The sequence below is a fragment of the Aythya marila genome, assembly GCF_965140915.1.
Source record: "Aythya marila genome assembly, contig: HAP1_HAP1_SCAFFOLD_179, whole genome shotgun sequence".
Taxonomy (NCBI): domain Eukaryota; kingdom Metazoa; phylum Chordata; class Aves; order Anseriformes; family Anatidae; genus Aythya; species Aythya marila.
The window spans coordinates 465,001-587,477 of record NW_028137479.1 but is presented as its reverse complement, the minus strand read 5'-3'; the positions used below and the strand labels follow the sequence as shown (position 1 = coordinate 587,477).

At 47.7% G+C, this 122,477-nt stretch overlaps 3 protein-coding genes across 3 annotated transcripts; 1 reads left to right on the top strand and 2 right to left on the bottom strand.

Moving 5' to 3' along the window:
• Nucleotides 1-12,583: 12,583 nt before the first annotated feature.
• LOC309890792 (ATPase family AAA domain-containing protein 2-like) lies at nucleotides 12,584-83,466 on the bottom strand (the record flags this gene model as incomplete). The annotated part of the gene is made up of 9 exons (XM_082785197.1): nucleotides 12,584-12,822; nucleotides 13,250-13,340; nucleotides 14,207-14,366; nucleotides 26,292-26,380; nucleotides 26,754-26,928; nucleotides 27,896-28,011; nucleotides 28,232-28,334; nucleotides 28,558-28,686; nucleotides 83,267-83,466. Coding segments are annotated over 9 exons (1,302 nt in total), but the record flags the coding sequence as incomplete, so codon positions are not given.
• A 16,629-nt stretch (nucleotides 83,467-100,095) lies between these two features.
• LOC309890791 (olfactory receptor 14C36-like) lies at nucleotides 100,096-101,031 on the top strand (the record flags this gene model as incomplete). Its single annotated transcript, XM_082785196.1, has 1 exon — nucleotides 100,096-101,031. The coding sequence occupies one exon, from the start codon at nucleotides 100,096-100,098 to the stop codon at nucleotides 101,029-101,031; it is 936 nt and encodes a 311-aa protein (XP_082641322.1).
• Nucleotides 101,032-109,904: 8,873 nt separating this feature from the next.
• On the bottom strand, nucleotides 109,905-110,840 carry LOC309890790 (olfactory receptor 14J1-like; the record flags this gene model as incomplete). The annotated part of the gene is made up of 1 exon (XM_082785195.1): nucleotides 109,905-110,840. The coding sequence occupies one exon, from the start codon at nucleotides 110,838-110,840 to the stop codon at nucleotides 109,905-109,907; it is 936 nt and encodes a 311-aa protein (XP_082641321.1).
• Nucleotides 110,841-122,477: the final 11,637 nt, after the last annotated feature.

The following is a 122,477-nucleotide window of genomic DNA, read 5'->3' as shown; positions in this document are numbered from 1 at the left end:
AGAATCCAAACAAAAGAAGCATAGGTGGAGGAGATGGCGGAGGAGAAGGTTGTGGAGGAGGAGTCCAAAATAATAATAAAAAAAATATATATATATATATATATAGTAGTATGTGGTGGAGGAGGGGGAGGAAGTGGTGGAGGAGGAGTTGAAAAGGAGGAAGAGGCCAAAATGTAAAAGACAAAAAAGAGGAGGAGGAGGACGTGGAGGAGGAGGAGGTTGTGGAGAAGGAGGCCAAAAAAATCACAAATACAAAAAAAGTGGGTGAGGAGAAGGAGGTGGGAGAGGAGGAGGCCAAAAAATAAAAAACAGAAAAATCCTAGAAAATGAGGAGGAGGAGGATGTGTTGGAGGAAGTGATGGTGGAGGAGGAGGCCCCAAATAAAATATATGAAAATATTTTAATTTGAAAAATGGATGGATTTGGACCCCAAAGCGAGCTCCTTTCTCTCGGAAGCAGGGGGGAGGGGGGGGGAGCTGAGATAAAGACAGCTTAATAAGACAGGAAAATAATAATAATAATAATAATACAATGATGATAATAGTACTACTACTACTAATATGTACAAACAAGTGATGCACAATGCAATTGCTCACCACCCGCTGACCGATGCCCAGCCTAACCCCGAGCAGTCCGGCCCCCTCCCCCCGGCTAGCCACCCCTATATATTGTTTAGCATGACGTCAGATGGTATGGAATACCCCTTTGGCTAGTTTGGGTCACCTGTCCTGGGTCTGTCCCCTCCCAGCTCTTACTGCACCCCCAGCCTGCCTGTTGGCAGGACAGAGCAAAAGGCTGAGATGTCCTTGGCTTGGTAGAAGCACTGCTCTGCAACAATTAAAACATCGGGGTGTTATCAGCACTCTTCTCATCCTAAGCCAAAACACAGCATTCCACCAGCTACTAGGAAGAAAATCAATTCTGTTCTAACTGAAACCAGGACAGTCCCCAGAGGGAAGAGGTGTATTTTTTGGTAGATACTGGAGCGGAGAAATCACCTATGAGAAAATTACCAAAAGGGGTTAAGGAAGGAAAGGGGAATACCGTGGTAGTAGGAGCAAAAGGTGAGCTGAGGCTGAGCACAATCTATTAGGAAGGGACTTAATAAGATTAGGGTTGGAAATCAAGAGCCAGGGGGGAGAATTTAAAATTCAGCTATATACCCTAACCCAAGAAGATGAGGGAGAAATAGACCCACAGGTATGGTACCAAGAGGGAGATTCAGAAAAATTAGATATGGAACCCTGGGTTGTAGAAATAGTGGATCCACAACAGCCAATAAGGATTAGGTAATATCCTATCCCATTGGAGGGGAAAAGAGGACTCAAACCAGTGTGAGGAATGTTTGAACAATTCTTGTCAATAGAGAGCTTGAAGGAAAATGTATTCGTAAGTTTTTTCCTTGAAGTCTCTGATAGCCGGGGGTTTCAGAACAACTGCTAACTATTATGACTTTTGCATGGGACACTATGCAAGCCCCTGATATCTGGCCAGGAGATGAAGGAGAAGGGAAAAGCTGAAGGACGGCTACAAGACAAAGCTTGCAGGGAACACTGTGCAAGCTTTTGACATGCACCCAAGAAGTACAAAGAAGAAGGACAAGAAAAAAAGCCTGAGAGGAAGACTATGAGCCTTCAGCATGGGAGACCCCAGAGACCCCCAGAAGGACCACCAGAGACTGATACGCATGCTCCAGTAGGGGGGTTCAGATTCTGGAACTAATTATAATAACCCTGCTTTTTTTTAGAAGTAGTAATGAATACGTATTAGTCTAGGAGCAAAAAAAAAACCATCAGTAGGATGCTGAAGGATGAGGCCATCCTGATCGACTCAAAGAGATCTCGTCCCAAAGAATTTCCCTCTCTTGGATGACTTTTCCAAGTATTTCCTTCCTCAGCGAATGTTACCCACCCCTTTCAAGACTTCCCATCCCAATGTTTTCCCATCCCAGGAACGATTGCTCATCCCAATGCTTTTGCTTCCCAGTGCTTTCAAAGCCCGGGAACATTTCCCACCTCTCTCATTTCCTAGCCCAATGCCTTTCCACGCCAAGGAAACCTTCCCATCCCAGCAAGGATTTCTCGGCCCACTCAGCCTTCCCCATCCCAAGCATTTCCCAGCTTCACCATCCAACACACAGCTTGGCCAGCCCACAGCTCTAGAGAGGGATTTGGACGATGCTGATAGACACAAGGTCACGGGGATTTGCTGTGCTGATGATTGCTCTTTATTACAGATCAACACAGATCCCCAGTCCCAAGGGTGCTAGGATGAATCTGGCAAATATGTAGATACGAGGCTCTTCCATTTCTTACCGGGAAAGAAAGAGATCTGTGCGTTTCTCTCTCTCCACCTTAGGAAAAACATAGGAAGGGGAGAGTACTAATGAACAGGAGCATGCTCAGCTCAGCCACCACGAAGGAGGCTGCCCGCTCCTCAGCACCTCTAAGCAGCAGCACCTTCAAGTCTCCTCCTGCAGCAGCAGCACATCAGTGTCTCTTGTCCCACCAGCAGGACAGTGGCGTCTCCCATTGCACCATGCCGACCTCCACGCCTCGAGTGCCAGCACCAGTCCTCAATGCGAGCTGGACGCTCAGGGCACTTGCGGCCACCCACCTTTGTGAGCTCCAAGGCTGACAGTGACTCTCTGCTGAGCTGCCACGGCTCTCGGGTGTCCCGGTGACAGAGCTTTCGGCGCTAAGCTGACTGCCAGGAGAAAAGGCTGCCGTGAAATGGCTGCTCCACAATGCCAGGAGCAAGGTCTGCTGGGCTGGGGGTTCGCAGGGGAGCTCGGCCTCGGGCCTGGCAACTGCGCCTGGAAGCCAGGGACGGCCTTGGTGTGCAGCTGGACACCTGGGCCTGAGAAAGCAAGGTCTCTTTCCAGACACTTGGCACCATCGTCACCCAGTGGCTGTCTGAGGGGGACGAGAGAAATGCACAACATCTCTTCCTTCCCTGAAAAAGGGACGGATTTGGACCCAAAACCCAGCTCCTTTCTCTCGGAAGCATCACGTCCTCCTGTCTTTCTTGTATTTGGCTATGACTTTAGGAATCCCTGCAATCCCTGCAGCTGTGTCCCCTGCCAGCTTCTTGTGTGCCCCAAGCATCCTCGCTTGCAGGGCAGTAGAAGATGCAGAAAAGGCCTTGCCTTAGTGGAAGCACTGCCCTGCAGGAGCTCCAACATCCCTCTCAGCAGCACGCTGTAGTCCCCAGATGCCCCCGAAAGGGCACATTTCAGCTACTGGGAAGGAAATGAGCTCGCTCAAGGTGAGCTACCCACTCAAGGCCCAGGTGTCTGTGAGGCGGTGTTGGCAAGGAGTCCTGTTGTGTGAGTCCGTTCTTTGTGGGTGCTCCGTCCCCACAAGGCTTGCTTTTCAAGGCCCAGGAGAGTCTTGTGGGCACTGGCCTGGGGTCCCAGGCTGAGCCAGCTGCTGGCTGGCAATCAGGGAGGCTCGCTCGGTGTCTTGGCTTGGGTTTGCGTGGCCAGGCTGTGGGAGCGGGGGGCTGCAGGGGTGTCCTCTGTGAGGAGAATGCAGCAGCTGCCCCATGGGAGCTCAGGGCCGCTGCCAGGAGGCTCCTTCCAGGAGGGACCCACCCGCTGCTGCCCAGAACGCAGAGCAAAAGGATGATGTTTGCGCCTGGGGGAGAGCTCTTCCTCTTGTTTGCCACTTCATCATCAAACCAAATGAAAACTAATTGTCTTTAACCTCTTTATTTCAGGCCTTCTTTCCTAGTGGTCATTCAAAACTGGGAAAAAAATAGTCTACCAAGTCGGGGTTTTTTTGATTTGATAACAAATCTGCAGACTGTTAAGTCATCAAGCACTTCAAGACTGTTTGAAATAATCTCTACGTTAATATAAAAGGAGTACCGCACACTTCTGCTCAGGAAGAAAATCACGGAAAATGTCAACTTTGATTTTAGATGTTGAATTTGTTGCAGTGAGATCTTCCTCATCGCACGATTCTATTTGGATTTAAACCATATTATCTATGGAGAGACCAAGATTAGGACAAGAACAGCACAGAGTTCAGCATGAAGCCAATCAGGAGCTCAAGTTTGTATTCTTTGTATTCCACTTTATCCTTCTCTTGCTGGAAGGACCTGCTTTTTGAGTCTCCTTCTCTTCACTAGGAGCATGTTCCCTCTTGCTTTGGTAATGCTCTTTCTCAGTGGTTTTAGTCTTGTCCTTTGTATCTTGGCATCTCTCTGTAACAGCTGAGGAGGAAAGGTTTTTAGAGCTACATTCAGTGTCAGACTTGAGAGAGGAAGTTTGCCGCAATTTCTCACCAGGCTCACAAGACTCTTTGCCGGACAAAACGGTTTCTTTTGAAATGAGGTCACGTTCTTTTGATCTTCTTGGTTTCTCCTTGTCTCCATGGTCATCACGTTGGTACTGGGCGAGGTATTCATCGTTCCCAGGAGATTTCGGAGGGTCCACGACACTGCACAAAATAAAATCACATTTCTCACTTCTGCTGAAGGACGTGAATATTAAGAGTAAAACCTTCCAACGTCAAACAAACAAACAAAAACCTCCGGACTACAGGAACCCTCACAAAGATATGCCATTTAGAAACCTCTCCTGTGATTAGGACACATTCTCCAGCTCCCAGAGAAAGTGCTTTTTCCCCTCTTGCTTCTGAAGCCATTGCACTAAAAAAGCAAACGCATCTGTCTCCTTCCACCTGCTGCTCTGAATAAGAGCCAGAATATTCAAAGCCACTCTATTTGTTCTCCCCACATAGCCGAAAAAACACCAGTTGAAAGAGTTTTCTACCTCTCTCCACGAATTTACATTCACATATCCTATGACTGCAAAAATAGAAGGCGGGGCTCAGGAGGAACAGCCAGTGCTGGAAATGAAAAAAAGCAGCCTGTTTCTTCAGAGTCTTAAGCCTATGCTACTAGGAACAAAACAAAACAAAACAAAACAAGAGGAGAGGAGAACAACAGCGGGAAATTTACCTATTCTCCAGGTGTTCAATTGCAAAGCCTCCTCTGGAGGATCAACAGTTGTGAATTCAGTGTGCTTAGGAGAAATCAGATCTACATCTGAACCACAACTATTTCAGTAGTATCACGAACTTCTGTTACTCTGAAGAAGCAGTCAGCACCGTTTCTATGTTAAGAAAGAGCTGAACAGAGTCTGTTATTCACATCAAGTAGTCAGGCAGGTTTCTTTAGGAAGGCTGGGTTTCACTAGAACATTACTAGCCTGTAAGCCTCATGGCATCACCTTCCATCTTGACTGCTAAACCTCCTTGCTCCCTACTATCTTCTTTGCCAAGATACAGCTGTCCACATTTACTTTTCCTACTTGGCTGGACTGAATTTAAGAAGGTATCTTGCAACTCTTCCTCTTGTTTGCCACTTAATCATCAAACCAAATGGAAACTATTTGCCTTTAACCTCTTTATTTCAGGCCTTCTGATGTAGCGGCACCTCTACAGCGGCTGGGGACTGCAGGCAGCTGTCTGGAGAGGTCGAGGAGATCTGCTGGCAACTTTGAAGCAATTTCCGTCCCTGGAAGATTGCAAAAGTGGGCAAGACCCAGACCAACCCGATCTCATTTCAAAGTTAACCTTGCTTTGAGTAGGAGGCAGGGCCAGATTACCTCCGCAAGTCCCTTCTATTCCTTTTACCCTTAGAATCTGGGGATGTTTCAGCTAAAAAGGAGGGCAGAAACACTCTCAATAGGTGTCCACCATGTAGTAAAACAGTGCCGTGTACCTGGTTAACCTCTGCAGCCCGCAAAGCATTTCTATTTGCAGCAGTGCCCTGACCCCAGCCTCTTGCTGAGCTCTGTCCTGTGCTGCTCGGATGCTCCCGCTGCTCAGACATGGGGGCTTAGAGAGCCACCGGGCCAGCACAAGCCCCTCAGCTCACTGTCAAACTTCACATTTGGCATCTTTCACTTCACCAGCGCCGCCGGACGAGGAGCCCAGCGATGCCTGATGCCGCTCCGGGCTCACCTAAACGCGGGGCTGGAAATTCAGATGCAAAGCTGCGAAGGTTTTTCTTAGTGAAAGCATGGAATGAGTGGCCATCAGTGACTAACCTTACAGGAAGGCATTCACTTTGTGAATGCTGCAGTGAATGAAGACTGAAGGCGTTTTCTGAATGACCTAAGGAGAGTCCTCCCCGAAAAGGAGGACGGTTTATTGTCTATGTAACATCTCCTTTGAAGGTTCGAGCACGAGATCCACCAGGTTTAAAATCTCAAGACACGGATCTGCCACCACAGAAGCAATACATTTCATCTACTAAGCCTAAATACCGTATTTTGCCTCCTCTGTAGGTTTAAAAAAACACGGCCATGCTTGAAGGAATGCATTCTCAGATATTCTACCTATTTACAGTGCTTTAATTAATACCACAGACATGTTGTGCTGTTCAGGGGAATTTGCAATTACATTTTCATTTCCAACCAAACGCAGCCTGACACAAATTGGGAGTAACAGAAACGAATCATCTGGAAGCCGGGATATGCATCATTCGCCATTTTCTAAGAAAATGACAAAAATATAAAACCCCAGCAGTCTGAGAACGTGAGCAATGAGGTAAAGGCATGATCAAACAAACGCGAAAAGCTACTACAGGAAAACTACTGACAGACTAAGGTTAGCTGCTCTGAAAGGGCTGTGTGGGTGGACCCATTGTCTTCAAGTTCAAGCTTTTTCCTGCAGAAACTGCCAAAAATTACGCCAAATATAACAATGGTTTTGCAAGACGGATAAACGTCCTCCAGTCTGAAAGGGAGAAGAAAAGCCAGTGAATGCCCACATCAAGAGGACTTTGCTGATCCCCAGGTATATTCAAGTTACATCTGTCTTTGAAATATACGCCCCTAGTTTAGGCTTATCTCATAAATTAAGGAGAAAAAGGCATCTAAGCAGCCAATTGGAGGAAAAAGAAAACACACTGCACTTATGGTTGATTCCTATTGAGGAGTTCCAGATGAAACAGAGAACAGGATCTCAAAACTTATTTTTACAAACTGCTGCTCTTATTCCTGTTCCCACAGGAACTGACAGTTCAATAAAGGGCTTCAGACTTCACTCAAGTAGTCCTGTAAATACTGTTTGTCATTATAAGGAAAGATCTCTGTGCTTTTCAGTGCTGTGACACGCCTACATATCAAAGCCTTTTCACGAGCAAACTGTGTTGGCATTTGGACTGGCTTTTTAGAATGAAACCAGGGCTTTCAGCGAATAATCCCATAAGACACATTTGAGAGTCAGCAGAAGTAAAAGCACTGCCTCTGCTTCTTGCAAAATCCTTACAGTGCAGCCCTAAAAACAAAGTTGAACCTTCCCCAAAACGCTGAGAAATACGAACACTGAGAAGTTACAGACACACACGGATCAGCACTACTTTACCTTCTGTGGGTCAACGGGCTTTGCAAATTCCCTGAAACGTCTGTCAGTGGCAAGTCTGTGAGTAACGTCCCTCAAGAAAATTCTAAGGTCACGCAAGGTATCCTTCTCTTCCTCCTCCAGCATCTTTACTTCTTCCTCTTGTGGCTTCTGAGGCTCAGCTGGTGGTGCTACAGGCACAACTTCCAATGTCCAATCAACTTCAATTCATCAGGAAAAATTAGCCAATTTACAGTACTCAAATACAAGCATATGACAAATTACTGACAGAAAATGACCACCAAAGCAAAGCCCAAAGAGCTAGTAACTTCGATAGGAAAGTTTTAGATGTACTTCTCATATCCTCCTCACCTCTTTTCTTTACAGGAGGCTTAGCCACTTCATTTAGAATTAGGTCCTCAAAAAAAGGCTGCTCTCTCTGCCCTACCAGGCAACTCAATATTGCACACTTCTCCAAATTCCGTATTAAATCATTTTTGCATCTAAAGCAGAAGGAGGAGAGACATTTCAGATTTAAGGCCACAAAAAACTCATCTTCGATTCCAAAAAGACGAGTACCTTTTCAAATTAAGAATAACCTGAAGAACACAAACTGAAAAAAGTTATCATCCTGGCCTTAAAACGCTACATTTTCACAGGCTGGCACGGCAAATTCAAATATCACCTTTAAGAATCACCTGTAGAATTAAAGCTCGCTGAAGGGATTGTACGCTACACTGGTAAAGTAATGGCTTTCACCACATCCAACAGCGCCTCCTTTGTATTTACTTGCCTTGCTGCAGCCTTTACTTAGAACCTTTATGGCTATCGAGGGAAGAGACAGGCTTCAGCAGACAAGTGAGGGCTTTTTGCTGAGTTTTTATTTCTCTACCAAAAGGTGTCTGAAGTAGCTAGTACCTCTACGTCTTCCTCCATTTTCAAGTTCTAGTAATAAAAGGTAGGTGAGGAATTTCACTACTTATTTTAGAAGGAATTTACAGCCTGTACAAAAACTTCTGTGGGAACTCAAGCACTTTCAAAGCAGTTGATAATAAACACGTCTAGGTAAGACCCGTTCTCTTCCCCCAATGACTGAGACCAAATCATCACAATGACAACAGCGTGGTCCTGTTTTGGGCACCTTCCCTTAATGTAAACTCTCAGAAGTCAATGAAGTTCTGCACCTACTTTTACTACAGTTTATTTGGGAATACAACTAGAATTTGATTCCAAAGTTACTTTAGCAGAAATTGGAACTCAGCTTTCCAGCTTGGAAAGCTTTGGCCTCTATGAAGAAAGAAACTGATTTACTTATTTTTTTTTAATCAAAGTGTTTCAATTCTCTACTAAATTGCATTATTAGCAGTTTACCCAACATAGCATGGAATGGCAGACTGTCAGAAGAAATCTCTTCAGTAAAAACATCCTCTTGTCATTTCAAGCACTGCATATTCTTGACTGAACCACTTTGTAGCCACCAGAATTATTGTATTAATTTATTATTTGCATGTGTGAGAAGGGGGTGAAAGTCACTTGCTTGACTCAGAAAAAACCTTAAGCAGATGCTTTCACAGCATTTTTTTCTCTAAGCAAATTTTAAGTGATTTGTTAGGGTGCCTGAGTAATAACAGCATGCATTTAAGAAAGCACAGCATTTTGATGCTGAAAGCATTCATAAATTACAAGACACTGAAGAAATAGTAAGGAAAGTATTGACAAATACCTCTTCTGGGAGATCTGAGTGACGTACATCAGACGGAGCAAGCAGCAAAACTGGCAAAAATGCTGGAATGTTACGTAGTAGAGTTAGAAAAGTAAGTTTCAAGGCAGGTCCAGCGTTGTCCCACCATAAATGGATATCTGGGACATAAATTGTGCTTGGTGCTGTCTTCTGAGCATTTCGGATCAGCTAGTGAAAAGGAAAGCTTGCGTAAGAAAACTAAAACACGTACAAGAACCTCTTAATACACAGCTACATAGCCATCTGACTGCCCCATGAAATGAAACTACGTGAACAGAGTGGCAAGCATCCTTTCACATAAGGAATTTCTCTGTGCACCCTTTCAGATTATCAGTATTCGGAGAACTCTAGTCAGAAGATGGGAAGGATATATTCAGGCAGTGGCTAGACACCGTAGCTATATGGCCACAGCCACAATCATCGCATAACAAAGAAAGGAAATGTCCCTCTTAAGGGACACATCAGTATTCAGTCGTGTAACATGTCTGTCCTTACTTGTATGGCTCTCAGACGTTTCCACTAAAGGTAAAAATATTTTAAGGTAGTGATGCCAAACAAGAAAATGGATTTCCTGCCTAAAAGTAAAAACACCAAATCTGGTCATTTTTTCTAGTTAAAACCACATCACCGTGCAAATGAAGTGTTTTCTGAATGTTAATGCTTTTAGTGCACATACTGCAACAGCACAAGTTGTGTATGTCCGTGCGAAAACAAAATAAACAGAAGCCCCAAACCTTGGTTACCTTACTAATATAATTTAGAAGAAGGCTACAAAAAGTAGCCGACATGCAGTCTGATACAGAGCCATCTACTGGGAGCACACAGTCCTAGGAGGCAATGAGAACTACTTTCTGGATCCCAGTGACATGAACAGCATTTCTTTCCACAAAGAGATGTTCGTTAGCAACACCGCCCAGCTTCCTGAGCTGCTAGCAACAGCCTCACTGTAAAATTGGGTATGGAAAATGTGGACATGTACAACATCCAGATTGTTTGTGGTGCTGTCTAAAAGAAAAGGGGATTTTCAGACAGAAGCAAACATCCCAGCACATTAAAACAAGGCCACCTCCATTACCAATGAATTTTGCTCACCTTACTTGCAACTCGATTGATCCTTTACATACAGTCAGTGAATCCGATGAGAAGAAAAAGAAAAAAAGGTACCTGTCTGCAGATTTCTTCTGGCGATGCAACGTTTGTAAGCAGAACAGAAAGGTCCAGGGTGTGAACGGGAAACTTCTCCAAAGCGTGCAACACCACGGGTGCCACGTAAGAAACCCGGCCGTACCCTTCTTTTCCTACTATTAGCAGACGGGGCTGGCATGATGTTGGTTCGCAGAAAGCACTCCTAGAACAAGAGTTAAGAAAACAAGTTTATAAATGAGGTGCTGAATAGACACACAGATGTTCCAAGTAATTTTCCTATAGACTTTCTTTTCCCTCCCCAAATAATCCAAATGGCAGCGGTACATTAAATACATGTAAGATTTCCAGTTAAGTTATTCACTCATTCCAATTGTTTCACCTTCTTCCCTTTGTTTCATCTTCTTCCCTTTTGTTTCCTATTCTTTACTAAACCAAGACTGCAAATTAATATCCCTGCAATCTTGCTTTACTACTAGGAAATAAATTGGTGAGGAGCATTTGTTTCCCCACTACAATCAGGCTGTACCTTTGCTGGCTTAAATCAAAGATGCTAGAGACTTAGCCTTGCTCTAAAGCACAGAAAATCTTCTGGACAGCACAGCAATAGAAACGGAGAAAAATAACTGATCCAGCTGTGACAACATGATCTAACTTTCCAACTGTGGGCTTGCATGACTTCCATACTAAAATATCACAAGATTAACACAACTTGGTGGCTTAACAAATAAAGACACCATTCACATTTTTCTCAAGGTGTTTTAACAAGCCATTTCTCAGTTTTCTTTCTGCTACATAATTCACTACTGGTTTAACAATCCTGGAAAACAGAAGGGCAAAAGGTGGCAACACAAACCCAAAAAGTTGGGGTATTTTTAGCTAAAAGGACAGACAGCACATTTATGTGGTCTTGAGTCTTTTAAAGAATGCCATGGATTAAGTCAACGTGTTCTGGTAGTCTACAGATCACTTTGGCTTACGAAGAGAAGCCTGGGCTTTTCAATTTGGTCATTCAGAGCAACTTCATTACGACTTTAGTCCCTCCATCCTTTCTTCTTGTGAATACCAAGCACCCCTTCAACACACAAATTTGATGTTGCCCCTTCCTCTACCACCCCTCGCACTTTTAACAGCTGGAACTGTTTACAAAAACTCAGCACACCTGAGAATTTAAACGTAACAGGGATCTATCTTTCTTTACCTGCTGAAACAGAGGCATTTTTTCTCTGGTCCGTTAGGCATTCCATCTTTTAATTCATCTCCAGAAACCAAGGATGCATCGTCATCACTGTCAAACATATCATCTTGTAAAATAGGATTGAAATGCTCTGAAAGGCAAAAGAGGTTTGTTAACTTTCCTGAATAGCCTTTGTCTCTTTCTCTTCCATTAATACAGCTTCTAAATCAGTGCCAAAACCCTTTCTTCATTTGAGAGCACACACTGAAATCTACTTCCTAGAGTTCAGCCCACCACAGATCTAAGGAGATGGCACAAGGCCCTACAAAGCTCTACTAAGTCCCACTGATGTGTACGTATAAGGTACGCTACTCTTGGTGATTTTTTTCTCCCCCTTAGAATAAAGGAGATTACGAACAATTTCTGCAGTTGCTAAATAGATAAAAAAAAAAAAAACAAAAAAAACAAACAAGACCATTTCTTTCTGGAGGAGGTTCCCACAATGAAAGCATGGGGATAAAGGATGTGATGGCCACAGAATTCCACTCATCTAGTAAATATCAATGCTAATTCATCTCATGTGTATAGTACGATCCACAAACATTTAAATTAGGAGACTGGTTAAAAATGATGATAGCTAAAACAATATTTAGCTTAGACCAGTTATACTTGTATCCTGGTCCTGACATTCTTCAGAAAGGAATTAGATCTTTGGAGGGGAAGCATTTCTACGTCAATGTTTCTGAGTTTTGATTTTTTAAAGAAAAATAGGTGCCTTATACTTCAAACCTCAAGTCAACCTCTACAAATGCTAATTATCTTAGCTGCCCTCAGAAGCAGGATGCTTCAGTAGAGAACGCATCGTCCTTTACTGTGTATTGAGTCATTCAGAGCTTCCATTTGGCATTTCAGTTTCGAATCCACAATAAAACCTATGCGTTGTATTCCAGACTTGCCCAAAAAAAAAGACATGCACATGCAAATAATAAAATTCTACCACCATTATGTCTGAAAGCTATAAGTTGATTGCACAAACCACAAGTTTTTGCTTTAGCAGAATTATAAAGAAGTGGATGCTGTGGTTATACCTTGCTGTCGGTCCTCCATTAGTGCAAGCTGTGCATGCGGGAAGATCTTCTGCACAACTTGTAAAATATTCTCTACTGATCTTTGAAAAAGTGGCTTGAAAATGGGTGATAGTGCTTGTACGGGTGAAGCCTTGATCCGGTTTGAAGCTGGAACAACCTTCTTCATAGCCATGAAAAAGTCCTTTGCTTTTATTTTAATAGAATTAACGTCTAGTAGCAACTTCTCCCTACTTGCATAAATCTGAGGATAGCATCGGCGTAGAGAGCACAGCGCAGCTTCAGTACAGAGGGATTTGATATCTGCACCACAGTCTCCTAACAAACAAAAATCAAACGTTACATCAGTCAAGGCCCAGGTTTACAACATGCAACATTTAAAGAATTTGTAATGCCAAAACCAAACAGCATAACAGGGAATTCAAAGTGCTACCGCTCTGCAAGGATGTTTCATGTTGCTCACTGCTTGATATCCTGCACTTACGCAGCTGAAGCAGACTCCTCATCAAAAACCATACTCTTGAGGAAGATGCCCCAGAACCATTTAATGTTCTCAGACAACAAGAGGAACGACAACAAAGAGTAAATAGATGAAAGCATCTCACACAGATTGCTATGAAGGCGTGCCAGCTGCCTCGTTGACTACTTGTGCAACAAGGCACAAGAGCATGGGTACTGCCTGGTACAAGCTAAGGTTCTTTACAACTTGGTCACAAGCAAGAATCCGTTTCTGTTTCAGTCTTACCAATGCATTTCTCAGCTAGTTCATCAAGCAACATATCCGGTGGCTGAGGGGTCCAGTCACGAGTGTGAATCTTGACAATTTCTTTTCTAGCCTGGAAGCAAAATCATTGCATTTTAGCTTGTCCCAAGTTTTCCTTAAAAATACCAACAAGAAACAAACAAACCAAAAGGCAAACAAACAAACAACACAAAACAAAACAGTCCTCCCTCAAAACCCCTCATCTACTAATACACTTTTCTTACTTGCTCAACTTTCAAGTATTTTACAGTTATTTAATATACACTCTGCATTGTCAACCAGGAAATTGAATAGTTCTTATTTGTTATACTGAACTTTTTCTAGGAACCTACAGTGAAAGAAAAGGCATTTATAGCTTCAATAACAAGTTTCCAAACTACGAGACCTAAGGACCCAGACGAAAATACTGTAATGAAAAATTTATCCAGAAACATTTCTTTGCTGTCCAAAAAACTTCTCTAAAACTTAGCAAGCTTTCATTGGGACAGTCTCATTACTTCATCACATTTGCTTTCCAGTCAGTAAATTCACAGAAAGCACTTCTGGCACAATGCTTCCAATTGCTACAATTACTATAAAGAAGAAAAGAATTATGACTCAAACTACTACCACCGAGCAGGGGCACAATCAAATGCAAACACGTCCCCTATTCATTCATAAGTGAAGGATTGAGACCAAAAACACAACTTCATGATGAAAACACCCAAGTGGACTAAATAATTAAGCAAACAGGTACAACTTTGGGAATGAAAGGTTTGATTATAGAACTAACTACTTGGTGGTATCATCCTGACCATATATATCCAGTACCAGATTTGTCCTCCATGGAACAACGCAGTGTCTCCACGTATCACTCTTTTGTTCAAGTTGTCATTTTTTTTTTTTCCTATAAAGTTGGACTTTGCCATGGTAGCACTAACGTTGAATTTAAGTTCTCACCTCTTTATCTGGCAAGCTGAAGAGGAAGTGTCTGCCAAAGCGTCCTGGTCTTCGTAAAGCAGGATCTATAGAATCCAGTCTGTTAGTAGCTCCGATTACCACGATCTCCCCTCTGTTATCTATGCCGTCCATAAGCGTCTGAAGAGTTGAAACGATGGAACAAATAGAAAAATATAAGTTTTACTTACTGGTTCAGTACATTTTGTTACATTCCACATGACTTTCTTGATGCCGGAATAACCTTCTTCCTAGTGGTCATTCAAAACTGGGAAAAAAATAGTCTACCAAGTCGGGGTTTTTTTGATTTGATAATAAATCTGCAGACTGTTAAGTCATCAAGCACTTCAAGACTGTTTGAAATAATCTCTACGTTAATATAAAAGGAGTACCGCACACTTCTGCTCAGGAAGAAAATCACGGAAAATGTCAACTTTGATTTTAGATGTTGAATTTGTTGCAGTGAGATCTTCCTCATCGCACGATTCTATTTGGATTTAAACCATATTATCTATGGAGAGACCAAGATTAGGACAAGAACAGCACAGAGTTCAGCATGAAGCCAATCAGGAGCTCAAGTTTGTATTCTTTGTATTCCACTTTATCCTTCTCTTGCTGGAAGGACCTGCTTTTTGAGTCTCCTTCTCTTCACTAGGAGCATGTTCCCTCTTGCTTTGGTAATGCTCTTTCTCAGTGGTTTTAGTCTTGTCCTTTGTATCTTGGCATCTCTCTGTAACAGCTGAGGAGGAAAGGTTTTTAGAGCTACATTCAGTGTCAGACTCGAGAGAGGAAGTATGCCGCAATTTCTCACCAGGCTCACAAGACTCTTTGCCGGACAATACGGTTTCTTTTGAAATGAGGTCACGTTCTTTTGATCTTCTTGGTTTCTCCTTGTCTCCATGGTCATCACATTGGTACTATGCGAGGTATTCATCGTTCCCAGGAGATTTCGGAGGGTCCACGACACTGCACAAAATAAAATCACATTTCTCACTTCTGCTGAAGGACGTGAATATTAAGAGTAAAACCTTCCAACGTCAAACAAACAAACAAAAACCTCCGGACTACAGGAACCCTCACAAAGATATGCCACTTAGAAACCTCTCCTGTGATTAGGACACCTTCTTCAGCTCCCAGAGAAAGTGCTTTTTCCCCTCTTGCTTCTGAAGCCATTGCACTAAAAAAGCAAACGCATCTGTCTCCCTCCACATGCTGCTCTGATTAAGAGGCAGAATATTCAAAGCCACTCTATTTGTTCTCCCCACATAGCCGAAAAAACACCAGTTGAAAGAGTTTTCTACCTCTCTCCACGAATTTACATTCACATATCCTATGACTGCAAAAATAGAAGGCGGGGCTCAGGAGGAACAGCCAGTGCTGGAAATGAAAAAAAGCAGCCTGTTTCTTCAGAGTCTTAAGCCTATGCTACTAGGAACAAAACAAAACAAAACAAAACAAGAGGAGAGGAGAACAACAGCGGGAAATTTACCTATTCTCCAGGTGTTCAATTGCAAAGCCTCCTCTGGAGGATCAACAGTTGTGAATTCAGTGTGCTTAGGAGAAATCAGATCTACATCTGAACCACAACTATTTCAGTAGTATCACGAACTTCTGTTACTCTGAAGAAGCAGTCAGCACCGTTTCTATGTTAAGAAAGAGCTGAACAGAGTCTGTTATTCACATCAAGTAGTCAGGCAGGTTTCTTTAGGAAGGCTGGGTTTCACTAGAACATTACTAGCCTGTAAGCCTCATGGCATCACCTTCCATCTTGACTGCTAAACCTCCTTGCTCCCTACTATCTTCTTTGCCAAGATACAGCTGTCCACATTTACTTTTCCTACTTGGCTGGACTGAATTTAAGAAGGTATCTTGCAACTCTTCCTCTTGTTTGCCACTTAGTCATCAAACCAAATGGAAACTATTTGCCTTTAACCTCTTTATTTCAGGCCTTCTGATGTAGCGGCACCTCTACAGCGGCTGGGGACTGCAGGCAGCTGTCTGGAGAGGTCGAGGAGATCTGCTGGCAACTTTGAAGCAATTTCCGTCCCTGGAAGATTGCAAAAGTGGGCAAGACCCAGACCAACCCGATCTCATTTCAAAGTTAACCTTGCTTTGAGTAGGAGGCAGGGCCAGATTACCTCCGCAAGTCCCTTCTATTCCTTTTACCCTTAGAATCTGGGGATGTTTCAGCTAAAAAGGAGGGCAGAAACACTCTCAATAGGTGTCCACCATGTAGTAAAACAGTGCCGTGTACCTGGTTAACCTCTGCAGCCCGCAAAGCATTTCTATTTGCAGCAGTGCCCTGACCCCAGCCTCTTGCTGAGCTCTGTCCTGTGCTGCTCGGATGCTCCCGCTGCTCAGACATGGGGGCTTAGAGAGCCACTGGGCCAGCACAAGCCCCTCAGCTCACTGTCAAACTTCACATTTGGCATCTTTCACTTCACCAGCGCCGCCGGACGAGGAGCCCAGCGATGCCTGATGCCGCTCCGGGCTCACCTAAACGCGGGGCTGGAAATTCAGATGCAAAGCTGCGAAGGTTTTTCTTAGTGAAAGCATGGAATGAGTGGCCATCAGTGACTAACCTTACAGGAAGGCATTCACTTTGTGAATGCTGCAGTGAATGAAGACTGAAGGCGTTTTCTGAATGACCTAAGGAGAGTCCTCCCCGAAAAGGAGGACGGTTTATTGTCTATGTAACATCTCCTTTGAAGGTTCGAGCACGAGATCCACCAGGTTTAAAATCTCAAGACACGGATCTGCCACCACAGAAGCAATACATTTCATCTACTAAGCCTAAATACCGTATTTTGCCTCCTCTGTAGGTTTAAAAAAACACGGCCATGCTTGAAGGAATGCATTCTCAGATATTCTACCTATTTACAGTGCTTTAATTAATACCACAGACATGTTGTGCTGTTCAGGGGAATTTGCAATTACATTTTCATTTCCAACCAAACGCAGCCTGACACAAATTGGGAGTAACAGAAACGAATCATCTGGAAGCCGGGATATGCATCATTCGCCATTTTCTAAGAAAATGACAAAAATATAAAACCCCAGCAGTCTGAGAACGTGAGCAATGAGGTAAAGGCATGATCAAACAAACGCGAAAAGCTACTACAGGAAAACTACTGACAGACTAAGGTTAGCTGCTCTGAAAGGGCTGTGTGGGTGGACCCATTGTCTTCAAGTTCAAGCTTTTTCCTGCAGAAACTGCCAAAAATTACGCCAAATATAACAATGGTTTTGCAAGATGGATAAACGTCCTCCAGTCTGAAAGGGAGAAGAAAAGCCAGTGAATGCCCACATCAAGAGGACTTTGCTGATCCCCAGGTATATTCAAGTTACATCTGTCTTTGAAATATACGCCCCTAGTTTAGGCTTATCTCATAAATTAAGGAGAAAAAGGCATCTAAGCAGCCAATTGGAGGAAAAAGAAAACACACTGCACTTATGGTTGATTCCTATTGAGGAGTTCCAGATGAAACAGAGAACAGGATCTCAAAACTTATTTTTACAAACTGCTGCTCTTATTCCTGTTCCCACAGGAACTGACAGTTCAATAAAGGGCTTCAGACTTCACTCAAGTAGTCCTGTAAATACTGTTTGTCATTATAAGGAAAGATCTCTGTGCTTTTCAGTGCTGTGACACGCCTACATATCAAAGCCTTTTCACGAGCAAACTGTGTTGGCATTTGGACTGGCTTTTTAGAATGAAACCAGGGCTTTCAGCGAATAATCCCATAAGACACATTTGAGAGTCAGCAGAAGTAAAAGCACTGCCTCTGCTTCTTGCAAAATCCTTACAGTGCAGCCCTAAAAACAAAGTTGAACCTTCCCCAAAACGCTGAGAAATACGAACACTGAGAAGTTACAGACACACACGGATCAGTACTACTTTACCTTCTGTGGGTCAACGGGCTTTGCAAATTCCCTGAAACGTCTGTCAGTGGCAAGTCTGTGAGTAACGTCCCTCAAGAAAATTCTAAGGTCACGCAAGGTATCCTTCTCTTCCTCCTCCAGCATCTTTACTTCTTCCTCTTGTGGCTTCTGAGGCTCAGCTGGTGGTGCTACAGGCACAACTTCCAATGTCCAATCAACTTCAATTCATCAGGAAAAATTAGCCAATTTACAGTACTCAAATACAAGCATATGACAAATTACTGACAGAAAATGACCACCAAAGCAAAGCCCAAAGAGCTAGTAACTTCGATAGGAAAGTTTTAGATGTACTTCTCATATCCTCCTCACCTCTTTTCTTTACAGGAGGCTTAGCCACTTCATTTAGAATTAGGTCCTCAAAAAAAGGCTGCTCTCTCTGCCCTACCAGGCAACTCAATATTGCACACTTCTCCAAATTCCGTATTAAATCATTTTTGCATCTAAAGCAGAAGGAGGAGAGACATTTCAGATTTAAGGCCACAAAAAACTCATCTTCGATTCCAAAAAGACGAGTACCTTTTCAAATTAAGAATAACCTGAAGAACACAAACTGAAAAAAGTTATCATCCTGGCCTTAAAACGCTACATTTTCACAGGCTGGCATGGCAAATTCAAATATCACCTTTAAGAATCACCTGTAGAATTAAAGCTCGCTGAAGGGATTGTACGCTACACTGGTAAAGTAATGGCTTTCACCACATCCAACAGCGCCTCCTTTGTATTTACTTGCCTTGCTGCAGCCTTTACTTATAACCTTTATGGCTATCGAGGGAAGAGACAGGCTTCAGCAGACAAGTGAGGGCTTTTTGCTGAGTTTTTATTTCTCTACCAAAAGGTGTCTGAAGTAGCTAGTACCTCTACGTCTTCCTCCATTTTCAAGTTCTAGTAATAAAAGGTAGGTGAGGAATTTCACTACTTATTTTAGAAGGAATTTACAGCCTGTACAAAAACTTCTGTGGGAACTCAAGCACTTTCAAAGCAGTTGATAATAAACACGTCTAGGTAAGACCCGTTCTCTTCCCCCAATGACTGAGACCAAATCATCACAATGACAACAGCGTGGTCCTGTTTTGGGCACCTTCCCTTAATGTAAACTCTCAGAAGTCAATGAAGTTCTGCACCTACTTTTACTACAGTTTATTTGGGAATACAACTAGAATTTGATTCCAAAGTTACTTTAGCAGAAATTGGAACTCAGCTTTCCAGCTTGGAAAGCTTTGGCCTCTATGAAGAAAGAAACTGATTTACTTATTTTTTTTTAATCAAAGTGTTTCAATTCTCTACTAAATTGCATTATTAGCAGTTTACCCAACATAGCATGGAATGGCAGACTGTCAGAAGAAATCTCTTCAGTAAAAACATCCTCTTGTCATTTCAAGCACTGCATATTCTTGACTGAACCACTTTGTAGCCACCAGAATTATTGTATTAATTTATTATTTGCATGTGTGAGAAGGGGGTGAAAGTCACTTGCTTGACTCAGAAAAAACCTTAAGCAGATGCTTCCACGGTATTTTTTTCTCTAAGCAAATTTTAAGTGATTTGTTAGGGTGCCTGAGTAATAACAGCATGCATTTAAGAAAGCACAGCATTTTGATGCTGAAAGCATTCATAAATTACAAGACACTGAAGAAATAGTAAGGAAAGTATTGACAAATACCTCTTCTGGGAGATCTGAGTGACGTACATCAGACGGAGCAAGCAGCAAAACTGGCAAAAATGCTGGAATGTTACGTAGTAGAGTTAGAAAAGTAAGTTTCAAGGCAGGTCCAGCGTTGTCCCACCATAAATGGATATCTGGGACATAAATTGTGCTTGGTGCTGTCTTCTGAGCATTTCGGATCAGCTAGTGAAAAGGAAAGCTTGCATAAGAAAACTAAAACACGTACAAGAACCTCTTAATACACAGCTACATAGCCATCTGACTGCCCCATGAAATGAAACTACGTGAACAGAGTGGCAAGCATCCTTTCACATAAGGAATTTCTCTGTGCACCCTTTCAGATTATCAGTATTCGGAGAACTCTAGTCAGAAGATGGGAAGGATATATTCAGGCAGTGGCTAGACACCGTAGCTATATGGCCACAGCCACAATCATCGCATAACAAAGAAAGGAAATGTCCCTCTTAAGGGACACATCAGTATTCAGTCGTGTAACATGTCTGTCCTTACTTGTATGGCTCTCAGACGTTTCCACTAAAGGTAAAAATATTTTAAGGTAGTGATGCCAAACAAGAAAATGGATTTCCTGCCTAAAAGTAAAAACACCAAATCTGGTCATTTTTTCTAGTTAAAACCACATCACCGTGCAAATGAAGTGTTTTCTGAATGTTAATGCTTTTAGTGCACATACTGCAACAGCACAAGTTGTGTATGTCCGTGCGAAAACAAAATAAACAGAAGCCCCAAACCTTGGTTACCTTACTAATATAATTTAGAAGAAGGCTACAAAAAGTAGCCGACATGCAGTCTGATACAGAGCCATCTACTGGGAGCACACAGTCCTAGGAGGCAATGAGAACTACTTTCTGGATCCCAGTGACATGAACAGCATTTCTTTCCACAAAGAGATGTTCGTTAGCAACACCGCCCAGCTTCCTGAGCTGCTAGCAACAGCCTCACTGTAAAATTGGGTATGGAAAATGTGGACATGTACAACATCCGGATTGTTTGTGGTGCTGTCTAAAAGAAAAGGGGATTTTCAGACAGAAGCAAACATCCCAGCACATTAAAACAAGGCCACCTCCATTACCAATGAATTTTGCTCACCTTACTTGCAACTCGATTGATCCTTTACATACAGTCAGTGAATCCGATGAGAAGAAAAAGAAAAAAAGGTACCTGTCTGCAGATTTCTTCTGGCGATGCAACGTTTGTAAGCAGAACAGAAAGGTCCAGGGTGTGAACGGGAAACTTCTCCAAAGCGTGCAACACCACGGGTGCCACGTAAGAAACCCGGCCGTACCCTTCTTTTCCTACTATTAGCAGACGGGGCTGGCATGATGTTGGTTCGCAGAAAGCACTCCTAGAACAAGAGTTAAGAAAACAAGTTTATAAATGAGGTGCTGAATAGACACACAGATGTTCCAAGTAATTTTCCTATAGACTTTCTTTTCCCTCCCCAAATAATCCAAATGGCAGCGGTACATTAAATACATGTAAGATTTCCAGTTAAGTTATTCACTCATTCCAATTGTTTCACCTTCTTCCCTTTGTTTCATCTTCTTCCCTTTTGTTTCCTATTCTTTACTAAACCAAGACTGCAAATTAATATCCCTGCAATCTTGCTTTACTACTAGGAAATAAATTGGTGAGGAGCATTTGTTTCCCCACTACAATCAGGCTGTACCTCTGCTGGCTTAAATCAAAGATGCTAGAGACTTAGCCTTGCTCTAGAGGACAGAAAGTCTTCTGGACAGCACAGCAATAGAAACTGAGAAAAATAACTGATCCAGCTGTGACAACATGATCTAACTTTCCAACTGTGGGCTTGCATGACTTCCATACTAAAATATCACAAGATTAACACAACTTGGTGGCTTAACAAATAAAGACACCATTCAATTTTTTCTCAAGGTGTTTTAACAAGCCCTTTCTCAGTTTTCTTTCTGCTACATAATTCACTACTGGTTTAACAATCCTGGAAAACAGAAGGGCAAAAGGTGGCAACACAAACCCATAAAGTTGGGCTATTTTTAGCTAAAAGGACAGACTGCACATTTATGTGGTCTTGAGTCTTTCAAAGAATGCCATGGATTAAGTCAACGTGTTCTGGTAGTCTACGGATCACTTTGGCTTACGAAGAGAAGCCTGGGCTTTTCAATTTGGTCATTCAGAGCAACTTCATTACAACTTTAGTCCCTCCATCCTTTCTTCTTGTGAATACCAAGCACCCCTTCAACACACAAACTTGATGTTGCCCCTTCCTCTACCACCCCTCGCACTTTTAACAGCTGGAACTGTTTACAAAGACTCAGCAGACCTGAGAATTTAAACATAACAGGGATTTATCTTTCTTTACCTGCTGAAACAGAGGCATTTTTTCTCTGGTCCGTTAGGCATTCCATCTTTTAATTCATCTCCAGAAACCAAGGATGCATCGTCATCACTGTCAAACATATCATCTTGTAAAATAGGATTGAAATGCTCTGAAAGGCAAAAGAGGTTTGTTAACTTTCCTGAATAGCCTTTGTCTCTTTCTCTTCCATTAATACAGCTTCTAAATCAGTGCCAAAACCCTTTCTTCATTTGAGAGCACACACTGAAAGCTATTTCCTAGAGTTCAGCCCACCACAGATCTAAGGAGATGGCACAAGGCCCTACAAAGCTCTACTAAGTCCCACTGATGTGTACGTATAAGGTACGCTACCCTTGGTGATTTTTTTCTCCCCCTTAGAATAAAGGAGATTACCAACAATTTCTGCAGTTGCTAAATAGCTTAAAAAAAAAAAAAAAAAACAACAAACAAGACCATTTCTTTCTGGAGGAGGTTCCCACAATGAAAGCACGTGGATAAAGGATGTGATGGCCACAGAATTCCATTCATCTAGTAAATATCAATGCTAATTGATCTCACGTGTATAGTACGATCCACAAACATTTAAATTAGGAGACTGGTTAAAAATGACGATAGCTAAAACAATATTTAGCTTAGACCAGTTATACTTGTATCCTGGTCCTGACATTCTTCAGAAAGGAATTAGAAACATTGACCTAGAAATGCTTCCCCTCCAAAGATCTGAGTTTTGATTTTTTAAAGAAAAATAGGTGCCTTATACTTCAAACCTCAAGTCAACCTCTACAAATGCTAATTATCTTAGCTGCCGTCAGAAGCAGCATGCTTCAGTAGAGAACGCATCGTCCTTTACTGTGTATTGAGTCATTCAGAGCTTCCATTTGGCATTTCAGTTTCGAATCCACAATAAAACCTATGCGTTATATTCCAGACTTGCCCAAAAGAAAGACATGCACATGCAAATAATAAAATTCTACCACCATTATGTCTGAAAGGTAGAAGTTGATTGCACAAACCACAAGTTTTTGCTTTAGCAGAATTATAAAGAAGTGGATGCTGTGGTTATACCTTGCTGTCGGTCCTCCTTTAGTGCAAGCTGTGCATGCGGGAAGATCTTCTGCACAACTTGTAAAATATTCTCTACTGATCTTTGAAAAAGTGGCTTGAAAATGGGTGAGAGTGCTTGTACGGGTGAAGCCTTGATCCGGTTTGAAGCTGGAACAACCTTCTTCATAGCCATGAAAAAGTCCTTTGCTTTTATTTTAATACAATTAACGTCTAGTAGCAACTTCTCCCTACTTGCATAAATCTGAGGATAGCATCGGCGTAGAGAGCACAGCGCAGCTTCAGTACAGAGGGATTTGATATCTGCACCACAGTATCCTAACAAACAAAAATCAAATGTTACATCAGTCAAGGCCCAGGTTTACAACATGCAACATTTAAAGAATTTGTAATGCCAAAACCAAACAGCTTAACAGGGAATTCAAAGTGCTACCGCTCTGCAAGGATGTTTTAACATTTCGTGTCCATAAAGAACAATTCTGTTTGAATGCTGTCTGCCTCTGGGCCCTGCACTGGCAATTTAATTCTTGAACCACAGATGCAGTGTGTCCCAGTCTCCCCCTCATTCTAGTCAATTTATCAAGTCTTCAGAAAATACTCCTTAAATTTATGAACCTGTTTGCTTTTGTTATTCCGGACTTCTATTTCTAACAGTTACAGCCTTTTTTTTCCTGTCTTCTTCGAGATTAACTTAACACTGCTATAGATGTGACTGTCCCTGTGAATGGCTGGGGAAGAATGTTTTAATTACTGGTGAAGTGTCAATAAGAAAGCTATTTGTGTTTGATGTCTGGGAGTTTCATAACAACTGATAACAACTAGTGACTGTTATGGGATACTATGCAGACCTTTGGTATCTGGCCAGGGGGCCAAGAGATTAAGAGGAAGAAAAAAGAAGCTGAAGGACGGCTGGCAGACAAGACCTGCAGAAAATGTTCTATAAACTTGGTACAGTGCCAAAGGAGTACAAACAGGAAGGACTTGGAGAAGAAGACTACGAGCCTTCAGCATGAAAGACCCCTAGAAACCCCCAGAGGAGACTGATGCGCATGCTCCAGTAGGAGGGACTGGACCCCGGAGGCTAATTATAATAATCTAATTTTTTTGGAAGTAGTAATGAATATGTATTAGTCTAGGAGCATAAAAATCAGCTGCTTGATGTAACTGGTGTGTGCCCTGGTGGAGCGGAGACTCTCAGTGCACCCAGCACTGTTTGCTTACCTCTATTCTTTTATATTCTTCTAATAAATCCTATTTTTTTATTTAATCCTAATTTGAATCCTGAGCCATTTATACCACTCTCTGCAGGGAAGTTTCATGTTGCTCACTGCCTGATATCCTGCGCTTATGCAGCTGAAGCAGACTCCTCATCAAAAACTATACTCTTGAGGAAGATGCCCCAGAACCATTTAATGTTCTCAGACAACAAGAGGAACGACAATAAAGAGTAAATAGATGAAAGCATCTCACTCTGATTGCTATGAAGGTGTGCCAGCTGCCTCGTTGACTAGTTGTGCAACAAGGCACAAGAGCATGGGTACTGCCTGGTACAAGCTAGGTTCTTTACAACTTGGTCACAAGCAAGAATCCATTTTGATTTCAGTCTTACCAATGCATTTCTCAGCTAGTTCATCAAGCAACATGTCCAGTGGCTTAGGGGTCCAGTCACGAGTATGAATCTTGAAAATTTCTTTTCTAGCCTGGAAGCAAAATCATTGCATTTTAGCTTGTCCCAAGTTTTCCTTAAAAATACCAACAAGAAACAAACAAACCAAAAGGCAAACAAACAAACAACAAAAAACAAAACAGTCCTCCCTCAAAACCCCTCATCTATTAATACGCTTTTCTTACTTGCTCAACTTTCAAGTATTTTACAGTTATTTAATATACACTCTGCATTTTCAACCAGGAAATTGAATATTTCTTATTTGTTACACTGCACTTTTTTCTAGGAACCTACAGTGAGAAAAGGCATTTATAGCTTCAATAACAAGTTTCCAAACTACGAGACCTAAGGACCCAGAGGAAAATACTGTAATGAAAACTTTATCCAGAAGCATTTCTTTGCTGTCCAAAAAACTTCTCTAAAACTTAGCAAGCTTTCATTGGGACAGTCTCATTACTTCATCACATTTGCTTTCCAGTCAGTAAATTCACAGAAAGCACTTCTGGCACAATGCTTCCAATTGCTACAATTACTATAAAGAAGAAAAGAATTATGACTCAAACTACTACCACCGAGCAGGGGCACAATCAAATGCAAACACGTCCCCTATTCATTCATAAGCGAAGGATTGAGACCAAAAACACAACTTCATGATGAAAACACCCAAGTGGACTAAATAATTAAGCAAACAGGTACAACTTTGGGAATGAAAGGTTTGATTATAGAACTAACTACTTGGTGGTATCATCCTGACCATATATATTCAGTACCAGATTTGCCCTCCATGGAACAGCGCAGTGTCTCCACATATCACTCTTTCGTTCAAGTTGTCAATTTTTTTTCCTATAAAGTTGGACTTTGCCATGGTAGCACTAACGTTGAATTTAAGTTCTCACCTCTTTATCTGGCAAGTTGAAGAGGAACTCTCTGCCAAAGCGTCCTGGTCTTCGTAAAGTAGGACCTATACAATCCAGTCTGTTGGCAGCTCCAATTACCACGATCTCTCTTCTGTTATCTACGCCGTCCAGAAGGGTCAGAAGAGTTGAAACAATGGAACAAATAGAAAAATATAAGTTTTACTTACTGGTTCAGTAAATTTTGTTACATTCCACATGACTTTCTTCCGTGAGTAGTCATAAAGGACAAGCTTTTTAAGGACAAGACTCATTTTAAGACATAAAAAATAGGTAAGTTAACACAGACCACATGCTGATATCAGGCTTAGTAAATTGGTTTCTACTATCGTTTAGAATCACCTGTTTTGGCATTGAGTTACAAGTTTTCAGGATAAATTAACATGTTCACAGTAAATTAAACAGGTCATCGTCCTTTTTTTTTTTCTTTTTTTTTTTTTTCCCAAAGATCAAGCAGATTTTATGTAGGTGCAAAACTGTAATACCTATGAATGTGGTCTTGTTTACTGGAGCACACAGGAGCGAGACCATCTATCTCATCAAAGAAAATAATTGAAGGTCGCATCTGACAGGCCTAGCAGGAAAACACTGAGTAAAACAGCATTATTTAAAGGAAAAATGCACAAAAACATCATGGTTGGAATGTCATCTAAACTAGATTTTTCACTTTAGCCTCTGGGACCTCTACTGATAGAGCTACTGGAGTATCTGGCATGACTAACAGAAGACAGCAGTCTGTGTCAACCCACTGTATCCGGGTGACAGGAAGCAAATTGTTCCAGTAGTTCTTACAGCTGACATTCACAGCAGAAACACTGGCATTTCCATTTCAGGGGGAAAAAAAAAATAACAAAATACAAAAAAAGAGCAAGTGCTACTTAAAAACGTTGACCACAGAAAATAATGGTTTCAACTCTGACAGAATACACTGTGCATTTCAACCTTACCTGTTCAAATAACACACGAAGTTGGCGTTCTGATTCCCCCACGTATTTTCTCATGCAGTCCGAAGCATTTCTCAGAAAAAATGATATTTTCCTGTCACTTCGACTATATTCACTGGCAAGTGCACGAGCAACTAGTGTTTCCCCTGTTCCTGGGGGGCCATAAAATAGACAACCTCTGCAATAAAAAAGATCCAGATAGGAAAAAAAAACATCATGATGAGTACCTCCTACAACCATCGTCTCTAGAACAAACTCGTCTTTCCTAACCAAAACACGTCATGTACAAGACAGCAGTAATAGCTGAAGTGTGGGTAGAGGCAGAACAGATAGAAGTTCCGCGTTTTTACAACGTTTCACAAGAAAATTCATTTTTTTCACCCAAAGAAATGAATAAGGAGGTAACTCAAACGTATAAAAACTTCAAAAGAGAGCATACTGTCCCAGAAGGACACTTCCAAAACTGCTGACAAACAGGGTGATTACCGCAAACCGGAGCCAAACGGGCAAACTTCAGCACAGAATCTGAGAATGGGCTGAATGGTGAATCACCAGTTCATTCTGCAGCAATAAACTGCATATTCTTGCTTTCACAATATGCAGAATCTGATAGTAAAGCATTTAATGCTCCTTTCAAAAGCATTAAGTTACTGGGTTTGGTCTCTCAGACCATCTATTGCTGATGGCAAGTGAGGAAGCCTAAAGCCGAAAGGAAAAGCGATGCCTTAGCACTCAGAGGAAAAAAAAAAAAAAAAAAAAAAAAAAAGAAAGCAAAAGTAGGCAGGAAAAACAACTGGGCTTCCAGGCAACATATTACAATTGACTTCCACACTAGATAATCCCTTCTTGCTTACAGACTAATCAAGCTGACTTGTACATAAAACTGAGAACAAAACCACTCCAACCCAACTAACCCAACTTTTTAAAAACACCAGATGGTAAAACTTACAAGTTTCAGACATTGCTTATATTTTTAACCTACAAATATTCTGGATTCTATCCATTTTTAAGAAACCACTTTTTGCTACTACTAAAACAAATGTTCACCGCTGCCAAAAATGTTGAAGCATGGAAGCATATTGATACCTTAATTGAACTTTCTCCTGAAAACAGCTGACTTACGATTTATCACTGTCATGAGTTACCTTGGGGGCTGAATATTGAACTGCTGAAAAACTTCTGGATACAGGACGGGAAAAATCACCATCTCTTTCAAAGCTGCGATGTGTTCCGAAAGACCACCCACGTTCTCAAATCCAATCTAAAGAGAAATTCAACACCACAGAGTTTGTATGTTAAAGAAAGCAGCAACCTAGATCAAGGTTTCATCAGAAATTATCTCAGCACAACGCAAACATTCTGGGCAATTTTTGAAGTTGCTTTAGAGAAAACCATCAACAAAGGTAGTTGTAGATGGCGCACTGAGATCTTTCATAATCACTGGAAACACTCGCTGACACGATGATTAGTTTACCACTTACCGCATTATCTATTTGCATTGCATCTCCCTGACTTCCTCCAGCTTTCTTTTGATCCCTCTGAACTCTCTTTAGGTCCCGTTTCTGACGTTTCACTCGAAAAGTCCTGATTTGAATTAAGGAGAAGTTATAGGGCTTCTTTTTCTTTAAGATGCAGCTCGAAGATTTTTGTTTTTCATAATAATGCCAAGCAAATGTAGAAGACATTAATTAATATATTAGAAGACCTAATTAATTGACATAAACTTACACAGTTACATTTAGATAAACTTAAACATGGCTAAATATTCATTTGAAGGAGATTCAACCCTCCCCTATTCTCTACCGACAGCAACCTTCTTGGAGATGTGCTCTCGCCGTCCTCACTGCTCTCACCACCCTCCTCCGTATCACACGTGCTAAGCAAGGGAGATGAGCAAGAGGGTGTAGAATCACTGATGTCATCTGCACGTCTCCGTCTGCAAGCAAGCATATAAACCAGAAAGTTAAAAAGAAAATAGAGCAGATACTAAGTAACACCAAAAATTAAGGGAATTCTATCTCAAAATTGCCTCTGAGATCTATTTTCCAGTCCACTGTACTCCTTAGGAATCTGATTTCAAAGGCCATGACACGATTTTCCTCGTGACAACTGTCTGCTTTCAAGAATGCTCAACAAAATATCTGGCAATCAACAGCATTCTCTACGCACTAACTGCTTACAGAATCCAAAAAGCCTTTATCATTACTAAGGCAATTTATGATTTCATTTAGATCTTTTATTGTTTAAGGTTAACTGCATATAGAAACATTAGTTGATTCCAAACAGAAACTAGAGTCAGTATTTGAGTGATAACTTTTTTTTTTTTTAAATCTAACAAAACTTCCATAAAGCCTCTCCCTCTAAATCGAATAAAATTATTTTCGGTTTTAAGAAAATCCTTTGTATCCTTCAAGATTAAATAGTCTGACTAAGAATTTTAAGGGGGGATTCCGGCTTCAGTTCCAGAACCAAAGAATTTCAGTTACAGAAACTCAGACACTACCTCCATAATCATCTTATCAGCGACCCACAAATATTGGATTTAAAAAAGAAACCAACTTAAAAGTATCCACCTCCTCCCCTCCAAATAGTTCTTTCCTCTCTATCCTCAGACTACCAAAGTACTGATCATAAACTTACTCTGTAATTACCACTAAACTGAAAACCCTTTGAAGCATTATGCAGTAAGGAGACTGACAGCTCTACGGATAAGTAAGAGCTATCACTAGCCATACACCAACCTGGCACGTCTTCTATATTTTTGTGACCCAGCATTTTCAAGTGACTCTTTCTGTCTGACAGAACGCGGCTGGCCCGAGTTAGTCCTCTCTCGATCTCTTTGTCTTACTGAAAGGAAAGAATTTAGAATAATGATACAGATACATTTAAGAGAGGAGGATATCAAAAGAAAAAGAAAATGCCACGTGTTTCACTCATCCCTAATTCCAGAAGAATTTTTAACTGTTTTTGCTTTTCATCAGTGCATGGTACAAGTGGAAAACTACGCCCTGTTTAAAGGTGAACTGAAAATCACAAGAGCAAGACCATTAAGTGTGATTAATTACTGTTATAGCAAGGATACATAGCACTAAGTACGCCAAACAGCAAAGAAAGACAATGTGCACAGGACACACGTGTCTGATAAAAACAGGGAAGTTCATGTGCAGAATGAAGGTACAGAACTGAAATAGAACTGTGTGCGCAAACACGTCTTTGCATTCAAAAATTCTATCTCACTTATGTGCAAGAAATAAGGTTTTAAGAGAAACTGTGCGTTCAACCTACTTTCCATAGGAGCTTGGTAGCGGTCAACAGGTTTACTCTGTCGAAGGTTGTAACGCCTTGGAACATCTTCACCACCATTTTCTTTGTTCTCACTTCCTCTTGATGTTTGTACTGTACCACAAAATGACACCGAATCGTTAAGTACTTTTGCAAATTATATGAAATCCAAAATGCATTACACAGATGCCCGTCAGTTTTAGTATTAGCATTATTTTAATGACACAGTGGATCCTGCAAAACCTTAAGATGAATTTATGCAAGTCACGTTTCAGAAATCACAAATCCTAGCAGATGAGCATGCATCTGGACATTGTTCTGTGCTCTCTGAAACTGCTGATGGACTTGTCGTCAGCCTCAGTGTTTAACAACAGGCAAAATTCTGTCATATTGCTTAGCTAAGATGCAGATCTTCTGAAAACAGCTATTTCAGAAAGTCACTTCTTAGTTTGAGAAAGTATTTAATGGAAAGGGTTTTAATAATCTGCAGTGCTAAGACTAAGCATAGTAATCTAAGTCCAAGTCTAGCTCTGCCACAAATTCTGTGAGCAATAATGGGCCAGACACAGGCTTGAAGCTCACCAATGAGAAAACAATGCCAAATGCACATAAGCTTAGGCCATTAGCTTCTGTCAAGTAACCTGAAGTTGTTTCCTGAAAGATGGTAAAAAACGCAAGAACCAGAGTGCAATCATCTACTGGGTTCTGGTGAATATCCTCTCACGTTAACAGCAGGACACCGAGGAAGGAACGTACATACTCCGTTCACCTACCTGTTTGCCACAAGGACTTATCTTTTTTTCTTGGAAAGCACTGCCCTCTCTGGTTTTTATTTTTTAACCCCAAAGGTTGCATTGCTTTCTGGATGCGAGGTAGGTGCCATGGGGTATACAGACAGCACACGGAAAACTGAGCGATCGGGAAATGAGTTTGTGATCACTACCATCTCCAGTCCTTGGTGTTCCAACACTTCTATCACAAAAGCATGAATTTCTCTGCTTTATTGCTCCTCTAACCCTTTCCTTTGTTCCAGTAACTTCCTTTATAACAACACTGACACTTTCCTCACTCTTTTCTGGCGTATTTTTCATTATAAAAGTATAGTCTACCTCTTTCCTGATTTAAAATTGTAGTTTGCATTTTGATCATCAATTAATTGCCCCGGGCTCATTTCCCATTCAACGTGCTATTTAAAATTCCTCTCTACAAGTCTCTACTGCGCAGCTCCCTGAAACCCACACACTTTAACCAAGCTTCTCCCTCTAGACTGGCGCCCACCTTGTATTCAAGCTACTCTTAAGACTTTGAGCTAATGTTTTCCTAACTAAACCTCCAAAGGAGTCAACTCTGCTTCTCCCTTACTAGTCCATGGCCCAGCCATTCTTCCTCTGAAGAACTTCCCTCGGGTTCCCACCTGCCACTGTGCATCTCTCTGCTCCTCTGGGCCTCTGAAGGGAGGAGCAAAGTATTTTCTGGGGCTCAGCCTCCTCTCACTGTCTCTTTGAGCTCCTTTGCAGGTGTGCAGCTGAGCTCTATCACATAATCTAACTCATCAGCTATCTACTGCAACACCCTTTTCGGTCCTTAAGTACACTCTTGCCCTCTTCTGATCTGTTTAGAAAGCTCCTACGAGGATGATCTAATTTACTGCCTTAATCACAACTAACATTCTTCTTAAAAACTGTAAGTTTTCCCATCACTTCCAAGTTCATACGGTCTTTCGTGGCTTAACCTCATTCCACAAGACCTTGTCCGGGGAGAGGAGAAAAAAAATAATAGAAAAAAACCCTAGGGGTCAGCCTTGTCGAGGGAAATTGACAATTCCCGTCTGTTACTATTGCAACAAGAAGAGACACGTTCAGAGGAAATATCATTAGCGGGAACAAGATGAGAAAATATTCAAAGAAGAATAGGGGTGTCAGGGGCTATATCTTCTGGGGACTTCAACATCAACAGAGCTGTTGATAAAACTATTAATTGGTCCCCATAAAGAGGAAGTCTTATTTTCAGTAGACACAGGGGCTGAAAAATCCACTATTCAAAAACTTCCAAAAGGAATAGAAGAAGGGAAGAGTTGCATGTCTGTAATAGGGGCAAAAGGAGAGCCCTTTAAGGTACCTGTTTTGAAAGATGTAGAAACAGAAATAGATAAAAAAATCTGTCTTAATGATTTACTTTTGCTCGCTGAAGCGGAGTACAATTTACTAGGAAGGGATTTGATTTTAAAATTAAACTTAAGCATTCAAAGCCAAGGGGATAAATTGCAGATTAAATTATACACTTTGACACAAAAAGACGAAGAATTCATTAACCCTTCAGTGTGCTATAAGGAAGGGGAAATTGGAAAAATAGAAATGGACCCCATAAATGTTCAAATAATGGATCCACATCGTCCAATTAGAATTAAACAATGCCCTATACCAATGGAGGGTCGAAAAGGATTAAAACCCATAGACTTCTGGAAAAAGGAACTCTAGAACCGTGTATGTCACCTCATAATACACCCATCCTCCCTGTAAAGAAATCGGATGGGTCATACAGGACCTGAGAGCTGTAAATCAGCGAACAGTCACTAAATTCCTTGTGGTGGCAAAACCTTATACTTTACTAAGTCATATCTCTCCCAAACATACTTGGTATAGCGTAATAGATCTGAAAGATGCCTTTTGGGCCTGCCCTCTGGATGAAAAATCCAGATTATTTTGCTTTTGAGTGGGAGGACCCTGAAACGGGATGGAAACAACAATTAAGGTGGACCGTGCTACCACAGGGGTTTACAGAGTCACCAAATCTATTTGGACCAACTTTAGAAAAAGTTTTACAAGATTTTGCATTACCCAGGGAGGTAAAATTATTGCAGTATGTGGATGATCTATTAGTAGCAGGAGAAACTGAAGAGGGAACCCGAGAAGCTCCTATTAAATTGTTCAGTTTCCTGGGAGAAAAGGGATTCAAGGTGTCTCGATCAAAATTACAATTTGTGGAACAGGAAGTAAAATACTTAGGACATTGGTTAAGTAAGGGAAAAAAGAAGTTAGATCCTGACAGGGTATCTGGGATCCTATCCTTAAGACCCCCACAAACTAAAAAGGAAATCCAGCAAATACTGGGATTATTAGGATACTGTAGACCATGGCTTGAAAGCTACAGTGAAAAAGTTAAATTCTTATATGAGAAATTAAGAACCAACTTAAGTGGTCTGCAGAAGATAATCAACAATTTGAAGAAATAAAAGAGGCATTAATACAAGCACCTGTGTTGAGCCTTCTGGATCTGGAAAAACCTTTTTATCCCTTTGTGAACACATCAAACCAGGCGGCATATGGAGTTCGTACTCAAGACTGGGCAGGAATTAAGAAACCCATGGGGTATTGTTCTAAGTTACTTGGTCCAGTAAGTAGAGGGTGGCCTGCTTGTCTCCAAGCTTTGGTCGCTACGGCATTATTAATAGAGGAAGTTAGAAAGATCACTTGTAATGCTCCCTTAAAAGTGTATACTCCACACAACGTCAGAAGTGTCTTACAACAGAAAGCAGAGAAATGGTTAACAGACAGCCAGATCCTAAAGTATGAAGCTATACTAATTGACTCCCCTGACTTAGAACTAAGGGTAAGCTCTGCTCAGAGTCCAGCACAATTTTTGTTCGGAAAACCATCAGAGGAATTACAACATAACTGTTTAGAGGTAATTGAGACCCAGACTAAAGGAAGACCCGATTTAAGAGATACTGAATTAGAGAAGGGAGAAGCACTGTTCATAGATGGCTCCTCCTGAGTAGTGGAGGGAAAAAGAAAATCAGGATATGCAATAATTAATAAGCACCTGGAACCTGTGGAATCAGGACCCTTGAGTCTATCATGGTCAGCTCAGGCTCGTGAGCTGTATGTCCTATATAGGGCCGTGGAACTATTAAAGGGGAAAAGTGGAACTATATATACAGATTCTAAATATGCATGTGGGGTGGTTCATACCTTCGGAAAAATTTGTGAAGAAAGAGGTTTCGTTACTACTCAAGGGAGGAATCTTATACATCAAGAATTAATAATAAAAAATTTAAGGGCATTAAGAGAACCAAAAGAAATAGCAGTGGTACATGTAAAAGGACACCAAAGAGGATTAGATTACCACACCAGAGGGAACAATCTAGCAGATAAAGAAGCTCAGGAAGCAGCCTTGAGAACTCAGGCTGCTAAAATTAATACAGTACAGGAGGAAGAAAGACGAGAGGGAGAAGAAAAAAAGTTTACTCCTGAAGAACAGACAAAACTGGAGAAGACAGGTACTAGATTAGAACAAGGAAAATGGACATTGCCAGACGGGCAAGAGATATTACCACAAGCTTATGCAAGGCAAAGATTGGAACGTTTGCATACACAAACACATTGGGGTACAAAAGCATTAAGTAATCACTTACTTCAACAATTTGGTTGCATAGGGGTTTTTGAAATAGCAAAGCAAATCACACAAGGTTGTTTAACTTGTCAGAAGATAAATAAGAAAGTGTTTTGACAAGCAGCCGCGGGAGGAAGAAAAACAGCTTATAGGCCTTTTGAGAAAGTACAAGTTGATTTCACTGAATTGCCCAAGGTAGGGAGGATAACGTATTTATTGGTAATAGTAGATCATTTAATACAATGGGTAGAAGCTTATCCCGTAGCACCAGCTACGGCACAAATGGTGGCAAAAAATTTATTAGAACACCTGATACCTAGATATGGGATAATCCAGTACATTGATTCTGATCAGGGCACACACTTTACTTCTAAAATAATAAGATTATTGTGTCAATCATTAGGTAATCCATGGGAATATCATACTCCATGGCACCCACAAAGCTCAGGAAAAGTAGAGAGAATGAATCAAACAATGAAACAACAATTGGCTAAATTAATGATTGAGACACAAATGCCCTGGACAAAATGCTTACCATTGGCACTTCTAAACATAAGAACTAAACCACACAGTGAGACTGGATTATCACCATATGAAATGTTATATGGTATGCCTTATTCACAGGGAATGCCTCTGGGAAACAATGTAGTTCAGGATTGTAGTATCCAGAAATATGCAATTACTATTGGGAAAAGATTGCAAGAGCTAAGAGAAATTGGAAGAATGGCTCAGACACCACCTTTAGGGTTTGCTATTCATCAAATACAACCAGGGGACAAGGTCTTAATAAAAACTTGGAGGGAAGAATCATTACACGCCCGGTGGAAGGGACCATACCTTGTTTTACTTACCACTGAAACAGCTGTGAGAACAGCAGAAAGGGGTTGGACCCATGCATCTAGAGTAAAAGGACCAATAAATACCCGAACTTGGAGGGTTGAGTCTGCTCCTGGGGAACTGAAATTAAAGCTAAAAAAGAACTAATGTTCTGGCAATAAGGCTCTGCATAAATTAAGAATGCCAGAAGAAGGGGACAAGCCTGAAGGGAAGAAAGGGAGAAGGGAAGACCGGGGCAGGACCCTCCACTGTGGTGTGTATAGTCTACCAAGGGAGGCAACCCCTACGGGTATTGACTGCCGAGTGGGAGGGCCTCAACCGGACTTTGCCCACACTAAAGCCAGGTTGTCCCAGGAAAAAGAAACAAACAAGCAAACAAAAATATATTTATATAATAAATATGATTATTATTATTATTTTTTAACCTATTGTAATTAGTTTTCCAGGAGCTGGATCACCCTCAAAGGCTGAACAGTAACCCAAGCTCAAATAGATCCTTGAAGTGGGCCCAACCCCTTGATTGGAGGCATTTCTCACACCCCCACGATAACCCCTGGATGACGCAGAAGGATGTTATACTTCCTGGTACTATTTTTACAGGGGCAATTAAGCCACGGGAATAACTTGTTCATTCTGGGGGAAGAAGTGGCCAAGGCTTTTAACCTTAGCAATTGCTGGGTTTGTGGGGGACCACAGGGAACTGAAAGTTGGCCCTGGGTAGCTGGCCCGGTTGAACCTAAGTGGTGGGTTAGTAATTTGAGTGAAGTTCATAATGGTACACAATTCTGGAAAGAGGAAGAAGGCCCATGGCAATTGCACTTGTCAGAGCAGGGTATATACTGTTTAACCAGAACAGGAACAGTAAAGGTGGGAAAAAGCTTTTGTAAATGGACTCTATCTCCCGGATATGATTGTACTGATCCTGAATGTGGACCTATAAACTGTACATCAAGTAAAGGAAAATGGAATGCTACACATGTCCAGCTGAAAAATGGGACTTGGCTGAAATGCTCATATAAGAAATTTTTTGGACCTGGATGTGAAGCCATGGTAAGAGCACAATCAAAGGGACAATTTGACGTTCAAATCCCTAGTTGTCAGCGTGATAACACCACTAGGGAGCAGCATGTGGTAAGAGTCTACTGCTGGAGGCGGCAAGATGAGAATGGGACACAAGTGTTCTTTAAACATTTCTGGTCAGCTCGTGGTATGACAAGTCGTGAAGGAGAACTTAGTTGTAATTGTGAGTGGGAATCTAGTGCGGGAGCTTGGAGGTGTATATATACAAGTACTAATGGGGCAAACATTGTAACAGGACCACTTGGTAACGAAAACCCTTTGTATTTTCACACCCCAAGGAATAAAAGAGAATGGGACCGTCCTTTTCCAAATGGGACGTGGGCTCTAAAGGGACATTATTGGGTGTGTGGCAAACAGGCCTACAAAAGGCTACCAAAGGACTGGTCAGGAATATGCTACGTGGGCTACATAAGACCCTTGTTCTTTTTATTGTCACAAATACAAGGAAATCATTTAGGAATAAAATTATATGATGATCTGAATAGAGAAAAACGATCTATTGATGCTTCCTTAGCCGGAGGTAGTGCTCAACAAGGGAGAGAAAATGAATGGCCCCCTGAAAGAATCATACAGTATTATGGACCAGCTACCTGGAACCCAAATGAGATAATATCTGGAGCCCGAGAACCTATTTATAATTTGAATAGAATAATTAGGTTACAAGCTGTCCTCGAAATAATAACCAATCAAACAGCGACGGCTTTGGATCTTTTAGCTGATCAGTCCACCCAGATGAGGAATGCTATCTTTCCACATAGAATGGTTTTAGACTATTTACTAGCAGAAGAGGGGGGGGTGTGGGGGAAACTAAATGATTCTAATTGTTGCTTACAAGTTGACGATAATGGGAAAGTGGTTAAACAGATAACAAAAGAAATTAGAAATGAGCCCACGTCCCAGCACAAACTTGGAAGGGTATGGATAGGGATTTATTTTCATGGCTGCCTGGTGGACCATGGGTTAAAAGGATGTTATTTTTATTTTTATGTGGTGTAATGATGTTATTATTCATACCTTGTATGATACCTTGCTTTACATTATTGATACACCGGATAATAAATAGTATGTTTGTAATGACTTCATTAAAAAAGGAAGGGGATATGTCAGTTACGATGCTTAAGAACTGGACCCTCCGAGAACGGACTGATGAAATCCAGTTATTAATGGAAAAGGCTGAAAAAGAGACACAAATTGAGGATATTAAAAAGAAGATAAGGGATTGTGAGGAATGTTTTAACAATTCTTGTCAATAGAGAGCTTGAAGGAAAATGTATTCGTAAGTTTTTTCCTTGAAGTCTCTGATATCCGGGGGTTTCAGAACAACTGCTAACTATTATGACTTTTGCATGGGACACTATGCAAGCCCCTGATATCTGGCCAGGAGATGAAGGAGAAGGGAAAAGCTGAAGGACGGCTAAAAGACAAAGCTTGCAGGGAACGCTGTGCAAGCTTTTGACATGCACCCAAGAAGTACAAAGAAGAAGGACAAGAAAAAAAGCCTGAGAGGAAGACTATGAGCCTTCAGCATGGGAGACCCCCAGAAGGACCACCAGACACTGATACGCATGCTCCAGTAGGGGGGTTCAGATTCTGGAACTAATTATAATAACCCTGCTTTTTTTAGAAGTAGTAATGAATATGTATTAGTCTAGGAGCAAAATAAAATCATCATCTTGATGTAACGGGTGTGCGTCTAGGTGGAGCGGAGACTCCCGGCACACCCAGTGCTGTTTGCTTACCTCTATTCCTTTAATAAATTGTAAACGTTGATTATTATCCTATTTTGGGATTTAGCCATTTATAACACCAGTTATAGACAGGTTGCTCCAAAAGGGGATGCTGGAACCATGTATGTCCCCACATAATGCCCCCATTTTGCCAGTAAAAAAGGCTGATGGATCATACAGGTTGGTTCAGGATCTTAGGGCTGTGAATCAGCGAACCATAACCAAATTTCCAGTGGCAGCTAACCCATACACTTTATTAAACCACCTAACACCTCTGCATAAATGGTATAGTGTAATAGATTTGAAGGATGTTTTCTGGGCCTGCCCATTAAGTGAAGGGTCTTGGAATTACTTAGCCTTTGAATGGGAAGACCCCGAAACAGGAAGGCGGCAACAGCTTAGATGGACTGTACTTCCTCAGGGATTTACTGAATCCCCACATTTATTTGGCCAAACTTTAGAAAAATTATTACAACTTTTTGAGGTAAAGGGGGAAGTGAAATTGTTGCAATATGTGGATGACCTATTAATAGCTGGGGAGACTGAAAAAGAGACACGGAGAACCACTATCGAATTACTTAACTTCTTAGGGAAAAAGGGCTGAAGGGCTCAAAATCTAAATTACAATTCGTGGAAAAAGAAGTAAGGTACTTAGGACATGGGCTTAGCCAAGGAAAGAAAAAATCGGATGCTGACAGGGTATCTGGGATTTTAGCCCTATCATCACCCAAAACGAAGAAGGAAGTGAGGCAACTGCTCGGGCTCTTGGGATATTGTAGACCCTGGATTGAAGGGTTTAGTGAAAAGGCAAAGTTTTTATATGAAAAATTGACTGGAGAAAAAATCAAGTGGAACGAGGAAGATGAGGAAAAGTTGAGGTTGATCAAGAAAACGTTAATAGAAGCTCCAGTGCTGAGCCTCCCAGATTTACAAAGACCCTTTTATTTATTTGTAAATGTTTCTAACCAAACTGCATATGTTAGTTGCAATTACAGCTAAGTCAAGAATGGGCAGGAATCAAGAAACCTGTGGGATATTGTTCCAAACTCTTAGACCCTGTGAGGAGGGGGTGGCCAGTGTGCTTCCAGGCTATTGTGGCTACTGCCTTACTGATTGAGGAAGCTAGAAAAGTCACTTGTAGGGCACCTCTGAAGATATATACTCCACATAATGTTAGGGGAGTACTCCAGCAGAAGGCTGAAAAATGGTTAACTGATAGTAGGATGCTGAAGGATGAGGCCATCCTGACCGACTCCCCTGATTTAGAATGAAAAATAACTGCTGCACAGAGCCCTGCACCCCTGACCCCAACCCTAACCCGGATCTAACCCTAACCCCAACCCCAACCCCTAACCCCAGTTTCCTAGAACTACATCTCCCGGCATGCTATGGGCACCAAACATGGCCTCCCGGATACCCAGTGCCGGAAAACTACGCCTACCAGCATTCCCCAGGCAGCTGGCCTGACCAATCACAGGCCGAGTGTTCGAGAAATACCTTTTACCAGCACTCACTGTAACCCAAGCACTTACCGGCCTTTCAAAAAAGCCACAAGCCCTAACACTAAAAATCCTCGAAACCCCTACAGGCATAACCCAAACTATTTACCACACTAAACCCCTGAAGTCCTATGCCTAAAAGCCCAAACCCAAACACTTAAGACGCTCAAAACCCAAACCCAAAACATTAGGATTCTCAAAGCCCTAAACAACAAAATTAGAACGCTTGAAGCGCTAACCCCAAAATTAAGACGCTCAAAACCCAAAGCCAACCCAAATCAGTAGGATGCTCAAAACCCTAGCCCAAAAAATTAGGACACTCAAAACCCTAACCCTGGAGAACCTAACCTGAAAAAAAAAAAAAAAAATAATCTTAAAACCCTGAATAACTGACCAAAAATAAAACCCTAGGACCCTAACACTAAAAAGCCTATCAACACTACAACCCAAAAAACTCTAAAACCCTAACACGATAACCCTGAAACCCTTAAAACCCTAACTGTTAAAACTCCAACCCAGTTATACACCAGTTACCTCCCTTAAGGGATATAGAGGAGCTCTCTCAGATATGGCAGTCCTACTTCTCATGCATGCAGCCGGAGGTCGGTCTCATTCTGGTGCTGATGGTGGTGGAAGCAGGGGCAACGGTGGTACTGCTAGAGATACCACAGCCACCGGAGGTGGATTGTTAGGATATGGAGATGGTAGGTTATCCAACGGCTCCCGTTTATTATCTTTTTCTTTTTCCTGTTCTTCAAATTTCTTATCTGCTTTTAGTGTAAATATTGAGGCTGGAAAAGGACATGAAGTCCTCCTGATCCATAATCCTGCATAATCGCTTTCTTCCTGGCAAAAAGGTTCCTTTGAATTAACATGTGTATTTCAGGCGTGACAAATCCAGTCTTCAAAGGATCAAAAAAACAGACCGAAAGACGTGATCTTAAAGGCTCCTTTGGCCGTTCTATCACACAATACTGGACTGTTTTTTATTTACTTTTTCCTTTTCTGGGGCCTCTATCGTTCCAATTTCTAACCGTTATTCCTAATGGACTTTCTGGTGGTATGTCTGGTAATTTGCTCCCTTTCTTCTGGTCCCTGGTCTTCGATTTTGTCTGACCCATCTAGGAATTTTACTGTGGCAATTCCCACAGCCCTTGGTTACATTAGTAAGAGTGTCTTACAGAGGGTTTAAGATCTATCACGCACCCACAAATCCTATAGGAATCGCTTTGGTCCTTCACCGGCCAAGTCCCTCGCGGGAGATTGGAACCGCGGTTAGAAGACCTCCACAATCGCTTTGGAACTAAATTCCATCTCAGTCACACTCTTACACAGGCAACCAAATCCCACCCAACAGAACAGTATATGCTTTAAACGCTTACGACTACGTTGTCTTCATTTGGATCTTCACACGCAGAATTACAGGCAAAATAGAGTGCTGCAACCAGCAAGGGAGCTGAAGAAAAATCACAACCTTTGCTTACCTTTATTCAGGTTCAAGATGCCATTAGTCCCGACCCGACTCGAACAGCAGCCACCACATGGTGGGGCGCCTCTCCTAGATCAAGTAAGAATTCAGGAACCAAAGCCCTCCCGGACGATCCCCCAGTTGTCATACACGACTGGGTCCCAAATTCAATTGCAATTACAGTTTACAATTTACTAAACAAAGAGAGGTACACGGGCAGTTACTCGCAAACAGATACATTGTGCCAGCTGCCCTTCAGTAGCCCAGTGTCAGACCGGATGTCTTTGCCAAAACAGCCTGGACAATGTATTAGTACACCGATGCACTACCACGTTAATCACTAACTGCCAGGCAGGACAGCTCCAGACCAAACACATACACACAGGCATGCCAAAAACACTACAAACAAAACACACAACACAATGCACAAGAAAAAGTGACCCCCAGAGGGAAGCCCTATGGCAACAGCAAGTCAGAACAGGTGCTCTGTAGCAGACCCAAGGAGAGACTCAAATATCATGACAGGAGACTGGAAGCAACTGCCAGAACTGGGATGATGGAGGCCTAAAAAGCCTGCCTTCAAGACAAGAGACCAGAAGGATGGGGAGTGAAAACCCCTGAAGAAGACACTTAGGAAATCAATTCCAAAGCAAGAGCTCCTGATGCGGCCCAGATGACTTCTTCAAGAGTGAGGATGGAAATAGATGTGATCTCAAACAGAATACAATGCACAAGACCTGAAACATATCTGCACTTCAAGCAGCGACTGCAAGACAAGTGCTCGCATCAGCCCTACGATGATGAAACAAGCATTTAGGAACTTCGGTGTGGCTACCAAGTTGCCCGTCTAATCTGTCCAGTGGAAGAAGGAAATGCGGATATCAAGACCTGAGGAGCATGTAACATATGTTGATCATATCAAGAAACGTTTGATACAAAAAAAGTATTACACACACAGAAGTGATTCCTTTAAACTCCCACTGCAAGATGAGAGGTGCTCAGCTCCCAATTGAACATCAGCATTATTCTGATGATGTCAAGTGTTCAGTACCCTCAGGATGGCTTCCCCAGGGCCTGCCAAACACCAAGAGCAACAGCACAGTACAGCACAGACAACACAGATGACAAACTGGGACTGCCCTGCCTGGCATGTGTTCACGCTGTACGTGACAGAACTCCCCACAGAGACACATAATCTCTCTGCCTGACCTGATCGATCCTGAAAGGCCCCATCCAAAGCAATGACTTAGAAGCACAGACCCTCGCCCTATGGGTGCATTCACAACCCCAACTCAAACATAGCACTTGCCCCCCAACTTAGCTTGGGAATGCTGGGAGGCAGGTTCCATCTTCACCAAGGAACACAAACGCTAGCCAGGACATTGCCTCAGGCACCAGGCTCTTCTTCACCTGCAGAAATAAAGTGCCATCAGGCACCAGCACACCAGCCAAATTTCTTCCAGTAGAACAACCTCCTCAGAAACAGTCGTAGTCAACTGACCTGCTCCGCTTCTGAAACCAGATAGATACCCTCTAGAAAACTCCCCGCCTCCCTCTGCCAACCACTCCCCAACATACAATATTTGCCCCCGGACTTAATTCTCAGGGCTCAGAATCCACCATCAACATGGACCACAAAGGCCAGCTAGGATGTTCCCAGTACCTTCTTCGTCCCTGCAAAAGAGGAGTCACCCAGAGGCGCACCAATAGACTACAACACCAAAAACAATACCTGTTTTCCACCTTTTCTCCACTCACCTTCCCGATCCAGGCTTAGCACTTCCATTCAGTGTGCCGAGCCAAAGTCATAGGGCTTAGACCAAGGAGAAAGAACAGACAAACGTGACAATCCACAAAACAGTCTTTCCCCACTCCTCTTCCTTCCTCCCCTACTGCAACAGCCAAGAAGCCCCAAAGCCACGTACCCCAACCCAGTATGACCGCTTTGCTCACCTAACATCTCAAGGAGATGCATCATGCTCCCTGCTCCTCTTGCGCCCTGAGCAGCTCCAGCATTTCAGGAACTGGAACTGCTGATGTCTGGCAGGTCTCAGAAATGTGGCAGGAGACGTACTCTGCTGTCACAAGGCGCTTGCAAAGCCGGCCCGACAGGTGAAGCAGACTAACACAGTCCACCGAACAACTCGGGGACCCCACTGCTGTCCACTCACTCTCATGCTTCGTTCAAGTTTCCGTGCCTATGCCCTGGGCTACAAAAAATAGAGAGAGAAGGTCACATCCACAATGGACACACAAACAGTACAGCTCCTTGATAAGAACTCAAACACAGAGACCAGAGCTAGACAAATAAAAAAACCACCCTGAAGTCCGCAAATGCCAGATGGCCATGAATGCATAGCAGCTCCAACAGGGCTAATCACAAACTTACACTTTGCAGATGAAGAAGGTGACCCTGCTCAGTCTCTTGGTAATACTGTACCAATGTGGTCAAGCCCCTTGTAGCATGTAATCAAGCTGGTTTTAGTCCTTTGTAGAGTTACACAAGTGGGTTGGTTCATCTAGAGATTAAAAAATAGCTCAAACACAGGAGCGTATGCCACCATCCCAAAAAACAGTGAGCCAGCAGCCTCTACTAAATATCCCTCTATTAAGTGAATTCCAAGCACTTAGAAATCCAGAAATCCATAGACTCCAGCCTGCCTAAAGAACCCTGCAACTGACTGAAGGAATCACCTGGGAAAGGGGAGGGGCAAAGCACAAGAAAGTAGAAAGAGGAGGAGCAGCAGCTGTGGTTTATTTACTTATTTATAAGGCTTAGCTCAACAGCATGCAGACTGCAGACAAGACAACTGGGGTGTTTCTAGAAGCAACAATCCCCATGCTTTTGCTACGGCTTTTAATATTAAAAGGACAATACCACCAAGCAAGTAACTGAAGCTTTTCCAGCTGGAATTAGCTCAAACTTTTATTTACATTTAAAGAAAACTCTAGGAGCAGAACAGATTATACACCAACAAAATCAATTCCATTCCATTCACAGGAAAAATCACTTACTTCAGTAGGCTATCTGAAAACCAAAGGCTATGCTGATGGGTCAAAACACGCTACAGGACACTGGGGCCAGGCCCTCCGCTGCATCAGCTTAAAACCCATCCCTACACTCACCAAGGTGCAACCCCAACCCAAACACAGATGCAGCATTTCAGCCTCAACAGTTTTGCAAACTGCTGGAAAGCAGGCTTCATCCTCAGCGAGGCATGCTCAAGCTACACAGGACAGGGCTTCGGGCACCTCTTTGCCTACCAAAGACGACCAACATCAGGAACTGCCACACCAGACAACCTTTTTCCTACACAACACCTTTCTCAGGAACCACACAGCATTCCAGTGACCTGCTTTCCTCCTACTCTAAAGGCTATCTCAGCCCACCTTGTCTGTGGCACCTCATAAACAGGAGAGAAAGCAATCGCAGGAGCAAAAGCCACAGCGCCCTCGGGACAGTTACTCTCATCCCCTCCTGTACCTCTGCCGCTTGCCTGCCCCACATGGCACATGCTTCCATCTGTTCTCTTTGCCCACTTATAGCACCTCTAAAAGAGAAAGTGGAATTTTACTCGATTGGATGTAAGAAAATAACTGCAGTGACAACCGCACCCCAAAAATAACAGCTACCTCTGCTCATCACACCACTCACTCCAGAGGCACCTCGGGTCATGATGTCCTGGACTACATACTGAGTTTCAGCCTGAACAAAGGAAAACACAGTCACAAGATAATCATTCAGCTGCCAGCATTAGCACCCATCCCTCAACAACACAAAGGAACCCCATTTACAATATTATCATTTCAAAACAGCAGCCCCCTTGCCTCAGCACCTGGAAAGGGGATCAAGCCAGTCACTGAGTTGCCTACCAAGTGCTGGACAGTTCCAGAAGGAGCTCTTTCCTGTGACAGGTTCCTCCAAAGCTTTACACTCTACTGGGGACAGGAAAGAAATAAAAATAAGAATTTCAAAACCCCGTATCTGTAAGCTTTCAAGATTCGACAGACCTCCTCAAGCACACCGTTCAAGCGCTATGCGAGCAGCTGCTCGCAAGCAGCTCTACTCTCCTCCCCCCCAAATCTGCCAAACACCACAGAGATGACTGTGCCAGCTGCCCTTCAGTACATGCCCAGAGGCAGACCAGATGTCTTTGCCAAAACAGCCCGGACAATGTATTAGTACACCCATGGACATTAGCTACCATCACTAACTGCCAGGCAGGACAGCTCCAGACCAAACACATACACACAGGCACGCCACAAACACTACAAACAAAACACACAACACAATGCACAAGAAAAAGCGACCCCCAGAGGGAAGCCCTATGGCAACAGCAAGTCAGAACAGGTGCTCTGTAGCAGACCCAAGGAGAGACTCAAATATCATGACAGGAGACTGGAAGCAACTGCCAGAACTGGGATGATGGAGGCCTAAAAAGCCTGCCTTCAAGACAAGAGACCAGAAGGATGGGGAGTGAAAACCCCTGAAGAAGACACTTAGGAAATCAATTCCAAAGCAAGAGCTCCTGATGCGGCCCAGATGACTTCTTCAAGAGTGAGGATGGAAATAGATGTGATCTCAAACAGAATACAATGCACAAGACCTGAAACATATCTGCACTTCAAGCAGCGACTGCAAGACAAGAAGTGCTTGGATCAGAGTCATGATGACAAAACAAGCATTGAGGCCCTTCAGCACCGCTATCAAGTTGCATGTCTAGTCAGTCCAGTGTAAAAAGCTAGGAGGATATCAAGACCCAAGAAGCACAGAACAGACATTGCAGAAGCAACACTACAGGACAGACGAACAGAAGGAAACTGTCATGCCTGGCACACGCACTCAAGCTACAAAATAATCCCGCTGTTTCTATTAGCCTGGTGACCCAGCCACAAGCAGCCTGAACGTGACCCAGCCTGAACTACCCTCACAGTGGCACCAAGTCTATTCAGCCAGCTGGCTCCACGCTGCTCTGACTCCCAGCTCCCATTAGCCACCCCAGATATGCAAATACCAGGTGCCCCCCAACTTAGCTCTCAGGTTGCTGGATGGTAAAGTTCCTCCACCTCAAGAAATGCACAAGCACCGATTGTCATCTTAGTCAAGTGCCAGGCTCATCATCAGCTGCAAAAACAGACTACCAGCATTCACTAGCACTCCGGCCATGATGCCCACCTTCTCCACAATGCTGACTACTTCTGATGTTACATATGATTGTGCTCATGTGTTCCTCTCCAAATCCAAACTCCAACAGTGCAGCCAGTATCATCCACACCACCTGGGAAAACAAAGGGATTAAATGATCGCTGCGTTCACAAGAAGTCACCCAATGGTGTTTTTTTGTTGTTGTTTGTGTGTGTGTTTTTCTTTTTTTTTTTTTCTTGAAATCTGCTTTAGCTCAACAGCATGCAGACTGCAGACAAGAGAACTGGGGTGTTTCTAGAAGGAACAATCCCCATACTTTTGGTGCAGCTTTGAATATTAAAAGGACAATACCGCCCCCAGCAAGTAAATGGAACTTGCTTAACTGGAAATAGCTCAAACATTTTTTTATGTAGAAAGAAACATCTAGGTGCAGAACAGATTATACGCCAAAGCAATCAAACACCAAACAATCTTTCCTTCACTTCGGATAAGGGATGACCAGGCCGACAACACTCACCTTCCCTCAGAGCTTCGTAACATGAAGATTTCCCTTCCCTGTCCACGACTGCACAAAGCACCTGCAAAGACAAGAGAAAAGCACACTCTAAGGCACCTCATAGCCACAGTGTACCTGCTGCAATACCTCTCTCTTCCCAGCTCTGTTACTTCAGCTGCTCACCAGCTCTAACTGAGATTCTTCGCTCACAGCGCCACTGCAAACTCTGCCCAGGCCACACAACACACCAAAAAGACATGCACACACACATGCCAAAAAGACATGCACACACAGCAGCCCTGGCAGGGGTAATCACAGACTTACCCTTTGCGGATGAAAAAGGTGACTCTGATACAACTGTGCTCAGTCTCTTGGTAATGCTGCATCTACACTGTCAAGCCATATGTAGCATGTAATCAAGCGGGGGTAACTCTCCAGAGGACTAAAACAAGTGGTTTTATACCTCTAGAGATTAAAATATAGCTCAAAAACAGGAGCATATGCCACCATCCCAAAAAAAAGTGAGCCAGCAGCCTCTACTAAATATCCCTCTATTTCAAGCACTTAGAAATCTAGAATTCCAACCACTTAGAAATCCAGAAATTCATAGACTCCAGCCTGCCTAAACAACCCTGCAACTGACTGAAGGAAAAACAAAGCACTGACCCCAAAGAGCAGCCCAGGCAGAGGGAGCTCTCTGATGCCATGCCTGGGGCTCATATACCTTCTGGCCCCGCCCAGCACCCAAACCAAACCAGCTGGGAAAGGGGAGGGGCAAAGCACAACAAAGTAGGAAGAGAGCAAGAAAAGCAGCTGTTGTTTTTTATTTCTTTTTTAAAATCAACTTTATCTCAAAAGCATGCAGAGAGCAGACAAGATATCTCTGGTGATTCTAGAAGCACGAATCCCCTTTTGCTTTTTCTGCAGGTTTTAATAAGGGATTTACAATATCACCAAGCTAGTAACTGAAACTTTCTCAACTAGAATTAGTTTAAACAGGCTCATCCCCATCAGTAAACGCAAAGAACCAGCATTCACTAGCATGCCAGACCTAATGCCCACCAACTCCACAACGCTGACTACTACTGATGGAACATACAGTTGTGCAATACCTCTCTGTTCCCAGCTCCTTTACCTCACCTGCTCAACAGCTCCACCTGAGAAACGTGCCCGGGCGGCGCCGCGCCGCAACGTGCCCGGGCGGCGCCGCGCCGCAACGTGCCCGGGCGGCGCCGCGCCGCAACGTGCCCGGGCGGCGCCGCGCCGCAACGTGCCCGGGCGGCGCCGCGCCGCAACGTGCCCGGGCGGCGCCGCGCCGCAACGTGCCCGGGCGGCGCCGCGCCGCAACGTGCCCGGGCGGCGCCGCGCCGCAACGTGCCCGGGCGGCGCCGCGCCGCAACGTGCCCGGGCGGCGCCGCGCCGCAACGTGCCCGGGCGGCGCCGCGCCGCAACGTGCCCGGGCGGCGCCGCGCCGCAACGTGCCCGGGCGGCGCCGCGCCGCAACGTGCCCGGGCGGCGCCGCGCCGCAACGTGCCCGGGCGGCGCCGCGCCGCAACGTGCCCGGGCGGCGCCGCGCCGCAACGTGCCCGGGCGGCGCCGCGCCGCAACGTGCCCGGGCGGCGCCGCGCCGCAACGTGCCCGGGCGGCGCCGCGCCGCAACGTGCCCGGGCGGCGCCGCGCCGCAACGTGCCCGGGCGGCGCCGCGCCGCAACGTGCCCGGGCGGCGCCGCGCCGCAACGTGCCCGGGCGGCGCCGCGCCGCAACGTGCCCGGGCGGCGCCGCGCCGCAACGTGCCCGGGCGGCGCCGCGCCGCAACGTGCCCGGGCGGCGCCGCGCCGCAACGTGCCCGGGCGGCGCCGCGCCGCAACGTGCCCGGGCGGCGCCGCGCCGCAACGTGCCCGGGCGGCGCCGCGCCGCAACGTGCCCGGGCGGCGCCGCGCCGCAACGTGCCCGGGCGGCGCCGCGCCGCAACGTGCCCGGGCGGCGCCGCGCCGCAACGTGCCCGGGCGGCGCCGCGCCGCAACGTGCCCGGGCGGCGCCGCGCCGCAACGTGCCCGGGCGGCGCCGCGCCGCAACGTGCCCGGGCGGCGCCGCGCCGCAACGTGCCCGGGCGGCGCCGCGCCGCAACGTGCCCGGGCGGCGCCGCGCCGCAACGTGCCCGGGCGGCGCCGCGCCGCAACGTGCCCGGGCGGCGCCGCGCCGCAACGTGCCCGGGCGGCGCCGCGCCGCAACGTGCCCGGGCGGCGCCGCGCCGCAACGTGCCCGGGCGGCGCCGCGCCGCAACGTGCCCGGGCGGCGCCGCGCCGCAACGTGCCCGGGCGGCGCCGCGCCGCAACGTGCCCGGGCGGCGCCGCGCCGCAACGTGCCCGGGCGGCGCCGCGCCGCAACGTGCCCGGGCGGCGCCGCGCCGCAACGTGCCCGCCGCAACGTCGAATATGTGAATTCCAAGCACTTAAAGCCTAGAAGGCTACAAGATCTAAAGACTCAACCCACAAGTAAACCCACAAGCAAAAGATCCAAAAATATAACAAACTGTCCCTAAACCTGAAACAGACTACCCTTTACATGCCCACTGCTGCCTTTTTCATATACATGCTCACACAGGGAGCCTCCATGACACATTTCTCCTAAACCATGCTCCATCACTTTTCCACCAACGTTGTGGCTTTGGTAAGATTTGACATATAGGCAAAGACTCACAGAAAGCCCCGTAATTCTGCCAAAATCATAAGGGACCCAGAACCACAAAGCAAACACACAAAGTAACATCACCATACTATCTGTAACACTGCTATAACAATTACTCACCTGAGGAAGAGCTGCATGCAATAGAAGCACCTACTACTAGGTTGCTTTACTGTGACAGATCCTGCCAGTTGCCACCCAAAAAAGACATGCGTACCCGTTTCTACTTGAAAATGCATCAGTCCATAGACTCTGACCCACCTAAAGAACCCTGCAACTGACTGAAGGAAAAACAAAGCACTTACCCCAAAGAGCAGCCCAGGCAGAAGGAGCTCTCTGATGGCATACCTGCAACTCAGTTACCATTAGGTCCCACCTGGAACCTGAAGCCAATCACCTGGGAAAATACAAAAAAAAAAAAAAAAAAAAAAAAAACAGAAAGAGGGGGAGTAGTAGCTGTGGTTTCTTATTTATATGACTTAGCACAACAGAATGCAGAGTGCAGACAAGAGAACTGGGGTGTTTCTAGAAGCAGACTAACACAGTCCACCAAAAAACTCAGAGTCTCCACTGACATCCACTCACCATCATGCCTCATTCACGTTTCCGTGCCTATGCCCTGAGCTACAAGAAACAAAGAGAGAAGGTCATATCCACGATGTACATGCAAACAGTATAGCTCCTTACAGAAAACTCAAACACAGAGACCAGAGGTAGAAGAAAAAATAAATAAACAAACACCCTAAAGTCAACAAATGCCAAAAGGCCATGAATGCACAGCAGCTCCAACAGAGGTAGCCACAGAATTACCCTTTGCAGATGAAAAAGGTGATCCTGCTCAGTCTCTTGGTAATACTGCACCTACGTGGTTGAGCCTCTTGTACCATGCAATCAAGCTGGTTTTAGTCCTCTGGAGAGTTACACATGTGGGTGTATACATCTAGAGATTAACATATAGATCAAAAACAGAAGAGTATCCCCCCACCCCAAAAAACAGTGAGCCAGCAGCCTCTACTTAATATTCCTCTATTAAGTGAATTCCAAGCACTTAAAATCCAGAAATCCATAGACTCCAGCCTGCCTAAACAACCCTGCAACTGACTGAAGGAAAAACAAAGCACTTACTGCAAGGAGCAGCCCAGGCAGAATGAGCTCTCTAATGCCATGCCTGGGGCTCATATACCTTTTGGCCCCGCCCAGCACCCAAACCCAATCAAGTGGTAAAGGGGAGGGGCAAAGCACAAGAAAGTAGGAAGAGAGCAGGCACAGCAGCAGCTGTGATGTTTTTTTGTTTGTTTGTTTTTTGTTTCTTTTTTTTAAATCTGCCATCAGGGAGTGTGAGCGAGAGATAGACTTCTGGAGTAACTCCCTGCAGGGCCTCAAGGGGAGGTACCGAGGTGAGACTCCTCAAATGGGGGTGGACCCCCTGCCCTGTAGCCGTCGGGCAGAGGGAGGGGATCTGGGAGCTGAGGAGGAATGGAAACAGGTCCCTGCTCGACATCGCAGGTGACGCCCTCCCCTTCCAGCCCCGCATTCCCAGGTGCCCTTATACAACAGGTTTGAGGCCCTGGAGCTCGACAGACCAGTTGCTGAGGAAGAGGTAGCAAGTGCTCCCAGGAGGATGCCTAGGGTGAGGAGGTCAACTCCACGCCTCAGGACTGCCTCCACCAAGAAAGACAGAAGGGTTATTGTTGTTGGAGACTCGATTCTTAGGGGAACAGAGGGCCCTATTTGTTGGCCTGACCCTACTCGTAGGGAAGTCTGCTGCCTCCCTGGGGTCAGGGTCAGGGACGTTGCCAGGAAGCTTCCCAACCTGGTACGCCCCTCTGACTATTACCCTCTTTTGATAGTCCAGGCGGGCAGTGACAACATCGAAGAGAGAAGCCTCAAGGCTATCAAAAGAGACTTTAGGGGACTGGGTCGGTTAGTGGATGGAGCGGGAGTGCAGGTGGTGTTTTCATCCATCCCTGCGGTGGCAGGGAGGGGTACAGAGAGGACACGGAAAGCCCACCTGTTAAACACGTGGCTCCGGGGCTGGTGCCAACGCAGAAATCTTGGTTTTTTTGATCATGGGGCACTTTACTCAGCACCTGGCCTGATGGCCGCAGACGGGTCCCTATCTTTTAGGGGAAAAAGGATTCTGGGCCAGGAGCTGGCAGGGCTCATTGAGAGGGCTTTAAACTAGGTAGGAAGGGGGATGGGGCTGAAGCTAAGATTGTTGGGGCTGTGCCAGGGGGAACAATGGCAAGGCCGGAGGATAAGGCAATGGCCCAGCTGAAGTGCATCTACATCAATGCACGCAGCATGGGTAACAAACAGGAGGAGCTGGAAGCCATCGTGCAGCAGGCAGGCTACGACTTGGTTGCCATCACGGAGACGTGGTGGGACCAGTCTCATGACTGGAGTACTGCAATTCCTGGCTATAAGCTCTTCAGAAGGGACAGGCAGCACAGAAGGGGTGGTGGTGTGGCTCTCTATATTAGAGAGTCTTTTGAGGTTGTAGAACTCGAGGCTGGGAATGACAAGGTCGAGTCCCTTTGGGTTAGGATCGGCAGGGACAACAAGGCTAGTGTCCTGGTCGGGGTCTGCTATAGACCGCCGAACCAGGATGAGGAGACGGATGAGGAATTCTACAGGCAGCTGACAGAAGTTGCGAAATCGTCAGCTCTTGTACTCGTGGGGGACTTCAACTTCCCTGACATGTCCTGGAAGCACAACACAGCCCTGAGAAAGCAGTCTAGGAGGTTTCTGGAGAGCATGGAAGATAGCTTCCTGACGCAGCTGGTTAGTGAACCTACCAGGGGTGGTGCCCCGCTAGACCTTCTCTTCACAAACAGAGAAGGACTGGTGGAGGATGTGATTGTCGGGAGCTGTCTTGGGCAGAGTGACCACGAAATGGTGGAGTTCACTATTCTAGGCGAGGCCAGGAAGGGGACCAGTAAAACCGCTGTATTGGACTTTCGGAGGGCTGACTTTGAGCTGCTCAGGACACTAGTTGGTGGAGTCCCTTGGGAGGCGGTTCTGAAGGGCAGAGGAGTCCAGGAAGGCTGGGCGCTCTTCAAGAGGGAAATCTTAATGGCGCAAAACGGTCTGTCCCCACGTGCCCAAAGACGAGCTGGCGGGGAAGAAGACCGGCCTGGCTGAACAGAGAATTGTGGCTTGAGCTTAGGAGAAAAAAGAGGGTTTATAATCTTTGGAAAAGTGGGCAGGCCACTAGGGACAACTTTAAGGATGTAGCGAGGCTGTGCAGGGACAAAATTAGGAAGGCCAAAGCTCATCTGGAGCTCAATCTGGCTACTGCTGTTAAAGATAACAAAAAACGTTTCTATAAATACATCAACACAAAAAGGAGGACTAAGGAGAATCTCCATCCTTTACTGGATGCGGGGGGAAACCTAGTTACAAGAGATGAGGAAAAGGCGGAGGTGCTCAATGCCTTCTTCGCCTCAGTCTTTAGCGGCAATACCGGTTGTTCTCTGGATACTCAGTACCCTGATCTGGTGGAAGGGGGTGGGGAGCAGGATGTGGCCCTCACTATCCATGAAGAACTGGTTGGTGACCTGCTATGGCACTTGGATGTGCACAAGTCGATGGGGCCGGATGGGATCCAGCCAAGGGTACTGAGAGAACTGGCAGAGGAGCTGGGTAAGCCACTATCCATCATTTATCAGCAGTCCTGGCGATCGGGGGAGGTCCCAGTTGACTGGCGGCTAGCAAATGTGACGCCCATCTACAAGAAGGGCCGGAGGGCAGACCCAGGAAACTACAGGCCTGTCAGTTTGACCTCAGTGCCAGGGAAGCTCATGGAACAGATCCTCCTGAGAGTCATCATGCAGCACTTGTAGGGCAAGCACGCGATCAGGCCTAGTCAGCATGGGTTTATGAAAGGCAGGTCCTGCTTGACGAACCTGATCTCCTTCTATGACAAAGTGACGCGCTGGGTGGGTGAGGGAAAGGCTGTGGATGTGGTCTACCTTGACTTCAGCAAGGCTTTTGACACCGTCTCCCACAGCATTCTCCTCAAGAAACTGGCTGCTCTTGGCTTGGACTGGCGCACGCTTCGTTGGGTTAGAAACTGGCTGGATAGCTGGGCCCAAAGAGTCGTGGTGAATGGAGCCAAGTCCAGTTGGAGGCCAGTCACTAGTGGCGTCCCCCAGGGCTCGGTGCTGGGGCCGGTCCTCTTTAATATCCTCATCGATGATCTGGACGAGGGCAATGAGTGCACCCTCAGTAAGTTTGCAGATGACACCAAGCTAGGTGCGTGTGTTGATCTGCTTGAGGGTAGGAAAGCTCTGCAGGAGGATCTGGATAGGCTGCACCGATGGGCTGAGGTCAACTGCATGAAGTTCAACAAAGCCAAGTGCCGGGTCCTGCACCTGGGGCGCAATAACCCCAAGCAGAGCTACAGGCTGGGAGAGGAATGGTTGGAGAGCTGCCAGGCAGAGAAGGACCTGGGAGTGATGGTGGATAGTCGGCTGAATATGAGCCAGCAGTGTGCTCAGGTGGCCAAGAAGGCCAACGGCATCCTGGCTTGTATCAGGAACAGTGTGACCAGCAGGGCTAGGGAGGTGATCGTCCCCCTGTACTCGGCTCTGGTGAGGCCGCACCTCGAGTACTGTGTTCAGTTTTGGGCCCCTCGCTACAAGAAGGACATCGAGGTGCTTGAGCGGGTGCAGAGAAGGGCGACGAAGCTGGTGAGGGGCCTGGAGAACAAGTCCTACGAGGAGCGGCTGAGGGAGCTGGGCTTGTTCAGCCTGGAGAAAAGGAGGCTCAGGGGCGACCTTATCGCTCTCTATAGGTACCTCAAGGGAGGCTGTAGCGAGGTGGGGGTTGGTCTGTTCTCCCATGTGCCTGGTGACAGGACGAGGGGGAATGGGCTTAAGTTGAGCCAGGGGAGTTTTAGGTTAGATGTTAGGAAGAACTTCTTTACCGAAAGGGTTGTGAGGCATTGGAACAGGCTGCCCAAGGAAGTGGTGGAGTCACCATCCCTGGAAGTCTTCAAAAGACGTTTAGATGTAGAGCTTAGGGATATGGTTTAGTGGGGACTGTTAGTGTTAGATCAGAGGTTGGACTCGATGATCTTGAGTTCTCTTCCAACCTAGAAATTCTGTGATTCTGTGATTCTGTGCTTCTGTGATATCCTGGTTTGGATAGAAGCAAGGGCTATGGAAGGCTGAAAGTCTGAACAGAACCAAAGTCTTTGTGTACATGGCTATGGCTGTTGCCTCTGTCACTGAGGCCTATGAGGAGACGGCTTATTGCTAAAGCACCAGGGCCTCATTGTCTCCTTGTCCCCACCCATGAACCTGGAAGGGGTCGTACCATTCTCCTGCACTTGACAATGCACATCCTCATCTCCTAGTGCCCCAGGAAGAGCCCTGAGCAGTGTGTGAAGGGAAGAGATCTCCCTTCACAGAGGCTGGAGGTCAAGGCCTGGCCCTGGTGCTTGGTGAAACACATCCACTTTGTCTACACCTCAGTGTCACCTTCACATTGCCTTTGTCTCCTTGTCCTCACTGCCTCCAGTGTTCTGCTCTAACAAGCTCCAAGAGAGGCTGTGTCAGTGCTGGCCCTCAGGGGGACACTGCAGGAAACTTGCCTCTGACTTGGACTTCTGGAGAGATGTCTTCAATTGTCTCTGAGTGCCTGAGGTTTGTGGGCTCATCACCAAAGCTACCAGAGGGGTGATTCCAATGCCTTGGGCTGGGCCTGTGCTGCTGAGCTGGGCCGGGCTCCTGGGACAGAGAGAGCTCATGGCAAGAGGGCCCTGGTGCAGAGAGACAGCTCTGCCCAGGAGCAGCTCCTCTGCACAGCGCAGCAGGACTGGGGGCTCTGACCACAGGCACCCAGGCAGAAAGGGATTCCAGGCAGCCTGGAGGGAGAGCTCAGTGCAGGAGAAACCTTCACAGCTCTGCCCACAGTAAGTATCTGGCTGCAGGACAGTGCAGGGGAGGTTCCTGGAAAAGGCTTCTGGATGCGGGATGTCTATGCCTGGCCAGGAGCTGCCAGGATGTCTCATGTGGCCTGTGCGGTGTGGAGGAGAAGGTGCTTCAGGGCAGCTGCAGGGGTGCCCAGGGCTGTGGTGCAGAGCAGGGTCCCTGCTGTGCCCCAAGGGCTGTGTGCCAGGGCATGGCCTCTGCTGCCTGCCGGACACAGCATTCAGCCTGCCTGACGAGCTGCCCAGGGGCTTGAGCAGAGGAAGGGCAGGGCAGGTGCTGCCTGCAAAGAGAAGGCTCTTTCTAAACTCTCTGCCTGCGCTTTCATAGTCTGATTGTGGGGTAGGCTGTGTTAAGAGAATGGTTGGGTTTGCACAGGTAATGGAGCTTCCTATTGCATTGGAATGAGACATAAACAGGTTAGTGACAAACCTGAGAGTGTCCCTTCCCTTCTCTCTCCTTACAGACTGCTCCAGGGCGTTTTTAGAACCGTTCTTTAGGACCTACTGAGAGGGGGATGTCCCCAGAGCTGTCCCCATCCCCGGGAGGTGTCTGCAGGACAGAGCTGGGCACGCAGAGGATGGGATGGGGTCTGTGAGCATGGACAGGAGGAGACATGGGGACAGACAAAGAGATGTTGACAGGACAGCTGCAGGCAGCAGGGACATTGGCAGGCAGTGAGAGGGAGCTGCTCCCTCCCTGCCATTCCCTGCAGTGCAGGCACCTTCCTTGCAGCAGCCCCTGGTCTCATCTCTTCCCCAGAAACTCCTTCACAGTTTCTGTCATGGCATATATAACCTATGGGCTGAAAATATGGGGTGTCTGAACCCTAAATCTCTGTGTAAGTAGACACATTTGCTGCAGGCCCCTTCCACCTTCCTCCATGGAAGAAGGCACAGAATCACAGAATCATAGAATATCCCGAGTTGGAAGGGACCCACAAGGATCATCGAGTCTAGCTCCTGGCTCCCCAGAGGTCCTACCCCCAAATTCCTACCATATGACAAGGAGCATATTCCAAATGCTTCTTCCACGCCAGAGCTCTTGTCCCTCTCCTGGCTGTGCCAGCCAGATGGCACAGGTCTGTGAGGACAGCCTCTACCTTACCAACACCGCAGCTTCTGCACTGGGTTGGGTCTGCCCTACCTGCCCATGCCTGCTGCTCCCCCTTCCCCAGCATGGCAGCTGGTGGTGTCTGATTCTGACAAGGAGTGCTGTGAACGGCGGGTGAAGCAGGAGGAGATGCTCCCTGCCAGACATGCACGATCCACCTGCTGATTTTGTCTCCTGAGTATTGAACAGGGAAGACGCACACAGAGTCACACAGCCAAACGCCCCTCACTCAACAGAGGGAGCCACTTCCCAGGAACCTTCCTTCTTGGAACCTCGAATGCAGCAGAGCAGGCTCACTGGGAGCTGATGGAGAGAGGAGGCTGCAGTGTACAGGACACTCAGGAAGCACACAGCAGGGCTCCAGATAGGGAGACACAAAGGTCCTCTTGGAAACAGGAAATGTAAGGTTTTAACTGGGAATTAACTGAATTTTTCTCACAGACTTTACTCCTAACACTCCTTATTTATTTATTTATTTATTTATTTATTTATTTATTTATTTATTTATTTATTTATTTATTTATTTATTTTTCTCATTTGGCAGTGTCCATGTCCAAAACCAGCAAATGCCCAACATCAGCTCTGTGAGTGAGTTCCTCCTGCTGGCATTCGCAGACATGTGGGAGCTGCAGCTCCTGCACTTTGCGCTCTTCCTGGGCATCTACCAGGCTGCCCTCCTGGGCAACGGACTCATCCTCACTGCCGTAGCCTGCGACCACCGCCTGCACACCCCCATGTACTTCTTCCTCCTCAACCTCGCCCTCCTCGACCTGGGCTGCATCTCCACCACTCTGCCCAAAGCCATGGCCAATTCTCTGTGGGACACCAGGGCCATCTCCTATCAAGGGTGTGCTGCCCAGGTCTTTCTATTAGTCTTCCTGATTACAGCAGAATTTTATGTTCTCACCACCATGGCCTATGACCGCTATGTTGCCATCAGCAAGCCCCTGCACTATGGGAGCCTCTTGGGCAGCAGAGCTTGTGCCCAGATGGCAGCAGCTGTCTGGGGCAGTGGCTTTCTCCATGGTGTCCTGCACACAGCCAGTACATTTTCCCTGCCCCTTTGCCAAGGCAATGCTTTGGACCAGTTCTTCTGTGAAGTCCCCCACATCCTCAAGCTCTCCTGCTCAGATGCCTACCTCAGGGAAGTTGGGTTTATTGCATTTAGCTTTCGTTTAGGTGCTGGCTGTTTTGTTTTCATTGTGTTGTCCTATGCGCAGATCTTCAGGGCCGTGCTTAGGATCCCTGCTGAGCAGAGCCTGCACAAAGCCTTTTCCACATGCCTCCCTCACCTTGTGGTAGTCTCCCTGTTTGTCAGCATTATTGTGTTTGCCGGTGTGAAGCCCCCCGCCACCTCCTCCCTATACCTGGACTTTGTGGTGGCAGTTCTGTACTCAGTGGTACCTCCAGCAGTGAACCCCCTCATCTACAGCATGAGGAACCAGGAGCTCAAACATGCACTGAAGAAGCTGTTTCAGTTTTCTTCCAGGAGCAATTAGCTGCTGCTCTGCTGCTGCAATAGGAAAAACTCACCAAAAAAAACACGGTGGGAGACACAGCCTTTCAGTGCCATGTTCCAGGTCCACCAATGCAGCCCCCAAACTGTGAGAAACAAAGTAAAAATGTTATGTACAGAAGGAGAGCAGATGGATCTCAGGATACAGGACTGCAGGCACCTGTGGGCAGTATGGACACTGACCTGCGGTCTCAAGCCTCCCTGAGTGGCAATAGAAGAAAGAGACCAGTGCCTGTCCTGTGCCACCTCCCTGCCAGCCCTGCCCTTCCACAGGTGGAGTATTTTTCTCTTACTTGGGCACCAGCAGAGCTTTGCCTCCTTGTCCTCCACAGGGAGATGAGCCACAGGCCTGGCTGTGTGCGAGGAGGCAGCAGACCTGAGCAGAAAAAAAGACAGTTTCTTGTCACTCCAGCATCTGAAGCGTCCAGCCCCTGTGGTTGATTCTGTTCTCTGCAGCAAAGGGATGTCACCAAGCCCCAGGTCCGTGGTTGCTCCTGCAGCTCTGAGGACCTCTCCAAGGGCATCACAGTATCAACGGTCAGGACCTAGGAGGGTCAGCTCGCCCATGGATCACAGCAGTAGGTTGGTAGGATTCCATAGTACACAAGGACACGGACACCTCGTTGCTCTGTTTTCATGAATGTCTGTATTACAAATTGCTACAAACCCTTGTGGTGGTTTTACCGTGCTGGGCTGCTAAACACCACAACCGCTCTCTCACTCTCCCTCTTTAGATGAGGAGGGGGAGAAGTAAAGCAAAGAACAACTCACGGGTTGAGATAAGGATAATTTAATTAAAGGGAAATAATAATTAAAGAAGGATTATTATGAACTAAACAATTTAACTAAAGGGAAATAAAAAGGGAAAGGAAAAGGGAGGAAGACAAACAAATAAAACAGATGAAGCCTATGTGGAAGTGCAGAGGAAAGAAATTACTCTCTACTTCCCACAAATGAGTGGTGCTTGACCACGTCCTTGAAGCAGGGCCACAACGCATGTAGCCGGTGTTCAGGAGGAGGACTGACATTTTCAGAATGAGAGCCCACCCCTCCCCTCTTCTTCCTGTTTCCACCTTTTATTGCTGAGTGTGACATCACATGGTATGGAATATCCCTTTGGTTGGTTGAGGTCGGCTGCCCTAGTGATGTTTCTCTTCTCACTTTTTGCCCATCCCCTAGGAGGGTTAGAGAGAGGCCTGATGCTGTGCCAGCACTGCTCAGCAGTAGACAGAACACTGGTGTGATAACACTGCTGTTCCAGCTACAAGTGCAGAGCACAGCACTGTATGGGCTGCTGCAGGGAAAGTTAACATTCCAGCCAGACCCAGTACAACCCTTCCCTGTAAAGCAACTACATATTGCAAGAAACTACTAAGTTACTACTAGGAAAGCAAATATGGGTTTGTGATGCTTTCCCTAAATATGCACCAATAAATATTATTTGAGGTGTTACTGGTACGACGCTCATGAATCCACTTGGTGGAGGGAACAAGGCATGGCACCTTCCCCTTCTTTCTTTCGGGCTGGTCATGATAGCTCTTGAGTGATGTGAACATCATTGGGTAACCCTAATGATATGCCTCCAGACTGCGTTTCTGGCTTTTTCCAAGGGCAAACAACTAAACAAAAGAGTACCATAGTTCTGTTGGCATAACTGCCATGAATATAGAGAACATCAAATAGTTGTCTACCTTGCCTGGTCTCACACGGGACCCTCCTGTTGTGGGGTTGCTGAGAGCTGAAGAGCAGGTGCTGATGGCTGCCACAATGGTGCACCGGCAGCGATAGTGCACTGACCCCCAAGTCCTCCGAGCTCAAAAAATATATATTCCTGTGAGCAAAATGTCAAAGAGGGCAGGAGACCTGCTTGAATGATCAAGGAGATCCTGGAGTGACTTAAATGGAAGAAGGAAGTATACATAATGTGGAAAAAAGGGACAAGCCACTTGGGAAGAATATAGGGCCATTGTCTGAGAAAAGGTCTTTTTCAAATACATCAATAGCAGAAGGAAGAGGAAGGAAAATGTGGGCCAACTGCTTAACGAGGTGGGTGACCTGGTGACAAAGGATACAGAGAAGGCAGAATTACTGAATGCTTTCTTTGCTTCAGTCTTCACTGCTAAGAGCAGCCCTCCAGAATCTCTGACCTTCAGGACAAGGGAGGAAATCTGGAGAAATGAGGACTTTCCCTTGGTTGAAGAGGATCAGGTCAGAGATCTCTTAGGCAAACCTGACAGCCACAGATCCATGGACCCCGATGGGATACATCCATGAGTTCTGAGGGAGCTGGCAGATGTTACTGCTGGCCAATCATTTTTGAAAGGTCATGGAGAACAGGAGAGCTGCCTGAAGACTGGAAGAAAGCTCATGTCATACCGGTCTTCAGCAAGGGCAAGAAGGAGGACCCAGGCAACTACAGGCTGGTCAGCCTCACCTCCATCCCTGGAAAGGCAATGGAACAGCTCATCCTGGAGGTCATCTCCAGCATGTGGAAGAGAAGAAGGTGATCAGGAGTAGTCAGCATAGGTTCACCAAGGGAAACCATGCTTCACCAACTTGACAGGCTTCTATGATGGAATGACTAGCTGAGTGGGTGAGGGGAGAGCAGCAGATGTTGTCTACTTTGACTTCAGCAAGGCTTTCAGTCTCCCATAACATCCTCATAGGCTAGCTCAGGAAGTGTGAGATGGAGGAGTGGTCGGTGAGGTGGGATGTGAGCTGGCTGGATGGCAGAGTTCAGAGGGTCGTGCTTAGTGGAACAGAGTCTAGTTGAAGGCCTGTAGCCAGCAGTGTCTCCCAGGGACCTACACTGAGTCCAGTCCTGTTCAAGTTATTTGTCAGTGGCCTGGATGATGGAATAGAGTGCACCCTTGTCCTGGTTTCAGTTAGGACAGAGTTCATTTTCCTCCTAGTAGGTGGAATCACAGAATCACAGAATTTCTAGGTTGGAAGAGACCTCAAGATCATCGAGTCCAACCTCTGATCTAACCCTAGCAGTCCCCACTAAACCATATCCCTAAGCTCTACATCTAAACGTCTTTTGAAGGCTTCCAGGGATGGTGACTCCACCACTTCCTTGGGCAGCCTGTTCCAATGCCTCACAACCCTTTCGGTAAAGAAGTTCTTCCTAACATCTAACCTAAAACTCCCCTGGCTCAACTTAAGCCCATTCCCCCTCGTCCTGTCACCAGGCACGTGGGAGAACAGACCAACCCCCACCTCGCTACAGCCTCCCTTGAGGTACCTATAGAGAGCGATAAGGTCGCCCCTGAGCCTCCTCTTCTCCAGGCTGAACAAGCCCAGCTCCCTCAGCCACTCCTCGTAGGACTTGTTCTCCAGGCCCCTCACCAGCTTCGTCGCCCTTCTCTGCACCCGCTCAAGCACCTCGATGTCCTTCTTGTAGCGAGGGGCCCAAAACTGAACACAGTACTCGAGGTACGGCCTCACCAGAGCCGAGTACAGGGGGACGATCACCTCCCTAGCCCTGCTGGTCACACTGTTCCTGATACAAGCCAGGATGCCGTTGGCCTTCTTGGCCACCTGAGCACACTGCTGGCTCATATTCAGCCGACTATCCACCATCACTCCCAGGTCCTTCTCTGCCTGGCAGCTCTCCAACCATTCCTCTCCCAGCCTGTAGCTCTGCTTGGCGTTATTGCGCCCCAGGTGCAGGAAGGGTGCTATGTTTTGGATTAGGATGAGAAGAGTGCTGAGAAGAGTGCTCAGCAAGTGTAAAGATATGCTGTTTCATGTCAAAGTGCTCTGTTTTGAGTCAAAGCTCTCCTCAGGCTCTCCTCAAAGCTCAACTCAAGCCCTCCAGCTCAGATCCCTACCTCAGGGAAGTTGGGGTACTTGCGTTCAGTGTCTTTTTAGCATTTGGATGTTTTGTTTTCATTGTGCTCTGTCCTATGTGCAGGTTGTCAGGGCTGTGCTGAGGATGCCCTCTGAGCAGGGCCAGCACAAAGCCTTTTCCACATGCCTCCCTCACCTGGCCGTGGTCTCCCTGCATAGCATCACTGCCACGGTTGCCTACCTGAAGCCTCCCTCCACCACCTCCCTATCCCTGGGCCTGGCGGTTTCACTTCTATACTCGGTGTTGCCTCCAGCAGCGAAACCCTCACCTACAGCACGAGGAACAAGGAGCTAAAGGAGGCACTGAGGATGTTATTCTAATCTACAGTATTTCCCCATCAATGAGGTGCCTGCACATCTTCCTCACATAAACCTGGACAAGGCAGAAACACCTTTGTTCATGTATTTCAAAATTGCTTTTCATTCTTTGCAATACTAGTCCAATAAAAATATTTTTCTCCATCTCATTTCTTCAACCTTTTGTTGTTGTTGTCTTTCTTGTTTTTTAACCCAAAGACCTCATTTCCAGGTGCTGGTAAGCTTTGTAATTAACCAAATAAAATAACCAGCAGGTAATCATTTTCTGTGAGTCTTGTTTCTCATAATTTCTCTTCAGGTACAGCAGAGGTTGTAGAATGAAGAAACCAGCTGCAATGTGGGGGAAAAGCAGAGATGTGGCTGAGGGACTCGATGTTTTTTTCTGTAGTACTCTGTACCAAAAAGTTCTCCTAGGCCTCTTTATTCAGTAAAAGAGATAAAGGATGAGAAGAGCATGTACCAAAAGGAACACCATGAAAAGTCATGAAGACAAGGGCCATTTTCTGCCCCTGCAGGGGACTAATGCTGGGCAAGGCCCAGCTTGGGAAGCAGCACTGTCAGACGTTCTTGGAGGGCAGTGAGCTGGGCAGGAGGCAGCCATGTGCCCTGGGAGCACAGGAAGGAAGGCTGAGGGGCACCTCACTGCAGCCTGTCAGGAGCTGCAAGGCGCTCATAGAGCGTCCAGGGCCAGGATCTGCCCCATGGCCATGAGCCCTGCCTGCCCTCCTCCTGCCATACTTCGTGCGGTGGCTGCAGCAGAGGGGACCCCCAGCCAGCCCCTGCATGGGGCTCTGCCACCCACCTCGCCCCGGCCCTCTCCAGCGCCCTCCTTGCTGCTCTCTGATGCACGCCAGCACCTCCCCGTGTGTGCCAGCCAGCACATCTGCTGAGGGCCAGTGCGGCTGCTGCTGGGGCAGGGAGCTCAGCATGGCCCTTGAAGCCCCCTGCCCTGGACCTGCCTCTCCCCTTGGCTTCGGCCCGGCCTTGTCTCTGCTGGCAGGAGCGCTCTTGGCATGCACTTCCTGGCCTCCCCTCGCCTGCGCACAGCTGCTGCCCACTCATGCTGCTGGCACAAACGTGTCCTCACCAGCAGCACCACCCCTTGGGATGCTTCTCCTGGTGTTTTTCTGGCACATCACACCCACAAATGTCTCAGGCTCTACACAGTGTACCCTAATGCCATCAAGACTTAAAGAGGTAGAACCCACCTATATTTCTGGAGTGACAAGGGGATCCCAGCAGTTAACTGTCTGGAGGCTGAAGGGAGTCTAACTGGGAAGGAATGGCAAAAACACCCCATTGGGACTGGCCTGTGCATTCTCAGCATAGACTGTTTCAGGAGAGGGAACTTCAAAGTTCCAAGAGGGCACTACCGCTGGGGCTTTGGCATACCTGCCTTTAAGATGGAGGATCTTAAACAGTTGTCTACCTTGCTTGGCCTTCCACAGAATCCTTCTGTTGTGGGTTTGCTGAGGGTTGAAGAACAGCAGGTGCCAATGGCTACCATGGTGGCGCACCTGAGGTAGCACCATGCTAACCGGGACTCCCTGATTGCCATCCATGAGCTGGTTCATTGACTGGAGAGCCAAGGTGTAGTTGTAGAACTTGGTAGTGTGGTTTAGTGATGGACTTGTCAGTACTAAGGTAAAGATGCATGACCTGGTTTACACATCCTTGAGCAGTATAAGGCAAAATGCAATTCTTTTTGCCTTCTGCATCTATAGCACAGGAAGCATGACTTTGCCCTACTCTATTGACTGGGCAGGTCTTTTCACATTACTCAGTTTATGTTTCTGTGACTGGAAGGGGACAATTTCCCAAAAGAGGCCTAGCTCGTGGGTACAACTACAGCCACTTGAAGAAATATTTTCTTTACTTTTCTTCCAGAGTTTTCCACAGAAGACCCATGAGAGACCATGGATGTCCAGGTGTTTACTAATATTCAAGCAGAATTTCTCAGATTCCAATGGTTATTTCAATTTTATTTTATTTTATTTTATTTTATTTTATTTTATTTTATTTTATTTTATTTTATTTTATTTTATTTTATTTTATTTTATTTTATTTTATTTTATTTTATTATTTATTTTGTTCCCAAAGTACAACTGACTTTTCTTAGAAAGGGTTTCATGTGCTGGGCTGAGCTGCAGTTACAGGGACAAAGACCACTGCTGGCAGTGGAGGTGTAAGACCTCCAGACTCTGCTTTTTCTCCTGATAGAGGTCTCCAAAGAAGTCACCCTGGATGAACAGCAATAGGAGAACAATGCTCAAAACTGAAATGCAGCAAAATTCAGACTTTGAAACAAGAAGTTTTTATTAGGTGCTTTTTGAAATCTTCTTCTTTAACTACATCATGCAAGCTCTGCAATTAGCTGAACAAATCCTGAAGTCTTTAAGAAAACTGTGGTAGAGATGTTGGGAGTTTCTCCATTTTAATGAGGTCCATGGTGTATTTTGGTGCTCAGTCTATGAAGCTCAGGTACTGAGAGGAGAGTGATGTAACCGCTTGAGCATGTCAAGTCAGGAGGCACAAAAGTTGAAGTGACTTGGAGTATTAATGGGCCCCACTGAGGGCTGTTACTAATGAAGCCTCCCCAGGGCCTTGCTAGGACAGATAATTGGAGGCCATGATTACAGACAGACAAAGCGCTATGCTGAGAAATGTCTTGGCTTCTTTTAGTGAAGCAGAAGATTCAAGGCCTGCCACCAGCTGCTGGAGGGGAGATCTTGTACCCCGTGTCTGGCTCAGGGCTCTTCCTGGCGATCTGTGGGATGTTCTGGGCAGCGTGATGCCATGAGAAGAACACTGGAATGACACCTTCCAGCCTCTGCAAGGATTGCAAGGAAGGAAGGAGGCCCCACTGTAATGACTACATCTCATCACCTCATAAGCTCTAGACAAGGGGAAAAAAATTCAGGGCTGTTGGGGCTTTCCATTCTTGCCAGCACCCTCTGCCTTCTCCTCTGCAAGCTTTCCAATGCTGTCCCACACTTTGCCCTATTTTCTTGAAGTCTGCAGAAACCCATCTCTGTTTACCACCTTGCTCTCATCCCAGCATTTCTTCCTCGTCGAGGCCAGTGCCAACCTTCCATATTGCATTCTGTGGCAGCTTATTCTCTCCTCTTCTTTGCTAATATCAAAGGAAGCTCCATCTGGGTGGAAACCACTCCTGAAGAGGCATCCCAACCCATCAGGCTCCTTGCGGCCTGGCAGCCAACCAGACACAAGTCACCTCAGCAGCATCTTCCAAGCCATGGGCCTACTGCTGGCCTTGCAGCTTCTTGGCTACACACAGCCAAGCCTTGTGCCTCCTGCTGTGCAGTCATGGACTCAAGCAGAAGGGACAGGACAACCCATATGGGGGCCTTCTTTCTGTCTGGATCCTCCTGGGTTTGTAGGCAGAGGGGATCCCACAGTCAGCATGCCAACCAGGTGCCTTCTGCTGGCCTAGCAGGGCCACTGGCACATGTCCACACAAAAGTACAGATCCGAGGGAGAAGGTAAGGGTGACCTGTCAGCTTCAGACAGAAGTGACCTCACAGTCCCTTTCCGTGACACGTTCCTGCTGCTGCCCTATCAAGTGCAGAGGCAGAAGGGACCTCACAGTCCCTGCCACAGTCACATTCCTCCTGCTGGGGCAGGAGATCCTGAGGTAGAGCTGACCTCTCTCTACTCTCCTAGGGACTAGATTTGACCTTTCTGGGTTAGAGATTAAGCAAAGTTTTAGATGGAGCGTTTTGTGTTCTGCTTGTGGTGTCAGGTCTCTGGTTAGGGTATGGGCACACATTATGCTTAAGGGTTTTGTTTACATCTGTCAAGAAGTCTAGGATGAAATAGAGCAATTTAATGTTAGTGTTAGGGGCAGTGATTCAGGTGAGCAAGAGAGTAAATGTAAGGGAAAGGGGCTATGGGCTGAGTTTTTCTTCAGGTGATACTTTGATTTCTGCATTACAATAGTGGAGTCCTGTCAGGGTGTTTGTGTAATGTTTAGGTTTAGGGATTATTGTTACTGTTGAAAATAGTTTATAGGCCCTACAAGACTGTTTGAAGTCAGTGTTACAGCAGCCTCAACATGACATGAACCCTCTTACCTCTGCAAAGGTAAGCTTCTGAGCTCCTCCTCTTTTCTCTTCCCTCCCCCAAATCTCACATATGTCCTGGCCAGGTTACTCCTGACCTCCCCATATCAGTCATCTAACTGGGATCAGCTTTCTGATGGCTTTCATTATATCAAAGTACCTGTCTCACCTCTGCTGGCTACTCTATTCCGTAGTATTAGACTGCTCTATTCTCTACACTCTGTTGGCCATTCTAGTCTGTTACTATGAAAGCCTCGCATGGGAACTGTTACAGCAGATAACTAGAGGCCCTGATTACAGACAGTCAAAGACACTGTGCTGAGAAAAGTCTCGGTTTGTTTTGCCGAAGCAGAAGGCCAAGGCCTGACCCCAGCCACTGGGAGGGGAGATCCTGCACCCCCAGCACCTCCATGTCTCACTCAGGGCTCTTCCTGGAGTCTGTGGGGTAGGGGACAATGCCGATAATATCATGTGAAGGACAGTATTATGACACCATCCAGCGTTTTCACATGGTTGAAAGGAGAATACATTGTCCGAATGCCATGAGTATGTGAAATATGTTCATCTGACTCGTGTCAATATGGAACAATGCTAGGGCTGCATGGTATGATGAATGTGACTTTCTGTCTTACATACCCTTGGATAACCACATGTCTAAGTGAAACAGAGTCTAGAAGTTTGTGTCAATAGAGGGTTTGAAGGGTAAATCGTGAGACTCGGGTCTAGGGGATAAGAGAACAAAGGAGTTTCCAAAAACTGCTGACTTTTCCATGGGACAAGTCTCTGATATCTGGGATAAGAGAGCAAAGGGGTTTCAAAATAACTGCTAACTATTGCATGTGGCGCTGCACGGGTCTCTGATATCCAGCTAAGATATGACCAAATAAGAAGAAGGGGGGAAGATGAAGAACAATCGAAGGACAAAGCCTGGAAGGAAGACTATGAGCCTTCAGTACGAGCGACCCCTTAGAGGAACCACTGGAGACCGATAAGCATGCGCACATGGGGTGGTTTGGATCCTGGGAAACTAATTATAATAACCCTGCCTTTTCCAAAAAGTGGTGTAGAATATGTATTAGCCTAGGAGCATAAAAACCAGCCACCTGATGTAATAGGTGTGTGTCTTGGTGGATCAGAGACTCCCGGCACACCCAGTGCTGTTTCCTTGCCTCTATTCCTTTAATAAATTGTAAACTTTAATTGCAATCCTATTTGGGACTCAGTCATTTATTGCAAGTATAACATGTCTCCTCATAAGCCATGGCCAAGGGGACAAAGGTGTCAGTGCTGCTACAGCCTTCCATTCTTGTCAAAGCCCTCTGCCTTCTCCTCTGCAGACTTTCCTATGCCGTCCCACACCTCTCTGAAGGCTGCAGACAGGCACTTCTCTTCCCCACCTTGCTCTCACTCCTGTATTGCCATGATTTCCGTGACGCCTCTCCACTCCTGCCAGCTGTTCCTTCAAACACAAGGGTGTGGGCTGATCCAAACTCCCTCTGGGTGACCTCTGGACCCACAGCACCAGTTCCAGTGCCTCACCTCCAAATCAAGAATTTCATCTGACTACCCACTCTAAATCTACCCTCTTTAAGTTTAAAGCCATTCCCCTTGTCCTATCAGTGCACACCCTGAGTAAAAGTCTCTCCCCAGCTTTTCTGTTGGCCCACTTTAAGTACTGGATGGATGCTATAAGGTCTCCTCAGAGCCTTCTCCAGGCTGAACAACCCCAACTCCCTCAGCCTGTTTTAATAGGAGAGGTGCTCCAGCCCCTTGATCATCCTTGTAGTCCTTGTCTGGACTGACTCTAATAGCTTCAAGTCATTCTTGTACTGGGAGCCCCAGAGCTGAACGCAGTACTCCAGGTGGTGTCTCATGAGAGCAGGTGGGAGTCTCATGAGATTCCCGCAAGCAACCTCTCAAGCCTGTCCAGTTCCTTACCACCAAGAAGGAACATGACGATCTATAGCCAGGTCTTCTTCCTGTAAGGGTCCTACTGGGTATGTAGGCAGAGGGGATCTCACAGTCGGCATGGCAATCGAGTGTCTGCTTGTACTGGGTCTGACAGGGATGGAGTTAACTTGCCCTGCAGCAGCCCACATAGTATTGTGCTCTGTGCAAGGTGAAGTTGCTCAAGGAGTCCTCCTAGCTTGGCATTAGCCACAATTGAGCTGAAAATGTACTCCGTGTCATCATAAAGGGAGATAAAAAAGAGGGTCAATGTTGTTGATCCAAGTGCCCATCACTGAGGGGTGCTGCTGGTATCTGGGTGGCAGGAGGACTTTGTACCACTAGTGTCCAGCCACCCTCCCCCTCACATCATCATCCCTTTCTTCAGTCCAAATATCACCAGTCTGGCTAAAGGGAGACTCCAGAAGACCATGGCAAAGGCCTTGATAAAGTCCAGGTTCACCACATTGCCTTCTTTCCCCTTCCCTACTGCTTCAGCAATTTCTTTATTTTTTATGCCACATACCTGAAGATGGCTGTGGCAGGACTTTCCCCATCATGTCAGCAGGAGCAGAGGTGACAGTTGCAATTCTCCTCGCCCTTTTATTTAATTATTTATTTACTGTCATTCCATAAGATGCTTTTGATGCCTGCCTTTTCCAAGTCCCCAGAAATCTCTGAGCCAAACCTCTGACAGAAAGCCCAGTCCAGAAAGTCATGGTAGTGTGACATGGAGGAGAGGAGCATGTGCATTGAATCTGTGCAAGAGGCATGACAGAAATCTCACAGGGACAACAGGGGTTGTTTCTGGAGTCACACAGGGCAGCGTCAGGGCTCTGTGAGGTGCCTATGTCTGAGCTGGCCTCCCATGCTCCTCATACACATGGGGCTGTTGGGAGACACAGGTCCCTGCCTTGCACATCCACATGCAGTGCACTGCAGTGCCTGCAGTGTCCCTTTGGCTCCTGCAGCCACTGCCAGAGGCTGGGAGGCACCTCAGCCCTGTGGTGCCTCACCCTGCTCTGCCCTCCTCCGAGATACCCCAAGGCATGAGGAATGGGCACAGAGACGTTCAAGGAAGCACATCCCAGAGCTGCCTTCAGGTGGCTTCCCAGGGGACGTTACTTGGTTTTGTGACACTATCTGTCCAGCTGGCCTTCATGAGACTTCTAGGAATAGCTGATGGCCTTTGTGCTCCTTCGTGTTCATCTCTCCACACACATATGATGTGCCTGCTGGAACCAGCATTGGGTTTCTCTTTCCATGTCTTCCATGCACATACATCAGGCCCTGCTCTTCTGGGAAATCCTATCCCCCGAAGAGCAAGTGAACAATGAGCAATGGCCTACTCAGTCATTGCTGAACCCCCTGCCCGTACACACCACAGCTCTGAGCTTGTGATGGCACTCTCCAGAGTATGAAAAATGACCAAAAGATAACCTTGTTCCTGCAATGCTTTATGAGTCATATGCAGAAGACAATGGGCTTCTTTTTTTTTTTTTTTTTTTAAAAAGATTATCAGGTCTTATCAGGTCATCAGTTTCCTCAAGGCATCCTTGAGTTCCTGGTTCCTCATGCTGTAGATGATGAGGTTCACTGCTGGAGACACCACTGAGTACAGAACTGTCACCACAAGGTCAAGGGATGGGAAAGAGATGGAGGGGGACTTCAGGTGGGCAAACAGGACAGTGCTGACAAAGAGGGAGACCACAGCCAGGTGAGGGAGGCATGTGGAAAAGGCTTTGTGCCTGCCCTGCTCAGAGGGCATCTTCAGCACTGCCCTGAAAATCTGCACATAGGATAACACAATGAAAACAAAAGAACTGAAGAGTAAAGAAAAACTGAAAACAAGTAGCTCAAATTCTCTTATGTAGGCATTTGAGCAGGAAAGCTTGAGGATCTGGGGGATTTCACAGAAGAACTGGTCCACAGCATTGCCGTGGCAGAGGGGCAGGGAAAATGTACTGGCTGTGTGCAGGTCACCATGGAGAAAGCCACTGCCACAGGCAGCTGCTACCATGGTGGCACAAGCTCTGCTGCCCAGGAGGCTCCCGTAATGCAGGGGCTTGCAGATGGCAACGTAGCGGTCGTAGGCCATGATGGTGAGAATATAAAACTCTGCTGTAATCAAGATGACAAATATAAAGACCTGTGCAGCACAGCCTTGATAGGAGATGGTCCTGGTGTCTCAGAGAGAATTGGCCATGGCTTTGGGCAGAGTGGTGGAGATGCAGCCCAGGTCAAGGAGGGCGAGGTTGAGGAGGAAGAAGTACATGGGGGTGTGCAGGCGGTGGTCGCAGGCTACGGCAGTGAGGATGAGTCCGTTGCCCAGGAGGGCAGCCTGGTAGATGCCCAGGAAGAGCGCAAAGTGCAGGAGCTGCAGCTCCCACATGTCTGCAAATGCCAGCAGAAGGAACTCACTCACAGAGCTGATGTTGGGCATTGTCTGACATTGAACACAGTTTTCTGTTAAGGAGGAGTATGTAGAGCAAAATCAGAAAACCTCTCTGAGGAAAACCTATTTCAAGTCTAAAAGCACCCTCCAGCTTGAGCCTCTCTCTTTGCAGGAAAACCTTTCTGCAGCTCTCTTGCTTGAGCTGTGGCTGGGGCTGACTGAGAGTGGCACTGGGAGCAGGGGCTGGTTTGGGCTGCAGAGGAGTCCTTCCTGCTGTGCAGCAGAAGGAAAGCAGGAACGTGGGGGAAACTCAAGTGCAATCCACTTATCAGATCAATGAGCTTTGCAGTGTTGTTACAAGCAACTCTTCTGAAAACACTGTAGAGCAAGGTGTAAATTCTTTGCTTTATTTTCTAGTAGTTAGCCCTATAATTCTTAGGACGATGATCACACTTCCGTGTTTTTCCAAGATGAAAGTGGAGACAGCTGAGAGCAGAGAAGCCCCAGTCGAAGTGAGGCTGCACAGAATCCTCACCTCATTTCTGGTATACCTGATCAGAATCTCAGCTCTTCCCTCCTAGCCGGGGGTGCCGAGGCCTCACTCCAGCTGCCCACAGACAGCCATCCAGCAGCATGGAGAGCGCCTTAGCATGGAGGTGTCTTCTCCTTCAGGATCCTGGATAACACAAGTATGCCATGAGAGAGGTAAGACCTGACGGAGAGGAACATGCAGCCCAGGAGAACACCCCACAGAGAGAGTTGGATATTCACAAGCTGGGGTGTCCCAGTATCCCACTGCAGTGTCTGGAGGAGGTTTGGCCACCCTGCTTGTGAAAGACCAGGGGCAGCTGGGATATGGCAATCCAAGTGGTTTCTGCCAGACTTCCTCATGTTGCAGTGCAACCCAGCAGCAGTCTCAAAGCCTACTGCATTGCTCACTGCCCTCCCATAAGCAAGACCCAGGAGGAGACCCTTCCAGGACCTGCAGCTGCATGGCCCTGCAGCCAGACACTTACCTCGTCAAGGGCTGTGCAGATTTCTCCTGCAGGCAGCTCTCAGCATCCTCCCACTGCCAACTGCCTCCAAGCCCTCTCTCCTTCTCTCCTCTCCTTGTGCCAGCTGCGGTCAGAGCTCCCAGCCCTGCTGCACTGTGCGGAGGAGCTGCTCCTGGGCAGAGCTGTCTCTCTGCACCAGGGTCCTCTTGCCACGAGCTCTCTGTCCCAGGAGCCCGGCCCAGCTCAGCACCAGAGACCCACCCAAAGCATTGTAATGACTCCTCTGGTAGCTTTGGTGATGAGCCCATGAACCTCAGGCACTGAGAGACAATTGAAGACATCTCTCCAGAAGTCCAAATTAGATGCAAGTTTCCTGGAGTTTCCCCCTGAGGCGAGCACTGACACAGCCTCCCTTGGAGCTCGTTAGAGCAGAATATTGGAGGCAGTGAGGACAAGTAGACAAAGGCAATGTGAAGGTGACACTGAGGTGTAGACAAAGTGGATGTGTTTCACCAAGCACAAGGGTAGGCCTTGATGCCCACCCTCTGGGAAGGGAGATATTTTCCTTTCATACCTTGCTCAGGGCTCCCCCTGCGGCAGTAGGAGATGAGAATTTCTTTCTCTTCAAGTCCAGTCTCAACATCCTGAAGTCAATTTTGTAGCATTATTTCTTTGTCATGCCATTTTTCCCTACAGAGGAAAGCTAAAACATCTCCAAATACACCCTTCAGGCAGTCTCAGGCTACTTTTGCTCTACTTGGATGCTCCATGCCACTGGGCCAGAGAAACCCAAGTCTCTCAGACACTCTATACACAGCAGGTGCTTTAGGCCCTGAACCCCACCTTGGCACAACCTCTCTGGGCACAGTCCTGCATCTCTCGTAAATGAGGAGCTACTCACTGGGACAGCCTTGTGCAGGTGGGGTAACACCATATTGGAGCTGAGTCTGATAACTCGTATTTTCTTGATGGACATGCTCCTCATAAGGCAGCTCTGTAGGATGCTGGCCTGGCTCCTGGTGAGCAGGCACCACTGTTCATATGGCATCCCTCATGGTGCTCCCCTCCTCCTCCTGGGCGCTGCTCACTCAGCAGGGTCCCCGTCTGCCCTGATATGTGGGGTTCCTCTTCCTCTTCTGTAGGACTAGGCTCTTCTCCTTGTAAATGTCAAGAGGTTTTTGTATGTAAGATCCTGCAGTTTCTCAAGGTTCCCCTGGACAAATGCCCCACTCTGTGAACTGTTAATGTCTGCAGGGAGATGTCTCATCCTAACTGTGCTGTCTCTCACAAGATAAAAGCATCAGCAGCTGCAGAGATTTTGGGCAGTAGAGGAGTAACCAGTTGAATGGAGCTCCAGCACAGTGTCATAGAAGGGTAGAGGATGGAAGGCTGCCAGATTCCACCTTTCTGTTCTTCTCATGTATGCTGTTATTTCTCGGAAGCTGAGTCCTAAATGTTGTTAGGCTGTGCAAAGAAAAAATTTAGAAGGGCCAAAGCCCAACTGGAGCTCAATACATCTATTACTTTTAAAGACAATAAAAATGTTTTTTGTTTGTTTGTTTGTTTTTTAAATATAAATACATAAGGAAAAAAAAAAAAGAGAGAGAGAGAGAGAATTAAGGGGAATCTTCATCCTATATTGGATGTGAGAAAACAGAATAAGAAGAGATGAGGAAAAGACTGAGGTACTTAGTGCAATCTTTACCTCAATATTTAGCAGCAAGACCAGTTGTTCCCCTTGTACTCAACCCCCTGAGCTGGTAGATAAAGATATTGAATAGAATGAAGCCCTCATAATCCACAAGGAAATGGTTAGAGAACTGCTATTCTGCTTCGATGTACTCAAGTCTATTTGGGCTCCACACATTGGTACTGAGGGAGCTGGCTGAAGTGCTCACCAAGCCTCTTTCCATCACTTGCCAACAGTCCTAGCTATCAGGGGAGGTCCCAGTTGACTGGTGACTAGCAAATGTGACAGCCATGTAAAAGAAAGGCCAGAAGGAAGATCTCGAGAACTACGGGCCTGTCAGTCTGACCTCTGAGCTGGGGAAGCTCATGGAGCAGATTGTCTTGAGTACCATCACACAACACTTTCAGGACAATCAGGTGTTGAAGCCCAGTCAGCATGGGTTTATCAAAGCCAGGTCCTGCTTGACAAATCTGATCTCAATCTATGGGAAGGTGATGCGTGTAGTGGGTTTATGTGTCAAGGTTTTGGTAGCAGGGAGCCATAGGGGTGGTTTCTGTGAGAAGGATCTAGAAGCTGCCCCATGTTTGGGAAGGGCCCCACTGCTGACCAGAGCTGAGCCAATAAGCGATGTTGTTTTGCGCCTCTGTGAGAGCATATTTAAGACAGGGAAAAAAAAGCTGCGGTACACAGCAGCCGGGAGAGTGAAGGGAGTGAGAAAACAGCCTTGCATGTGCCAAGGTCAGTGCAGAAGGAGGGGGAGAAGTGCTCCAGGCTCCGGAGCAGAAGTCCCCTGCGGCCTGTGGTGAGGACCATGGTGAAGCAGGATGTCCCCCTGCAGCCCATGGAGTACCACGGTGGAGCAGGGTTCCATGGTGCATTCCGTGGAGGAGACCATGGTGGAGCAGGTGGCCCTGCACCGATGGAAGCTGCCGCCTGTGGAAGATCCCTGCCCGAACAGGTCCCAGGCTGGACCTGTATCCTGTGGAGAGGAGACCACACAGGAGCAGGTGACCTGGCAGGAGCTGCTGCCCGTGGGGGAGCCAGGTTGGAGCAGTTTGCTCCTGAGGGATGGACCCCGTGGTACGGACCCATATCTGGAGCAGTTCTGGAAGAGCTGCTACCTGTGGGAAGCCCATGCCGGATCAGTTCATCAAGGACTGTGTCCCGTGGGTGGGACCCCACAGCAAAGGGGACGAGAGTGACCGAGAAGGAGCGGCAGAGAAGAAGTGCTGTAGACTGACCATAACCCCCATTCCCCCGTTCCCCTGCGCCGCTCGGGGGGAGGAGGTGGAAGAGGGTGGATGGGGGGAGAAGGTGCTTTTGGTTTCTTTCCTTTGTTTCTCACTTCTCTAGCTTGTTAATAATGAGCAATAAATCTTACTATCTTCTTATGCCGAGTCTGTTTTGCCCGTTACAATAATTATTGCGTGATTTTCTCGTCCTTATCTCAACCCTTGGGCCCCTTTTCACATATTTTCTCCCCATTCCTCTTTGAGGAGGGGGAGTGAGAGAGCGGCTGTGGTGGAGCTCAGCTGCCCACTCGAGCAGAACTACGACAAAGCCTCTTTGGTATGGAGGATGACGGCTGAAATATAAATATGGAGAGGCCTGGCAGATTGATTACATCACACTCCCTCAAACTCGCAATGGCAAGCGCCACGTACTTACAATGGTAGAAGCAACCACCGGATGGCTGGAAACATATCCTGTGCCTCATGCCACCGCCCAGAACACTATCCTGGGCCTTGAAAAGCAAGTCCTATGGCGACATGGTACCCCAGAAAGAATAGAGTCAGACAATGGAACTCATTTCCGAAACAACCTTATAGACACTTGGGCCAAAGAGCATGGTATTGAGTGGGTGTATCACATCCCCTATCATGCACCAGCCTCCGGGAAAGTTGAACGATACAATGCACTGTTAAAGACTACATTGAAAGCAATGGGCGTTGGGACATTCAAAAATTGGGATACGCATTTGGCAAAGGCCACCTGGTTAGTCAATACTAGGGGATCTGCCAACCGAGCTGGACCTGCCCAATCAAACCTGTTACGTACTGTAGATGGGGATAAAGTCCCTGTAGTGCATGTAAAAAATATGCTGGGTAAAACAGTCTGGGCTACTCCTGCCTCAGGAAAAGGCAAACCTATCCATGGAATTGCTTTTGCTCAGGGACCTGGATACACTTGGTGGGTGATGCAAAAGAACGGAGAGGTCCGGTGTGTACCTCAAGGAGATTTAATACTGGGTGAGAATAGCCCATGAACTGAATTGTACCATGTTAATTACTATATAATACTGTATGTTATCACTACCATGACTACTATAGGTGACTAATTAGAATGTATGGAAAAGAGTGTAACCTGAGCATGACGTAAATGGTATGGAATAAGGGGTGGATAGATGTCCTGGTTTCAGTTAGAACAGAGTTAATTTTCTTCCTAGTAGCTGGTGGAATGCTCTGTTTTGGCTTAGGATGAGAAGAGTGCTGATAACACCCCGATGTTTTAATTGTTGCAGAGCAGTGCTTCTACCAAGCCAAGGACATCTCAGCCTTTTGCTCTGTCCTGCCAACAGGCAGGCTGGGGGTGCAGTAAGAGCTGGGAAGGGACAGACCCAGGACAGGTGACCCAAACTAGCCAAAGGGGTATTCCATACCATCTGACGTCATGCTAAACAATATATAGGGGTGGCTAGCCGGGGGGAGGGGGCCGGACTGCTCGGGGTTAGGCTGGGCATCGGTCAGCGGGTGGTGAGCAATTGCATTGTGCATCACTTGTTTGTACGTATTATTAGTAGTAGTATTATTATCACCTTTGTATTATTATTATTATTATTATTATTATTATTATTATTATTATTATTTTATTTTATTTTATTTTATTTTATTATTGTTATTATTATTTTCCTGTCTTATTAAACTGTCTTTATCTCAACTCACGGGCTTCACTTTCCATTTCTCCCCCCTGTCCCAGAGAGGGAGGGGGGAGGGTGAGCGAACGGCTGCGTGGTGTTTAGCTGCCGGCCAGGTTAAACCACTATAGTGGGTTTATGTGGCAAGGTTTTGGTAGCAGGGAGCCATAGGGGTGGTTTCTGTGAGAAAGATCTAGAAGCTGCCCCATGTTTGGGAAGGGCCCCATTGTTTTCCAGATCCGAGCCAATAAGCGATGTTGTTTTGCGCCTCTGTGAGAGCATATTTAAGACAGGGAAAAAACGCTGCACCAGACAGCAGCCGGGAGAGTGAAGGGAGTGAGAGAACAGCCTTGCACCAAGGTCAGTGTAGAAGGAGGGGGAGAGGTGCTCCAGGCGCCGGAGCAGAAGTCCCCTGCGGCCTGTGGTGAGGACCATGGTGAAGCAGGATGTCCCCCTGCAGCCCATGGAGTACCACGGTGGAGCAGGGTTCCACGCTGCAGCCCGTGGAGGAGACCACGGTGGAGCAGGTGGCCCTGCACCGACGGAGGCTGCCGCCTGTGGAAGACCCCTGCCGGAGCAGATTCCGGGCCGGACCTGTAGCCCGTGGAGAGGAGCCCATGCAGGAGCAGGTGATCTGGCAGGAGCTGCTGCCCGTAGGGGAGCCAGGTTGGAGCAGTTTGCTCCTGAGGGATGGACCCCGTGGTACGGACCCATATCTGGAGCAGTTCTGGAAGAGCTGCTGCCTGTGGGAAGCCCACGCCGGATCAGTTCATCAAGGACTGCGTCCCGTGGGTGGGACCCCACAGCACAGGGGACAAGAGTGACCGAGAAGGAGCGGCAGAGAAGAAGTGCTGTAGACTGACCATAACCCCCATTCCCCGTTCCCCTGCGCCGCTCGGGGGGAGGAGGTGGAAAAGGGTGGATGGGGGGGAAGGTGCTTTTGGTTTTTTTTTCCCTTTGTTTTCTCACTTCTCTCGCTTGTTAGTTGTAGGCAATAAATCTTACTATCTCCTTATGCCGAGTCTGTTTTGCCCGTTACAATAATTATTGCGTGATTTTCTCGTCCTTATCTCAATCCTTGAGCCCTTTTCACATATTTTCTCCCCATTCCTCTTTGAGGAGGGGGAGTGAGAGAGCGGCTGTGGTGGAGCTCGGCTGCACACTCGAGCGGAACCACGACAACCACGACACTGGGGAAGGGCAGGGCGAGGGGGACCTCCTCTGGCTGTATCTCTGAGGGGGTTGTGGAGGATGCGTAGCCAGGATCTTCAGCTGGGTTCAGGGTGGGAGGATAAAAGACAACAGCTGTGAAGGTGAAAGAGGAGAGCTTCAGGCTAAAAAGAAGGCAAAAAGCCTTCCCACCATGAGCTCAGCTGGGCGTCACCCAGAGGCTGTGCAGTCTCCGTCTTTGCTGGTTTTGCAAAATGCAACAGGATCAAGCCCTGAACAGCCTGTTCTGACCGTGCTTATGACAGCTTGGGCTGCAGGCCTCCTGAGGACCCTGCCAACATGCCTTATGGTCCTTTGACCTCAGGCCCAGTTTCTGGTGGTGCCAGAGGAGATGCTGTGTGGCCTGAATCCTCCTGTGCTGTAGGGGACCATCTAAAGCCAGGCAGGTGAACATCTCCTCTTCTCCCTTGGCTGTAACTGTAGCCTGGGAGACACTGCCTCAGCCATCTCTGCGTTACACCTCCAGCTCCTGTCTTCCAGCTCTAAGCACCTGAAAGTCCATTGCCTGGATGTGCTCTGAGGTGTGGGAAGAGATCTAGGCTTTTCTGGGGTGTTAATTCTCTCCCTCTGCACTCTGCTCCTCTCAGAGACGGTCTCATTTTTCACTTTCTTTCCTACCTGGAGGGAAATGCATACTCTGTCCTGGCCATAAAGCTGAGCATGTTTACTACTTTTGCCACACTTCCACATCTCCTGGATCTGTCACCTGGAAAAGTGAATATTGCGTGCATGTTCGTGGCCCTGCTTTCTTCCATCTGTGCAGCAAGATCCACATCTCAGTGTTATGTACTTTTTTGCAAAGACTGTGAATGGTCATGGATATGCAAAGATTCTTCGGGGGGGGGGGGGGCTTGGGCACAGGGCTTTATACAAGATTACAAGATGCAGAATGATCTTAATGGTGTTGGCCTAACAATACTAGAAATGCTTTGAAAATGTCAATAAAAGTAAAAAAGAAAACAAAACTAAACAGAAATAAAGTCAAACTTCTAAAACATTGATAATTTATGGATGCACATTTACAGCTTTTACAAACTTTGGTGATTCTGCTTTCCTTTTTTTTCATAGTTAAAAATGGCCAATATTGATGTTTTGACACACTGCCCAGCCTCCACCTGCAACTCCTGAGGGCCTCTGGTCTCCCACAGCTCCTCTTGACAGCTGCCAGCCTCAGGCAAACACCTCCAGTACAGAGGGGCCCCTGAACCTAGCAAGGTCTGCCTGGAAAGGTGAACAAATTATTCCAACATAGGAAAGAAAATATAAATCAATAAATATATAAATAAAAGAGCACGTGTTCATCACTTCAAACACTCTGCCTAGAACAGTCCTTGTATGGCCATCCCTTGGGGAAGGTGAACCTCATTAGCTGCAGCTTGCACTGGGCACACAGCTGAGGAGAGTGTTTTACTGTTTACTGAACTGCACCACACTTAACTTTGGTCGGTTTTCAATGGGGAGCAGTCCTTCTGTGCCTGCGTGCAGGCAGTTCTGTGGGGAAAAGGGATGGGAGTTGGTGCAAAGGAGCTGTAACATGCAGCTGCAGCCCTGACTGGAGAAGTCTGATGGGAGGAGAAGTGCTGCAAGTCCCAGGTGGCTCCTGAGAGAAATGGTGGGGCTGGGAAGGTGAGGAGCAAGGTTGCCCACAGAGTGCTTGGCCTCAAGGGACTGCCTTTCCAAGCTGACCAGACCTCCTTAGGAGACCCTCTGGATCAATAGCAAAGGGAGAGGGCAGGGAATTGAAATAAATCAATAAAGAATCCAGCTTGAAGGGAAAACTCCCTTATTATCAACTGCTCATTGAAATGTGCCTCATTCACTAGCTTTCTGAAATCTCCCCAATTAGACGTAAAAGCTCTGAAGCCTTGAAGGAACTGCTGGGCAGAAAGAGGACACAGGAGGGCTCTCTGCATTGTGCCGAGCCCCAGGGTGTATTTGGCGCTGAGTCCATGCACCTCTGATGCTGAGAGGAGATAGCGCAGGCTGTTCAAGAGGTTAAGGCCAGGAGAAATGCTGAAGGTTCTGGGAGTGTTAATTGGTCCCACTGGGGGCCATTACCACCACAGCTCCCCCATGGACTTGTTAGCAAAGGAAAGGGGAGGCAGTGATGATAGGCAGGCAAAGGCAAAGTAAAGGTGGCCCTGATGGCAAGGAAACCTTGATGTGTTTTATCAAAGCAAGCACCAAGGCCTGACACCCGGCTCTGGTAAGAGAGCTTCTGTCCCTCACGCTGCTCTTCAAGGGGCAGTGGGATCTGGGGTGTGTGATGGCAACTAAAGGACAACAGTACAACTCCAGTGCACAGGGCTGCAAGGAGGCCACATGGTTCCAGTGCCAGGAGCACCATGTGTCATCTCACAGGCTCCAGTGGCAGAGACAACAGCCAGAGCCACGGGGACAAAGACTTCTGCTGTGTCAGGGCCTTCCAGCCCTGTCAGTGCCCTTGGACATCTCCCCACAGGTTGTCCTATCCTGTCCCATGCCTGAACCATTTTCCCTGCAGCCTGGAGACATCCAACCTGCTTCCCCACCACAGCATCTCCCTACCCATACTAGGGACTCCTTGTGCTCATTGCCTCTGACTTGAAACACAAGCCATGGGCTGAAGCAGACTCCCTCTGAGTCACCACAGCACTGCCCTTGGAGTGGCATTTCTTCCTCCTCATCACCACTCTGGACCTCCAAAACAGCCACTTCTTGGTGGATTTCCTTTCTCATGCTCTTTACCCTTACCCAAAATGTGCCATCATCTCTGAAAGCAGATTTCTGTCTGTCAGGAGCTCCTACAAGGGTGCCCTGAGCCTGTGCTTCACCAGGTCTAGGAAGCGCAGAGCTCTCAGCCTGCACACACATGACCCCTAGCCCTGTCTTGGCACACCTCCTCTGAACCCTTTCCTTTCCTCCCTAGTCCTTCAGAAAAGGAGCCTCACACTGGGAAGGCCTCTTCCAGTTATGGCCACACCAGTGTGGAGTCATGGAAGATGAGAAGTCCCTTGCCTGGGTGGACACACTCCTCCTAGATCATCCCAATGTGGATGTGACCATATCCGTATATAGCACTGCCGGCTCATATGGCATCCCTGGTTGTGCCCAAGCTCTCTCCTCCTGGTTGCTCTTCCTGAAGTCCGGTCTAAGCCTGCTGTGATGTATGGAGCTGTGCTGCCCCTGATGCAGAGCAGAGCATCACAAGATGGGAAAGAGAGGCTCTCTTCTCCTTGGAAAACAGAATGAGATTTATCCACCAAATCCCAGCGTTTCACAAGGTCGTCTGCAAGGAACACTTACTGTCAATGGACAAGTCTCAGGTTAGGAACCATGTAAAGAAACTGGGAACTGTGAGCAAGGTAGCCCCAAGCCCTGCCTGCCCTCCTCCTGCCACGCTCCATCAGGCGGCTGCAGCAGAGGGGACCCACAGCCAGCCCCTGGCTGGGCTCTGCCAGCCACCTCTCCAGTGCCATCCCTGCTGCCTTGGGGTGCTCTGTGAGGTGCTGGGTGACCTCACAAGGCCTGCTGGCCAGCACATCTTCTGCAGGGCAACCAGCAATGCAGCAGGGATCTCACCACAGCCCTTCCATTCCCCTCTCCTCCCCTCATTCTCCGCCTTGTCTCTGCTGGCAGGAGCAGCCTTGGGAGGGGCTTCCTGGCCTCCCATTGATACTGAGCTGAAAGGAGAAATAGTCTCTTCCTTGACAGAACAATGGCTTCAAATTTGAAAAGCTTCATTAGGAGATAGGTGAAACCTTTACTAGGTTTTGTTAGAAAGAAGGAAGTTCAGAAACATTCACCCCTGATGTTACTTTAGTCACTAATTAGTCAGCTTTATCTGTAAGAGCCTACAGACTTGTATCTCAGAATGAGGGCAAGGTGACCCAGGCCTAGAGCATGTGTCAGAAGATTAGGTGAGAAACTCATGCTATGCATATATCCTTGGATGTGTAACCACCTAAGCTTTGTATGCATGCCTGAGATGAAAGAATAAGAGAAGAAAGATTTCGATGGCTTGAGCATGGACAAGAACTGGATTCAACTAATGAACATAGTGAGGAAGACTACCGATGACCACCAGAGACCCCTGAAAGACAGGGGAAACAAATGTGCATGTGTCAGCAACACTTACTGATTTTAATGAGTTACAGGAAGTAGTATGAATATGTTTTGGGGAAATGTGATTAACATGTATGTTTTGCTTGTATATAATCCCTATAGCTCAAACAGTTCTGTAAGCACTGGAGTGATCCCCTGTGCGTCCAGGACCTCAATAAAAGAACGCCTGCTTTCTAAAACTCCAAACTGAGTCTTAGAGAGTTACTTTGACTGGCTTTTATAGTATCACCCTCGCCTCCTGCCAGCTGCTGCCCTCTGAGGATCCTGCTGTGAAATATGTTCATCTGATTCGTGTCAGTATGGAACAATGCTAGGGCCGCATGGTATGATGAATGTGACCTTCTGTCTTACATACCCTTGTATAACCACAAGTCTAAGAAAACCAGAGTGGTTAATGTATATAGTTCTTGTATCTTGCAAAGGAATGTTTTAGCAATTTGTGTCAATAGAGAGCTTGAAGGGAAATGTATTTGTAGGCTTTTCCTTGGAGTCTCTGATATCTGGGGGGTTCAGAATAACTGCTAACTGTTATGACTTTTGCATGGGACACTATGCAAGTCTCTGATATCTGGCCAGGAGATTAAGGAGCAGGGGAGAGCTGAAGAACAACTAAAAGACAAAGCTTGCAGGGGACACTGCACAAGTCTCTGACATACAGCCAAGTTGGACAAAGGAGAAGGACAAGAGGGAGGAAGACTATGAGCCTTCAGCACGAGAGAACCACAGAGACCCTCAGAGGGACCACCAGATACGCATGCTCCAGTAGGAGGGTTTGGATTCCAGAAACTAATTATAATAACCCTGTGGGTTTTTTTTGAAGTAGTAATGAATTTGTATCAGCCTAGGAGCATAAAAATCATCCGCTTGATGTAACTGGTGTGCGTCTTGGTGGAGCAGAGACTCCCGGCGCACCCAGTGCTGCTTGCTTACCTGTATTCATTTAATAAATTGTAAACTTTGATTATAGTCCTATTTTGAAGACTGAGCCATTTATTACACTGGTACAAACTTTGCCCCGCACCAACAGCACTGTTTGTGCTGCCTTTGCTGCCTTGCCTTGTCCTCTCCCTCGACTCCTTGTCTTTTCCAGGCCACACATTCCACACCCAAACGCATCCCTTTGCTGTGGCCACCCTCTCCCCTGCCCAGCGGGATGGCAGAACCAGGGCAGGACATGGTAGAGTTAGGCTGTGTAGCACCCATGCAGAGCACTTGTGGCAAAGTGGGAGCTGAGATTGGGTGGTGCAGAGGAGGCCCCATGCAGGAAAGATGAGGTTAAACACCAGCTTTGCAGTGTGTGTGTGTGGGGGGGCTGGTGTCCATTGTGGTTTGGCATGGGAGGCTTCTGGCCATGAAGGGGCAAGGGATGGGTTGACACAACTTCTCTGGGCAACCTGTTCCATTGACCACCACCCCCAAAGGAAAGAATGTCTTCCTTATACCTAATTTTAAAGCACCCTCTTTTAGGCCCCCTTTAGGTACTGGAAGGCTGCTATAGAGAACCAGCTTTCTCAGCCAGTCTTCACTGAAAAGTTGCCCCAGACTCTCTATCTTGTTTTTGGCCTCTTCTAGACTTTTTCTAATAATTCTAATACTTCCATGTCCTTCTAGAGTTTGGGGTCCCAGAACTGAATGCAGTACTGAAAAGCAGAGCTGAGGGAGAGAATCAACTCTGTCAACTTTTGGGCCGAACTTGATTGATGCCACCCAGAATGCAGTTGGCTTTCTGGGCTGCAAACTCACATTGCCAGCACAGGTTGAGCTTCTCATCCACCAGTACCCCAGGTCCTTCTCCTCAGAGCTGCTCTCTACTCATTCTCCACCCTGCCCCAATCCAGCTGCAGGACCTTGCACTTGGCCTTTGTGAACCTCATGAGGTTCCCACAGGAAAATCTCTCAATCCGGTCCGGGTCCATCTGCATATCATCCTTTCCCTCCAGTGTATTGACTGCACCACCCAGATTGGTGTCATCAGCATACTCACTGAGACTGCACTCAATCACACTGTCCATGTCACTGACAACAGTGCTGGCCCCAGTACTGACTCCTGAGGAACACCACTCTTTACTGACCTCCACTTGAACATTGAGCTGTAGACTCCAGCTCCTTGAGGGTGACCATCCAGACAATTCCTCACCCACCAGGTGATCCATCCATCACACCCATGTCTCTTCAATTGAGAGACAAGGCTATTGTGTGGGACAGAGTCAAATGATTTGCACAAGTCAAAGTTCACGATGTGAGGTGCTCTTCCCCTCTCCACCAATGCTGTAAACCCATCGTAGAAGGCCACCAGGTTTGTCAGGTACAATCTGCCCTGTGTGAAGCCATGTTGGCTGTCACCAACAGCCACCAGTTTGCTGTCACCACCAGTCCAAAAGGCAGAGTAGAATGACATGTCAGAGAGAAGCATTTGCAATGAACCTGTGCAAGGAGGGTGACAAAAATCTCATGGGAACACTGGGGGTAATTACTGGAGTTCTACACAGAGAAATGTCAAGGCTCTGTGAGTTGCCCATATCTGATCTGGCCTCGTGCACTGCTCATCCACACTGGGCTGTTCAGAGACACCAGTCCCTGCCTTACACATACACAGTGCACTGCAGCACTTGAAGGGTCCCTCTGGCTCCTGCAGCCACTGCCAGAGGCTGGGAGGCACCTCAGCCCTGTGGTGGGTGCATTACCTTGCTCTGTCCTCCTCTGAGATGCCCCACAGCATGAGAAATGGGCACAGGGACCTTGAGGGTTCAAGGAAACACATTGCAGAGCTGCATTCAGGTCTTGCACTTTGGACTAGACGGTCTCTGAAGGTGCCTTCCCCCTGGACAGATGCCCCATGGTTGTTACTCTCAGGAAGAAAGGACCTGAAGACACTCTGCCCCACTGGCCTTCATGACACCCCTAGGGATAGCTGATGGCCTTTGTGCTCGCTCTTGTTCCTCTCTCCATGTGCATACAATGTGCCTGCAGGTAGCAGCAGCTGCAAAGGGTTTCTGTTCCTGTGTCTCTCCTGCACCTGGACAGGCCCTGCTCTTCTCCCAGCACATCCTATATCCCAGGGAGCCTTTGGGACTCTTGTTGAGCATGTTCTGATGTGACGGCAACTCTGAAAGATGACGTGAGCCTTCAGGCATGGCCCTTTTAGGAGGGAAATTCTGTTCTGGAGGCCAGCTGTGTCACTCATGTGCCAACTGCCTGTCCCTGCCTGCAGTCCCAGCACAGCCTCACAGCAGCACTGGCACCAAGCTACAGGAGCATCCAGGCCTTAAACCGCCGACAGGGCTCAGCAGGAGAGGGTGTCAGTGGCAGGAGAGCAGCTCTGCATGGACCCAGTGCTGGTGCTCCCAGGCTGGACTGCCACGACTCTTTTCCCCTCCACTGCTGCACACTGTCCCTGAAGCCACAGAAAATGTCTCAGAGGAAGGATATAAGACAAAAAGTCACTTTAATTGGTTTAAATACTCAAGCAAAATGAAGAATTATATTTCTTTGTGGAAAATATTTGATAAAATAAAATTGAGAAAAAGCAGAACACCAATAAAAACACAAGAACATAATACCCACTGGCTTCACCTATCATGATTTGCATTACGAGTGATTTAGAGAAGAAGGCAGGCAATATATTGCTGAAGAAAAACACCCAGTCATCACTTTCCACATGGCAACCTTGATCTCCTTGTTCCTCATGCTGTAGATGAAGGGGTTCACTACTGGAGGCACAACCAAGTACAGAAATGCCAGAACAACATCCAGGGAAGGGAAGGAAATTGATGGGGGCTTCAGGTGGGCAAAGATAACTGTGCTGAGAAAGAGGAAGACCACAGCCAGGTGAGGGAGGCATGTGGAAAAGGCTTTTTGCCGGCCCTGCTCAGAGGGCATCCTCAGCACAGCCCTGAAGATCTGCACACAGGACAGCACAATGAAAACAAAACAACCCCCAAATAGAAAAGCAGTAACTGTAGTAAGTTGAACTTCCCTTATGTACAAGTCTGTGCAAGAGAGCTTGAGGATCTGGGGGATTTCACAGAAGAACTGGCTGAGAGAATTGCCTTGGCAGAGGGGCAGGGAAAATACGTTGGCAATGTGCAGCACAGCTTGGAGAAAGCCACTGCCCCAGGCAGCTGCTGCCATCTGGGCACAAGCTCTGCTGCCCAGGAGGCTCCCGTAGTGCAGGGGCTTGCAGATGGCAATGTAGTGGTCGTAGGCCATGACAGTGAGAAGAGAAAGTTCTGCTAAATTCAAAATGTTATAAGAAAGAGCTGTGCAACACATCCTGAATAGGGTATGGCCTTGGTGTCCCAGAGCAAATTGGCCATGGCTTTGGGCAGAGTAGTGGAGATGCAGCCCAGGTCGTTGAGGGCAAGGTTGAGGAGGAAGAAATACATGGGGGTGTGCAGGCGGTGGTCACAGGCTACGGCAGTGAAGATGAGTCCGTTGCCCAGGAGGGCAGCCAGGTAGATGCCCAGGAAGAGCCCAAAGTGTAGGAGCTGCAGCTCCCGCGTTTCTGTGAATGCCAGCAGGAGGAACTCAGTGATGGAGCTGTTGTTACACATTTATTGCCCCTGAGCAAGGTAGTTTGTCCAAAAGAAGAAGTGACATTGTAAAATTTAAGGACTTCTCTGACCAAAATACTTTGTATGTCTCATAGAACAGTCACACACAACACATTCTTTCCCATTCCTTTCACAGGAAGAGCTTTCTGCAGCTGCTTGGCTTACTTCTGCTTGGTGTTCTGAGGGTGCCAAAAGAAGCAGGGGGCTGTGCTGTGGGCTCTGCAGCAGTCAGTCCTAGTCTACAGCAACAGGTAAAAGGGAACCCTAAGTGATCCGGGAAGTCCACTGGGCAAGGTCATCTCCCTGTCTGCAGGAATGGAGAAGGTCAAATAACTCCTCAAGAAACAGCAAAGGTGGCGTTGGTACAGTCTGTGTGCGGAGGTGTGTGAGGTGCCTCAGAGCAGCAGCAATGCTCGAGGAGCCTTAGTCTCTACTACAGATGCTCCTACTCCATTACCATCCTTCTGCCTCAGCACATGGGCAGGAAAATGAAGCAGATTCTAAAAAGTGCACTGCCTTCAGGTAGCTCTTGCCGGGCAGTTCTGCAGTGCAGTGCCCTAGGGAGGTGTGGGGCTGTGAGCAGCCTGCCCCAGGCAGCAGACTCTGGGCAGCAGCAGGACCCTGCCCTGCCCTGCGGTACCAGGGGGGCTCCTTCCACCCTCAGCTTCTCCCCGCAGCCCCTGGGCAGCTCCCCAGGCAGGCTGATTGTGGAGACTGGCAGGTAGCAGAGGCCCTGCCGCGGCACACAGCCTCTGGGGCACAGCAGGGACCCTGCTCTGCACCACAGCCCTGGGCACCCCTGCCTGCATCCCCGGCTTCACAGCCTGCAGCCGGCCTCAAGAGAAGGGAGCCCTCGGGCCCTGCATGCTGACCCTGCAGCATACAAGCCCTGCATGCCCTTCAGCTCCAACACCAAGCATCCTCCTGACAGCTCCCATCAGCTGAGGGCTGGGCCAGCTCCAGGAGAGCCTGGCAGGGTGTGCAGTGGCATTGCCCTGCACCCAGAGACTTACCATGGGGAGGTGGCTGGGAAGCTTTCTCCCTCTGCCAGCTCTCCCCTGCCTTCCTATTCCAGGCTGCCCTGAACCTCTCTCCCCCTTCTCTCCTCTCCCCATGCCAGTTGCACGCAGTGCCCCCAGCAATGCTGTGCCTGGCAGAGGAGCTTTATCTGGGTGGCTGAAGCAGCTTCTCAAGTAGTCCAAGTCTGATGCAAACTCCAAAGCCTCTCACAGTGCTAACGGTCCCACTGAGGGACATTACTGTCAAGGCCTCGCCATGGACTTGTTAGAGCAGAAAAAGGCAGGCAGTGAAGACGGGGAGACCAAGGCCCAGGAAAGGCCCTGATGCTGAGGAAACCTTGATGTGTCCCATGAAGTCCAACAGTCGGGCCCTGACCCCAACCTCTGGGAAGGGAGATGCTGTCCCTCCAGTGGGGTTTAGGGCTCTTCCTGGGTCAGTGCACGGTGGGTAAGTGCCAAGTACAAGGCTACAGGAGGACATCTCCCAGGCTCCTGGAGGGGGATGAGAAGGCATTGAGGCCCTACTGCTGTAAGGATGAGGTGTCTCCTCATAGGCATCACTGACGGAGACAAGGGCCAGAGCCCAGCAGACAAAGCTGTTGGCTCTGTCGGGGGTTTCATCTTGCAAAAGATCCTTGACAATAACCACCACACGCTGTCCTATTGTCCTGGTTTCAGTTAGAACAGAATTAATTTTCTTCCTAGTAGCTGGTGGAATGCTCTGTTTTGGCTTAGGATGAGAAGAGTGTTGATAACACCCCGATGTTTTAATTGTTGCAGAGCAGTGCTTCTACCAAGACAAGGACATCTCAGACTTTTGCTCTGTCCTGCCAACAGGCAGGCTGGGGGTGCAGTAAGAGCTGGGAGGGGACAGACCCAGGACAGGTGACCCAAACTAGCCAAAGGGGTATTCCATACCATCTGACGTCATGCTAAACAATATATAGGGGTGGCTAGCCGGGGGGAGGGGGCTGGACTGCTCGGGGTTAGGCTGGGCATCGGTCAGCGGGTGGTGAGCAATTGCATTGTGCATCACTTGTTTGTACATATTATTATTATTTTCCTATTATCACCATTGTATTATTATTATTATTATTGTTATTATTATTATTGTTATTATTATTTTGTTATTATTATTTTCCTGTCTTATTAAACTGTCTTTATCTCAACTCACGGGCTTCGCTTTCCATTTCTCTCCCCCGTCCCAGAGAGGGAGGGGGGAGGGTGAGCAAACGGCTGTGTGGTATTTAGCTGCCAGCCGGGTTAAACCACGACACCTATGCTGTCACGTCTGCACCTGTTTCCCTGCAGGACTTAGATACCCACCTTGCTTCCCCACCTTGCTCTCACCTTGCTCTGAGCACCTTCCTGACTTGACTGATTTCTCTCAATCTGCCCTCATTAATCCATGAAACACAAAGCCAGGGGCTGATCCGGACATCCCTAGAGAGGGAGGGAGAAGGATGAGTGAACCTCTACAACAATTTAGTAGAGGTAAGAGGCTTCAGCTAATATTGATGCTGCTTTAACACAGAATTAAAACATTGATGTAAGGCCGTTAGCCAATTTTAAAGAGTAACCAGTTTTAAAGAAAACCCACATTTGAAGAGTTTTAAAGAGTAATCCCTAAACCTAAATGCTACTCCAACACCCTGACAAGAATCCCTATTCTAATGCTTGAACTCAAAGTATTCCATGAAGCAAAACTCAGCCCATAGTCCTTTGCCCTTGCCTTTACTCTTGTCCTCACCCTAATCCCTGCCTTCAATACTAGCATTAACATGTTCCATTAAACCTAGACTTCTAGGCAGATGTAAAACAAAAAACTGTTCCACAAAGCTTGCCCATAACCTAACCACAGACCTGACACCCTAAGCAGAACAGCCCATGTGCTAAATTTCTAATCCAGAAAAGTGAACCCTTGTCTCTAAGGGACTAGAGAGGTCAGCTCTGCCTCAGGATCTCCAGCCCCAGCAGGTGGAATGTGACTGTGGCAGGGACTGTGAGGTCACTTCTGCCTCTGCAGTGGATAGGGCAGCAGCAGGAACATGTCACAGAAAGGGACTGTGAGGTCACTTCTGTCTGAAGCTGACAGGTCAGCCTTGCCTTCTCCCTGGGATCTGTACTTTCCAGCTGACATCTGCCAGTGGCCCTGCTAGGCCAGCAGAAGGCACCTGGTTGGCATGCTGACTATGGGATCCCCTCTTCCTCCATACCCAGGAGGACCCAGACAGAAAGAAGGCCCCAAGATGGGTCATCTTGTCCCTTCTGCTTGAGTCCATGACTGGAGAGCAGGAGGCACAAAGCTTGGCTGTGTGTAGCCAAGAAGCTGCAAGAGCAGCAGCCAGCCCATGGCTCAGGAGATGCTGCTGAGGTGACTTCTGTCTTGTTGATTGCTGCACCCATGGGCTGAGGCCAACTGCGTGAAGTTCAACAAGGCCAAGTGCTGGGTCCTGCACTTGGGGCACAACAACCCCATGCAATGCTGTGGGAAGGGCAGCTGGACAGCTGCCCAGGGGAAAAGGACCTGGGGATATTGGTGGATAGTCGGCTGAATATGAGCCATCAGTGTGCTAAGTTGGCCAAGAAGGCCTGCCTTGTACCAAGGATACTGTGGTCAACAGACGTAGGGAAGTGATTGTCCTTCTGTATTTGGCCGTGGTGAGGCCACACCTCAAGGATTGCATTCAGCTCTGGGGCTCCATGTGTAAGAAGGACACGGATCTATTAGATCTGTGCCCCATCCCTTAATGCATTCAAGGCCAGTTTGGATGGGGCTTTCATCAACCTGATCTAGTGGAAGGTTTCCCTGCCCATGGGAGGTGAGTTGGAATTATGTGATCTGTAAGGTCTTTTCCTACATGAACTATTCTGTGATTCTGTAAATATGAAACACAGCACCATACCAGCTACTAGGAAGAAAAATTAACTCTATCTCAGACAAAACTAAGATAATGTCCAGCACTTATTCCATACAATCTATGTCATGCTCAGCTCTGTCACTTTCTGATTAATCACCACCACCTTTCCTGTCTTTTGATACACACACAAAAATGTCATGACCTTAGTCGATTGGTGTCAATAATAATAGTAATAATAATAATTCCTTTTGCGTTCTATTAAATTGCCTTTATCTCAACCCATGAACTTTTACTTTTTTTTTTTTTTTTTTTTTTTTTTTTTTTCCTCTGAGTTCTCTCCTCCAACCCATTGGGTGAATAGTTTTGTAGTGCTGAGCTGCCTGCAGGGTCAAACCACAGCAAGTCTTCTTGGTGCCTAGCGTGGAGCACAAAGGTTGAGATGACAGATCTGACCAGAGCATTTTAAAAATAAATTATTATAAGCATTAGATCAGTTTAACAGTTGCTGATCACAATATTGATCTTTCTGATCTGGGGTCTGTTGTGCTTCTTTTCAGAACTGTGTTGTATAGCACATTAGTAACTTCCATGTCATGCTGTTTGTCAGTTCTGGGGGCTGGTTTAAGGTTACTGTTTTTCTGTATTGGATAACATTGACTTCTGATAGGATCAAATTATTGCCCCCTCAATACCTCAGGAACCATCTCTTCATCTCTTGGAAACTATTAAGAATTACAGTCTTTGTCTTTTCTCCTCAGGGAGTAAATCTATGCAGGGTGGTGGGGGATGCTTTTCCCCACTTCTTCACTCTCCCTTTCTCCTTCACCTCATGCTTCTCTTCCAGGCTAATTACAACAGCTCTTCAAAGCTTTGAATATCCTTGGGATGGTCAAACCAGCATGTTCCTATTTTTAGGTCTCCTGAATACCATTCAGTTTTTGTTTAAGTTTAAACAATTACTTAAACATGCCATCCAGAGATCTGTCCAGAGGCAGGAAAGTTAGGAGTGGCAGGGAGAGTTCGAGGATCTGGGCAGACGTCTAGTGTAGTGGGCATGTCCAGTGCTTTGGAATTTCACCTCTGAGCAAGTGCAGAATCCTAAAAAAACTTGTGAAATGCTTAGAAATTTGTGTCATCATCCCAGCAATTTCAAAGAGACACAAATCACTGCAATATGCTGGTGGTTAAGGTATGCTTATGAAGCTACAGTCCACGCCTCTCAAACCACTATGACTTTTCCTGCGGGCACACTCCAGCCCCTTTGACAGGCCCAGAGCCTGTCCAAAGCCACTCCAAACCCTGCTACAGGCCCTACAGGGCTTAATGGTTAAACACATCCCTATAATAGGCCCTATAACCACTCCCAAACCTGCAATAGGCCTTGCAGCCACTCCAACTCATCCAAAAGGCCCCGCAGCCAGAACAACTCCTGTGATGGTCCCTACAGCCACTCCAGCCCCTGCAATGGGCCACATCACTGGGCCAGAGAACCAACCTAAGCCAGTATCGGTTGCCTCTACCTGCAAGAGAAAACAGTGGGTGTGAAAAACTCAGTTTTTCTTTAGAAAGGAAGGAAACTCCTACCCAGACAAGAAAGGAGGAAAAAGAAGATGAGGCAGGTTTCTCCAAAGTTGGGCCATCTTGGAAGCAGGAGGTCAAAGCAGAAGAAATCATATAAGCATCAGAAACCAAATGGTCCCTGTCCCAGGGTAAGCTACGAGGTATGGGAAAAGATTTCAGCAATCATCTTGGTGAGCACATTGTCATCTGGCTGCTCCAGTGGGGGGAGAACAGGGCCAATAGCCTGGAATTGGAGAGCAGGGAAGCCAAGCAGCCAGAATCTCCCTCTAGGGAAGGGCTGATGGACAAAGCCATTGGAAAAGGGCACAAGGAACTTACTCCCATCATGCTTGAAGGAAAGGTCTCCCTTGAAAGATCTTGTACGTCAACCAGGAAAGTGGACCACCATGCAGAGGGGTATCCATTCCTGAGGAAATTAGACATGCTGAAGGCGATTTGTAGAAACCTAGATAACAGCTATCCAAAGATCCAGATGAAGTCAAGTGCACATGACCCATGTGGCAGGAGTTTGTACAGAACACACCATCATCATATGCCAACCCATTGGCAGTGATGACCAGGAAAGACCAAGAGGAACCCATGGTGGATGAATTGGCTAGCCAACTATGGCATTACAAAGAAAGTCTCTCTTCTTCCCTATGGGCCTGTGTCTCATCCAGAAAGAAACTTTCCCAAGAGGTCCAACAGCTCCAAGAGAATATGGCTTCCTCCCCACCTGCACAAAACAATAGCTCAGCTATCAGATGTAAGCATCCCTCTGCTCAAGAAAGGTAACATAGTGGGTACATACCAGTTTCTATCCTGTGCTTTTGACTGTGTGACCATGGAGAGGCCATGAGAAAATGCGATGCAAAAATTGACCTCCACCTTACAGGCACAGATACATGAAGCACAAGGAAAAACATTGTCAAAAAGTGGTTCTTCTGAGACACTTGCTGCTCCAATTTCTAGTGGCAATCCTCCAAACAGAGTAAAGAATACTATGAGCAGGACTCGAGGGGCACAGCTTTCACCCTGGGGGAGGGAGAGGACAATCAGGTATATTGGACTTTGAGGATTATTGGCCTGGCACATCAAACCCAAGACTTAACTGTATTGGAGGCTGAAGTGAGTCTAATGGGGGAGTGGAAAATGCAACGCATTGGGACTGGCCTGGAGGCTCTGTGTAACCTTGGCATAGACTACTTCAGGAGCAGGTACTTCAAAGGTCCACAAGGGTATTGGTGGGCTTATGGCATAGCTGTCTTGGAGACAGAGGACAGGAAACAGTTGTCTACCTTGCCCACTCTTTCACAGGACCCTTCTGCAGTGGAGGTGCTGATGGCCAATGAGCAGCAGGTGCCAATCGCTACCACAACAGTGCACCTGAGGCAATATTGCACTAACAGAGACTCCCTGAGTCCCATCTATGAGCTGGAGAGCCACGGAGTGATCAGCAATACTCTCTCACTCTTTAATAGTCCCATATGGACAGTGCAAAATTCTAATGGTGAGTGGAAGAGAACGGTGCACTTCTGTGGCTTGAATGAAGTCCCACCACCACTGAGTGATGCTGTGCCAGGCATGCTAGAACTTCATTCAGTACAAACTGGAGTCAAAGGCAGCGAAGTGCTATGCCACAATTAATATTGCTAATGCATTTTTCTCCATCCCTTTGGTGGCAGTACGAAGGCCACACTTAGCTTTCACATGGAGGGGTGTCCTGCCCACCTGGAATCAACTGCCCCAGGGCTACTTTTGCCATGGGCTGATCCAGACTGCCCTGGAACACAGGGAAGCTCCCGAACACTTCCAACATACTGATGCCCCATCACATGGGGCAACACAGCAGAAGTATTTGAGAAAGGGAAGCAAATGTTCCAAATCCTTCTGAAAACCTCTATTGCCCTATAACAAAGTAAGGTCAAAGGACCTGCACACGAGAGCCTAATGCAGGCTGTCCAGGTTCTGTGGGACCCCTGCTTGGGGAAAGGTTGGGCATCGGTCAGTGTGTGATGAGCAATTCACTGTTCATCACTTGCTTTATACATATAACAATAATAAAAATAAAGTTTATTATTATTTATTATTAGTATTGTTACTGTTATTCCTATCTCTTCATTTTCTGTCCTTTTACATTATCTTTATTTCAACCCATTGTCTTTTTAGGGGTGGGTGTGAGCTAACAGCTGTGTGGTGCTGAGGTGCCTGACAGGTTAAAGCACAACATGTTTGACAACCACAGTCTAAAAGCACAAATCACCCTTGTAAAAGTCATCCTTCCTGTGTTCAGAGAAGGGCAGTCGGTGATGAATTCGGTCTGCCTCAAACACCACACCCCAGCAAAGACCCTGCTGCCTTCAGGTGCTGTCAGCCCTGAGGCCTTGGGGACACCTCGAGGGAGCCCAACGGCACAGAGCAAGCAAGCAAAGCGGGTGCTGTGCTGCTGAGCTGGGCCGGGCTCCTGGGTCCAAGGGAAGCTCCTAGCAAGCGGGCAGTGCATCAGAGAGACAGCTGTGCCCAGGAGCAGCTCCTCTGCACAGCGCAGCAGGGCTGGGGGCTCTGACCGCAGGTGGCACAGGGAGAGGAGAGAAGGAGAGAGGGCTTGGAGGCAGTGAGGAGCGCAACAACAGAGGGCAGCGTGTGGCAGGACACAACTGCACGCTCTTGACACCGTGAGTCTCTGGCAGCAGGGCCATGCAGGTGGGGTTGCCAGAGGGGTCTTCTACAGCTGGCACATCCAATGGCTGATAGCATCTGTCAGGATGGGTCTCTCTGTTTCTGAAGTGCTTTAGAGAATGGCATTATGAGGAAGCATTTCAAGAGGAAGATTGACGCTTGGTTTATCTGAAGGGTAAGGCTTTTTCTGCAGTCTGTGTTTTGAGATTCCTGCCATGGAGGGGAGGCAGATTTCATAGTAATGGATTATTGGGTTTGTACAGCAGACTGAGACTCCTGGAGCATTGCATTGACAAATCAAAGTGCCAGTGATTAACTTTGTGAAGTCCCTTCCCACACCTCATCCCACAGACTGCACCAACATCATCATTGTGGTCCTCTCAGGTTTTATCCTAGCTGACCTTAGGAGCTGCAAACCCTCTGTGATACCCAGTGCCCTGTCTTTGAGAGGTGTCTGCAGGCCAAAGCAGAGCACACAGCATTTGCAATGAGCAGGAGCTGCCTCCTCTGCAGGCAGAGCTGCAGCACAGGAGGGTCTGCTGAGTGTCCGTCTGTCCCTCCCTGGCCTTGCCTCCCCTGGCAGCAGCATGCTGGTGTTCCTCCTGGCTTCTCCACCTGGCCGTGCTGCTGCTGTTCTTGTTTCCAGGCATTAAAAGAAGCTTGGAGACAGGTCAAGGGAGGTGACCCTCCCCGTCTACTCTGCCTTGGTCAGGCCTCACCTGGAGTGCTGTGTCCAGTTCTGGTCTCCCCGGTGCAAGAAAGACAGGGATCTCCTGGAAAGAGTCCAGCGGAGGGCCACAAAGATGATACGGGGCCTGGAGCATCCTCACTATGAGGAAGGGCTGAGACCTGGGTCTGTTCAGCCTTGAGAAGAGAAGACTGAGAGGGGATCTTATCAATTGTCCTGGTTTCAGTTAGAACAGAGTTAATTTTCTTCCTAGTAGCTGGTGGAATGCTCTGTTTTGGCTTAGGATGAGAAGAGTGCTGATAACACCCCGATGTTTTAATTGTTGCAGAGCAGTGCTTCTACCAAGCCAAGGACATCTCAGCCTTTTGCTCTGTCCTGCCAACAGGCAGGCTGGGGGTGCAGTAAGAGCTGGGAGGGGACAGACCCAGGACAGGTGACCCAAACTGGCCAAAGGGGTATTCCATACCATCTGACGTCATGCTAAACAATATATAGGGGTGGCTAGCCGGGGGGAGGGGGCCGGACTGCTCGGGGTTAGGCTGGGCATCGGTCAGCGGGTGGTGAGCAATTGCATTGTGCATCACTTGTTTGTACATATTATTAGTAGTAGTACTATTATCATCATTGTATTCTTCTTCTTCTTCTTCTTCTTCTTCTTCTTCTTCTTCTTCTTCTTCTTCTTCTTCTTCTTCTTCTTCTTCTTCTTCTTCTTCTTCTTCTTCTTCTTCTTATTTTCCTGTCTTATTAAACTGTCTTTATCTCAACTCGCAGGCTTCACTTTCCATTTCTCTCCCCCATCCCAGAGAGGGAGGGGGGAGGGTGAGCGAACGGCTGTGTGGTGTTTAGCTGCCGGCCGGGTTAAACCACGACAGTCTTTTTGGCGCCCAATATGGGGCCTGAAAGTTTGAGATAACGGCAGATCTGACCAGAGTGTGTTAAACTAAAATTGGTATAAGTATTAGACCTGCTTAATAGTCCCATATGGCCAGTGCAAAAGTCTAATGGCGAGTGGAGACTAACAGTGGACTATCGTGGCCTGAACGAAGTGATGCCACCACTGAGTGCTGCAGTGCCGGACATGCTGGAACTTCAGTACGAACTTGAATCGAAGGCAGCCAAGTGGTACGCCACAATTGATATCGCTAATGCATTTTTCTCCATCCTTCTAGCAGCAGAGTGCAGGCCACAATTTGCTTTCACTTGGAGGGGAGTCCAATATACTTGGAATCGACTGCCCCAGGGCTGGAAACACTGCCCTACCATTTGCCATGGACTGATCCAGTCTGCACTAGAGCAGGAGGAAGCTCCTGAACACCTGCAATACATCGATGACATTATTGTGTGGGGTGACACAGCAGAGGAAGTTTTCGAGAAAGGGAAGAAAATAGTCCAAATCCTTCTGAAAGCCGGTTTTGCCATAAAACAAAATAAAATCAAAGGACCTGCACAAGAGATCCAGTTTTTAGGAATAAAATGGCAAGATGGACGTCGTCAAATCCCAATGGATGTGATCAACAAAATAACAGCTACGTCTCCACCAACTAGCAAAAAAGAAACACAGACTTTCCTAGGTGTTGTGGGGTTTTGGAGAATGCACATCCCAAACTACAGTCTGATTGTAAACCCACTCTACCAAGTAGCCCGTAAGAAGAATGGGTTTGAATGGGGCCCTGAACAACGACAAGCCTTTGAACAAATCAAGCAGGAAATAGTCCATGCAGTAGCCCTTGGGCCAGTTCGAACAGGACCAGATGTAAAGAATGTGCTCTACACTGCAGCCGGGGAGAACGGCCCCACCTGGAGCCTCTGGCAGAAAGAACCTGGGGAAACTCGAGGTCGGCCCCTGGGCTTCTGGAGTCGGGGATACAGAGGATCCGAGGCCCACTATACTCCAACTGAAAAGGAGATATTGGCAGCATATGAAGGAGTTCGATCTGCTTCGGAGGTGGTTGGTACTGAAGCACAGCTCCTCCTAGCACCCTGATTGCCGGTACTAGGCTGGATGTTCAAGGGAAGGGTCTCTTCTACGCATTATGCAACTGATGCTACATGGAGCAAGTGGGTTGCACTGATTACTCAGCGGGCTTGAATAGGAAACCCCAGTCGCCCAGGAGTCTTGGAAGTGATTATGGACTGGCCAGAAGGCAAATACTTTGGGATATCATCCGAGGAGGAGGTGGGTCATGCTGAAGAAGCCCCACTGTACAACCAGTTACCAGAGAATGAAAAGAAATATACCCTGTTCACTGATGGGTCCTGTCGTATTGTGGGGAAGCATCGGAGACGGAAGGCTGCTGTATGGAGTCCTACACGACGAGTTGCAGAAGCTGCTGAGGGAGAAGGTGAATCGAGTCAGTTTGCAGAAGTGAAAGCCATTCAGCTGGCTTTAGACATTGCTGAACGAGAAAAATGGCCAGTTCTCTATCTCTACACCGATTCGTGGATGGTAGCAAATGCCCTGTGGGGATGGTTACAGCAATGGAAGCAAAACAACTGGCAGCGTAGGGGCAAACCCATCTGGGCTGCTGCATTGTGGCAAGATATTGCTGCTCGGGTAGAGAACCTGGCTGTGAAAGTACGCCACGTAGATGCTCATGTGCCCAAGAATCGGGCTACTGAAGAACATCAAAACAACCAGCAGGTGGATCAGGCTGCTAAGATTGAAGTAGCTCAGGTGGACCTGGATTGGCAGCATAAAGGTGAATTATTTATAGCCCGATGGGCCCATGACACCTCAGGCCATCAAGGTAGAGATGCAACATACAGATGGGCTCGTGATCGAGGGGTGGACCTGACCATGGACGCTATAGCACAGGTTATTCATGACTGTGAAACATGTGCTGCAATCAAGCAAGCCAAACGGTCAAAGCCTCTTTGGTATGGAGGACGATGGCTGAAATAGAAATATGGAGAGGCCTGGCAGATTGATTACATCACACTCCCTCAAACTCGCAATGGCAAGCGCCACGTACTTACAATGGTAGAAGCAACCACCGGATGGCTGGAAACATATCCTGTGCCTCATGCCACCGCCCAGAACACTATCCTGGGCCTTGAAAAGCAAGTCCTATGGCGACATGGTACCCCAGAAAGAATGGAGTCAGACAATGGAACTCATTTCCGAAACAACCTTATAGACACTTGGGCCAAAGAGCATGGTATTGAGTGGGTGTATCACATCCCCTATCATGCACCAGCCTCCGGGAAAGTTGAACGATACAACGGACTGTTAAAGACTACATTGAAAGCAATGGGCGCTGGGACATTCAAAAATTGGGATACGCATTTGGCAAAGGCCACCTGGTTAGTCAATACTAGGGGATCTGCCAACTGAGCTGGACCTGCCCAATCAAACCTGTTACGTACTGTAGATGGGGATAAAGTTCCTGTAGTGCATGTAAGAAATATGCTGGGTAAAACAGTCTGGGCTACTCCTGCCTCAGGAAAAGGCAAACCTATCCGTGGAATTGCTTTTGCTCAGGGACCTGGATACACTTGGTGGGTGATGCAAAAGAACGGAGAGGTCCGGTGTGTACCTCAAGGAGATTTAATACTGGGTGAGAATAGCCCATGAACTGAATTGTACCATGTTAATTACTATATAATACTGTATGTTATCACTACCATGACTACTATAGGTGACTAATTAGAATGTCTGGAAAAGAGTGTAACCTGAGCATGACGTAAATGGTATGGAATAAGGGGTAGATAGATGTCCTGGTTTCAGTTAGAACAGAGTTAATTTTCTTCCTAGTAGCTGGTGGAATGCTGTGTTTTGGCTTAGGATGAGAAGAGTGCTGATAACACCCCGATGTTTTAATTGTTGCAGAGCAGTGCTTCTACCAAGCCAAGGACATCTCAGCCTTTTGCTCTGTCCTGCCAACAGGCAGGCTGGGGGTGCAGTAAGAGCTGGGAGGGGACAGACCCAGGACAGGTGACCCAAACTGGCCAAAGGGGTATTCCATACCATCTGACGTCATGCTAAACAATATATAGGGGTGGCTAGCCGGGGGGAGGGGGCCGGACTGCTCGGGGTTAGGCTGGGCATCGGTCAGCGGGTGGTGAGCAATTGCATTGTGCATCACTTGTTTGTACATATTATTAGTAGTAGTACTATTATCATCATTGTATTATTATTATTATTATTATTATTATTATTATTATTATTATTATTATTATTATTATTATTATTTTCCTGTCTTATTAAACTGTCTTTATTCAACTCACGGGCTTCACTTTCCATTTCTCTCCCCCATCCCAGAGAGGGAGGGGGGAGGGTGAGCGAACGGCTGCGTGGTGTTTAGCTGCCGGCCGGGTTAAACCACGACATCAATGTTTACAAATATCTTAGTGTGGGAGACAGAGGGATTTGGCCAACCTTTTTTCAGTGGTTTGTGGGGACAGAACATGGAGCAAATAGCCAAAACATGGAGCACAGGAAGCTCCGCACCAACATGCGAAAGAACTTCTTCACGGTGAGGGTGACAGAGCTCTGCAACAGGCTGCCCAGGGAGGTTGTGGAGTCTCCTTCTCTGGAGATATTCAAGGCCTGTCTGGATGCCTACCTGTGCAGCCTGCTCTAAGGAACCTGCTTTGGCAGGGGGGTTGGACCAGATGATCTCTTGAGGTCCCTTCCAACCCCTGCAATTCTGTGATTCTGGCTGGGGATGGGGTTTCACATGCACATGAAGTGAACCCTCGGTGTGCTTGGGGAATGGCAAATACAGGGACAGGGTGAGGTGTCTGGAGATGTGCACTCTGAGCCTGGATTCAGCAGTGTCCTGCTTCTTTTCAGGTGAACATGTGAGCATAATTATCCTACAGCTCATACACATGCCAGCAGAAGAGACCAGCCTCTATAGACAGAGCGGCTGTCCCCTCTGAAAGTACAGCCTGAACTAAAGGGACAGTACTTTTGCCTCTGACGATTCACAGCATTTCACTTGGAATGCAACAGAAGTGCCCAGGATTTATGCCTTACAGACAGTCCTCAGGTGTGGTGGGGCAGCTAGAACATAATATAGAAAATATAAATCCACCTATGTTCTTCATCTCTTGCTGTAGGTCAGGACTGACTCCTGCATTGTCCAGAGCAGAGTTGCCTGCTCCCATGGAGGCCCTAAGGCAACATCACTAATATGGCATGAAAAAGACCCGCCAAAGGTCTACGGATATTTTCAGAGGGAGGCTTAAAAGAGAAATGGAAATTATTCCTCTCACATAACTCTGTGGTAAATAGTCTTCCTCTGTCTTGAGCAGGACTCCGTGGCAGAACCTGTAAATGTCCAACAGCAGCTCTGTGAGTGAGTTCCTCCTGCTGCCATTTGCAGCCATACGGGAGCAGAAGCTCCTGCACTTCGCACTCTTCCAGGGCATCTACCTGGCTGCCCTCCTGGGCAACGGCCTCATCCTCAGTGCTGTAGGCTGCAACCACTGCCTCCACACCCCCATGTACTTCTTCCTCCTCAACCTCACCCTCCTCGACCTGGGCTGCATCTCCACCACTGTCCCCAAAGCAACAGCCAATGCCCTCTGGGACACCAGGGCCATCTCCTATCAAGGCTGCGTTGCACAAGTCCCTTTCATAGTCTTCTTTTTTGATGCAGAGTATTCCCTTCTCACTGTCATGGCCTACGACCGCTACGTTGCCATCTGCAAGCCCCTGCATTATGGGAGCCTCCTGGGCAGCAGAGCTTGTGCCCAGATGGCTGCAGCTGCCTGTGGCAGTGGCTTTCTCCAAGCTGTCCTGCACATGGCCAACACATTTTCCCTGCCCCTCTGCCACGGCAATGCTGTGGACCAGTTCTTCTGTGAAATCCCCCAGATCCTCAAGCTCTCCTGCTCAGGTGCCTACCTCAGGGAAGTTGGGGCACTTGTCTTTAGTGTTTCTTTAGTTTTTGGTTGTTTTGTTTTCATTGTGATGTCCTATGTACAGATTTTCAGGGCAGTTCTGAGGATGCCCTCTGAGCATGGCCAGCACAAAGCCTTTTCCATGTGCCTCCCTCACCTGGCTGTGGTCTCCCTGTTTCTTAGCACTGGCATATTTGCCTACCTGAAGCCTCCCTCCATTTCTTCCCCATCCCTGGATCTGGTGGTGGCTGTTCTATACTCAGTGTTGCCTCCAGCAGTGAACCCCCTCATTTACAGCATGAGGAACAAGGAGATCAAGCATGCAGTAAGGAAACTATTTGAATACATCTTTCTTCAGCAGAAATAATGTGCATATAATACTAACAGGACACACAGGATTTCTGAAAAAAAGACTCCATGCAAATTCTAGAAAGTAATTTTCTTTATTATTATTTCCTCTAACTTGTGGCTTTGATTTAATGTTATTCTAAGTCTCTTAGTTTATTATTATTATTATTATTATTATTATTATTATTATTATTATTATTATTATTAATATTATTATTATTATTATTATTATTATTATTAAGTCAATAATTTCAAATACCTTTACAATCAATATTCATGTTTAAATAAAGACAATAAAGAAACCCGGAGAAATTCATTGGTCTCAACTGCAATCTCTTCCCATCACCAGTGCCTCCAGCTGTGAACCCCCTCATCTACAGCATGAGGAACCTGGAACTAAAGGATGCAGTGAAGACGCCATTTCTATACATGTTCTTCAGCTTCTTCACCTATAACAATTAGCCTATAATCAGAAACACCTATTTTTCTCAGAATTTTTTTCTTAGTTTACATTTGTCTGTGTTATTATTTTCACTAACTATTGTTTCTGATATAAATAATATTATTCTTAGCCTTCTACTTGTTAAAGATTTACCTATAGAACCAGGCTTCCTGTGTAGATAAAGACAATAAAGAATCCAGCAGAAATTCATTGGTCTCAGCTGCCATGTCTTCCCATCTCCTCTGGAGCTGGGGGAGCAAACCCCGGCACGCAGGAGGGGCTCAGGGACAAGAGCCCAGCTGACACATGAACGAGCAGCCCCGGTGGCCCTCGGGGCTGCCCCTCACTGCCCGCTGGGTTCTGCCTCTCTGCTGCCTTCGGGTCGGGGCTGCTGCTTCCCTGGAGCCATGGCCAGCAGCAGGATGTGGCCTTTTCACTGCTGCTTTCTTTTGGCTTCCACATTGGTCTCTTGTGTTTCTTGTATTTGGGTTAGACTTTATATCTCATGTAATTTGATGCCAGTCCTGTTGTCTCTGCAGTGGCATCCGTGTCCCAGCAGGCAGCAGCAGGCACTGTGCAGTCCTCTGTCACAGCTGGCCTCCCTGCTAGCACCAAACAAAAACCAAACAGTAACAAAAGGGGCTGTTCAGGGCAAACCAAGAAGCCTGGATGCCTCTTCCAATGCTACTGTCTGGAATAGAGAGAAGGGGTTCCTCCCTGCTCTTCTGTTTTCTGGGCCTCTTCATGGAGTAAAGAACACAGGCTGAAAATCCCAGGGTGATCTGTGAGGGATCAAGGACTGCACCAAGAGCTCTCTTTATGGTGGCACTTGCCAAAGTAGACAACTGGATTCATCTGCATGGGACTACACCCCCTGCAGCGGGGCTGATGGCCGATGCAGGCCTGGAGAGGAATCTGGAGCTGCCAGGAGAAGTCAGAAGATCTGCAGGAACAAGGTGTTCAGTGGGCAGTGATTAGAACCTCATAAAATGAGTGATCATGCAAAAAAGTTTTTGGTAAAGGAAAAGGCGAATTTGAGGAGACAATGGGCTAAAGCAGGGCTCTGCAATGCCAGAAGTGGTGGTGAAGAGTCATCAGGCAAAGGCCCATAAGACTGCAGAGTAACTGAGGATAAGCATTTTGAAGTGCCGTGGGCAAGGTCTGGTGCAGCACTTGCCTGCCCTTTGTGCCCTTAGAGACACCCCATGGTCCTTCCCAGCACAGCCCTATGCTGCTGAGCCATCAGGGCAGATGGAGGGGCTCAGCAGCAGAGATCCCCAAGGAGTTGGGTCTGCTGCCCCCCCGAGCAGCATTCCCGGGGGTCCCAGGGCATCACAGTCCCTGGCTCTGCACAGCAGCACTGCCAGCTCTACCTCAGGATCTCCTGTCACAGCAGGAGGAATGTGACTGTGGCAGGGACTGTGAGGTCACTTCTGTCTCTGCAGTGGATAGGGCAGCAGCAGGAACATGTCACGGAAAGGGACTGTGAGGTCACTTCTGTCTGAAGCTGACAGGTCAGCCTTGCCTTCTCCCTGGGATCTGTACTTTCCAGCTGACATCTGCCAGTGGCCCTGCTAGGCCAGCAGAAGGCACCTGGTTGGCATGCTGACTGGGGGATCCCCTCTTCCTCCAGACCCAGGAGGACCCAGACAGAAAGAAGGCCCCCATATGGGTTGTCCTGTCCCTTCTGCTTGAGTCCATGACTGCACAGCAGGAGGCACAAAGCTTGGCTGTGTGTAGCCAAGAAGCTGCAAGGCCAGCAGCAGGCCCATGGCTTGGAAGATGCTGCTGAGGTGACGTGTCTGGTTGGCTGCCAGGCTGCAAGGAGCCTGATGGGTTGGGATGCCTTTTAGGAATGGTTCCATCCTGACGGAGCTTCCATTAGTAGTAGGAAAAAGCAGGAGAGAAAGACTTCCAGGGAGTGTACCTTGGAAGTTACGCATTGGCCATGAGGAAGAAGAAATGTCCCTCAAAGGGCTGAGCCGTGGTGTCAGAGGTGACTCTCTGATCAGACCATGGCTTTGTGTTTCAAGGAACAGCTGGTGAGGGTTGACGATTCATGGGTGAAATCAAGGGATGAGAGCAAGGTGGTGAACTGAGAAGGGGGTTCTGCAGACTCCAGGAAATAGGGCAAAGTGTGGGACAGCATAGGACAGCCTACAGAGGAGAAGGCAGAAGGTGTTGGCGCATTTCTCCATTAAAATGAAGAAACTCCTAACATCTCTTCCATAGTTTTCTTCTAACCTTCACGCCTTGTGCAGCTAATTGCAGAACTTTCATGGTATATTTAAGAAAGAAGATTTCCAAAAGCACCTAATACAATTTTTTTTCTGTTTTTAAAGGCTGAATTTTGCTGCATTTCAGTTTTGAGCATCATTCTTCTATTGCTGTTCATCCAGGGTGACTTCTTTGGAGACCTCTATCAGGAGGAAAAGCAGAGTCTGGAGGTCTTACACCTCCACTGCCAGCAGTGGTCTTTGTCCCTGTAACTGCAGCCCAGCCCAACACATGAAACCCTTTCTAAGAAAAGTCAGGTGTTCTTTGGGAACAAAATAAATAATAAAATATATTAAAATAAATAAAAATATAATAAAATAATATAAAATAAAATAAAATAATTGAAATAACCATTGGAATCTGAGAAATTCTGCTTGAATATTAGTAAACACCTGGACATCCATGGTCTCTCATGGGTCTTCTGTGGAAAACTCTGGAAGAAAAGTAAAGAAAATATTTCTTCAAGTGGCTGTAGTTGTACCCACGAGCTAGGCCTCTTTTGGGAAATTGTCCCCTTCCAGTCACAGAAACATAAACTGAGTAATGTGAAAAGACCTGCCCAGTCAATAGAGTAGGGCAAAGTCATGCTTCCTGTGCTATAGATGCAAAAGGCAAAAAGAATTGCATTTTGCCTTACATTGCTCAAGGATGTGTAACCCAGGTCATGCAACTTTGCCTCAGTACTGACAAGTCCATCACTAAACCATGCTACTAAGTTCTACAACTACACCTTGGCTCTCCAGTCAATGAACTAGCTCATGGATGGCAATCAGGGAGTCCCGGTTAGCATGGTAAGGAGGAGCTTGAGGTTAGCATGACAGGAGGACCTGGAAGCCATCGTGCGGCAGGCAGGCTACGACTTGGTTGCCATCACGGAGACGTGGTGGGACCAGTCTCATGACTGGAGTGCTGCAATGACTGGCTATAAGTTCTTCAGAAGGGGCAGGCAGCACAGAAGGGGTGGTGGTGTGGCTCTCTATATTAGAGAGTCTTTCGATGTTGTAGAACTCAAGGCTAGGAATGACAAGGTCGAGTCCTTTTGGGTTAGGATCAGCAGGGACAACAAGGCTAGCGTCCTGGTCGGGGTCTGTTATAGATCGCCAAACCAGGATGAGGAGACAGATGAGGAGTTCTACAGACAGCTGACAGAAGTTGCAAAATCTTCAGCTCTTGTTCTCATGGGGGACTTCAACTTCCCTGACATATCCTGAAAGCACAACACAGCCCTGAGAAAGCAATCTAGGAGGTTTCTGGAGAGCGTGGAAGATAGCTTCCTGACGCAGCTGGTTAGTGAACCTACCAGGGGTGGTGCCCTGCTAGACCTTCTCTTCACAAACAGAGAAGGACTGGTGGAGGATGTGATTGTCGGGAGCTGTCTTGGGCAGAGTGACCACGAAATGGTGGAGTTCTCTATTCTTGGCAAGGCCAGGAAGGGGACCAGTAAAACCACTGTATTGGACTTCCGGAGGGCTGACTTTGTGCTGCTGAGGACACTAGTTGGTGGAGTCCCTTGGGAGGCGGTTCTGAAGGGCAGAGGAGTCCAGGAAGGCTGGGCACTCTTCAAGAGGGAAATCTTAATGGCGCAGGAACGGTCTGTCCCCACGTGCCCAAAGACGAGCTGGCGGGGAAGAAGACCAGCCTGGCTGAACAGAGAATTGTGGCTTGAGCTTAGGAGAAAAAAGAGGGTTTATAATCTTTGGAAAAGTGGGCAGGCCACTAGGGAGGACTATAAGGATGTTGCGAGGCTGTGCAGGGACAAAATTAGAAAGGCCAAAGCTCATCTGGAGCTCAATCTGGCTACTGCCGTTAAAGATAACAAAAAATGTTTTTATAAATACATCAACACAAAAAGGAGGACTAAGGAGAATCTCCATCCTTTACTGGATGCGGGGGAAAACTTAGTGACAAGAGATAAGGAAAAGGCGGAGGTGCTCAATGCCTTCTTCGCCTCAGTCTTTAGCGGCAATACCGGTTGTTCTCTGGATACCCAGTACCCTGATCTGGTGGAAGGGGATGGGGAGCAGGATGTGGCCCTCACTATCCATGAAGAACTGGTTGGTGACCTGCTACGGCACTTGGATGTGCACAAGTCGATGGAACCGGATGGGATCCACCCAAGGGTACTGAAAGAACTGGCAGAGGAGCTGGCCAAGCCACTTACCATCATTTATCAATAGTCCTGGCTATCAGGGGAGGTCCCAATCGACTGGCGGCTAGCAAACGTGACGCCCATCTACAAGAAGGGCCGGAGGACAGACCCGGGAAACTACAGGCCTGTCAGTTTGACCTCAGTGCCAGGAAAGCTCATGGGGAAGATTCTCTTGAGAGTCATCACGCAGCACTTGCATGGCAAGCAGGCGATCAGGCCCAGTCAGCATGGGTTTATGAAAGGCAGGTCCTGCTTGACGAACCTGATCTCCTTCTATGACAAAGTGATGCGCTGGGTGGACAAGGGCAAGGCTGTGGATGTGGTCTACCTTGACTTCAGCAAGGCTTTTGACACCATTTCCCACAGCACTCTCCTCAAGAAACTGGCTGCTCTTGGCTTGGACTGGCACACACTTCGTTGGGTTAGAAACTGGCTGGATAGCCAGGCCCAAAGAGTCGTGGTAAATGGAGTCAAGTCCAGTTGGAGGCCAGTCACTAGTGGCGTCCCCCAGGGCTCGGTGCTGGGGCCGGTGCTCTTTAATATCTTCATCAATGATCTGGATGAGGGCATTGAGTGCACCCTCAGTAAGTTTGCAGATGACACCAAGCTAGGTGCGTGTGTCGATCTGCTCAAGGGTAGGAAGGCTCTGCAGGAGGATCTGGATAGGCTGCACCGATGGGCTGAGGTCAACTGCATGAAGTTCAACAAGGCCAGGTGCTGGGTCCTCCACCTGGGAAACAATAACCCCAAGCAGAGCTACAGGCTGGGAGAGGAGTGGTTGGAGAGCTGCCTGGCGGAGAAGGACCTGGGAGTGATGGTTGATAGTCGGCTGAATATGAGCCAGAGGTGTGCTCAGGTGGCCAAGAAGGCCAACGGCATCCTGGCTTGTATCAGGAACAGTGTGACCAGCAGGGCTAGGGAGGTGATCGTCCCCCTGTACTCGGCTCTGGTGAGGCCGCACCTCGAGTACTGTGTTCAGTTTTGGGCCCCTCACTACAAGAAGGACGTTGAGGTGCTTGGGAGAGTCCAGAGAAGGGTGACGAAGCTGGTGAGGGGCCTGGAGAACAAGTCCTATGAGGAGCGGCTGAGGGAGCTGGGCTTGTTTAGCCTGGAGAAAAGGAGGCTCAGGGATGACCTTATTGCTCTCTACAGATACCTTAAAGGAGGCTGTAGAGAGGTGGGGATTGGTCTGTTCTCCCACGTGCCTGGTGACAGGATGAGGGGGAATGGGCTTAAGTTGCGCCAGGGGAGTTTTAGGTTGGATCTTAGGAAGAACTTCTTTACCGAAAGGGTTGTGAGGCATTGGAACAGGCTGCCCAGGGAAGTGGTGGAGTCACCATCCCTGGAGGTCTTTAAAAGACGTTTAGATGTAGAGCTTAGGGTTATGGTTTAGTGGGGACTGCTAGGGTTAGATCAGAGGTTGGACTCGATGATCTTGAGGTCTCTTCCAACCTAGAAATTCTGTGATTCTGTGATTCTGTGATATGATGCTGTCTCAGGTGTGCCGCCATGGTAGCCATTGGCACCTGCTGTTCTTCAACCCTCAGCAAACCCACAACTGAAGGATTCTGTGGAAGGCCAAGCAAGGTAGACAACTGTTTACTGTCCCCAGTCTCCAAGGCAGTGATGCCAAAGCCCCACCAGTGGTGCCCTCTGGAACTTTGAAGTACCCTCTTGTAATAAATGACTAAGTCCCAAATAGAATTACAATCAAAGTTTACAAATTTTTAAGCAAATAGAGGTAAGCAAACAGCACTGGGTGCGCCAGGAGTCTCTGCTCCACCAAGATGCACACCAGTTACATCAAGCAGCTGGTTTTTATGCTCCTAGGCTAATACATATTCATTACTACTTCTAGTAAAGGCAGGGTTACTATAATTAGTTCCCAGAATCCGAACCCTCCCACTGGCACATGAGTATCAGTCTCCATTGGTCCCTCTGGGGGGTCTCTCATGCTGAAGGCTCATAGTCTTCCTCCCAGGCTTTTTTCTTTTCCTTCCCCTTTGTCCATCTTGGCCGGATGTCAGAGACTTGCGCAGAGTCCCATGCAAGCTTTCTCTTTCAGTTGTCCTTCAGCTTTCCCCTTCTCCTTAATCTCTTGGCCAGATACAGAGACTAGTGTAGTGTCCCATACAATAGTCAAAATAGTTAGCAGTTATTCTGAACCCCCCCCCCCAGATATCAGAAACTCAAGGTTTACCCTTCAAGCCCTCTATTGACACGAATTGCTGAAACATTCCTTACACTCTCCTGAAGCAGTCTATTCCGAGGATGAGCATAGCCTCCAGGCCAGTCCCAATGGGGTGTTTTTGCCATTCCTCCCCAGTTAGACTCACTTCAGCCTCCAAGACAGTTAACTCTTGGGATCCCCCTGTCACTCCAGAAATATAGGTGGGTTCTACCTCTTTAAGTCTTGATGGCGTTAGGGTACACTGTGCACCGGTGTCCAGTAGAGCCTGATACATTTGTGGGTTTGATGTGCCAGGCCATTAAATGTACACAGTCCAGTAAACCCAATTGTCCCTTTCCTCCCTGCATCCCCCTGGCTGGAAGCAAGACCCCTCTAGTCCTGCTCATAGTATTCATTACTGTGTCTGGTAGACGGCCCACTGGAAACATGTCCCACTATGGCACTGTCACCCCATGTGGCAGGGGAGAAGGCGATGACAGCCAAGGGACGCATCTGGGTGTGGAAGGTGGGGCCCAGCAGAGACAAGGAGTCAAGACAGTGGTGTGTGCAACACCAGGAGAAGCAGCCCAAGGGGTGGTGCTGCTGGTGAGGACAAATTTGTGCCAGCAGCGTGAGTGGGCAGCAGCTGTACGCTGGTGAGGGGAGGCCAGGAAGCGCATGCCAAGAGTGCTCCCGCCAGCAGAGACAAGGCCGGGGCCGGGGCTGAGGCCAAGGGGAGAGGCAGGTCCAGGGCAGGGGGCTGCAAGGGCCATGCTGAGCTCCCTGCCCCAGCAGCAACCGCACTGGCCCTCAGCAGATGTGCTGGATGGCACGCACTGGGAGGTGCTGGCGTGTATCAGAGAGCAGCAAGGAGGGCGCTGGAGAGGGCCAGGGCAAGGCGGGCAGCAGATCCCCATGCAGGGGCTGGCTGGCCCTGGACACTCCATTAGTGCGTTGCAGGTCCTGGCAGGCTGCGGTGAGGGGGCAAATGCCCTGGGCCCCCTTTCTGCTTTGACCAGGTCAGCAAGGGCCCAGTGCAGCCTCCTCTCCCCTGCCCCTCCAGCTCTGGGCTCCCTTCACGCAGTCCTGGCTCTGCAGCACCAAGCCCTGCTGGGAGCCCTCCCCTGCATGCTGCCACCACTCCCTGACGCTGCTGTTGCCCTTTGCTGGGCAATGCCCAGCCCAGCCCATCAGCCCAGGCTGGGCTGGCCCCAGGGCAGTGCCCACTGCAGGCTGCTGCAGGGCTCTGGGCATGGCCACCACAGCCCCAGCCCCTCGCAAGACACCTCAGCTGCTGGGACAAAAGCGGCTCTGGGCCTCCCCAGCAGTCCCCAGGCTGGGGCCAGCCATGGCTCAGGCGATGGAGGTCCGTGAAGCTGCAGGAGCCCTGGTCTCTTGCCTGGGAGATCCCTAGCACAGAGTATCTGTGTCCCACAGGGCCAGCACAAGAGGCCTGGCCCAGGCACAGAGCGGCTCCAGATTCCAGTCCGTGAAGCTCCAGATTGCCCCACTGAGTAGTGATGGGCAGCCCCAATGGCCAGCTGAGCTATTCCTAAATGTGACAGCAGTGCTTTTGGCCTTGAGCCCCTTCTCCATTGGGAGAATGAGATGGGATCTGAGAGCTGTGAATATCTAATGGCTTCTTTATTGTCTTTATCTACACTGGAAGATTGGTTCTTGAAGTACCGTAGATGACTAGGTCAAAATAAAAATCAATATGTAGGAGGATAAGAAGAAATTCCCTTAAATTAAAATAATACTATCACACGTTAAAAAATAAAAATTAAAAAAATAAAAAAAATCAGAAAATATTTTGTGAGATATTCGCTCAGTATTTTTAGGCTGGTGAGCATATTAATGATGCTTAAGAAGTATGTATGAAAGTAATTTCCTGAGAGCATTTTTCAGTTCCTGGTTCCTCATGCTGTAGATTACAGGATTCACTACTGGAGGCATCACTACGTACAAAAATGCCACTGCCAGGTCTAGGGATGGGGAAGAGACGGAAGGAGGCTTCAGGTAGGCAAACAAACCAGTGCTGACAGTCATAGAGACAACAGCCAGGTGAGGGAGGCACATGGAAAAGGCTTTGTGCTGGCCATGCTCAGAGGGCATCCTCATCACCGCTCTAAAGATCAACATATAGGACACCACAATGTAAACAAAACAAAGAAATACTAAAGAAAGAGTAAAGACAAGTGCCCCAACTTCCCTGAGGTAGGCATCTGAGCAGGAGAGCTTGAGGATCTGGGGGATTTCACAGAAGAACTGGTCCACAGCGTTGCCGTGGCAGAGGGGCAGGGAAAATGTGTTGGCCATGTGCAGAACAGCTTGGAGAGAGCCACTGCCACAGGCAGCTGCAGCCATCTGGGCACAAGCTCTGCTGCCCAGGAGGCTCTCATAATGCAGGGGCTTGCAGATGGCAACGTAACGGTCGTAGGCCATGACAGTGAGAAGGGAATACTCTGCATCAAAACAGAAGACTATGAAAGGGACTTGTGCAACACAGCCTTGATAGGAGATGGCCCTGGTGTCCCAGAGGGCATTGGCTGTTGCTTTGGGGACAGTGGTGGAGATGCAGCCCAGGTCGAGGCGGACGAGGTTGAGGAGGAAGAAGTACATGGGGGTGTGGAGGCGGTGGTCGCAGGCTACAGCGGTGAGGATGAGGCCGTTGCCCAGGAGGGCAGCCATGTAGATATCCAAGAAGAGCGCGAAGTGCAGGAGCTGCAGCTCCCGCTTGTCTGCGAATGCCAGCAGGAGGAACTCACTCACGGTGCTGACGTTGGGCATTTGCTGACATTAAACACAGCTGTCTGTTGAAGAGGATAAGGCAGAACAAGTTAGTACACACTTCTCTGAGGGAGACTTATTACAAGCCTTAGAGCACCCCCAGCCCGAGCATTTGTTTGCAGGAGAACCTTTCTGCAGCTTTCTTGCTTGAGCTCCAGCTGGTGCTGGCTGATAGTGGCACTGGGAGCAGGGGCTGCTGTGGGCTCCAGAGGAGTCCTTCCTGCTGTGCTGCAGGATGGAAGCAGGAAGATGGGAGAAACTCAAGTGCCGTCCACTTGGCACATCCATGAGCTTTTCAGTGTTGTTGTCAACAACCCAATGCAGAGCAGAGCTGCAGGTATTTTTTTTTTTTTTTTTGCCCCCCCCCCCCTTTTTTTTTTAATTTAGCTTTCAATAACACTTCTAATGCTTATGACAGGTGTTGGATGCTTGAACTCCCTTACATTACCTGTGCACTCCCAGAGAAATCCTGTGGGTGCCAGGAGGCAAAGGGACCGTGCCTTGGTGAAGACTGACCAGTGCAGCTCTGTCACTTTTGTCATTCCTCTGAGCTACAGGGCCATCCCACTCTGGTGTTTCCCTGAGGAAAAAAAAAAAAATAAAAAAAAAATTAGATGGCTGCTAATTGAGGAGAGCCACAGCAAGCCAGAAGGAGCTTGAGAGCTTCTCCTCGTTTGAGCTCTGCCTGCTCTGCTGGCCAGGCCTGCCCCACAGCCCATGGGATGCAAGGGGAGAGGAAGCCAGGGAGGGACTGCTCAAGGAGAAGGCATCTGCACTGCAGGGCATGGCCACGAGGTGCCCGAATCCCCCCTTCCACAGCGTTTCTAGCAACAGCTCCTTCTGGCCGCCTGCCCCTCTCTCTGCTGCCTGCAGCTGTTCCTGCCGGGAGCTTCTGATCTGCGACCACCTCTTCTTTCCCCCTGCCCATGCTCACAGACCCCATCCCATGCGGCTGTGCTCAGCGCTGCCCTGCAGCACCCTGCCACCAACAGGACCCTGCCAAGGGGCACCTCCATGGCTGCAGGAGCTACGGGGTAGCTGACAGAGAGCCTGGCATAGGTGGCCACGGCAGGGTGTTCTGGTCTGACTGGGGGCACCTGGCTTAGGGCACTCCAAGGGGCTTCTGCCAGACGTCCTCACCTCTCAGTGCAATCCAGCAGGACTCTCAAAGCCTACTGCATTGTCCACTGCCTTCCCAGAAACAAGACTCAGGAGGAGACCCTTCCAGGACCTGCAGCTGCATGGCCTTGCAGCCAGACACTTACCTCGTCAAGGGCTGTGCAGATTTCTCCTGCGGTCAGCGCTCAGCATCCTCCCTCTCCCAACTGCCTCCAAGCCCTCTCTCCTTCTCTCCTCTCCCCATGCCAGCTGTGGTCAGAGCCCCCAGCCCTACTGCACTTTGCAGAGGAGCTGCTCTTGGGCAGAGCTGTCTCTCTGCACCAGGGCCTCTTGCCAGGAGCTCTCTCTGTCCCAGGAGCCCGGCCCAGCTCAGCAACCCAAGGCATTGTAATTACTCCTCTGGGGGCTTTGATGATGAGCCCATGAACCTTAAGTACTAAGAGACAATTGAAGACATCTCTTCAGAAGTCCATGTCAGATGTGTATTTCCTGGAGTGTCCCCCTGATGGCCAGCACTGACACAGCTCCCCCTCGGAGCTCGTTAGAGTAGAACATTGGAGGCAGTGAGGACAAGGAGACAAAGGCAATGTGAAGGTGACACTGAGGTGTAGACGAAGTGGATGCGTTTCACCAAGCACAAGGGCCAAACCTTGACACCCTGCCTCTGGGAGAGAGAACCTTTCCCTTTACACCTTGCTCAGGGCTCTTCCTGGGGCAGTAGGAGATGGGGATGTGCATTGCCAAGTTCAGGAGAATGGTACAACCCCTTCCTGGTTCATGGGTAGGGGCAAGGAGACAATGAGGCCCTGGTGCTCTCTCCTCGTAGGTCTCACTGGCAGAGACAACAGCCATAGCCATAGACACAAAGACCTGGGTCCTGTTGGGACTTTCAGCCTTTCCATAGCCCTAGCTCCTCTCCAGATCAGGATATTGTAGGGACTCCCATGTACCTCTTTACCAGCTAGCTGTAGACACTTGTCCATGTGGTGTCACACTGGATGTGAGCTGAGTCTGTGTCGTGGTTCCGCTCGAGTGGGCAGCCGAGCTCCACCACAGCCGCTCTCTCACTCCCCCTCCTCAAAGAGGAATGGGGAGAAAATATGTGAAAAGGGCTCAAGGATTGAGATAAGGACGAGAAAATCATGCAATAATTATTGTAACGGGCAAAACAGACTCGGCATAAGGAGATAGTAAGATTTATTGCCTACAACTAACAAGCGAGAGAAGTGAGAAAACAAAGGAAAAAAAAAACCAAAAGCACCTTCCCCCCCCATCCACCCTCTTCCACCTCCTCCCCCCGAGCGGCGCAGGGGAACGGGGAATGGGGGTTATGGTCAGTCTACAGCACTTCTTCTCTGCCGCTCCTTCTCGGTCACTCTCGTCCCCTGTGCTGTGGGGTCCCACCCACGGGATGCAGTCCTTGATGAACTGATCCGGCGTGGGCTTCCCACAGGCAGCAGCTCTTCCAGAACTGCTCCAGATATGGGTCCGTACCACGGGGTCCATCCCTCAGGAGAAAACTGCTCCAACCTGGCTCCCCTACGGGCAGCAGCTCCTGCCAGATCACCTGCTCCTGCGTGGGCTCCTCTCCACGGGCTACAGGTCCGGCCCGGAATCTGCTCCGGCAGGGGTCTTCCACAGGCGGCAGCCTCCGTCGGTGCAGGGCCACCTGCTCCACCGTGGTCTCCTCCACGGGCTGCAGCGTGGAACCCTGCTCCACCGTGGTACTCCATGGGCTGCAGGGGGACAGCCTGCTTCACCATGGTCCTCACCACAGGCCGCAGGGGACTTCTGCTCCGGCGCCTGGAGCACCTCTCCCCCTCCTTCTACACTGACCTTGGTGCAAGGCTGTTCTCCCACTCCCTTGACTCTCCCGGCTGCTGTGTGTCGCAGCGTTTTTTCCCTGTCTTAAATATGCTCTCACAGAGGCGCAAAACAACATCGCTTATTGGCTCGGATCTGGAAAACAATGGGGCCCTTCCCAAACATGGGGCAGCTTCTAGATCTTTCTCACAGAAACCACCCCTATGGCTCCCTGCTACCAAAACCTTGCCACGTAAACCCACTACATTCCACCCCTCGCCTCTGTTAAAAGCATATTTAAGACTACTCACAACATACTCTTACTTTACAATTATCACAACAACCTTCACGAAATTCACTTAAATCAAAACGAAAAAGAATTCACCACACCAAAATAAACATAACATCATCACAGCACCGACAAGGTGGACATTTTACACACACACCACCCCTCGTCCCTTCACCACACTAACATATCACAGTTACTGCTTTCTTAATTCTTCACAACTTGTACATTCCTAACAATCATCCTGCACATATTTTTGCCCGTTACTTCTACTAACTATCATCTTATCTCAAATTCCTTGAGCCCCACGTTGGGCGCCAAAAAAGACTGTCGTGGTTCCACTCGAGTGGGCAGCCGAGCTCCACCACAGCCGCTCTCTCACTCCCCCTCCTCAAAGAGGAATGGGGAGAAAATATGTGAAAAGGGCTCAAGGATTGAGATAAGGACGAGAAAATCATGCAATAATTATTGTAACGGGCAAAACAGACTCGGCATAAGGAGATAGTAAGATTTATTGCCTACAACTAACAAGCGAGAGAAGTGAGAAAACAAAGGAAAAAAAAAACCAAAAGCACCTTCCCCCCCCATCCACCCTCTTCCACCTCCTCCCCCCGAGCGGCGCAGGGGAACGGGGAATGGGGGTTATGGTCAGTCTACAGCACTTCTTCTCTGCCGCTCCTTCTCGGTCACTCTCGTCCCCTGTGCTGTGGGGTCCCACCCACGGGATGCAGTCCTTGATGAACTGATCCGGCGTGGGCTTCCCACAGGCAGCAGCTCTTCCAGAACTGCTCCAGATATGGGTCCGTACCACGGGGTCCATCCCTCAGGAGAAAACTGCTCCAACCTGGCTCCCCTACGGGCAGCAGCTCCTGCCAGATCACCTGCTCCTGCGTGGGCTCCTCTCCACGGGCTACAGGTCCGGCCCGGAATCTGCTCCGGCAGGGGTCTTCCACAGGCGGCAGCCTCCGTCGGTGCAGGGCCACCTGCTCCACCGTGGTCTCCTCCACGGGCTGCAGCGTGGAACCCTGCTCCACCGTGGTACTCCATGGGCTGCAGGGGGACAGCCTGCTTCACCATGGTCCTCACCACAGGCCGCAGGGGACTTCTGCTCCGGCGCCTGGAGCACCTCTCCCCCTCCTTCTACACTGACCTTGGTGCAAGGCTGTTCTCCCACTCCCTTGACTCTCCCGGCTGCTGTGTGTCGCAGCGTTTTTTCCCTGTCTTAAATATGCTCTCACAGAGGCGCAAAACAACATCGCTTATTGGCTCGGATCTGGAAAACAATGGGGCCCTTCCCAAACATGGGGCAGCTTCTAGATCTTTCTCACAGAAACCACCCCTATGGCTCCCTGCTACCAAAACCTTGCCACGTAAACCCACTACAGTCTGACAATCCAGATCTTCTTGGTGGCTATGCTCCTCATAAGGCAGCTCTGTAGGAAGCTGGCCTGGTTCCTGGTGAGCAGGCACTACTGCTCGTATGGCATCCCTCGTGGTGCCCTGGGCACTGCTCACTCAGCACAGTCCCAGTCTGCCCTGATGTGTGGGGTTCCTCTTCCTCCAGTGCAGGACTGGGCTCTTCTCCTTCTCAATGTCAAGAAGTTTGTATAGGGAAAATCCTGCAGTTCTCAAGGTTCCTCTGGACAGATGCCACATTCTGTCAGCTGTTAATATCTGCAGGGAGATGTCTCATTCTAATTGTGCTCTCACAAGATAACAGTATCAGCAGTTGTAGGAGAGTGTGAACAGTAGAGGAGTAACTAGTTGAATGGAGCTGCAGAACAGGCTCACAGAAGGGTAGAGGATGGAAGGTTGCCCAGTTCCATTTTTTCTGTGCTTCTCATGTATGCTGTCATTTTCTCTGAAGCCCTATCATTTTCTCTGGAGTCCTAAATGTTGTTAGGCTGGGCAAAGAAAAAAAATTAGAATGGCCAAAACCCAGCTGGAGCTCAATATGTCTATTACCGTTAAAGACAATAAAAATGGTTTTTGTTTGTTTGTTCATTTGAATTAAAAGAGATGATGAAAAGGCTGAGGTACTCAGTGCATTCTTTACCTCAGTGTTTTGCAGCAAGACCAGTTGTTACCCTGATACTCTGCCCCTGAGCTGGTAGATAAGGACCTCGAACAGAATGAAGCTCTCATAATCCATGAGGAAATGGTTAGAGAACTGCTACTCCACCCAGATATGCAGACGTATAGGGGGCTAGATGGGATCCACCCATTGGTACTGAGGGAGCTGGCTGAAGTACTCACCAAGCCATTTTCCATCATTTTTCAGCAGTCCTGGCTATCAGGGGAGGTCCCTGTCAACTGTCAACTAGCAAATATGATGGATATCTACAAGAAGAGACAGAAGGATGATCCGAGACCTACAGGCCTGTCAGTCTGACCTCTGAGCCAGGGAAACTCATGGAGCAGATTATCTTGAGTACCATCACACAACAGGACAACCAGCTAATCAGGCCCTTTGATAAGCCCAGTTGAGTTTATCAAAGCAGGACCTGCTTGACAAATCAGATCTAAATCTATGAGAAGGTGATGTGCTCAGTGGACAAGGGAAAGGCTGTGGATGTGGTCTACCTAAACTTCAATAAGGCTTTTGAAACCATTTCCCACAGCATTCTTCCAGAGGACCTGGCTGCTTAAGGCCTGGAAAGAATTACGTTTCATTGGGTTAAAAACTGGCTGTGTGGCTGGGTCCAAAGATTTGTGGTGAATGGATATAAATGTACCTGCAGGTGAGAGCAAGGCCGGTTTACAGACTTGTGCCAGGTCTATAAACCAAAGCTAAACCAAGGAAAGCATGGCCTGATAAAACAAAAGAAAGCAAGGCCAGGGAAGGCAAAGCACAGGAAGGCAAAGCAGAGCAAAGGAAAGTAGTACCAGGAAATGCAAAGCAGTGCTGGGAAAGAGAAAGAAAAAAATATTAATGAAAAAAAAATAAAAACAAACAAACAATCAAAAAATAAATAAAACCACAACAAAGCGAAAAAGTTCAAGGTAAGGCAAATCAGAGCAGGGTTAAGAGAAGCTAAGCAGAGCAGAGAAGGAAAAGCAAAGCAATGCCTGGAATACAAAGCAAAGCAAAGCAAAGCAAAGCATGGCCAGGCAAGGCAAAGCAGATCAAAAGAAAGTAGCAAAAGGAAAAGCAAAGCAGTGCCAGGAATACAAAGTAAAGCAAAACAAAGGTAAGCATGGCCAGAAAATGGAAGTGAGAGCAGGAGCAGGTGAGGCAAAAGAGAGCAAGGCAAAGGTAAAAAAAGGCAAGCATGGCCCCGTAAAGCAAAACAAAGCACAGCCAGGGAAGGCAAAGCTGAGCAAAGGAAAGTAGCACCAGGAAAAGCAAAGCATAACTAGGAAAGATAAAGCAAACAAAGGAAAGCAAAGCAGTTTGAGGCGAGGCAAGGTGTCCTGGTTTCAGTTAGAACAGAATTAATTTTCTTCCTAGTAGCTGGTGGAATGCTCTGTTTTGGCTTAGGATGAGAAGAGTGCTGATAACACCCCGATGTTTTAATTGTTGCAGAGCAGTGCTTCTACCAAGCCAAGGACACCTCAGACTTTTGCTCTGTCCTGCCAACAGGCAGGCTGGGGGTGCAGTAAGAGCTGGGAGGGGACAGACCCAGGACAGGTGACCCGAACTAGCCAAAGGGGTATTCCATACCATCTGACGTCATGCTAAACAATATATAGGGGTGGCTAGCCGGGGGGAGGGGGCCAGACTGCTCGGGGTTAAGCTGGGCATCGGTCAGCGGGTGGTGAGCAATTGCATTGTGCATCACTTGTTTGTACATATTATTATTAGTAGTACTATTATCATCATTGTATTATTATTATTATTATTATTATTTTCCTGTCTTATTAAACTGTCTTTATCTCAACTCACGGGCTTCACTTTCCATTTCTCTCCCCCATCCCAGAGAGGGAGGGGGGAGGGTGAGCGAACGGCTGCGTGGTGTTTAGCTGCCAGCCGGGTTAAACCACGACACAAGGGAAAGCACAGCACGGGTAGGAAAAGCAAAGCAGTGCCAGGTCTGTAAACCAAAGGTAAACCAAGGAAAGCATGGCCAGGGAAGGGAAAGCAGAGCAAGTCAAAGCAGAGCAAGGGAACGTAGCACAAGGAAAAGCAAAGCATTGCCAGGAAAGAAACAGCAAAAGAATCTGAGGCAAAGCAAAGCAAAGCCGGGGCAAGAACAGCAGAGGAAAGGAGGTATGGAAAAGCAAAACTGTGCCAGCAAGAGCAAAGCAAAGCGGAGCAAGGCAAAACAAAGAGAAGCAAAGCGAACGTAGCGAGCTGGCGGCCAGCCCTCCTTTGGGTTCCAAGTGCCTGTTGGGGGGAGACCGGAGGGCTCTCATGTTGTGTACAGGTGGCAGCCAGACTTGGACAGTGGCTGTACCCTGATCGCCCCCTCCTCAGCCTTCTTCACAGCTCCTAGTCCACTGTGACAGCCGGCAAGAACCATGTCTTGCTTTAGCTGGTTTTATATCTATATACATTTTGTTGTTGTTTGTTGTGTATTTCTTTCACCGTAGTGTTGGGAATCATGTAGTTACTTATTCTCGTTGAAATTGTCACTGAACACTATCACCACACGAGCAGCAGTTAGGGGTCCCCTGGCAGCTCGCCGCATGGCTGGGGACAAAGAATGGACCATGTCGGGCGGCCGGGCCGGCTGCCCCCACAATCCGGTTCCGAGGGGACAGTGGCTGGGCTGCGGGGAGGCCAAGTTCTGTGTCTGACGGTTTATGCGTTCAGAAATTTACCAACCGACTCAGCAGCAAAATCAGTGAGACGGTCTCCAAAGGAAGTCTAGCACGGCACAGGAGAGCAGAGCAATGCGGATGAAAGCTGAGCGAGACAAAGCAAAGCCCTGCTAGGGAAAAGACCTAGCGGCCTAAGGAAAAGCAATGACAAGCACGGCCTAGAAAAGTAAAGCACGGCCAGAGAAAACACAAGAAAAAGATATAAAAGGAAAACATAAAGCATGGATTGAACATCAAATAAATAAAAAATAATAATAATAAAAAAAAAATGCAAAGCATGACCAGGAAAGGCATAGCATAGCAGAACAAAATAGAGGAAAGCAAAGGCAAACAAAGGAAAGCATGGCCCCGTAAAGCAAAAAAAAAAGCAAGGCCAAGGAGGGCAAAGCTGAGCAAAGGAAAGTAACACCAGGTAAAGCAAAGCATAACGAGGGAAGACAAAGCAAGCAAAGGACAGCAAAGCAGTCTGAGGCAAGGCAAAGCACAGCATGGTTTGGAAAAGCAATGCAGTGCCAGGTCTGTAAACCAAAGGTAAACCAAGGAAAGCATGGGCAGGGAAGGGAAAGCTGAGCAAGTCAAAGCAGAGCAAGGGAACGTAGCACAAGGAAAAGCAAAGCATTGCCAGGAAAGCAAAAGCAAAGCAGTCTGAGGCAAAGCTGGGGCAAGAACAGCAGAGGAAAGGAGGTATGGGAAAGCAAAACTGTGCCAGCAAGAGCAAAGCAAAGCGGAGTACAGCAAAACAGAGAGAAGCAAAGCAAACGTAAGGAGCTTGCGGCTAGCCCAGTAAAACCAGTGGGACAGTCTCTAAAAGAAACCTAGCACAGCACAGGAGAGCAGAGCAATGCGGATAAAAGCTGAGCAAGACACAGTAAAACCCTGCTAAGAAAAAGACCTAGCGGCATAAGGAAAAGCAGTGACAACCAGGGCCTGGAAAAGGAAAGCATGGCCTGTAAAAACACATCAGATAGGTCCAAAAGAAAAACAAAAGAATGTAATGAACATTTAAATTAAAAAAAAAAAAAAAGGAAAAATAATGAGAATAAAAAAAAAAATAGATGCAAAGCATGTCCAGAAAAGGCAAAACATAGCAAGACAAAGCAGAGCAGAGCGAAGCTAAACAAAGGCAAGCATCGCCCCATAAAGCAAAAGAAAGCATGGCCAGGGAAGGCAAAGCTGAGCAAAGGAAAGTAGCACCAGGAAAAGCAAAGCATAACGAGGGAAGACAAAGGAAGCAAAGGACAGCAAAGCAGTTTGAGGCAAGGCAAAGCACAGCACGGGTAGGAAAAGCAATGCAGTGCCAGGTCTGTAAACCAAAGGGAAACCAAGGAAAGCATGGCCTGATAAAGCAAAACAAAGCAAGGCCAGGGAAGGCAAAGCACAGGAAGGCAAAGCAGAGCAAAGGAAAGTAGCACCAGGAAAAGCAAAGCATAACTAGGAAAGATAAAGCAAACAAAGGAAAGCAAAACAGTTTGAGGCGAGGCAAGGCAAAGCACAGCACGGGTAGGAAAAGCAAAGCAGTGCCAGGTCTATAAAGCAGAGCTAAACCAAGGAAAGCATGGCCAGGGAAGGGAAAGCTGAGCAAGTCAAAGCAGAGCAAGGGAACGTAGCACAAGGAAATGCAAAGTATTTTCAGGAGAGAAAGAGCAAAACACTCTGAGGCAAAGCAGGGGCAAGAACAGCAGAGGAAAGGAGGTATGGAAAAGCAAAACCGTGCCAGCAAGAGCAAAGCAAAGCGGAGCAAGGCAAAACAAAGAGAAGCAAAGCAAACGTAGCGAGCTGGCGGCCAGCCCTCCTTTGGGTTCCAGGTGTCTGTGGGGGGGAGACCGGAGGGCTCCATGTTGTGTACAGGTGGCAGCCAGACTTGGATAGTGGCTGTACCCTGATCGCCCACTCCTCAGCCTTCTTCACAGCTCCTAGTCCACCGTGACAGCCGGCAAGAACCATGTCTTGCTTTAGCTGGTTTTATATATCTATATACATTTTGTTGTTGTTTGCTGTGGATTTCTACCACCGTACTTGTGGGAATCACGTAGTTCCTTACTGTTTTGAGAACCTCACACACACAACTAGCAGTGTGGCCCACCCAAGCCAGCTCGCCGCATGGCTAGGGACAAAGAACGGACCATGTCAGGCGGCCAGGCCTGCTGCACCCGGCCTCCAGTTCCGAGGGGACAGTGGCTGGGCTGCGAGGATGCCAAGTTCTGTGTCTGACGGTTTATGCGTTCATAAATTTACCATTCGACTCAGCAGCAAAATCAGTGAGACGGTCTCCAAAGGAAGCCTAGCACGGCACAGGAGAGCAGAGCAATGCGGATGAAAGCTGAGCAAGACAAAGCAAAGCCCTGCTAGGGAAAAGACCTAGCAGCATAGGGAAAAGCAATGACATCCAGCGCCTGGAAAAGCAAAGCGCGGCCTCTAAAAGCACATTAAAAAGGTCCAAAAGGAAAACAAAAGAATGCAATGAACACTTAAAAAAAAAAAAAAAAAAGCAAAGCATGTCCAGAAAAGGCAAAACTTAGCGAGGCAAAGCAGAGCAAGGGAACGTAGCACAAGGAAAAGCAAAGCATTGCCAGGAAAGAAACAGCAAAAGAATCTGAGGCAAAGCAAAGCAAAGCCGGGGCAAGAACAGCAGAGGAAAGGAGGTATGGAAAAGCAAAACTGTGCCAGCAAGAGCAAAGCAAAGCGGAGCAAGGCAAAACAAAGAGAAGCAAAGCGAACGTAGCGAGCTGGCGGCCAGCCCTCCTTTGGGTTCCAAGTGCCTGTTGGGGGGAGACCGGAGGGCCCTCATGTTGTGTGCAGGTGGCAGCCGGACTTGGACAGTGGCTGTACCCTGATCGCCCTCTCCCCAGCCTCCTTCACATCTCCTGGTCCACCGTGACGTTGGGCAAGAACCATGTCTTGCTTTATCTGTTTATTTCTTTATTGTTGCCTTTCTTCCAGCGTAGTTGTGGGAATCATGTTGTTACTCCCAGAAAAGACCGTGCTGGGTGTGCAGGCCTGCTGCCCCCTCGTGCCAGTTCCGAGGGAACGGTCGCTGGGCTGCGGGGAGGCCAAGTTCTGTGTCTGACGGTTTATGCGTTCGTAATTATAGCGATCGACTCGGCATCAAAATCAGCGGGACGGTCTCCGAGAGGAGCCCAGCACGGCACAGGAGAGCAGAGCAATGCGGATGAAAGCCGAGCAAGGCAAGGCAGAGCCGTGCTAGGGAAAGGACGGCGGGGTTGGTTCCCGGCCGGCAGGTGTTCCCCGCCTCGGGGCGCCGCGGGCGCCTCGTCTAAGCGCTGCGGACAGCAGCCGCCAGGTCTACCCGGGCGCGGTCGCCATGTTTGCTTAGCCGGCGGCGACCTGTAGGGGTCGCTGCAGGTCCGGCCGCGAGAACGGCGTCGGGGTCTGCCCGGCAGCGACGGGAGCGCGGGCGCGAGCGCGTTTGCGAGGGCTCCCGTCCGCGGGTCGGTCGAGCGGTTCCCGAGCGGGTCCGATGGCGCGGAAAGCGTCGGAAATTCCCGGAAAGGTGCGAAAAGTGCCGGAAGGGCCCGTGGGAAAAGCGAAGGAAGGCGGGCCGGCGCTGTCGGTTCCCGGCCGGCGGGTCTCCCCGTGTCCCCCTGAGGTTGCCAGGTCTACCGTGTGCCCCCCGTTGCCGCCACGTCTCCCCGTGTCGTCCTGCG